The sequence below is a fragment of the Motacilla alba genome, chromosome 9, assembly GCF_015832195.1.
Source record: "Motacilla alba alba isolate MOTALB_02 chromosome 9, Motacilla_alba_V1.0_pri, whole genome shotgun sequence".
Lineage (NCBI taxonomy): Eukaryota > Metazoa > Chordata > Aves > Passeriformes > Motacillidae > Motacilla > Motacilla alba.
This window is the reverse complement of record NC_052024.1, coordinates 24,216,733-24,338,348: the sequence shown is the minus strand read 5'-3', so window position 1 is coordinate 24,338,348 and position 121,616 is coordinate 24,216,733. Positions and strand designations below refer to the sequence as shown.

The 121,616-nt window shown below is 50.0% G+C and overlaps 3 protein-coding genes across 6 annotated transcripts; 2 read left to right on the top strand and 1 right to left on the bottom strand.

Annotated features, from left to right (window-relative positions):
- Positions 1–13,362: 13,362 nt before the first annotated feature.
- VEPH1 (ventricular zone expressed PH domain containing 1) lies at positions 13,363–71,720 on the bottom strand. 4 transcript variants are annotated; one of them, XM_038145839.1, is made up of 16 exons: positions 71,689–71,720; positions 69,914–70,065; positions 67,416–67,476; positions 63,488–63,761; positions 62,655–62,870; positions 60,200–60,407; positions 46,358–46,524; positions 45,093–45,302; positions 41,142–41,362; positions 35,899–36,108; positions 34,842–35,236; positions 26,984–27,123; positions 24,897–25,031; positions 20,444–20,561; positions 15,270–15,406; positions 13,363–14,376 (listed from the first exon to the last, which is right to left on the bottom strand). In XM_038145839.1, exons 4-16 carry the CDS (start codon positions 63,623–63,625, stop codon positions 14,140–14,142), a joined length of 2,532 nt encoding a protein of 843 aa, XP_038001767.1. In that variant the 5' UTR covers positions 63,626–63,761; positions 67,416–67,476; positions 69,914–70,065; positions 71,689–71,720; the 3' UTR covers positions 13,363–14,139. The 4 variants fall into 4 exon arrangements, with proteins under 4 accessions (XP_038001767.1, XP_038001766.1, XP_038001768.1 ...); XM_038145838.1 differs by lacking the exon at positions 71,689–71,720 and adding an exon at positions 70,193–70,298; XM_038145840.1 differs by lacking the exon at positions 71,689–71,720 and having other exon boundaries at positions 60,233–60,407; positions 69,914–70,186.
- PTX3 (pentraxin 3) lies at positions 47,174–60,193 on the top strand. The gene is made up of 3 exons (XM_038145844.1): positions 47,174–51,690; positions 52,170–52,691; positions 55,798–60,193. Exons 1-3 carry the CDS (start codon positions 51,540–51,542, stop codon positions 56,409–56,411), a joined length of 1,287 nt encoding a protein of 428 aa, XP_038001772.1. The 5' UTR covers positions 47,174–51,539; the 3' UTR covers positions 56,412–60,193.
- A 6,003-nt stretch (positions 71,721–77,723) lies between the features above and the next one.
- Positions 77,724–85,472, top strand: LOC119704630 (lysosomal amino acid transporter 1 homolog). The gene is given in 7 exon segments (XM_038146121.1): positions 77,724–77,773; positions 80,558–80,730; positions 80,733–80,824; positions 81,937–82,027; positions 83,271–83,395; positions 84,294–84,386; positions 85,263–85,472. Coding segments are annotated over 7 exon segments (834 nt in total).
- Positions 85,473–121,616: the final 36,144 nt, after the last annotated feature.

Genomic DNA, 121,616 nt, shown 5'->3' with positions numbered 1-121,616 from the left:
GCCCAGAGCACTGAGTGCCACGTCCAGCCCTTCCTGGGAAACCTCCAGGGATGGGCACTCCAAAGCTCCCTGGGCAGCCTCTGCCAAAGTTTAACCCTTTCCAGGGAGAAATTCCTGCTGATGTCCACCCTGAGCTCCCCTGGCCCAGCCTGAGGCCGTTCCCTCTCCTCTTGTCCCTGTCCCTGGGAGCACAGCCCGATCCCCCCCGGCTGTCCCCTCCTGTCAGGAGCTGTGCAGAGCCACAAGGGCCCCCCGATCCCCCTTTTCTCCAGGCTGAGCCCCTTCCCAGCTCCCTCAGCCCCTCCTGGAGCTCCAAACCCTTCCCAGCTCCCCCAGGATCCACGGGCTCAGCCGTGAGGAGGAGGCCGAGGTGCTCGTGTTCTGCTCATCCTCCTCACAGGGTGTGGAGCAGCGCCTTGTTTTGCATCACGGTTACAGCCGTGTATAAACCTCCCCAGTTTTACAAACACGTCTTTCAGGAAGGTCTCCACAGTATGTCTGGTTTTCACCCTTCTTTTCCTGTTATATTTTGAGGCTTCGGAGTCTGTAACTATCACCAAAATAGTGGGTTTTTAATGGAAATAAAGCATTTAATTGGGAGCTGTTTTATGTGCAAGTTCATGACTCAGCAGAGTTCCTGGCTATTTGGAAAGGGCATTGTTTATTATTCACTTATTTGGAATAGTTCCTATTTTCCTGGCCCTTTGACAACCTCCCCTCTTATAGCCATGTGCTGTACAATCCCTGACATTTTTAAAAGCAATTTTAAAATAAAAAGAAAAATCGCACCACCCACCTGGAACAGACTTTGGAGCTGTGATAACAGAGCCAAAAAAAGTCCTACGAACCCAAATGCTGGTGGCTAAACACCTCTGCAATGGCAAAAGCAACTTACAGCCCACGGAATGCGCTGGGGATTAAAGAAATAGTAATAAAAGGAGAGCTGGGAAAAGTTGAGTGTGAGCCTCGGATTAGCCTGAAGAGAAATCCCGGGTTAGGCGCTATTTGCAGAAGGCAAACAGCACTTTCCATTTCCCTGCCAGGTCCCACCGTGTGCCAGAGGGGCTGGAAAAAAAGGAGTCATGGAAGCAGCAGGTGTCAGCGCAGTGGAATTTGCCCTTTTTTTTTTTTTTTTTTTCCATGCACACACCCATCATTTATTGCTTTTAATGCACTCCAGTTTTCCAGGTTACCCTTTGATATTTCAAAAAGCTGAGATTTGTGCTTGCTCTCCTTACGCAGCTCAAGCCGCCTGGCAGTTCTTACCAACCCCTGATGTTTTTATGTGAGTGTTTTTGAACTGGGTAAGGACGAGCAGCGCCTTGTCCCCTCGGCAGCAGGAGCAGTGCTCTGTTGCCAGGACCCTGCTGGAAAATAGCATCAATCAATAATTGCTGCTTGAGCCATGACGAGCCCGCTTCTCCTGGAGCCCTTTGGCCTCTGCAGGCCATGGAAACTCCTCCTCAAATCAGTTGTACTCAAATGTAAACTCATTTTGTTCTTCCAGGTGTCTGGTTGCAGTGAGATACCAAAGCTGAGCGACAGAAAAAGGGGAAAAAGGAAACGCCTCGTGGAAAGCGAGTTTTGGATATCCCAAACTCTCTCTTCTGGTGGGCAGTGCCTAAATCCCCCCAGGATTCACAGGCTTGGCAGCAAATGTTTCCCAGAACAAAATACAAAACGTTTCTTAGAAAATGACTACAAATTACAGTGTGCAATTACCTTAACAGAAAAGAAAGGATTATTTTGGGAAAATAAGAATCTGTGATGACAGAAAAATCTGATTTCCTTGAAGAACGATGGCTGTAAGAAAACAACGTGACAGGAATTTAGGCAGCAAAACATTCTGACATGAGCTGATATCTAAAAGTTTCTGCTGTCATATCAAATACATGAACTAAGACAGTGCAGAATATGCTTAGATCAGCCTATTGATCAATTAATTCATTAAATTCTAAATTCTCCAAAGTAAAACAGTTGAAAGGTGTTAGGTTTTGTTTTTTTTTTTTTTTTCCCTATCAGGTAATTTAGGAGATTGACTTTAATTCTTCATGCTGAATGTGATAAATTAACTGAGAACCTGGAATTCCCTTCCATCTCAGTCATAAAAATCTGCATTATCAGCTGGAGCAGGACTTGTGATGGCAAATACAGCCCCCGCATGTGTCAGGTACTGGGTTTGCATTGATAGAAAAGTTTGGTGCCAAAAAAACCCTTGGCAATGGGAGTTATTCCAGCTGGATAAACAGTGCTTTGCTCTGCCAAATTATAACTTGAAGAGAAATTCGTTAGATACCTTTATGAAAGATTTACAGAGACTCCAATTTCGGGCTCTGAATTAACAGCTCAGAGGAACAAGGAGGATTATTTGAAATCGTTCCCAGAGGGTGAGTTCTTTAAGCTCTTACTCACCGGTTTTGAAAGAGAAAAGAGGAACGGGGCACTGGAGTCACACCCTGCCGTTTGCACCCTGAGTAACCGGCTGTGAAACCGGGGCAGTCGGGATACACTCGGCTGGAAATGTTTCTCTGTTTCAGCTGAACTGCGCTTTGCCTTCCCCCAGTCCCTCCCTGCCCTGGTTTCAGCGGAATTCCTCTCACTCATTTCTCGTTTACTGCAGCGGAGGCACAGCTGGCGACTGGCTTAAAGTATCAAGAAACGATTTAAACATTGTTCACGTATGAAAGTAGGTTTGTTTCAATTATTCTGTCATCTAGAACGTAAAATTCACTGTAGAACTGGAGAAGTTCTGCTCTTAAAACCTCATACTCAAGGCACGACATTTGTTGCCTTTTGATTTCTCAGTAAATCTGCATTTTTGTGAGTGTTACACAGATTTTTCAGAAGAAAAAATGGAGAAAAATGCCTAAACGAAGTCCATTTCTCTCAGTTCAGGAGTTTATGGACTCGAGGCTTCGGGTGTCCCATCACAACACACACAAATTGCTTGAACTTCCACCAAAGGTGCTGGGAAAACAAGGAAGTAAGGAATACTCACCATGTATTAAAATTAGTTTTTCCTACAGACTGATTTTCACTCACCCATCTGCAACAGTGGTATTAATAGAAACAGATATACAAATACAGCAGTCTGATGCATTTACAAATTGAACAACAGGCTTGAAGTCACTGCAGTTCAAACCTATTTTCCAGCACATTTAGACACTGGCGTTCCAGTGCTTTTCCACACGTGGAATTTGATTTATTGGCTCTTATCGAGCCCCGCTGGGGCGTAGATCAGCAGCAATAACGACCTTTGAGGCTGGATCCTTGGGCTCCCCTCTCTGGGTGCGAGCAGCCTTACCCTTCCACGGGGTGTGTCCGTGCGTGGCCTGGCCACGAGCGGCTGCAGTTCAGCGTGGGCAGCGCCGGGGGTGGAAGGCAATTGTGTGACAGCCATGCGGTGACACCTCTGCTGCCTCGTGCCTCCCAGGGCAGGTGGTTTCTGCCGTGCCCAGGTTTGACTCAGCACTGCCGGCGACACCCGAAACCGTGAAGGTGTGACAGGAACAAACAGGCTGCTTCACGTCCCCGGGGGTACAGCCGGTCCTGGGCGGGTGACAAAGCCTTCTGGCCACCTTTGGGAACGAGGAGGAACGCACGGCCGGCCTGGGTGACATCCCTGCCAGTGCGTCACTTGAAATCCCAGCTGGCCCGATGGAATGCTGTGGGTCTGCCAGGGTTCCCAGCTGGGGAAAACGGCACCTGGGAGAGATGGTGCTGAGCCTGGCCCAGGTTCCCAAACCCCCTGCGCTTCAGCCAGGGGCTCCTACATGCTGCATCCTCCCCATGGGGAAAGGCCTGAGCAGGGAACGTGCCTGGCTTTGTCCCTGGGGTGCCATCCCCTCCTTGTCCTTGTGTGCAGGTGTGGGTGTCCCAGGTCCGTCCCTGCTGAGCGGTGGCGGGGCACGAGGGAGCAGGGAAGGGCAGGTCAGGGCGTTCAGCTGGAGCAGGTCACAGCAGAGCCACTGGCACAGAGGGGACAGAGAACAGGCTGTATCCTGCACGGCTCACGTCAGGGACAGATATAGCTCCGTCTCCGGCAGGAGCACATTTGTCACTATGACGAGACCCCTACACTATTTTTAGAGCTTTCTTCATGAGTCTGCAGCTTTGAAGGACAGAAAAAGAAAGATGAGGCTGGCTTGGCTGGCCAGGCTTACCCAGCTCTTGTGGGGCAGGAGCTGAGGACTGTGTGCCAGCAGGGACAAGGCACCTCCGGGAGCTGAGGAACTCGTGGACATGGCCAAGGCACCTCCAGGAGCTGAGGAACTCGTGGACATGGACAAGGCACCAAGTGCAGTGTCTGATTGTGTCACTCAGCCTGCACAGCCCAGCATGAGCTGTGCTCACCTGAGCCAGCAGGCTGAGCCCAAGGGAGCATTCCTGAGTTAAATCTGCCCCAGGAACTGCCTCACTGTTCAGGCTCAGGGCATTGGGAGCCTTGGGGCGTTTCCTGCCCACCCAGACTGTGTTAACAACCCTGGCACAGTCCAGAGGGGCACCCCAGTCCCGAGGGGCACCCCAGTCCCAGAGCCACCTTGCTGTGCAGCAGGAGGCACAGGCGCCTGTCCCAGGCGAGCTCCTGGGACACAGCTGTGAGCCCCGAGAGGCCCCGTGAGAGCACACCCCGGCCACATCCTGCTGCGGGGGACAGGGCTGTCACCAAAACCCTCTTATCAGATCACGGGGAAGGAAACACCGAGCTGCAGCAGCCCACGGTGCCAGCAGGTGCTTCCCCTGCGCACACACAGCGCTACAGAGATGCTTCACCTCATGGAAATACCGAGCAGATCTGTCACCACTTCAGCATTTGCACATTTGCATTTCCCGAGCTGTGATCAGCGCGGGGCGAGGGTGAGGCGAGGTCAGGAGGGCAGCACGGTCTGTGTGCAGGGCCAGAGGAGCCAGGAAGGCTCTTGGCTGCTCAGATCTGCTCTGCAAGGGCTCTGACACCCTCTGCTGCGGGGTTTTTGTGGCCACACCTCACTGCTCTGCTCGTGAGGAGGAGCTCTTTTTGTGTATAAATGAAAAAAAGCTGCTTTAATATGAAACAAGCTGTTACTTCTATCGTCCAAGTGTCAGAATGCCAGCTGGCAAAGCAAGGAGGGCACGGAGCAGAGCGAGGGTAGAGCTGGGGGTGATGTCAGCTGGCCCCTTCTCTCCCTGCAGGAATGAATTCCTGTCATGGTCTGTGAGCCCTTCAAGCATTTCTTCATGGCTTTGCAAGTTTGTTCTGCTTTTAAAGCGTTTTCAAGTGTCTCCTTAACCTCGAGAGGTCTTTTATGCTATTTTTTCCTCCTCAGAGAATGATTCACAGCAGAAAGATCAGGGCCACGAGGCCCTTGCCTCTTCATCTACTGCTCTGTCTGACTTCTGCAATATCTGAGCGACCTCTGAGTCAGTGGCAAATCCCCGCTGGCTGCAATAAAACATGCAATGCTGTCCTGGTGGGGGGAGTGGGGCCGTGCAGAACAGCAGCACAGGCTCCTCGAGGTGTGTATTGCACTGCCACAAGTGAACTCAGGAGGACATGGGGGAGGAATTCCTCCCTGGCAGGGTGCGAGGCCCTGGCACAGGGCGCCCAGAGAAGCTGTGCCTTGCCCTGGAGCACCCCGGGACAGGGCAGGTGTCCCCTTAAAGGTCCCTTCCAACCCAAACCATTCCGTGGAAAAGCTCATATTGTACCTCAACATTCAAGAATGTGAAGCAGCTTTTCATTTTATATCTTACTACTGGTTTTTTGTTTTTTTCTTTTTTTTTTGGTTAACCAAAAGCCAAAATCTAACTCCATTAACGGTTTGCCGGTGCTGAATTTCACCGGGTTTGTTTAAGTAAGGCGGCCGTCAGTACTCGTGGGCTTTTTCAAGGGGTTGTTTGCCATCTAGTGGGTTGTTGGGATTTTGCAGAAAAGCCTCAGGATGGTTATTTTTGTGTCACCCCCTCCATCACGGGACGGGCAAAAGGGACACGAGCAGCAAGAGCCTCTCCAGGAAAGGGAGGGGAAATCAAAGTGAGAATATACGGGCAAGATTTTCCTTACTGATGCAACAACGGCAATATTGGACACACCCAGATATTGCCACCGACAGCCCGTGAGCCATTTGTAAATAGAATAAATTGGTTATTTGAAGTAATTAGTTATTAGTGTCATCAATGAGCTCTCCATTCCCGGAGCACCAAGAGAAAACTGGCATTTCAGGATATGGAAGGTGTGCATTGCCAGGGTGCAATGGTGTATAAATTTAGTCTGAGATATCCATATCTCAGAATTTTTCAGTGCCTGTTAGTTAAGGGAATTACACAGAGGAATAAAATTAATTTTTAAAAATCATGTTAGTAATTTATGAGGATGTGAGAGCACATCTTGTTCAAGGATTGACAGAAATAGGGATTTCTGCCTTAATGAGCAAAGCTGCCCCACAGTGTACAGTATCATACGTTAGAGTAAGGCTTGTCTTTAATATAAATCTCCTTTAGTCAACATTATTGAGTAATACTGTCACTCATCTTTGGAACAGATCAGAGTCTGAACTAGGAGATTCTTAAAGATGCTTTAGGCCTTCTCTAGTTTCTGAAAAGACTCACGATATAATTTTCTAGTATTTCCCTAAATTATTAAAAGCATGGCAAGTGTATGTAATAACAACGCTCAGCAATCTCTGCAAAGCCTTTTCCAAAGTTCAGGTGAGAGAAATCCTCTATGAATTACTGAGCAGTCTCTTTTACAGGGCCCTGCACCCAGCAGGAGGCAGCACTTTACTGCAAAACAACCCAAAACTTCATAACTCCTGCGTGCGACCTCAGGTAAAACTCGATTTTGAGGTGAATTGAACTGGAAAAAATCAAAATAACACCCGTGGTCTGGTTCCTGTGTGCAGCAGCTTTGGCAGAGGCTGTGCAGCAGTCAGGAGTGGCTCCTGCAGCTCTGATCCTCCCCAAGCAGGGAAGGGAGGACGAGGGGCTCAGCCCCTCCAGGGGGAGGATGGAAGCTCGGGGGTCTTTGAGATGGGAAATCCCACATTTCTCCTGCACTAGTTGCAAATAGGACTGTGCTAATACAGGATGATGTCAGGTTCAAAATGTGTGAATTCTGACTTTGTGGCCCTTTTGTGCCTGCAGGTATTGCCAGGAGGGCTGGAAGAAAGACTTCTGAGCCTGTTGTGCAGCTTGTGGTGATTCTACCCTCAAACCATGCCAGATGCCTGCTCTGGTGCCACAGGAACCCAGAAGGGATCAGCAAAATTCAACTGCTCCCTTACAGCCCACTTGCATACGTCTTTATCAAGAGAAAAGTCACAATGTACCATAATTGCCATTTTTACTGCACTGGAGCTGAATAGAAAAGCTGGGTGGCTCAGCCAGCTGAAAGCACCAGAACCTCAGCCATGCATGGAGCAGTTCTGGCTCTCCCCTGCCCAAACCACACCAAAATTTAGGATTTCAGACAGGTAGATTTCACAGGCTGGGCTCCCCCAAATCATTGATTTCCCCTCCCCTCTATATGTGGAGCAAGCAAGGCTGTCCCTAAAGCTCTTGGCTCCTTTGGGTAACAGCAAAGCCCAGGTGCTGGACACTCACCTGCTTCCCTTGGCACAGCAGCACCTGCAGGGAGGTGGGACCAGCTGGGACCTCCTGACCCCCAAACCACCTGGATATGAGCAGATATCCTGCTCCTGGGACTCTTCTCAAGGAATCCAGGACCACACCATGGTTTTCTCCAGGTCAGCACCCAGCTTCCAGCACATCCAGGAGCTTCACGGGTCAGAGCCAAGCACGTTGTTCTCTAAGGTGGACTTTTCCCACTCCACATTTTTGGCCTGTGAGCCAAAAATCTCGCCACCCAGCAGGCCTGAGCCCCAATCCCCTCCTTCCATCAGCAAATCCTGCTCATCCTCTCCATGCCCACGTTATTTATCCCTCTGCCACCTGCACATTACTGCCCAAACACCTGCAGCTGCACCTCTGTGAGCACGGGGAGCCAGGCTCTGTCCTCTCTCTGCCCACCTCTCCAGGAGCTCAGAAAACCTCGTGTGCTCCATGATTAATGGGAATGTTCCAGACAGCTCTGGCGAAGTCCAGCTGAGCACTCTGCAGGGCTGTTTCTCCCAAGCCACGTTTTGGGATGCAGCGATGGCTGAGGGAGTGAGAGCTGTATAACCTCACACTCCAGCCCAAGTGAAGGAAGGATGTCTCCATCACAGGCCCGTCGGGGTTTAGGCTGCCCAAACAATCTGTGAGTGTTGAACAAGCTGCTGGAAACCACTGGTGGACAAAAGGCATTTCTGGCATTTTTGGATTTCATGTCAAGCTGAGTTCCCTAACCCAAAACGTAATGATCAAAACGAGGTGCACCTCTCTGGACTTCTGCAGCGACCAGGCCTGGTGGGAACTGTGGCTGTAAAACATCAGCACCAGCCCACAGGTGTTAGTGCACACTGTGCTTCCATGGTTTCCCTGGTGCTGGCCTTGTCCTGCTCCCTGCTGGCTGGCAGAGGGACACAGAGGGACTTCATGGAACCGGCAGCTGTCCCTGGAAGTGTCCCAGGCCGGGCTGGATGGGGCTTGGAGCACCCTGGGACAGTGCAAGGTGTGGGACAAGGTGGTCTTTAAAGTCCCCTCCAACCCGAACCTTTCTGGGATTCTGTGACTCTCTGAGCTGAGGCAGAGTCACGGACAGCTGGAAAAACAGACTCTGCTGTTGCCTAAACACCACCTGCACCAGAGCAAAGGATCCTCACACTCGTGTCCTTCAAAGCAAAAACAACACCCTGGTCACGAATGTTTTCCCTCGGGCTGGAGGCCCCGCAGCTGAGCCAGGCTGGGCCCTCGGGGCCTGCCTCTGCCCTGGGACACGTGGCCTCCTGCTGCTGTTTACCCCCAAGGAAACCTGCTCCCACCCAAGGAAACCTGCTCCCACCCTAGGACAGCCTGCTCCCACCCAAGGAAAACCTGCTCCCACCACTGGCAGCCTGCTCCCACCGCTGGCAGCCCTGCAGCCTTTGCCGGGAGCGCGGGTGGTGACGCACGGTTATCCTTTACAAACCCTCCAAACAAAACCCTCTCACGCACACACATCTTTTCCACAAAGAGCTGCCAGTGAAAACCAGGGATTTTTGCTCCTAACCCGGAGGCATTGGCGTTGCTTCTGTCATCCTGGGTTTGCAATGACCTTTACCACGCTCTGGGTGGTGCAGCCACATCCAAGGCAGTGGCTGAGCGGTGCCCAGGGGTGGCCGTGCTGCCACTGAGCCCAAGGAGCCACCTGCTGTGGCACGGCCAGCAAAGGCATGGCCTGGTTGGGAAGGACCCTGGGACCCGGTGTCCCCATCCATCCCCTCTAGGACACGCAGCCACCAAGGTCCACGCTGATTTTCCTGCTGAGGAGGAGCCGGAAGGGAAGGGCAGGGGCGGAGATCAGGAGGCAAATCTTGGCTCTCAAACAATAGCTATTGTGTAAATGTATTTTTACTTCTGTCCTAAAAAAAAAACCAAAACCAAGTGATTTCGGTGTGTCCTAAAAGTTGCAGTTACTTAAATGCCAGGATTTTTGTGGAATCATAAAAGGGTTTGTGTTGGAAGGGACCCAAAGACCATCTTGTTCCACGGGCAGGGCCATCTTTCACTGTGCCAGGTTTGTGCAAGCTGCAGGGCTGGAGAGTGGATATCCAGAGAAGATGGACACAACATTCATATTACGGTGTCCACATCAGTAGAAGCCAATAAATCTAAATCTTTTGATGTCCTGAGACAGTGTGAGAGCTGTTATGCTGCCTGGGGGATGTCCTGGAGGGGCTGGGACTGGGATCTCTGGGGTGGGACAGAGACCCTGGGCTGGGGCACTGGGGTGCCAGGTGGGGGTTCCAGGTGGGGCCAGCCAGGGACATCCGTGTCCTGGCAAAACCAACCCCAGCACAAACTGTTTTGAGAGCTCCAGGTCATTTCAGTGAAGCAGTCAAATGAATCAAGTCTGATTTTGCTTCTTTCTTCGCCTAATTAGACAATGGGGAGATTTATGGAATAATTGAGCCAACTCAATGTAGCTGTAATTTGACATCTAATTAATCAATGTCCTGCTCCTTCACAGGTGCAATATAAACCCTTCCTAACTGCTGCAGGCATGTCTCTATTGTTTCTGTGGAAAAAAAACCCCAATCAAACCCCATTTCTTGTTTCCTCCTGCCACTGGAGCACAGAAGCTGCAGGAATTCTGTCGCTGTCCCCAGACAGCAGAAGTGACCTTGCTGGGTGGTCCCATCCCCCTGATCCCACGGGATGGCCTCGGTGCAGGCTGCTGGAGGCACAGCTGCCTCCTGATGCTGCTAAAAGTCTGGGAAGCAGCTCTTCTCACCAAAACACCCCTGGCTGCCAAGGGGGTGCTGGAGGTCTGTCAGCGGGGAGGGAGGGATTGTGTTCCTGCAGCTGGCCGAGCCCGGGGAGTGCAGGAAGCTGCAAGGGACACGCAGGGATCCAAGGAAAATCCTGGCCCTATTAGAGTTAATAGGAGTTTTGCATTTGACCTCAGCAAGGTCAAGGATTTTACCCAAGGAATATTAGTCATCAGCATCGGGATGAATTAGAGGACTTGTCAACAAGAAGCAGGCAAGGTTAGTCCCAAGGGTGGCTGAGCTGGGAATTGGAACGGCTGGAAAAATAATGTCCAGCTTATTCCATTTATCCCCGTGCTGCGTGCAAGGCCTGTGTGCAACACCTCAGCGTTCCTCAACTGCTCTGTCCCAGCCCAGCAGACACGCTGGGGAACGCTTTGGTTGGGATGGAGAGGGGAACTGGGGGGTAACATTCCTCGGGAAGCTTCCTGGAGCCGGGCTCAGCTGTCACAAAGCAGCCCTGGCACAGCCTAGGTTCCCATTTCCAGGAAATCCCATCCAGCCCGAGTCCCACTGGCAGCAGGGGTGCAGCCCAGCAGGTCCCTGGGGTTGTGTGGGCTGCAGGCAGCTGGAAGCCAGCGCTGCTCCCACCCTGCCAGGGGACAGCTGCTGCCGTGCCGAGGTGACAAAGGCCGAGGTGTGAGCCAGCCCTTCCCTGCCAGAGCCCTGGGATCGTTCCCAGCTGAGCCCAGTTGGTTTGGGGTGTTCCTGAGGCCACACACTCACCCAGACTCGGATCCCTGAAGGATGGGGCACGGGAGTCACATCGGCTCTTCAGGAAAACATGGATCATTGTCCTTGCAGAAACCTGCTCGTATGGGAAGCGGGAGCCAATTTTTGCAGGATTGGTTTCCTAGAGAAGCAATGCTGATCTGTGAAACCTGGAGGGTTTGGAAATTGCTCACATTCGGGAATGAGCAGGGCGGGATTTTGGGTTGGTTTAGGTTAAACCCTGAAGCTGGGTCTGTGCCCCCAGGCTGTGGAAGGGACTGGGGCTGCTGGTTTGCACTGGGAGCTCTCTTCCACGGCAGAGTCCTGGAGCTGTGGGCTCTGAGGAGGTGTTTGCATCCAGCCCTTCTTCCAGGATGCGCCCAAGGACCCTCAGTGAGCTCTCAGTGCTGTCACTGCCAAGGACCAGGACAGCTCCTGCAAGGATGAGCAAAACAACAGAGAAAATACTGCACCATCAGTTCCTGGTGGATATTTAAATCCAAAATGTTTCGGATACTTAAATCCAAAGTGATTCAGATATTTAAATCCAAATGCTGTGGATGCTTAAATTCAAAGTAGCTCGAATATTTAAATCCAAAACATTTTGGATATTTAAATCCAAACTGTTCTGACACATGTTGTTTGAAAAAGAACCAACAAAATCTATTTATACATTTGCTTGAGAAGTCCCCTGCTCTCATTCGACACTGCATTGATGATCTCTGTGTTTCTCCTTTTAGGAGGGTGACTGGAAGAAGCTGCCAGCTGAATTTCTGTTTTATTTTCCTCCAAGTTTTAATTGAAGTCAGGAGAAGTGTGGCTGGGCTCCCTATTTTAGGGAGTTATTTCCTGGCACGGCAGCCGGGGTGCCTCTGCCTCCAGAGCAGAGCATTCCACATTGCTCCCATCAGGCTGAGAGTGCCTGGTGACAGGCCTGGGGACAGCAGGTGACACAGAGCTCTGCTGGTCCCACACACGAGGGGCAGCACGTTGGTGACACCATGACATCAGAGGTGGCAGGCTGAGGCTGGGCTCCGAGGGCAGCAAACACAGAAGATTTGGTGTGTAAAAGCTGGTTTTGATGGCCAGCTCACCATTATCACTGAACTCAGGGTGGATTGCAGGGTGTGATTCTGCAACTCAAGGCAATACATTCCAAGTTCTCACCTATGAATTGACTTCATTCCCCACGGACTCAGTGGTTTGTCCTGAGGGCAAGGTGAGGATTTGTTGGTGCAGGTGTTGAAGATTAAATGCATGAAATCTCCTTTCCTCCTCTCCCAGACCTCCTGTGGAATTCTCCCATCGTGTGTCCATCCTCACCCTTGCCCTGCTGCTCTTCCGTGGTGGGCTTCCGTATCTTCTGTGGCTAAATTTGGCTTTGACAAGGTCCTTCTGATCACTTTGCCACATTCCAGGATCTGACACCCATCCCCGTGTTTCAGTTGATGCCAGGATTTTCCGGAACCTGAACATTTCACATCTTTCCCAAGAGCTTTGGGAAGTCTGGAGCCAGTTTTGAGGTTTTTGGTTTTACTCCTCACTCTGCACTCCCTGTGCTGAGCCCACCTGTGGCCTCAGCACCTTCCTGCAAGTCCTCCGAGCACCACTGTCCCCTGGGGCCACCGTAAGGGGAAGAGATTGAAAATTATGGGGAAAAAAGCCAAGCAGGGGAACGCAGAGCTCCCCAGGAGTGCAGACAGCCCAAGAGGAGAAAGCAAACAGCCCTTTCAGTTCAGCCTCGTTTCCCTTTCCCTGGCTGGGGCACTTCCTTGCTCCAAGGTCCAGGGTTTCTCCCCAGAGGTTTGGGGGTGTTTGGGTGGGTCAGGCTGAGAACCCCTCTGTGCAGCTGCCAGAGGCCTGGGCAGCAGAGCTCAGGCACCCCAGTGCTGCCAGAAATTAATATTTCCTCATTCCAGTTTGGGTAAACGCTCATTCCCAAACACTGGCATCTCACCTGTCAGGAGAACAAACAGCAGGGCTCTGGCAGCCAGGGACACTCGGTGCTCCAAGGACAAACATTTGCATTCCGTGGGACAGCATTCCCAGCTTCGAGCCAGAAACCTGTGCAGCAGCCACTCCACGGGAGCAGCAACCAAACCCTGGCAGATCCCTCAGACCCCACTCCCTCCACCCCCTTTCCAGCCTCCTCCTCCTCACACACGGCACAGCCAGACTGGGGAAGGCCAGGAACATCCCTGGCCCTAGTGGAAGGTACAGGAAGAAGCAGTTTTTTCCTCATTTTTCCACATTTCCAGCAGCATTTTTTTTTTTGCCAAAGATATATTTTGCTAGGTTGGAAAATTTCAAATTTTATTTCTACTCAGCCTTGCCTGATCTCTGAGCTCATTTCATCACTTGCAGGCTTCTCGTTCTTTTTTTGCCCACCCTTTTTCCTTTCAGTCTCTTCTACAGCACTTCCTCCACTTTGGAATCATTTGAAAGTAACAAAGAGAATCAAACAAACTGGGGATTTTCCAGATTTGCAGACATTTTGAAAAGTTACAGAATGGAGAAGAGAATTAAAAAAAAAAAAAAAGGAAAACTTTAAAATTACATTTAAAGCAGAGCAAAAGCAGGAAAAAGAGGGAAAATCAAACCAGTTAAATATTTAAAATTCTTTTCCAGCCATACAAAATCTTTCAAATTTCCCTATTTAAACCTGAAAGCAGCAGCACGGACACAAATAAACAATAAAAGGACAAAGTCCACTGGGATTAAATAAGGAAAATTAACTTTTAACATCGAGTTGATTGAGGAAAGCAGAAAGTCCTCACTCCTGGCATTCTCTTGGCAGTGTCAGACACCTGGTGCACCTCAGGCTGGGTTTCTAACCACATTCCCTGGCCGTCAGCACATCAGGCTGAAGAAGAGCCCCTGGATGTCCCCAGGGAAGGTGGCAGCTGCTCCTTGGGGCAGTGTCCCCATGGTGGGACATTGTCCTGAGCCTCTGCAGGCTGCTCCCTGCTCGCCGTGCCTGCCCCGCAGGCTCTGGGGTGTCCCCGCGGTGCCACCCGGGCAGGGTTTGGTGGCCCTGGGGTCACAGGTAGGTGGTGGCCTCGCGGCTGTGGCGCTGGCGGGCCTGGGCCACGGCCACGTTGAGGCACTGCAGCCACTGCTCGGCGTTCCTCTCGTCCTTGGCCTTGAGCACGTAGCTCCTGCTGTCCGTGAAGATCTCGAAGGCCCGCGGCAGGCTCCGGTCCCGCCGCTTCTTGGCCACCACCTTGACGCTCTGCACCTTGCTCAGCTCGATGGGGCACTCGTCGGGGTCGTCCTTCTGCAGCACAGGGGACAGGGCAGGGTCACCCGGGAGGAGCCGGGCCTCACAAACTGCTCAGGGCTCTTGGCACCGTCCCGGGCCGGCTCGGACAGGGCCTGGAGCAGCCGGGATGTGTCCCTGCCGTGGCAGGGTGGCACTGGATGGGCTTTGAGGTCCCTTCCAGCCCAAACCACTCTGGGATTCTACGAACTCATCCTTCTTTGTGGAGATGTTCCCAGGTGTCACCAGCTGCTGCTGCCACATCTTGTGGCTGCCCCGTCCCTGGCAGTGTCAGAGGCCACAGGGCTTGGAGCAGCGTGGGACAGTGGAAGGTGTCCCTGCCATGGCAGGGGCATGGAATGAGTTGGTCTTTATGCCCCCTGAAAATTGGGGACCCGGCAGTGACAGCTCCTGGGCAGCACTCTGGCTGCCCTTGCTGTCCCCTGCCATGCACTTTGTGAGTGGGAAAACGACCACAGGCAGAGCTGAGGGGTGACAGCCTCTGGGAAAAGCAGAACAGGCAGAGCTGAGGGGTGACAGCCTCTGGGAAAACCAGAACAGGCAGAGCTGAGGGGTGACAGGCTCTGGGTAAAGCAGAACAGGCAGAGCTGAGGGGTGACAGGCTCTGGGAAAAGCACCACGGGCAGAAGTGAGGGCTGCAGCCCCGGGAGCAGGGCAGGGAGCAGGGAGCAGAGGGAACAGCTCAGGGAGCAGGGCAGACGTGAGCAGGGCAGACGTGAGCAGGGCAGACGTGAGCAGGGAGCAGGGCAGACGTGAGCAGGGCAGACGTGAGCAGGGAGCAGGGCAGACGTGAGCAGGGCAGACGTGAGCAGGGCAGATGTGAGCAGGGCAGATGTGAGCAGGGCAGATGTGAGCAGGGCAGATGTGAGCAGGGCTGCTCCGTGACTCACGGATTTGCCCCTGCGGAACAGCAGCTGGTTGCCAGCCAGGGTGAAGTAGCGCGTTTTCCACCTCTTGATGAACTTCCAGCGGACCTGCTTCTCCTTCAGCTTGCCCTCCATCAGGGGCTGCCCGTCCTGGTTCACGCCTGGGGAGGGGAGCACACGGCCAGGGTTAGTCCTGCCCTCCCTGCTCCCCAGCCAAAGGCTGTGCCGTGCTGCAGGAAGGCTGTTGTGCCTTCCTCATTCCCCCAGCCTCCAGCACTCAGCTCTCACTTCACACAGACAGCTCAGCCCTCAGCCACGTCCTGCTGGAGAGGCTGAGCAGATGGAGCTGACAGCTCACACCCCTCTCCCATCTCTTCTCCTACTCCCTCAGCCATCCCCACCTCCTCCCCACCACTGCACCTCCCATTGCTCCTCAGCCCTGCAGTACCCATTTCTGGCCTTGGGCACTGCCAGGGATCCGGGCAGCCCCAGCTGCTCTGGGCACCCTGTGCCAGGGCCTGCCCACCCTCCCAGCCAGGAATTCCTTCCCAGGATCCCATCTAACCCTGCTCTCTGGCAGTTTAAAGCCCCGATATCTCCTAGGGGTCTCTTTTTCCTTTCTCTTCTGTCTTTACATCGATGGCCGGCTCACAAAGGACCAGATAGACCGGAGGGCAGTGCAGGCCCAGGCAGTCTGAGCAGGGATGTGTTTGGATGGGGTGTTTGCCTTGGAGCCCGTCCCAGCATCTGTCAGAGGGGCAGTGATCCCTGGCTGGCTCCTCTCCCAGCCCCCCTGTCCCTCTGGCACCGCTTTTCCTTGAAAGCTTTCACTGCCATCGGCAGCTCCTGAGCCCAAAGCTGCCCAGGGTGCCCAAGTGCCACCCCAGGGAGTGCCAAAGGCTTTATGGCCTTCTGAGCACCCAGCCCCTGTCTGGAAGAGGGCAAACCAACACCAAGAGAAGGCATCAGCTGTAGATAAAGGATGTGTCCTTCCCCCCAGGCTGTTTTCCTTGGCAGCGAGGCTGGCGGGGGGTGCAGTGTGCACTCGTGCAATTTCCTCAGGAAAGACCATAAATATTTCTGTCTCTGCAGGCAGGGAGCGCTTGGAAGGAGATGGATGAATGAAAAGGGGGTTGGCAGAGCCTCAGAGCCGGGGGGAACTGCAGCCGTGATTGCCACGGCGGGAGCAGGCCGTGCTCTGCTCCACGCAGCCGCTTCAGCCCCGACTGCACAACTTCTCTGGATATTTTTGTGCCAGCACCCATCACAGCACCCAGCCTGGCATGGGACAGAGTAAAGCAGAGGGCTGCTTTCTCCCTGTATAAATACTGCCACTGCAAAAGGGGATACATTTCCCAGGAGGCTGGTTTGGGGCTGCACCCTCTCCCCCCACGCTCTTTAGTGGGACAGATCCACACTTTGGTGTCCCCCGTACTAAAAACTTTGTAATTTTGTTAAATATTGTTCCCTGCCTGGCTCCTGGTTCCACAGGAACATCTTCAACCCCATTCCAGAGCCATAGGAACAAGCTTCAACCAAACTAAGAGGGGTAAAGCACAAAAGGCTCAGGGACCAGATGACAGCGAGATAGTTCGTGGTCAGGAGCACAACATGAGAAGGGAAGTGAATGTGCAATTTTGGCCTAAAGTGAATTTTTATGGCCAAAATCTTTCAAACCCAGGATTTGCTAAGAAATGTTGATCTCTCCAAGGAGCCAGTGGCTTTGGGCAATGCTACCAGAGGACTTCTCCTGCGTATCCACAAAGGAGCCCGGGGGAGTTCTGGTGGCAGCTTCCAAAGTGGCCGTAATGAATCCGATGCCAGCGTGTCTGAGGGGCTGATTAGGAGAGAGAGATTCAAGCAAGATAAGAATAAAGCTCTTTTCCAATGTTTTTCTAAGTCCTTCTGCTTATTTTCCTTGCGGTTGACTTCACAGAATCCCAGAATAGCTCAGCTGGAAGAGAGCTCGAGGGGTCTCTCCTCCAGCTCCAAGCAAGGTCACCCACGGGGTCAGACCGGGCTGCTCGTGGATTTATCCACGTGGGACTTGAAAAATCTCCACAGCATCGCTGGGCAAGCTGTGCCAGTGCTTGATATCCTCATGGTGGGAAAGCTTTCACTCACTGGGAACAATTCCTGCCCACTACCCCCTCTAAATCTCTCCCCTTTCAGTTTGAAAAGGTCATGAAATATCCAAAGGTCTTGAAACACCTATTTTTTCTTAAATCATCTTAATATAGACACACTGACTCCAGTTTAACCCCGAGTAGTTCCCGTTGATGTGTCTGTTGGAATTTTCTACTTTCCATCCTGCTTTCCTTGCAGAACTACAACACATCCAGCTCTAAGTAGTTTGGGTACTGAATAAAAAGTTAAAAACCCCTCCAAACTCTTCCAAGATGAACTTGAGACAGATAAAACCCAAAGCTTTAAATCTTGAATTTGATGAAACATAAAATCCTCCACAAGAATTCATGAATGATCTCAGTGATAATAAACCCCTATGAACTTGAAAGAATGGAATGTGTGGCAGATAAATGCAATTAACCTCGGGGAATATGGATTCACTCTCTTCCATTAATCACCACGTTGGGTTTTGCTGAAAACCTGGAAGGAACACATCGCTGGATGCCACTTTTTATGATTTTCCAGTGAGGATTAGAGCTGGGCTCCTTCATTTCTCTGGATAGCTGGCACTGCAGCAGGGGGATGAATGTATTCCCAAGGTAAGGTGGCGTAGGCTTTCCCAGGGAATTGCGGTTTTCCAGAGGAATTCCCAAACACCCTCAGTTTTTCCCCAATCCCAAATCCTTGCCCGTGGCTCCTCTGCAGCCCCCAGGGATCCCTGCCTGTCTTTGTGAGCTTCCAGAGGGGGGAAGGAGCTGGAATTCCCTCAATTCCCTCGCCCTCTCCGTGGTTTTGCGGAATGTTCTGTGCAAGAGCTCGTGGAGCCAAACTCCCAGTCCGGGGGGTTGTGCTGGAATGAGGCTCCCAGCAGGCAGCTTGTCCCAACAGGAGGAATCCTGGTGCTTTCCAGCCCTCCAGGTGCCTGGTGGCTGTGCTGGGATGGAGCACAGGACGGTGTGAGCTGCTGCTCCTCCCCTGAGCCCAGGGCAGATCAGCAGGGTTTGTGGGAATGCTGCTCCTCAGAGCAGGAAAAGCCAATCCAGGGTGATTTAGCAGCACTTCTGGAGAAGTGTGGCTGTACAAGACATGCTTTGGCACCAGAAGAATGCATGACAAGGAGTCAGGCTTTCTCCAATTGTCACTGTGGGTGCAGCAACCACTTTGCTTCAGCTTAACTGGCTCTTCCCACACAGGATCAGCTTCCAGCCCCAAAATGCCTCCCAGCTACAGCCAAACAGGAATCACAGAAACGTGGAATGGTTTGGGCTGAAAAGGATCTCAAATATCATCTCACTCCACCCCTGCCATGGGCAGGGACACCTTCCACTGTGCCAGGCTGCTCCAGCCCCAGTGTCCAACCCGGCCCTGGGCACTGCCAGCCCCAGCTGCTCTGGGAATTCCATCCCAAGGCAAGGCCAGGGCTTTAAGGCAGTGTTTGCCCAAGTCTGGAGGATAAATGGCATCTTGCACCACGGCATCCAAAAAATGCAACAAATGAAGCAAACCCAGAAGACAATAACAGAAAAAAAAATGCCTCTGAATTCCTTCGGTTGCTAAACAGAATTGCTGAGAGGAAGAAGTTGCTTTCTTGCCTCTCAAAAGTATTTCAGATTTGAAGGGGTCTTTCACACTCTGGAATGAAAATAAAAGGTTTCACAGCCTTTAAATTCCTTACCAATCCAAGGAGACCTCCACATCCTTGCTTGTGTCAGATCCTACAAACCCAGAGAGACCCTGCAGGGTCTCCCACTCTGCCACGACCCTTCCCAGCTGCCACAGCTCTGCAGCACCAATACAAAGGTGGAGTTGTCACTCCCTGAAAATTTTTATTCCACTGAGCTCCCCTTCCACGTTGCCTTGCTCAGCTTCCACGTGACCCATTCAGGGAATTTACTTTCCTGGTTTTCTAAAGGCCTTTGGAGCTCAGAAGCAAATCATGATGCTCACAATGAGCCTTTCTTACAAAAATTCTTTTAAAGTGAGACAAGGAGAGCAACTGCTGATGAAAAGGACAGTTACAGCCAGGAGAGCAGGAGTGAGGCAAGGCTGGACTGCTTAAATGTCTCTGGAAATTCAGACCAAAGTTACTTCATAAAGCTTTGACATTTTAAGCAAGAGTCTCGTTTTCCTCATCGCTCAACATCCCTGACGCGATGGAAACCACACTGAGAGCTCTGTGGAGATGAAGTTTTAACTCAGAGCAGGTTTCTGTCCTGGTCCTGGAGTCCCATGGGAGCTGAGGAAGGAGAAGATGCTCAAACAGGCATGGAGTGAGCAGGGGCAGCCCAGCCTGCAGCAGCACTGGCCACTCCTGCAAGACTTCCTAAATTCGGGGTTGATGCAGTCTGAAGAGACACTAACTGTTAGAATAAATCTCTGAAACAGCCAATTATTCAAACACTTGGCCAAAATAGTTCAAATTCTTGGCCAGGAGTGGTCAGGCTTTCACGGAGTGGCAGAAAGCATCTGAGAACAAGATTCCTCTGCCTGTCAGGATCTGGCACTGCTGGCTGCCAGAGAGCTGCAAAAGCAGGGCACCAGGGGCTCACACCTGGGAAAAAGGCTGGGCTTTCCCATCTCCCACTCACCCTCTTTTCCACTACAGCTGAAGTCTTCTGCCTTTATAAGACTTAATCCCGTGTCCCTAAGGAGATGTGCACTGTGGAGTAAATTATATTAAAGCAAATAATTCTGAGAGTGAAGAAAGCAGGACCCAGGTGTTGTTTCTGTGCCAATGTGCCCTGACTTGTGGCACCTGGGTGGGCTCCAGAGGAGCTGGGACGTGGCCCAAGAGATGCAATCCTGTATCTGGACACTGGAGGATGGGTGCAGAGCCCTCCCACTCCCAGGGCTCAGTGCAGATTTGGGGTCGTGTCCCTCTAAGCACACACCAAATCAGGTCTGGGCCTGACTCCCTCACCAAAGATGAGTTTAATGGAGAATTCCAATTAAAATAGCCCCTGGAAAGTTTGGTTTCCCCTTTCCCCACCGTGGCCAGACACCCAGCATGACCAGTGAGCTCCACCCCAGGCACTGCAGCCCCCAGTGACAGAGGCAGCACCCCTGCGTACCTGCTGCCTTCTCGGGGTTGTTGCACATGAAGCACTGCCAGGCTCCTGCCTCCTCGCTGTAGCCAAACAGATCAAAGAACCTCACTTCCTCCAGCTGCATCTGGATGCTCTCCAGCTCCTGGCAGGGACGAGAGAAACCAAACCCATGAGCTGGAGAAGCACCGGAACCCCAAATCCAGAGGGACACGGGGGGTCCTTCCCACGTCTCCTGCAGAGGAACAAGGGGCCAGGGCACTGAGCTGGGCACTGAGCTGGGCACTGGGCTGGGCACTGGGCTGGGCACTGAGCTGGGCACTGAGCTGGGCAGGACAGGGCACTGAGCTGGGCACTGGGCTGGGCACAGAGCTGGACACTGAGCTGGGCACTGAGCTGGGCACTGGGCTGGGCACAGAGCTGGACACTGAGCTGGGCACTGAGCTGGGCACTGGGCTGGGCACAGAGCTGGACACTGAGCTGGGCACTGAGCTGGGCACTGGGCTGGGCACAGAGCTGGACACTGAGCTGGGCACTGAGCTGGGCAGGACTGGGCACTGAGCTGGGCACTGGACTGGGCACTGAGCTGGACACTGAGCTGAGCAGGATTTGGCACTGAGCTGGGCACTGAGCTGGGCAGGACAGGTCTCTCTCTCCACCAGCAGTAGCAGCTGATCCATGAATTATGGATTGGGGATGGTCTGGGATTTGTTTTTCCTCTTCCATACCCCTGTCAGCAGCCTGGCCCAGCACTTTTCCCAACAGCTGAACCACCTTGGAGCACGAGAGTGATGAGGACAGGCTGAGGGAGCTGGAAGGGGCTCAGCCTGGGGAAAAGGGGGATCAGGGGGGCCCTTCTAGCTCTGCACAGCTCCTGACAGGAGGGGACAGCCGGGGGGGTCGGGCTCTTCTTCCAAGGAATAAATGACAGGACAAGGGGAAATGGCTCCCAGCTCTGCCAGGGGAGGCTCAGATTGGATATTGGGAACATTTCCTCACAGAAGGGCCTGCCCAGGGCAGTGATGGAGTCACAGGAAGGATTTCAAAGCTGTGGGGATGTGGCACCTGGGGACATGAGCCAGTGGTGGCCTTGGCAGAGCTGGGGAAGGGTTGGACTCAGCTGGGAAGGGATGCACGGGCTGGGAAGGGATGCAGGATTCCAGCCTTGCCAGGCAAGCTGCAGTGAAGGAGAGGGAGCAGAGCACAGCCAGTGCCTTGTCCTGTCCCCAGCTCCTGCTGTGGCACCTTGGGGGACACAAGATGGGCAGAACAAAGGCACTGCAGTGCATGGGCTGGGCAGGACACGGGGACAAGGCTGACAGAAAGCCTGGGAGCTTCCCCATCCCGGGAGAAAATCTGGTGGTGGCTGCCATGAGGCAAGTCCAGCCTGAAAGAGAGCAAATCCCACTGAAACATCAGTGCAGAAACCTGCCTGCTCCACTCGGCACTCCAGCACGCTCGAAATAACCTGCAAGGAGCTGCTTACTTCAGGAGGGAAAAGCCTAATTGGAGAGGAGAGATTTCTCTCATCACCCTGAAAAGCCCAGAGAGCCCCTTGTGCCAGCGTGGCCCTTCCTTCTGCCACTGAACAAAAAGGAGAGAGGAGAACAGAGCGACCCAGGGCCCCAAAATGGTAATTCTGCTCTCAAAGGCTGAGCAACAAAGGGATCCCCGAGGGCATCACATGGGGCCAGGAAAGCAGCCGCCACCTCGGGGCTGCCACCGGGGAGTGGCACAGAGGAGCCAGAGAGCTCAGCCAGCTCCCCGGGCTGGGCACGCTCAGGGCTTTGATAAGGAGCTCTGCAGAGCCCAGGCAACCTGGGAGGATCCACATCTGGAAGTGCTTTGCTGCTGGCACCTCTCGAGCCGCGCTGAATGAACAAATAAATGTTTTCTGTGGCACGGAGAGGCTGCCCAGCGGAACACAGCGAGCTCTGTGTGAGCCGGGCCCCGCTGCAGCTCCAGGGGTCACCACAGCTGAAGGCATTGCTCAGAACTCAGTCTGGAGTGAAGCACTGATGTCATACATTACTCTCCAGGTTTGAAAAGTGCTTTAGAATCCATATTGGAAAAAAATGATCACTTCCCACTGTGCCAGGCTGCTCCAGCCCCAGTGTCCAGCCTGGCCTTGGGCACGGCCAGGGATGCAGGGGCAGCCCCAGCTGCTCTGGGCACCCTGTGCCAGGGCCTGCCCGACCTCCCAGCCAGGAATTCCTTCCCAATATCCCATCCCACCCTGAAAAAGCATTTCAGACTCTGCTAGAACACATTGCATAAACTTAGTCTCAAATACAGCAGACAATGCCTTTGCATCAACACACTTCAAGCCATTGAAAATTAGAAGTGCTGTACTTGATGAAGCAGCACACCCCCGGAATTTTGCTTCCTGGACTACTGGCAGAGGAACACCACCAACAAATACAATAATTTTGTCCAATGATTCACATTGTCTGAAGTCCTGTTAGCAGTGAGAAGAACTCCTGAGATGACAAATTGCAATTAGAAGCTGAGGAAAGTAAGGACTACTCATGCAGGGAATGTTCCAGGCAGATTTTTTTGGAATTGCAAAAGCTAAAGAAAACCTTCTTTATGGCAGTCCTAGTCCTCATTCCCAGAAAACTGAATGGAAACTGCACTAGAGACAAACTCAGGCTCTTGGTAGGAAACACAACCAGAACAAGCTCTGGTTCTGTGTTAATAAACAAAACCAAACCAGAAAGTCAATGCAGCAGCAAAGAGCAGAGCCCGGGAGGGGACCTGCAGTGCCAGAGCAGCTCAGGGGGTGCCAGCTGTCCCTCTGTCCTCAGCCTCCAGGGCTGCTCCCTGCTCCAACCCCTGCTGGATCCCCAACCCTGCAGAGACCAGGATCCCCCTCCCAGCTCTGCTGCTGTGGGAACTCGGAGGTGTTGGAGTTCTGGATGCTGAGAATCTCAGCCTTTCTGTGCTGACAGACTCTGACCCCCAGGAGAGCACTGCAGTGACCTGAGGCCGTGGAGAAGGATCCCAAAATGGAATGATGGAACTGGGATTGTGGGTGTGGAGTTTGAATAGAAGTGTGTGATGTCACAGGGTGGGAAACTCAGAGTTTAAGGGTTTAGAATGTAGTAATATATATAAAGCAAGATGGAGGTTTTAGGTCCTTCTTCTTCACCTTCTTCTCCCTGGGTTTGGGTGGTTTTGTGTCATTGGATAAAAAGTCCACACTGTGGGGCACAGGTGGTTGGTTATTGGGTTAAAAGCAAAAATAATTGAGGTGTCATTTCTTAATTGGACAGTTTATCCTTAAAAGGCCTTGCAGAGAGAAAGATGGGGCTCCATTTTTAGTTTGTGAGAGTGAAGTGCTGCAGAACTCAGGGTTTGTGAGACTGTGACATGGATGAGAACTAACAAACATCTGAGTCCCGACAAGAAATATCTCACACATTTAATCCCCACCCTGGCAAAAAACAGACCAAGACTGCACCCCAAGATACTGCCATGGAGTGAGGAAAGCTCCCCAGACAGGCTGGACTCCTGCAGCTGAGCAGGGCCAGGGGTGTGCAGCCCTGCAGATGCCCTGAGCTGGACCGGTGCCCACACCAGCTCTGCCCTGAGCTCTGTGCTCCCCCAGACCCTGCACACTGCACCAGCTCTGCCTTTGGGAGAGTGGAGCTTGCCAGGGGCTTGAGCTGAGCCTGTGCTGAGCAGCAAAGCTGCTCTAAAGCCTCTGGATGAGCCAGGCCTGGGTTCAACAGCAGCTCAAATCCTTAGCACAGCTCCTCTGTGTGTGAGTAAAACTGGCCCCAAAACTGCTCTCAGATGGGGGGGTCCCCCACTCCTCTGAGCCCCAGCAAAGTTCCCACTTCTTCACCACACTCTCCTGGGAGTTCAGAAGGTGTTCCCAACAAAACTCTGGTTTTAAATCAGCCATAGTCTTGGTAATTTAATCCTATTCCACCAGACATCCTCATGCCCACAATATTCTCAGAGAGAGTGTTTTAAAATCATGTTTGACAACTCATTTCATCCAACTGAGCTGGATGGAGATGCTCAGGAATAAATAGATATTTGTTTTCCAATCCTACAGTGGCCTTTTCCAAGCAGCTGATTAATAGCTTGGAAAGAGCACTCACTGAAATCCTGGAGACAGAAAAGAGCTTTGGGCTGCAATCCCTTCAGCTGATGGGGGTAACTAATGGCACATGTGCAGACAAATAACTCCATAAAATCCAGGGCTGTGTTTAGCTGGGTGAACTTCCAAGGGCTGCCCAACACCCCAGAGCAGCAGCTAGGCTGAGCCTAGAGCTCCAGACTGAGCAGGAGCAAACCCAGCTGCAGCATCCCTGCTCTCCATGCCATGGCTCAGTTCAGTGGAGGGGTGGGGAACCAGCCTGGGCACCTTTCAAACACAGCACAAAACACCCCTGAACAGAGAAAAGGTTCCAAAGGGCAGGGCCAAGTCCTTCTGCTCTTTTAATCAGTGAGGAAAATAAGCCCTTACCTTCTGGTGCGGGAAGGTGGACTGGACCATGGCAGTCTCAAAGCTGTGCGTGCCCTTGAGCTGTGTCTTCTCCCACAGCGCCTTGAGGAGTTGCACAGAGCTGCTTTGGGTGGACAAAGGTTCTGCAAACAGGCTCTGCAGGAAACGTTGGGAATGATTTCAGGTGTTTTTTCACTCAGGTGTTACTAAAGAGCATCTTGTGCTCACACTGGGACAGCCAGGAGAACAGCCAGGGGTGAGCCCAGCTCTGCCCAGGGAGTTCTGATGGATCCATGGGCTCACAACTGGATACAACACCAAACATCCCGTTTCCTCTGGGGCTTCTGAAGTTTGTTGCACATCCCACATTCTCTCAGGTCTGAGGATTCCCCTTGTATGGCCACTGCACGGCCTGGTTCTGTATTGAAATGTGAATTATCACCACACAGAGACCTGGGGGAACTGCATCCCCTGGGAAAACCTGGCATTTCCAGCCAGAGGGAGGAGGTCCCTCACACCCTGACCTGGGGGAGCTGCATCCCCTGGGAAAACCTGGCATTTCCAGCCAGAGGAAGGAGGTGCCTCACACCCTGACCTGGGGGAGCTGCATCCCCTGGGAAAACCTGGCATTTCCAGCCAGAGGAAAGAGGTCCCTCACACCCTGACCTGGGGGAGCTGCATCCCCTGGGAAAACCTGGCATTTCCAGCCAGAGGGAGGAGGTGCCTCACACCCCTGCAGGGCTGGGGGAGTTTGGAGCTCCTCCAGGTCTCAGTCCTCGAGCAGCACGAGCAGAGCTTGTGAGTGCCCTGCACAGAGAGCAGGATGAAGCACAGGAGGGAGAACTCCACAGGACATTCTCAGCACAGACTGCAGCAGGTTTCAGCTCCTGAACAGGACAGGATGCCACCTTGCTGGGTGGGTGCTGTCCCCTCCAGAGCTCCCTGAGGCAAAGGACAGAGGGGCTGCAACCTGCTGGCACAGTGAGTGACCCTGGCATTCCAACAGCCTCTTTGTGGCATCTCTGCTCACACAGGGAGTGGAACAGCAGCACTGTGGCTGGGAACATTTGTGCCTCTCCTCTATCTCCTCCGTGATCTTTTAATTAAAGAATGCATTTACACGCAGGAGCCAAGATAAGAGTGCACAACAAATCTGATTTTCCATACTGCAAATATTTGATTTCACAATATGGGCAATGTCCTTCAAACGTGGGATTCCTGGAGGGACTTTCTCTCTCCTCTGTCTGAGCAAACCCATCCAGCCTAATCCTGCTGTCCTGCACTAATAATGTCCCAATTTCTATCCAAGAGTTTTGAAACACAGTAGAACTCTCCATTATTAACTGACCAGTGTTCTTGAAAAGTATTTATTTCTAGGAAAACACACAGGGCAGAGCAACTCAGGCTGTTCCATCCACAGCATCCCTCACTGTGTTAATTTTGGATAAATCCTGGGTGTTCCCAAGGCTGCCTTAGGATGGGATGAACTGCAGTGAAAGGCTCTCGTGTGTTAAGAACTGAACATTGTATTTCAGCTCAAACCCCACCTGTTGCATCTTGAAGTGTGAATGTAGGGGTCTCTCTTAAGTTTCACACTATTTGTAACCTGTTAGGAAATTCCACACTTGTGCAAGTGCTGGGCTGTTCTTGGAAGCAAAATTAAACACGGGAAAATCACCTGAAGGGTGGTAGAACAGCACTGAGAGATTTACAAATTCTGCTCAGTCCAAACCTCTGCAGTAAAGCCCCAGTGGGTTCTGCTCCTCCAACCTCCTCCTGCAGCCTTGGGGTTGGTGCTGCTCCCCTAAAATCCACTGCCAACTCCTGGCTGCTTCCAAGGCCCCTGGAAGTTCTGCCTGAATAAGAACAATATGCTTTGGTCCCACTTTTTTATCCCCAGCCCGTCTGAATTTGGGGTATTTAACAGAAATATAAAAACTTATAAAGCACAAAATAACTCCAGCCCAGTGGAAGGAGTTCCTGAGGGACCACAAGGGTCACACATGGCTGTGAGCTAGAGGTGCATGTAATGAGTTTAACCACAAAACACTCTTGTCCAAGGGGCACAGGAGCAGCCCAGAGGGGGCCCTGGCTGGTGTGGCCCTCACCTGCTGGAACAGGAACATGATGTGGATCCAGAGAGGAGGCTGCTGGCTCACCAGGGTGAAGCTGGATTTGCTGTACAGGCAGTAGTGGCCCTTCAGGGGACAGCTGAAGAACAGCTTTGCCACACAGCTTTGAACAGTATCTGCAAAGACACACATGGCATGTTAAAATCAGCCACAAAGCAGAGAGGAAACTCAGTGCCCGTGCTGGGGTGCCAGAGCCACGTGGGAAAACATTCCACTCAGGATTTGGGGCACTCCTGCAGCCAGCAGGGCACTGATGTGTCTGCACCCTTAAAGAAGGCGAGAAATTCAGTGTTCAGTGCTTCAGATGTTACCCAGTAACCCTTTAGTGCCAAATGCAGGAGGGGCAGCACAGCCCAGCCAGGCTGTTCATAGCCTTTGTGCTTCCTGATGTGTTTGGGATACCAAACCAGCAGGTCCATCCCAACTGTGTGTCCCTTATCCTATTTAAACAGCTTGTTGGAAAACCCCTGCCCTAGCAGGCCCCAGCCAGGGGGGGCTGACACTTGTGGGATCCCTGCTCAGGCGATGGTTTGAAATGGAAATGGAGCCCTTGAGATGCACAATTCTGCTTTTGGTAACTATTATAGATCATGGAATGGTTTGGGTTGGAAAGACCTCAAAGTCCATCCAGCCCCACCCCTGCCATGGCAGGGACACCTTCCACTGTCCCAGGTGCTCCAGCCCCAGGGTCCAGTCTGGCCTTGGGCACTGCCAGGGATCCAGGGGCAGCCACAGCAGCTCTGGGCACCCTGTGCCAGGGCCTGCCCACCCTGCCAGGGAACAATTCCTAATTCCCAGTCTCCCATCCATCCCTGCCCTCTGTCCATGTGAAGCCATTTCCTCAGCAGACCCAAACGGTTTTGTCTGAGGATGCTAAAATGGTTTCCCCTTGCCAGCTTCTGGAGGTTTGCTCCCAGCCTCACAGCCACCTGACCTCTCTGTAGCATTTCTGGCAGGTTCCAATACCCCACTTTTAGATTTCCTGCATTTCCAGTGACAATCTGTGACACTGACACTGTGTCCTGGCAAGGTACTCTTTTGTAGCTCTGGTAAACTCATTCCTCACATGTCACACCTTTACACAAAATCCTGAACTTATGACATTTCCCTCCTATGCGTTCACATCTTGATTAGATGGAAGATGTTAAAACCAAGCACTTCAAGCCTGTCTGTTGTGGACACACAGGCTGCCTCTGCTCTTGTCAGGAGATCCAGGAACCCTCTCTGCTTACTCACGTTTTCTCCAAAGCCACGACTCATTTTTCCAGTTAGATTTTCTTTGAGCATTTTCTTCCTCCCCCCTTCTCCCCACGGTGACTCACCAGGACAGCAAGAGACTGAGTCACATCCCTGCGTGGCTGGCCCGTGAGCAACACACCCCTGCAGGGAAAAACGGGGCACAAATCCACTTCTCCTGGATTAGGGCATAAAATGCACACACTTGGATTACTGGCTATGGGGAAAACTTGAGTTTCATTGCCCAAACCTGCCAGTGCTCGTGTTCACTGTGGCAGAGGGGTTTGGGAAGCCAAAGGGGTTAATTAGAGCCATCCTGGATCCTGGGGCACATGAAAGCACACTGTGACATTTCCAAGGAGGCTGCTGACAGATGCTCCTCCAAACTGCAGACCCCTCACAGATGCTAAAATAACCTTCACTCATGCACTCAAGCAGAAATCAGGCTTGGCCTGGGGCCATGTGTGTGAAAAGTTGATGTTTCAAGATGGGAAATTACTCTTAGCTAAAAGTGACCCCAAACCACGATGAAGAGGAGCAGGCAGCTTGTCCTTCCTCTTCCCTGGAACACAGCCATTACTGTCCCAGTTACAAACACATGGACTGACAAAAAACCTGGGAGCAGAAGGGGCAGGGCTGCAGCCCCTGGGGAGAGAAGGCACCCAGGTAGGATCTGTTTGATGGGCTGGGAAGGACATTCCCAAATGCTGCAGATAAAAAATGGCAAAGGCTCTATGGAGAAGCTCCTGAGGAAGTGCTTAGCAAGGTTTTGTGGTGACACTGAGGAGCACGTGGAGGCTGAGGACACGTGCCAAAATCAACGGCAGCGCCAGAGCAGAGACCTGGCTGGCTGAGCACAAAGTTCCTGGAAAACTGCAGCACTCATTTGTCACTACCACTGCAGAAAGCTCCTTCCCAGACGATCTCCCAGGCTCTGGAATGAGCCGAGCAGTTCCTCAGGGCTCTGTTTGATGTGCTGGGTTTGGCACTGGCTGAGCAGCAGCCCACGTTTGCTACGTGCAGCTTTCAGCAGCTCCTGATGAACCACCAGGATCCACCTCTGACAGGGAATATCAGTTATTCCAGTGTCAGCAGAACCATGGAATCATGGAGTGGCTTGGGTTGGAAGGGACTTTAAATATCATCTCATTTCACTCATGGCAGGGACACCTCCCACTGTCCCAGGCTGCTCCAAGCCCCAGTGTCCAACCTGGCCTTGGGCACTGCCAGGGATTCCAGCCCAGCCCCTCTCAGCCAGGAATTCCTCCCCAGTATCCCATCCATCGCTGCCCCCTGGCAGTTGAAGACCATCTCCTGTCCTTTCATTATGTGCCAGGTTCTCCTCCTTCCTCAGCCTTGGCAGGAGAGTCCAAGTACCACAAGAGAAGGATTTTGAAACACGAGAACATGTGAAGAGCACCACAAGACACAAACCCACCCACAGAGGCACCAAATGCCCCAGAAGGCTGATCAAGACCCCAAGGAACGTTCCTCAGCCAAGGAACATTTCTCAGCCCAGCTCTTGGCGAGTCTCTGCCTTCCAGCAAGGGAATAAGCAACAACTCCTTCCTCCTACAGGAAACAAGGGAATATATGTTGCAATTTTAAAATTCACAATGGAGTGGTTGTGCCTGGGGAAAAGGAACAAAATATACCCAGAAGAATGTCAGCAGAGCTGTTAATTGTTACCTATTGCAGCTTCACATGCTGGGCTGAACCAGGAGGGTACAGAGTCACTGGCTCTGGGAACAATTAATGTGTTATTTGATTTACATTGGTATCCTTTACTATTAAATGAAATCTGTTAATAGGAGTAAAAGTATGCTCATAAATTTCCTGAATAGAATCAAACCCATGCATAAACATGGAACCAATAAGAAATGGATGCAACTTTTTAAATTTTGGGTTTGAGCTTTTTTAGCTTCCTCAGTTTCCTCTGCCTGACCTCTTCAGTTTGGGTTACAAAAAATATGCAAACAATAAATACATTTACAGGAAGAGAGGGCAATTTTTAAAGCAAGCAGCTTCAAGAAATGCTACTTGATATTGCTCTTCACACCACTAACTTTGTGTGCAGGGAACAACGCAGTCCCAAGGTGAGTGAAGGCAGGGCTGTAATGGGGGTGGACACCAACAGCGAGGCACTCAGCACAGACTCCACATCCAAGGGGCAAATCCAGGAGCTCAGAAGCCATAAAATCATCCCAGAATCACAGACTGGGCTGGAAGGGGCTTAAAGCTCCTGTTCTACCCTCCCTTCCTTCTCCTAAACCGGGCTGCTCCAAGCCCTGTGCAAGTCCAAGTCCTCTGGTTGCTGCCACCACCCTCAGGAGTGTCCCAGCTGCCAGGTGAAGCCCAGCTGGAGAGCAGCCTACTCCCAGGGCAGGTGTGAGGGTCCCAGGATGTGCCACATGTGTGTGAGAGCAGCCAGGGGACAGCTGGTGACATCCCCAACACTCTGCCTGTGGCGCTGGGAATCTCTCCACGGCCTGACAACGTGGATCACCAGGAGCACAGGGGCCATCCCAAGCGGTGGCACTGCCATCCTGAGCTGTGGCACTGCCATCCCCCTGGCTCCCTGACCTCGGGGATGTTTGGAATGCCAGCCCTGGCGGCTGGAATGCCAGCTGATGTTTGCAGAGCGGCGCAGCTCCCTGGGAATGCTCTCCCGAGCCTGGCCAGCTCTGTGATCCCCCTGCAGGACCCGAGCCCCATCTGTTCCCAATCAGGGGCTGGCTGATGGAATGCTGGAATCCATCAGGCCGGAGCAGGGGTGAGCACTGCAGGGGAGCAATGAGCTTTTGCATCCACGCCGTCATCTGGTCCCCATTAGCCCTCAGTACCACATAAAACATAATAACAACCACATTGGGGGCCAGCACGCTGCAACCTGCTCCCCCTCCTCTGCCAGGAGTCCCAGGGAATGCTCCCTGGATGGATTTCCTCCTGCATGGCACCAGCGGCCAGGAGGGACTGCTGGGAAATGCTTCCCATGTTTTTCCTTGGGTGTCGCTGAGCTGGCCTCAGTGAGCGAGGGGAAATGATTCTGTGGTGTCCCAGGGCTCTGTCCTTTCAAAAGGAGCTTGGAGATGGCAAACCCTCCAGCATCCTTGGCACACAGATCTCATCAGATGCTTCCCTTCCAGCAGCTCACTCGGCATTCAAAGATCTGAGCATTAATGGTGGCTTTCTTATCCAAATTCCCTAAAAGTCGAGCAGAACTCGAGCAGAACACAAGGGCTTGTCCTCGTTATACCCAAACCCAGCAGCTGGGCAGGCTCCTGTCCGGGAATGGCTGCACCCAGCCCCTCCCGAGGGCAGGATACACACAGCCATGGCCCCGAGGCACTGCCCTGGCAGGGGTGGGGAACAAGGAGAGCAGAGCAGAAATCCCCACCGTGAGACTACTGCATCCCAACCCATCCCAAAAAATATGGGCTGAGGAAAACGCTGCTGAACTCCATGAAGACTGAAGAGCCTGACAAACATGGTGGCTTGTTTGTTTTTCTCTTCTTTTGAGGAAAAGATCCCCAGGATTAAGAGGCTTTAAGTGATGAACTTGACGTTAAAAAATGCCTCAAATTGCATCAGGTATGTCAGAGATGTGGGTCAGGGCACAAAGCTTCAAGCTAAGCAGGAACTGAACCAATAAATGGATTTCTGTGGGTTTGGGTTCCTTTTTTCTGCCCCAGCTCAAATCCCCTCTCTGACTGCAGTGTTATTCCAAAAAAATTCCCTTACGCACATGAGCCTGGTGTTGCAGCTCGTCTGCTCTGTGAAACACCCCCGGCTTAGCCCTTTTCTTTAGGAAAAAACCTTCTGGCCAACAGCCCCGTGCTAGCACTGCTCCTGCTGTAGGATCATCACCCACTTCACAGCTCTCCCCTGCCCAAGGCACAGCCAGCCAAGAATAGTAAATGTTAACAACAGGGCTGACATGGCAATTCTTCAAGGTCTGTATGAGGCATCTTCAAACTGTCACAGACAGTTCATGGATCCACCCTGACACTTCTTAACCTGCAGCCCTTCCCAGCTGTAAAATCTGACACTCCAGTTAATGTTGCATCCACTTGGACACGGAATATAAATTGAATGAGCTTAGAAGTCAACAAGGAGCCTGCAAATCACACCCTGTAAAGAGAAAATACTCCGTGAGGGGTGAGACCTGCACAGCAAACATCTGACTCAAGAGCAAAAAAAGCCCATTTGCAAATCACAGACAATTTAGCAGAGCAGAGGTGCCTATTTTGTGTGTTTTGAACTTGCCTCTCACAACTTCATGGCGTGTTCTCCAGCACCTGGATCGGGGCAGACACTCAGTTAATCCTCCCAGTCACTGGTGATATTGCAAATCTCTTGGCTGCAGAGGCCATTTATCTCCACATGGAGGTCTCTGATTTTCCTCACACTCCTGCAGCCACTCTCATCCTTTATCCTCCAAATTGAGGCTCTAATTAATGCAGGCAGTCCCAGAATGGTTTGGGTTGGAAGGGACCTTAGAGCCCCTCCAGCTCCTGGGCAGGGACACCTTCCCCGTGTCATCAGTGCCCAGATCTGAGGGGTCCTGCAGGAAAATTGGGATATTCCAAAGGTTCTGTCCTCACCAGCACACCCCCTTCTGGAGGAGCCCCAGTGTGGGGTTAAGAATGAGGAATTCTCCCATTCCCAGACAGGCTGCCCCAGGTCACACACCACCCCAGCAGAAATGCCAGCAGGGGTGCCACTCTGGTCAAGAGAGCAGAATTTGGCCCATCACCCCTTCGAAATTCTTCTAAATTCCTCTTCATTAACACCCTGCTGACCCCCCAGAGCTGCCACTTGGAGTCCCAGGAAAGGCCTGAGCAGGGGAAGGAAAGGTTGGGAAATGTGCACTCTTGCAACACATTCTGCCACTATTCCCTTCAAATACTCTGTGTCAGGAGGGGCTGCTCTGGGGTTCTTATCTTTTCATATCTTCCATGTCTCACACGTTAAATTTCCAGTTCAGACTCCCACACAGCCAACATAAAATCAGCCAACTATATTTATTAATGTTTTCTAATCTTGTTTTTTTCTGCTAAACACATTGGTGAAATGTAAAACACGCCTTTGAGTGGGCCCTGTTAGAGTTTGGGGATCTCTGAAGTGCAATAACTGCAGGGGTTTGGAGAGCTTTATGCAATATCTGAAATATTAACAGAGCTGTCCCCTGTGGAATGAGCAGGGCTGCATTTCTTCAACAGATTTAGAACGAGTCCCATAAATCTCTGCTCTGCACATGTGTCCCTGCTCAAGGAATTTCCCTAGGAATGCTAGTTGAGGATTTTCAGGAAATTACAATAGTTTGAATGAATTCAGAAATAGTCACATGCCTAGGATGTATCATAAGAGGTATTGCAGAAAGGAAAGTGAGCAATACATTAAAAAATATTCAATATATGGGATTTCATTCATGTGGGGTCAGAGCACTCAGCACTTCAAAAGCCACGTTGTTCACTCTCATGTTTTCACTGGAATTTTATGCAACACAAGTTTTATCCTTAATTCTACCAAATAACTATTTCAACTACTAAACCTGGAATTTAAGGTATTTAGGAAATTCTTCAGAAGCATAAGCTTTTAAAGTATATATAGAGAAAGAATCATATCCCTTTTATGAGTGGAAACTGCTTTTCCTCTTCTTGACCACTGAGAAAGGAAAGAAATAAATCTTTTATCAACTTGAGTTGATGCTTGTTGGAGCTGAAGTGATGCTGTATTAGAAGGTGATGTTTGAAGTGACTGGAAATTTAATTAATTTAATTAAATTTAATTTATTGAGGCAGCTGCTCTTTGGAATCAACATGGCCCATGGAAGGGCTGGGCTGTGAACAGCTCATGGCCACCACCGAGGGGTTGGATGCACCCAAATTCACCTCAAAGGGAATAAGCAGGAGGCTCCCAACCCAACCCAGCCCAACCCAGCCCAAAGCACTCACTTCAAAGAGGAGCAGATCACAGACCCACCAGGGATGAAAGCAGCAAACATTAAAGCAGCCCAGGGATTGGTGAGATGGGATCCAACCCAACCCAGCCCATGGGGATCTCACCCCGCTGTGCCCTCAGGGAGTTTTGGGGTTGGAATGTGCTGCCCTGAGGGTCCTGACCTTTGCTGTCCCAATCCAGCTGATTTAATAACTGGATTATGAGGAAGAAGCCCCAGATCTGCCCCACACCAACCCAGCAGGAGCCTCAGGGACCAGCACGGGGCCCATGGCACATGGGCTCTCCAGCACACATCGATCCCTGATGTCCCAGCCAGCTCCACAGCTCCAGCCTGGAGCTGGGAATGTCCCTTCCTGCCCTGCCTTGTGCCCAGAGGCTCTGGCACCCTCAGGGTTCACTCCCCATGACAGCCAGAAGGAAATGTTCACCTGAGCCTTCATGGGAGTCTGTGAGAGGCACGGGATGTGTCCCTGAAGGAAATGAATCCTGGAAGGTTTCAAAAGATTCCACCTGGGAAATGTTGTTTTCTACAGCTGCTGTTCCTCCCTGCCTGTGCTGGGGGTCTTTGCTCCCCTTTGGGCCCTGTGGGGGTCTGGGTGTGTGTGGAAGTCCTTGGGAGGCTCAATCTGCTTACCTTCGATCACACACTGCTCAGGGATGGGAATCCTCCTCCCCATCTCCATCACAAACTCCTTGACTTTGCCCAGGTTCTCCTTCAGGTGCAGGTACAGCTTGTCCTGGTGCTCCACAGGGCCCGGGGCTGCCTCTGCCCTTCCCTCCACGGCCTTTTCCAGGGTCTCCTCTGGCAGACTGCCTGCCTGGGGGTGATCAGCACTGGGGTGTGAAACCAGGCAGCTCCCCACGAGCCCTGCTTCGGGCTGCACCCCAAAAGGCACCTGCTGGGGCTCCTGGCTGAGGTAGAGCTCGGAGAAGGAGATGCCAGCAGGGATGTCCCCACTGTCCTCGTCCTGTCCTCCCTCTGAGCTCAGCCCCTTCACCCTGAGCGCGTGCAGGGCCAGGCTCTTGGACCTGCAGGGAGGAGAGAAAAAAGGGTTTGGAATAGAGGTAGGGCACAAAAATCCCCCCAAAACGTGCCCTGTGCAGTTCCCTCAGAGAGGCCAGTGCAAGGCTCACTGAGCCAGGGACAAGAACCTTCTGGGGAATCTGCATTTCCTAAAGCCTCAGCTTTAATAAGGAAATGAAATGGAATATCCAAATGATATCCACATATCCCCACATCTGCACGGGGGAGTGAGGCAGCCCCTCTGCAAGGATCCCAGAGCCCTGGGGTGGTGTGGCTGCTCTACCAATCCCACCATAAAAATAGCAACCAGCAATTTCACTGAGCCAGGACCCTGCCTCCAGCTCTTCCTGCCCTGTGTCCCTGGCAATGCCCAAGACCAGGTGGGACACTAGGGCTTGGAGCACCTGGGACAGTGGAAGGTGTCCTTGCCAAGGCAGAGGTGGCACTGGATGGGTTTTGAGGTCCTTTCCAACACAAATCATTCTGGGATTCTGGGATGTTGAAAGATTTCATCCAGCCCTTAAGTACATGGATGCAAAAATCAGTTAAATTTAGGTTTATGCTGCCTGTGAGTATTCCATGAGCAGACCAAACCCTCTGTGTTTGGATACAGTTTTATGACAAAACTGATCTCCCTGAACCCCTCACACATTTTCCAGAGCCATACCTGTTAAACCTCATATCCTTCCTTTCTTCTTTAGAAACCTGGCCCAGGCTGTATCTCCTCACTGAGCCGGGGGTGCTGTTGTCCACATTTATTTTCTCTTCAAAAGCCTGGATTTTAACTTGCAGCTTTTCATCTTCTTCGCTGCCGTTCACGACAGATTTTAAATCATCCAGTGGTACAGGACATTCTGCCTCAGGGTCCTTTTCCATCCTGAGGAAGCAGAAAGCAGAGCATTAACTCTGGCACACTCTGTTCATTGTGCTGATGCTGTGTCTGTGCCTGGGACTTGTGGTTTGGATCTGGTAAAATAATTATGCTTAAACAGAGATTCCCTGGGGTTATTTTCAGGAACATCTTCTAGATCAACATCTCTGATGGATCAGTAGCATTGAACATCTCTGACAACCCTAGACTGCAAACTGCCAAGCACCAGCAAATCACAACTCTGTCCCTGACAGCCAAAAGTTTTTAATCTGAACTCAAACCATTCTCTCAAAATTGCTAAACACTGACTTATTGCATTATTTTCATGAGGCAAAAGTCAAGCTATTTGCAGACTTTATAGAATTCTGTGGTTTTAAAGCTTTGACCGAAGTACATGCAGTTCTTACTGAATTACTGCCCTCTGGGAAAGAAAAATACCTTTTAAAACTCAGGAAAAGTTATGAGCAATGTGACTCCAGCTCAGCAAAGAGAAAATGAAGAGTTAAAATGAACTTGTAGGACTGCAGGGCTAGTAGCTCTGTTTTGGATTTCTTATACATAAGAATCAGAGAACCAGGGAATGGTTTGGGATGGAAGCGACCTTAAAGCCCCTCCAGTGCCACCCCTGCCATGGCAGGGACACCTGCCACTGTCCCAGGCTGCTCCAAGCCCCGTCCAGCCTGGCCTTGGACACTGCCAGGGATGGGCAGCCCCAATATGGAACATTTCAATGCAAAATTCAAAGGTAACTCTCAAATAAATTGAAGGGAAGCTGTCGATCTTATGGGACAAAAAGCAATCTGCTGGAAAATACACTGTTGGGAAAAACGTGCTGGCTTCCCTCAAACAGCTCTGGAAATGGCTTTTTCTGGGTTCCTGCATCACTCAGAGCCTGCACAGAGACTCAGCTCCTCTGAATATTTGGCCATTTGCTGGAAATTTGAATTTTGAGTATCTTTACTCTGCCTTGGAGATGCTGCAGCAGCAGCAGGACTGGATTTCCCAGGGACCCACAGCAAGAGCATCACTGCTCCTTCCCCTCTCGCTGTCCTGCTGGGATCATGAGCACGTTCCCATCTCACTCCTGCAAGCAGGGAGGAACTGGCACCCAAAATCATGGAGCAGCACAAAGCAAACAGGAATCTCTTGGAGAATCAAGGGGGATTGGACAGTATTTACTTTTTAAACTCCACCCACAGCTCTTAAACAAGTTTGTTATGCTTCTGATTATTTCTTTGTTTGATTTTCTTTTTTTCCCCCGATGAACAAACATCTGAATAGCTAAATCTGTAAAACATGGATATATAAAACCACAAATGAGGGGTTTAACACAGCCCTTCCAAAGCAGCAGAGTCTCACAAGTCAGGCTCTCAGTGGGGGAGCCCATTAAAAACTCCCCAAACTGCACATTACCAATTGTAAAAAGCCAGGTTTTTACAAAACAACCAGAAATGAGGCATCACAAAATGCACTTTTTCACTTGTTTTGATAAAGGCAGCTCAGGATATTTCTCAGGGGAGCTGGCAAGTTTTGTCTTGCTTTGTTTTTAATTCAAGCAAGATCTCATCATATATTAACACTGAGGAGCACTTGAAAAATATTCTTCTGTAATAAAGACCCTTGATGTGACCTTTCCTAACAAATCTTTCTGGGGATGTAGGACAAGATTTAATTTATTGGAAAGCAGTCACTCCACCACAGCTCCCAACACTGCTCCCATTGTGGGAGCTGAGCTCTAAGGAAAACTCCTGTTCCCTGAGTAAATATGGGCAAAGCCTCGGGGCACAGAGAGGGGATTGATGGACTGATGGGCCTTGGGCGTGACAGACCCCAACCAGGGAGCCTTGGTGATGTTTGGGATTAAAAATGGTGTTTCAAACAGCACCTCTTTGTCCAGCCTTCTCCTGCCGAGCTCCCATGGCTGTGTGAAGGGAATGCAAGCAAGTACTTCTCCTAAAGAACCACAAAATCGTTATGGTTGGAAAAGAGACGTGGGTGAATCCTGTTCTCCATAAGCAGAGCAGGAAAAAGTCACTCCTAGGGTGTGGAGGGTGGGCTCCTCAAGCCACCATCTCAATTTTGCCCCTGCTGGTGCCAGGATTCCCAAGTGGGAAGCAGAGGGTCTCCAAGTGCTCAGGAGCTCTCCTGTGCACCAGCCCTGTGCTCGCATCAGTTCCTTGGGAAGCCAAAAGCCCAAACCCCACAAAAGCCTCAGTGAGGGCTCCATCCCACCCCACTGGGACCCCTGGCAGCCCCTTCCTGCTGGGCTCCCCTTCCAGCTCCTCTCAGACCAACCATTGTCTGCAGTCTTGGCAGGAGGCACTGCTGAGGCTGCTGGAGCAGGATCACTTCACACCAAAGCTCTTTGCAGGAGGAGGAGGATGCACGAGCTCATGGAGAAACCATCATGCCAAAAATAGCGCCAGGCTGCTGATGGCTTCATTCTGGGCAAAGGCACCTCAATGCCCAGGTGATGCAGTAGCACAAAGGGCATTTCTCCAGACCAGCAGCACCACTTCCACACCAGCAGGGGGGAAAAGAGCATCCCAAAGGCAGATTAATGAAAATACACCTGGGGTTGTGGCCAGGGCTTCACCTCTGTGCTCATGGAGGCCACAAGGATGGGTCAGGTGTTCATGGCTTGTTAAGGGAGAGAAAATCACCTCCTCAAACAGGATGGACAAGAAAGTTTGAAGAAGGCAAGCGATGGAGGAAAGATCATGGAACCGTCAGCAGAATCCCAGACTGGTTTGGGTTGGGGGGGACCTTAAAGATCACCCCATTCCACCCCCTTCCACTGGGACCTTTCCACTATCCCAGGCTGCTCCAAGCCCTGTCCAGCCTGGCCTTGGGCACTGCAGGGATCCAGGGGCAGCCCCAGCTGCTCTGGGCACCCTGTGCCAGGGCTGCCCACCCTCTGAGCAAAGAACTTCCCCATATTTAACCTCAATCTCTCCTGTGCCAGTGTCAAACGATTCCAAGCAGCGACAGCACTGGGAGGAGCAGCATTGGTGCAGCCCCTTCAGCTCAGTTCTTACCCAGAACGAGGACTTTGAAGCTTTCTTCCCCTTTAATTGACTACACTGCCCCTCTAGGTTGGATAAGTCCATTAAAACCCTGCATATGTTCTTTAAAAGCCCCTCTGGGACTGAATAACTTGCAATTTTGGGACAGTAAGGAGCAGCAGGGCATGGCCTGGTTTTAATTATGCTCCCCAGTCCCTGCATGTAAAATTCCCTGTGTCAAACAACGCCAGGCCAGCCATGGCTCTGCAGAAATCAGCTTCCTCTTACGTAAACACAGGAGTTGGGGAAGGAATGGCTATAATCCAGGCCCACAGTTTAAAATCCTGCTTTCCTTTCACAGCACAAACACTGGATTGATGCAGCTCCAGAGCTGGGAGGACACTTCCACCTTCACACCTGGACTGGTCCCGCTTCCCAAGCACGAGTCAAAATCAACTCTGCTTAAATCAGCAGAGAGCTCTCACTCAGCCTTGTGTGATTTAGCTGATACTGTGCTTGATTCAGGCCTGAAATGCAAAGCCAAATAGCTGAAAACTGTGGAAAAAACAGCATTTTGCTGTGATCTCTCACAGCCATGTTGAGGTAATGAGGGCACAGAGGGTTGGGGAGGGAATGAAATTAAAAATAAATAAAGAAATAAATAAAATCAAGGAGCAGAGAGAGAAAATTATCTGCAACTACGCTCACACAGACAATGAAGCTTCTACTCTTCAGCCAGTCCTTAACAAAGAGAATTTTAGCTAGAAACAGCCAGATTTTGACGAAAACCTTGTTTTCAACTGGGTTTTCTTAGCAGCTCTAGAGGTAAATGTTAAGCCCAGAATTTAATAAGGAAAAGGAACAGCACAGTATTTTTAAAAACAAAGCAATTTTTCAACCATAAATGGAGGGACCACGATGGGTGGGAATGGCAAGGGCTGCTTTCTGCTGAGGTTCTGCCAGCAGGTGAGCCTTGGACATTTCTCACAGCCCTGTAGTCAGATGAGGGGCTCTATCTGGGTAGCTTCCCTTTCTCATTTTTACCTCTCTCCAGGACACCAATTATTTGTTTCTCCCCTGACCTCAGTGTTTTGGCTCCACTGCTCCCAGTCTGGCTCCAGGGCTGGCCTTCACTGTCAGGAGTTTTCTGACACCTGTGTTCCATTTTTCCAAAGAATCACTACTCCTGTGTGCCCCCCTGACCTACTGCAGGACACACAACTCTAATTCTAAGTCTCTCACTGATTAGAAGTGACTGCCACCCTGTATTTAAATAACATTCCTATCCTCACTGTGACAAACCCCACAACACTTCAACCTTAGGATGCACAGCCAGAAGCAGCTGAGAGAGAACATCTTGCACTGGATGCTTCAGAAATTCTTTTCAGACTTTTTTTTTGGGCAAATCTTCATCGGGGAGCTACGCCAGCCATTGTTCTCATCAGCCTCAGTGGGCATTTTGGCATTTTCTAGAATAAACTCACTGATAATTGTGAGGCCTGACTCCACTGATTTATTTTTAACCGAGGCTTTTTTAGCTTGCTTAAGTCTACTTATCTATGGCATGGCTTTCTTCATGGCGATGCGAGTATGTTTAATGGGAATTTTGGTGCCTCACAGTGATGCCTAAAGAGGCTACCTGGAACAGAGGCTGGGCAGAGTTAAAGGAATAAAGTAGGGATTTATTAAAAGCTTGGGCCGTGCAAGAGCCTGGCCCTGGCTCTGCCCAAGATGGACTCCAAGTCATGAGTTTTCACCCTTTTACAAGTTTTGGTCCCTTTCCACGTTGGGGTCATTGTCCAGTCCCAGCTCAGGTTCTGCAGTCCCACCCTCCCAGGCTGCTCTCCTCCCTTCCCTGCTGTTTGCACTTTTGGGGCTGAAGCTGCAGCGGTGTCCTTGGTTCTGGGGCTGGAAAAGCGAGCTGCTAACACTTGATATGACATTCAGAGTCACACACCAAGGCACTACAGAACCTGGAAAATGTGAAAGCCAATACTGCAGGCACGGGCAGAGGCTGTGTGAGAGCAGCGGTACCTGGCTGCCGCCGCGCCGTCGGTGCCGAGCTGCCGCGCCAGCAGCCTGGCGATGGCAGAGAAGCTGTTGCTCATGCGATAAATGTCCCTGCTCTGGTGGCCCAGGATGCTCGAGAAGCTGTCGGTGAGGCTCTTGATCTCCAGCAGCAGGAGGTGGTGAAAGGAGTGCTCCATGTTGGCCAGCTGGTTCACCAGATACAGCAGGGAGGTTCTGGCTCGCTCCTGGGCAGCGTGGGGAGATAAGAACAGGGCTGAACACATGAATTCAATGTTCGCTGCTCTCAGGGGCTTTGCATGCTGGGACTGAGTCACCGTCCCTGGGGAAGAGTGGCTGCCCCACCATGACACAGGCAGCTGCCTCAAACACAGTTTATTTGTGGTTACACTGAAGTGACTTTTGTTCCTCTCGGTGCTACCTAACCCAGCCTAACTCAGGACTTCTTGTCTCCTCCTCAGACCCAGAGCCAGATCCCTGAAGGCTCTTTAAGGGCCCCACATCCTTCTGGGTTGGTAGATCAGCCTGGCTCAGTGATCAGGGCCCCAGCAGCACCAAGCTCCCTTTTCACCTCTGAGCCAGACGAGTCTGGCTCAGCTGCTTCATAAAACCAGAGAACAGTTTGGAAGGGACCTTAGAGACCACCCAGTCCCACCCCTGACATGGGCAGGGACACCTTCCACAGGCTGCTCCAAGCCCCACCAACACCTCCAGGAATGGGGAATATCCAGCCAGGATCTGAACATCTCCAGATTAGGGCTCCTCTGTTAGAGTTCTCCTAATTAGACTGGGTTCCACTGTTCTAAAAACACCCAAGTAGGAAAAGCGGTGGAAAAATCATTAATTAACTCAGGAGCTCCCATCAGATCCTTCAGTGGGGGAATCCTTTTACTCAGGGAAGCCCACTTGGTCCTCAGCAGATTGATGGAGAAACTGGGAGATGTTTGGATTTCAGCCTGTGCTGAAACACAAACAAAGGCAAAAAACCAAACAGCTTTTTCCTTCCCAAGGGCCAGCAGGGAGCTCATGTGCCACGCACGTGCTCTGGGCTCTGCAGGGTCCCAGCCCCATTTCCTCCTCTCTTCTGGGACCTCGTAACCAGAGAGCAAAATCTGCTGAAAGGTTGATTCCAGACCCAGCTGGGCTATAAAAATACCCAGGAGGCTTTGGCAGGACATGGTCCTGCATCACGGGCGAGACTTTTTTTGAAGAGCAAACCAAGGTAATTCAAGGAAAAGCAGCTCTGCTGCGCCGTGCCATGACAGAGATAAATGGCAAGAGTGGATCACACAAATCACACCCCTTCAGCCATATGGGGGAAAGCTCCAGCTACACCCTGGGCTGGGCTGATGTGAGCAAGGTTTTTCCTCAATGGCTTGAACGAGGTTGACTCTTTGGTGCGCAGTTACTCATTTATTTGAAAGCCGATCTTTCCTCCAAGAGATAAACAGAGGCTCAATTAACATTTAAAACACATTTTTGTTTTCTAAACAAACTGTGCAGCAGACTAAATGGAGGAGCAGTTTTGACCATTTTCCTGTCACTTTGATCCAGCTGGAGAGTCTCCAGCCATGCTGAAATGCTGCTACTCGCCTGGAGTGAGGTAGAAGAACAATAAACTCGCCTCAGTAATGTAATATGTAACTGTTATACAAAACAAAATTACAGCAAAACAGCTCAACATGAAAGCAGCCGTTATCCCTGCCACAATTCTCATCCAAAATGTTTCACAAAGCCTATTTGGATGCACATAACCCCTTGTTATTTCAGCAATGCCTGTTTGATGTATTCGTGTATTTTCTCATAAGCAGCCCTTGCATTTTATGGCATTACATCTGCCAGAAGGTGAAGAGCTGAAGCACAAGCAATGAGGTGTGGCAAACTGTGCTTTTTTCTTAAAAACAGGTTCAGGAGACCACAAAAAGATCACAAGGCTTTCAGAAATAACTCCAACTCCCATGTGGTTCAAAACACAGGGGAAAAAAAGTGTCCGACTGCCCTGAGCCCTAAGACAGTTTTTCATTTGCACAAGTTTATGGTTAAGGGACAAGTTCTGACTTCAGCTTGCCCCCTGAGAGTGTCGCTGACACCAGCAGAAGTGGTGTGTGTAAACAAGGGGCAAACTTTCAAATCCAGAGCTCTCCTCTCTCCCGGGGTCCCTGGAAGCACAAGAGGCTTTTTCCAGGAGCCAGCAAGGATTTGCTGCTCAGATCCACAGTCCTGACCATCAAGGGCCAAGCCTCAATCCTTGCCACCTCTTTTCCCCAGGCAAGCCTTCCAGTGAAATAAAACATCAACAAATAAAGTTCTAGCCCTGCCATTGATGTCTCCTTGCCTGCTTGTTTTGCTTGGCCGGGCAGGGGATGCTGATTCCTGTCTCAGCAGTGACAGAACATCCACGGCACGGCTCGTGTCAGGACAGGAGAGAGGGGACAAGGGATGAGGGAGGGTTTGGGAAGGCCCTGACACGGGGATGTGAGATGAGACCATCAGAGGCACACGTGGGTCGGTGGTTGGACTCGATGGTCCTGGAGGTCATTTCCAGCCTGGCAGATTTTATGATTCCATGAGCTCACCCCTGCTCAGGAATCAGCCATGAAGGCATTTCCTTCCCCTCTCAGGTGAGGTGATTCTTGTTGTAAGACCAACTTAGGGTTTGGAGCAACCTGGGGTAGTGGAAGTGTCCCTGCCCATGGCAGGGGAATGAGATGAGCTTCAAGATGCCTTCCAACCCAAACCACGCTGTCATTTTAAGATCTTCCATAATTCAGAATTATTCACACTTCCTAACATTGTAGAGAGCAAAACAAGAGAGGAGCCATTGATCTCCTGGTGGAACATTCACCTCTGCCACCCTCTGTGTGTTGTCTTTATCCCTGTTTTTGAGTCTGGAGCACAGGGTCACCAGATGTCAGTGACAAACACAGCAAACAAATGACAAATGTGTCCTCCTCACAGGCTGGGATGCTGCTGAGTCAGCAGCTTCCCAAAAAATCAGACTCATGGCACAGGACATGGTGAGAGCTTTCTCAACATTTACTCCAGGGAGACTGGACATTAGTTATTCAGTGTGTGCTCCACTCAGTAGATTGGTGTAGCCACATAAACCAACAGGTTAAAAATACGAGGGCAAAATATTCTTTGAATCATGTCTTTGTAAACTTTACTCTGGTGCTTCATTTCCAGCACTACGAGGAATCCAACAGGGCCAGTTGGTTCCTCGCTTATTCTTGGTTTGGTATAAAACAATCACAGCAACAAAAGGCAAAATAAATAAATTCAGCCCCTTTGAAGTAGCAGAACTCAGCGGAAATGGAGCCTCAGAGACACCCAGATGGGGAGAGCTGCTTCAACACCCCAAAACACAGGATCCAAATGAAATCCTTCAGTTCTGAGCCCAGCTGTGCTCAGCTGAGGATTGGCTGGTTAGCAACCGTAAAGTTTCTAGAAAATGCTGACACTCAAATACTAAACACAGAATTAAATGTGGTCACCTGCAGATCTTATAAAAGTAAAACTTGCTGGGGGATGGAAGTAAACAAGGAGAGAACAAAAAACTTCATTTGGCTCCCAGGCCTCAATGGGATTTTGGCTCCTCTTTCCACACAACAGAAATAAGATTTATGAAGCCAAACCAAATCTGGTTTTGATTCTTCTGAGATAAATTTAATTTTACATGAATATAAAGCTCCAGACCAGTAGAAACAGCGAGGATGGTGTCTTCCTGTGCTGCTCAGACTCACGAGGCCCAGCCAATACAAACCCAAATTAATTGCCAAAGGGGGAAGGACTGGAATGGGGTCATCTTTAAGGTCCCTCCCAACCCAAAGCATTCAATGATTCCATGGCAGGGCAGTCGGGTTACTAGATAAGAAATATGTGGATGCATTACTTTATACAAGAATAAAAGCAACCCCAAGCCCAAACCCAAGCAAGTCCTCTTGTTTCCCACCCTACCTCATCGAGGTGTCCAACAGCTCCAAAGATCTTTGCTGTCTGCCCAATCAAACTGGGAAAACTCTCCCCAATTTCCCTCAGCGTGGGAAGGAAAGGGGCCAAGGCTGCAGGTTCGTAGCTGGATATTTCCAGAAGGATGTTTAGAATCACCTCACTGTGGTTGGGGTCCCTCAGGTGTGCAAATAAAAATGGCAAACACTCTCTCAGCACCTGTTAAAAAATCAGAAACAAATTGGATCTCTGTTTTGAATTGTGAACACATATAACCAGAGGAGATACAACCACCAGAGTGATAAAAATAAGCCACCAGACTCTGAGTTAATAGAAGTTTTCCACCCTCGGTGACCTTTGCATGGAGCTATCACTGAGGTCAATCCAAGTTCAACTCAACATATGGAATAAGGGTAAGCTCTGCTTTAAAATATGGCAGTTATGCATAAATAAGTAAGGAAATGCCCAATTAAAAAAAAATACCCAAAACCACCTTTACTAAATATTTTCCCCGCTCCAGGCCAGTCTATATTTTATTGATTCAAACAACATAAGACTCAGCCTTCCTCAATAATACAGTAAATTAAAGTACTTGTAGAAATTTTTGGGTTCCACCAGAAACCAAACAATGTGACAAGGTCAGGAGCTGGAACAGAGGGAAAAACAGGGGGGGCAAGATCTTCACTGCATAATAAATGTGCTGTAGGTAAGTTGCCATTTCTTGTAAGAACCCAATTTTCAGGAGGCTGAGGGTGTCCTCAGAGCCATCTGCCAAACAGGATGCAGTTGTGTACTGAGGGATTAATTCAGGGTACACAGGCACACTAATGAACCTTGGATTCAGGGAAACTGCTGCAGCTGTGGGAAAGACATTCAGACACAGACATGGGTATAAAACAGCCCCTTGTTCTGTTCTTTTTTGGGGGGGATTATCAGTTCTCATCAGTTCCTAAATCATTTTAATTGTGCTTGACATGGATTTTAATACAGTTCATGTACATTGACAGAAACACAGTTACGGGAATTCACACTCGGCTGAGAGAGGAAGAGCCAAAAACATTGCAGACAAATGGTTTAACCCAAACCTTTTGGTCCAGCAGAGTCTTTGCTCTGTTCTCCTTATCTAGGTGGAGAACTTGGGGTGGAATCAGAGAACTGACAGGGAATCAGCACAGGAAGGCACTGCCCTGCACGGTGCGATTCCTCCCTCACCAAGCCTGTGAGACACAGACCCCCAAAAGGAGGGGCAGGGAGATGCTCCCGGTGTGGTTTACCCCCAGTTCTCTCTTCCTGGCCACGGTGTGCAGGAGCCTGAGGAGGTGGAGCTGCTCGGGCGGGTCCAGCTGGGCCATGGGTGCCACCAGCTCGGGCAGGCGGGCGTGGATCGGCCGCGGCTGCTTCTCGTAGAGCGCGGGCAGCACCCGCAGCAGCATCCAGTTCCCTGGGGACACAGCAGGGACAGGACTCAGCCTGACAGGTGTGGCTGGGGCGTGGATTCAAGTCCCATCTTCTGTTCATGGGGCAGTTTTCTTTATCCCTCCCACAACCAACCCTCCCTCCAGATCTCTTCTGTTAAAGGGTCATTAATTATGAGTTATCTTCTGTTAACGGGTCAGTGAGTGTCCCTGCATGGCTGATCAAATTCCATCAGCCCATGGGGAGATGCTCCGCCCAGGGGAGGAGCCCAGCATTCCCACCTGGATACAATCTGAGCCTGGAACAGCACAGCAGCCTTTGCCCCTGCATTCCCAGAGGAGCAGCTTTCTCCTGCCCTGCATTCCCAGAGGAAGCCCAGGCCCATCTCCAGCAGCCCTGGAGCTCCAGAGGAAAACTCCCCCCTTGCCCAGGATCCCTGCTCCAGCAGAACCACAGCTAGCACTGCAGGAGGGCTGAGCCACCATGGAATGGCACTGCTGCCACCACCCCTGACCCACAGGGGGTCAAGCTCCTCTTCTGACTCTGGCAGTAGTTTGATTTCCTTTTTGTACTTTTGTAGTTTTAATTTTCCTAAAAGAGAACTGTTATTCCTATTCCCATAGCTTTTCCTCAGAGCCCCTTAATTTAAAAATTATAATAATTTGGAGGGAGGGAGTTTCCATTTTCCATTTCACAGGAAGACTCCTGCCTTCCTTAGCAGACACCTGGCTTTTCAAACCCAGACAGACAGACAGGGACCAGCTGTCAGTCAGGGCCCAGCACTGGGCAGAGCCCCACAGCACCAGCACACTCCTGGAGACAGCAGCTTAACCACAACAGAAGGGTTTGGGTTGGAGAGATGTTAAATTTATCTCCTTCCACCCCTCCCCTGGGCACCTTCCACCAGGCTGCTCCAACCTGGCCTGGAAGGATCATCAGTACAAAACCAGGGAGGCATAAAACTGTAGAAAATTATACACTGGGCCAAGAAACCAAATAAATTATCAAAATAGAGCGAATCATTGCAGGCGTAACAGCACTGTGTAAAAAACCCTCACTAATTCCTATTAATTATAATTTTATTTCTGAGTATCATAAGAATGCTGCTTAAGGAGCTTTCAGTTTTGGATGATGCTCTGTTGAGTCCTAGGCCAAACTAAGTGTGATTTCAATTAACAAAGAAACGAGAAGAAAGAAGGAGAGAAATGACAAAGAAACAAAACCAACAAAAGACAAAAACTACAATTCTCCTTTGCTGAGATGCAGATTTTCAAATTAAATAAGCATCATATGGAAGGAATAGTTGGTGAACAGAGAGCTAAACATGCATTTGAACAGAAATAGTTAAGGATGCCATTTCCAGGAATAGAAAGGAGCCAGAGAGAGCCAACAGCAGACAGACAGAGATATGCTAAACCCTCTCTCACACGTTTTCTTAAGATGTCTGTGCATAATTCAATTTGAAGCCCAGGCTCATACCAAAATATATAACTCCACATCGCAGTACATGCCTGCCTCAATGGATTTAAGTTTCACTTGAGCAACATATGGAAAACATCTGCCTATTGCAACCTAGTATGGCTCCTTTTTGTAAACCCTTGGAAGTCCTCACGGCCTCTTTGGATTTGGTTTCCAAGAGGAATCAGCTCTCTGGCCTGCTGCTTTTCCTCCCATTTACATCTGAGCCGGATAACTTTGGAAGATAAGCAGATCTGTTCATGGATGGTAGGAAAAGGATATTTGGGTTCAGACTGGAGCACGTGGGGCTCAAGGCAGATACAGAACATGCACCCCAGGACACGGCTGGGTCTCACAACCTCCCCCTGAGCCAAGAAACGAGCACATAACTCAGGGCAGGTTCAGACAGCTCTGAGCCCAACAGCTTGTAATGATCCCTGAGGGTCCTTATCCTTCACAGGAGTGGCTCTCCGCTCCAGCCAGCCACACTTCTGCGCCTCGTCCTGCTTGGAGAATCCCTGGCTGCTTCCTGGAGGCTGCTCCGAGCCCCCCGTGCAGCCCCAGCAGTGCCAAGGCCAGGCCAGACCCCACTCCCATCCCATGGACATGGCAAACTTATCTTGTTCTGTTCTACACAGTCACACGGGCCAGGGGCAAAGGAAAGAGATTTGCTGATTAATCACCCTGAAAAGATGAGCAAACTGCTCCGCTCTGGCCATTTTCTAACCACGATCCCTGGGCTCTTCCCAGTGGATCTGGATAAAAATGTCACAACTAATGTTCCATGGGACTGATGCCAAGCACCAATTCCCTCAGAGGGAGAACCTGGATCTCAGGGAAAGGTTCTTCCCCAGAGGGTGCTGGCACTGCCCAGGCTCCCCAGGGAATGGGCACGGCCCCGAGGCTGCCAGAGCTCCAGGAGCATTGGGACAGCGCTGCCAGGGATGCCCAGGGTGGGGTTGTTGGGGTATCTGGGCAGGGCCAGGGACTGGACTGGAGGATCCTTGGGATCCCTTCCAACTCAAGATACTCAATCATGAAAAGGTGAGAGGATGGATTCACTGGAACTTTCATAGGCTCATGTCATAGTTTGAAATGAAAATGTTTTGTACTGAATACACCAAAAATTATTTTCTCTTCGGATGACATCGTGCTTCCAGCACTAAGTCCTTTCTTTGCACTGGCCCTTGCTTAGTTTGCACTGGGAGTTTTCTGCCCACATGGAGCAGAGCCCTTAAATTCCAGTCAAATTTCAGCAATGATTGCAAAAGATGAAATTCCCGTATTCCTGGACAGGCAAATTTCCTCCCAGCTATAGAAATGCGATGGGAAGGAATCCAAGAGGCAGAAACAAAAATAACAGCTTTAAGCAAGGAAAGACACCAACCTGAGCCATGCTATTGCCTAAGCTGGGATGTCAGGGCTAGGAAGGGATCTGGAAGGGAAGACTGATTATTTAGTCTGGCAAAGGAGCATTTGGAGCATGGGGTGTATCAGAGGAGTGATGCAATCACAGATGATGGACTGCAGCCACCAAACCTCTCTAACAAAAAATACTTTGTGCTAGCGCAGCTTTGGGCAGCTTCCTGCAGCAAACACTGCTGGGCTGATATTCCCTAACCAAGATAAATGGAAAGCAAAGGCAATCAGAGCAATCTCCTCCCTCTGCAGCAAGATTGAAGTGACCTCACTGACATGGAATTGCTTTTAAGTGAAGAACCTGTGTGCACACGTGTAAATAATCCCAGATATCCCAGTTTGGGTCTGTCCTTCAGAGACATCAAGAAAGGTCAGCAGGCACAACCCAGTTGGCCGTTTTCTGGTCTTTTCATGTTTGAGGTAGCAAGGGATACTCAGAGCTGTTTGTTTGTCACATCTTTGTGGGCTCTGAGGGGATTTATGCACACCCAGCTCCCCAAACCCCTGATTCCCAGAGCTCAGACAGCCAGAGGTGATATCGGGAATTCTGAATAATTCACTTGTTCCCAATCTTGCTTCATCTGAACAAGGAGCCTGAAAACATTTGTTGTGTGAGAATGGAAAAAACATCCCACTCAACTGCCTAAATGCCTTCCTTCCCTGTTCCTTCCCTGCCACCCTGACCCCCAATACTTTCCAGATTACATTTCCTCACTCTTCCCAGGCAGACCACACGCTGGGAATGACACAATTCCAGCACACAGTGTCCTGCAGCTGGGGACACTCCGTGGCTGCACATGAGGCAGGGAGGGACCCCAGGGGTGTGGTGAGGTGGTGCTAGCCCTGCACCCACCCCTGGAAAAGGCTGCCCCTAGCTCCAGCTCTGCCCATCCCAGCAGCACAGGGAGCTCGGGAAGAACGAGGGCCCTGGAGCACATTGCAGTGCCCCATGGACAGATGGATTTTCACTCCCAAGGGACTTTCCAAAGACAAAACTCAAGCACCAAGATTAGTTTTTCCCCCAGGAAGACTCAGGTTTGGCACACACCTACTGTAAAGTCATGGAGTCACTTAGGTTGGAAAGGACCTCCACGATCAGAATCCAACCTTGCCCCATCCCCACCTTGTCCCCACCACCCTCCCAGGGAGGAATTCCTCCCTAGTATCCAAGGCACACGTAGGGCAGGCTTGTATAAGCAAAATCAGAGACACAAAGGGAAAGGGAGCACAGATTCCAAGTCAGATGTAATTACAGGAGGGTTTTTTTACTGTTCTCTGGATATTTCATAGCCAATACACAATTTGTGTGAGATCACCCCTAATCTCACCTAAACAAAGCATCTCTGACATGATTAATGGCCTGTTGCACCGATAAGATTACAGAATTTAAACCAGATTAATACCAATAAGACTTAGACTAAATTAATGTTTCATCCAAAAGCACCTTGTTTTGCTTTTTCAAAGGTAACAGACACAACTCTGATTGTGCAGCTGCAGATTTACAGTTCCCAAAACAGGATACAGCTCTAAAAGATTATCCACGCAGTAATGGGGGTGTAAGTGCTAATTAGGGCTGGAAAAGCAGGACCCTAACGAGCTGTTAGAACTCCTTAAGAGCTCTCCTTTATTGCTTACAGCAACAAACTGTTGCATATAATAGAATTTATTACACAGCAGCGCCTAACCCTCCAAAAAAGCTTCACTATTTAGCTAAACCAGACACGTGTATCCAAACCGACTCCAGGTATGTTTATTTTTCTACCAGTCCCCTCCCGAGCCCTGGCACACACCGACCACAAACCGAACTACTTGCAGGGAACGCTTTCTTTTCCACAAACGACACAAAACAACCCAACCTAGCCCGCACGGTCCGAGCGCTCCCACCCAGCCCCCGTCCCAATCCGCCTCGGGGCGAGCCCGGCTCTCCCTTGGCCAGTCAGAGCATCCCCCCGGCAAACCTGGAGGGCTGGCATTGAGCAAGCTGCCCGCCCCCTTTCTTGCCTTGCCTTCCTTCCCCTGGCGGCCAAAAGGCGCAGCCGGCAGCGCTCCGCTCATTGATCGGGGCTCGGGCGCTCGCAGCTCCTGCTCCTCCCGCACGGCCCCGGCTCCCCGCAGCCCCCGCAGCTCCTCGCAGCTCCTCGCAGCCCCGGCCCCGGCAGGAGAATGCTGCCTCGAGAGCTCCTGGCCCTGCTCGCGCTGCTCTGCGCGTTCCGGGCTTCTGGCGGCTCTGTGGTGGATGAAGATGATGACTACGAGCTGATGTACGTGAACCTGGATAATGAAATCGAAGGGCCAGCCCCTGCGACTGAGGAAGGTGAGTAAATTTAAACTGAATTCAAGTGCACAACTGCCTTCGGTGCTGCCTAGCTCTTCTAAGAGTTATTACTGCAAACATAATTTACTTTTTCCAGAGGGAGAAGCTCGTGCTCGTAGCAGTGGAGTATTATGGGCTGTAAAGGTAAAGCCCTTGGCTGGAGTGCCTTGGGCTGTGCTGTAGGCTCTTGATTTCTCAGTTTTCCTGCAAAAGGCTGCTGCTGTCCCAGGGGTTTAGGATCTCTGTAATCCCACCCCTGCCCTGTTCTGTCCTGATACAGAGGGAAAGGCGCTGGCCCCAGCATGGCAGGGGGTTGGAACCAGATTGTCTGCAAGGTCCCTTCCAGCCCAAACCAGTCTGAGCCCACGGCTCTGTGACAGCCTGCAGGACACAAGCCTTGCACAGAGCCAGGTTTTGCCAAATGCTGCCGTGTAAAACTCGGTACAAAGGAACAGCAACATCTGTACGTTCCCTTCCAGCTGCTTCGTGCGACTGCCAGCGGGAGCACAGCAAGTGGGACAAGCTGTTCATCATGCTGGAGAACTCGCAGATGAAGGAGAACATGATGCTGCAGGCTCTGGATGAGCTCCCCAGGCTGGAGCTGCAGACCCTGAAGGCAGAACTGAGCCAGCTGGCCACCACCCTGGCGGGCACCTTCGCCACCGTCACCTCCCACGTGGTGTCCCAGCTGGAGCAGGTGCTGCTGAGGAGCAGGGACCAGGCTGAGGAAGCCAGGAGGCTGCAGGAGTCGGAGCGAGGGAAGGTTCTGGAGCACGTCCTGCAGCTGAGCCACAACGTGTCGGCGAGGCTGGGCTGGCTGGAGAGCGCCTGGCAGCGCAGGGCCGAGGAGCAGGCACAGGAGACAGCTCTGCAGCAGGACAAACTGGATGCCAGCAGAGGGGACAGCCTCATCCTGAGCTCCCTGTGGAAGGAGCTGCAGCAGACCCGGGCTGAGCTGAGGGTGTCCCAGCAATGGGCAGCCCAGCACCTGCTGCCAGCAGGTAAGGCCAGCGTGAGAGCTCTGGGGAGGCTGCTCCAAACTAACAGGGATCCACAAACTCCCTCCTGGGCACCTCCTTCTGCCACGGCTCCAAAGCAGCCCCAGGAGCAGCAGGGCAGCTTTGAAAAGGCTGTGTGTGAAGGGGGGAACCCCAGAATTGGTAGAAAAAGAGGCACTGAGCTGTTCAAACGTGGGATCAAAGAAAGGTTTCATCAAAGTCCTCGTGCAGGGCAGAGCCAGCCAGTTCCCACCTCCTCCAGACTCTCCCAGATCAAAGCCATTGTCAGAGAGCAGTAAATGTATTTTAGATATCCAAATTATGTTCTCTCACCTTTTGCCTTCCCAGCTGGTGACTCCTGTGTGTTTGCAGCAGTCACGGAGCTCTCCTGTTCTCCTGCATGTTCCCACTCCTTCCTCTTCCCCCACGAACATCTCCTCAGCAGCTCGGGTGCCCAGGAGCTGGACACGCTGCTGCCAGCCAGCCAAGCACACTTCCAGGGCAGGGAGGGCACATTCCCCGCATGCCAGTGGTAATATTCTGCCCTGAATATTCCCATTGGCACAGAGAAATCAGTCACCCGTGCTGCTGTTGTTTGGGGGATTTTTCCCTTTCCAAAACTTTTGCACTGGTCAGTGGGGTGGCTGTAGAAAGGTGGGCTCATACCTCAAATCCCAGCTCAGCTTTTCTGTGCAGGGCAAGGAGGCACCCAAAAAAGCAGCAGCAGCAGCTTGGGTGTGGCAGAGCAGCCCCTCATTTGTTTAAATGAATCATTTAAGATTCACCACGTGCAAGATAAACTGCACTGGAATCACCCTGCCCGCCAGCGAGCTGTCACTGCCCGGCTTCCAACTGCTGGTTAATGGCTCTGTTTTCCACAAATATAAGTTATTGCAACCTAAACCCCCCCAAAATCTACCCCCGCAGGGTGGGTGCGTAGGAAGTAGGGGGTGCAGCATCCCCAGAGGGAACTCTCACCCCAGGGAGCAGAGAGGAGCAGTAATTGCTACAGCAAAGGCAACAAAAGCCACAAAATTGTTCACATCAAAGCCTTTGCAGCCTCACCTGAGCCCATCCCTTCACGCAGGGCAGACTCAGCTTTAGAAGTAAATTGTTTGCTTTATCACAACACCTCAGAAATCTTTGTGTGATGGGAGGAGGGTTTGGAGCATATTCCTCTTTTCCCCAAACACAATCCTTGCAGACAGCATGATCTCATTCCTTATCTCCCTGTCCCACAGCCAGCCTCAGCAGCTACTCTGCCCTAGGTGAGAGCAACAAACTCGATCTGCAGTGAGGATCATCAGTGGAAATTCAGTTCATTTCCACTGGTTCCCACATGATTTTACATAAAACAACCATACTTGTAAATTTAAAGGCTACATTTTAAGTACTTCCAGAATATCTCTCTGGATTTTTTTTTTTCCAAGGGAATTTTTAGCAACTGACTTTAATTTCTCACATCTTGACTTACTGCCAGCCATACTCTTGAGGGATTTTCTAATCACACTTTTTTGTTCTTCACTGAGGCTGGTTTTAATTTTGTTTAGGCTTTGATAATAGAGCCTGAAAGCCTGCTAATTAAAAGCTTTTTCACAGTAGTGCTCCTAAGTAGCATTTTAAGGAGAATCCCCAGCAGTTGCTCACTGACCCTGCCCCTCCTCAAAAGGGTCAATGGGAGATGTAAAATCTGCTCAAAACTGGAGGGAAGCAGCCCATGAAATACCACAGCAGCTCAGTCCTGGAGGGCACAAAGAGTCCTTCATTCCCTGGAGCAGAAATTTCCACACACGTTTTAGACATTTCGGATCCTCCAGCTTCTTTAAACAGGAAATGAAGCAGCTTAATTGGAGAAGGGGCTGCTTGTTCCCTCCTGTCACCTTGGATATTAACTTAGGTGCAACCGGGGAACAGCACAGAAACCACCAGAAATGTCTTGGCTTTACTGATCTCCTGTTGCTTTCCCAAGTTGCATAAATTCCTGTTAGTGGTTTTAACTAATCTAATTTCTATTATCAACACTTTGATTAATTGGACATGAGAGAAGAGCTGGTTAGAAAGTATCAGTTGTCTCATAATTTCCCCTGTTTAACCAGTGCCCATGAAAGCTCCTGACCAAAAAGTCCTAAAGGCAGGGCCAGGAAAGGGAATCATGTAAATTAAGGAAGCAAGCCCATCTCAGCATGTTCCTGCCAACATTTTCTGCTTCTCAGCAGCTCCTGTGCCCTGATGCCCATTATCCATGGCACAGCCCCCCAGCAGCTCCCTTTTCCAGGCACAGCCTCCCCCCTCTCCTGGGAACACCAAACCTGCTGTTTGAGGGGATCCCTGACCCCCTCTCTCTGCACAGCGTCGGTGTTTTCACTTCTCCACGCTTAGAACAGAGGATAAAACAACATTTCAGTGGCGCCGAGGGAGGGTTACCCAATTACCTGGCAGAATTACCCAATTTCCAGGAGGTGGTGCTCCATTCAGAGCCCAGCTTCCCAAAGGAAGCAGCAGGGCACACAGGCTGCATGAACCCTTTGGATGTCCCAGTACAGTGCCCCCCGTGCAGGCAGGGAAGAGCCCAGAGATTCCTGCAGCTGGATTATCCCTTACCAGAGTGTCCAGCAATTCCTCCACCAGCTCTGACAGCTCCTTCCAATCATCCTGGGGTAGGTTCTGCATCCCACTGGATGAGCTGAGCTCTCAGCTGCCTTTGGGAAGCCTGGAAGTGAGCACTAGATCAGGCATTGGGACAGGCTGCCCCAAGGAGTGATGGCACTTCCATCCCTGGAAGTGCCCAAAAATAGGGGGATGTGGCACTTGAGGGCCTGGTTGAGTGGTGAACATGGTGCTGGCAGTTCACAGAATCATGGAATGATTTGGGATGAAGGGATCTTTAAAGATCATCTTGTTCCAATCACACCTTTCCCTGTCCCAGGCTGCTCCGAGCCTCAATGTCCAGCCTGACCTTGGACACTGCCAAGGATGGGGCAGCCACAACTTGGTGATCACAGAGGTCTTTTCCGACCTTAATGATGCCATGCAATGTCAAAGGTCCCAGCTGTGCCCATACAAATAAACCAGTTCTTATTTACCTGACAATCTTCTAAACCTTTCCCAGGCTGTGAAACCGCAATTCTGTTCCCCATGCGCTCGAGGAAGATCTTTGGGAGCGTCCACCCCACTTCTGGAATGGCCCTGAGCTCCTTCACTGCCTGCATCTGGCTCAAGGTGACCGAGGCCCTGGACAAAACCATCGTCTTCTCCTACGGAACCAAGTTCAACCCCTACGAGATCCAGCTGTACCTGAGCCGGGCCTCGGCCGTGCTCGCTGTGGGCAGCGCCCAGCACAAGCTGGCTGCCAGCAACGTGGTTGTTCCTGGCAAGTGGCTCCACCTGTGCGGCTCCTGGAGCTCGGAGAACGGATCTGCATCCCTGTGGGCACAGGGGGAGCTGGCAGCCAGCGCCTGGGACGTGGCTGGGGCTCACACCATCCCTGACGGGGGCATCCTGCAGCTGGGCCAGGAGAAGAACGGCTGCTGCGTGGGAGGGGGGTTTGATGAAGCTCTGGCCTTCTCGGGGAAGCTGACTGGCTTTAACCTGTGGGACCGAGTGCTCAGCGCCGCCGAGGTGACGGCTCAGAGCACGGGGGACACCTGTGGCAGCCGGGGCAACGTGGTGGGCTGGGGGGTCACCGAGGTGCTGCCCTACGGAGGGGCCCAGTACGTGTCCTAAAGCCTGGGGGCTGCACAGGAACGGATTGCGCAGAGCTGAACGTCAATACTGCAACAGCCAGAGCTGCAGGAGCCCCTGCCCCTGGAATTCCCGAGGAACATCAGCCCTGCGAGTTCACAGAAGGAGGCACTGTGGAGATGGGATCGATCTCTGCCTGCTGTCCTGGAGAAACCCTGAACACACAGCCACACACCAAGGCGTGGCACTGGGAAAGCTGTTCCTGGGGTCAGGCAGCTCTGTCTGCCCAGTGCAGGGTTTCTGATGTATAAAGTGGGGGTCACAATGGACATTCAGGAGCCAAATGGAGCTCCCAACATCCCTGCTGAGGAAAATCTGACCTGGCTCTGCAAAACATAGCAGCTGCCCCTGGATCCCTGGCAGTGCCCAAGGCCAGGTTGGACACTGGGGCTTGGAGCCACCTGGGACAGAGGAAAGTGCCCCTACCCATGGCAGGGTGGCACTGGATGAGCTTTAAGGTCCATTCCAACCCAAACCAGTCCAGGCTCCCTCCAATCCTTGGGTTCTATAGTTTAATGTGAATTTTACAGAGGAACCACCCAAATCAAGCAATGTGTCGTCTATTAATCGTTGTTAGTAATGTGTAGACTCTAAGAAAGCTAGTTCCTTGTTTAAAGCATTATTTATGCCATGGATTGATATAAAAATAATATTCCCCATCATAATCTGACATGACATTGGGAGGAAATGCAGCTGTATTATATTGTACATTGACTTTGTGATAATTTTATTGAAATTATTTTTGTAAAGTTGTTTTGTAAATAAAGATACTTTACTAGACTAAAACTCTCTGCTCTTCTCATAAACCAAAATTCTGAACCAAGTCCCAAGTGGGGCTTTTTCCACATTTTGAACCATACAGCTGCTGATAGAGGAAACAACAATAGCAACATCCCACAGGAGCAGGGACCCCAAGCACAATCCTGGCCCTCTGGGGGCAGGTTTTAAGGTACATTTGGACTTACTTGCTGTCCTCAGGGGGTTTGTACAAGATAGAATTGCTGCTCAGTGCCAGTGATTCTCTTCTCTCTCACACAGACTTATCCCAAATCCCCTAAAAGCCTAGGGCTGGATACAGAGCACAGCAGCAGCTGCAGAGAGCCAAGGAACTGCTGATGATTTTCATGTAGAAAACAGAGCACAAGGAGCACAAGCAGAGAATGATGAATACCCTATTCACTGGGTATGTAACCATTTACAGCAGGAACCATTACTTGGTACCTGTTGAAGCCTCTGACAAAGCTATCATGAGGAATGTCTTATTCAAACAATTCCTATTCCCCTGGAAGCAGCCCATCCTTCTTCTCCAGTCCCATGTTTCCCTGTCTCTCTCATTCTCTACAGCTGTCCTAAGGACACACTTGACAAATTTCTTGACATGTTGCTGCTACACTTCCTCCTGACCATGATGGATCCTTGCTGCCAGGATACAAAAGTAGGGAAAAAAGGTAAATTCCACTTTGCTGTGCCATTCAAGAGGGCTGTGCTTCATGCCTAAAGTTATACGACCCGCTCCAAAGTTTTGGCAGCACTGCTTATTTAAGGGAAAAGAATTGCTCTGATGGCTGGGATTTCTCCTGTTACCCTGCAATAAAAATGTATCTACATTATAAATGCTCGGCAGTAAACTTGACAAAAATCCCTCACTAAGTAATATCTGCAAATAACCTTAGCTAGAGAACAATGAAATATTACCTCTGTTCATCTCTGGCAGCCAAAACCCAGATCTTCAGAGTTACAAAACCACTCGGGGTCCCACCATTGTGCAAGGGCAAAACCACCCTCAAATCCTCCCTCTGTTCAGTGCCCTCCATTAAGTGAAAACAAATGTCCACGAAATGCAGCAGGAAAAGGAAAATCCTCAAAAAGATCTCCAGAAATCCTTCCTGGCTGCTCCTCTTACTGCAGCTCATACCTGAAATGCTTTGTCTTGGAAGGAGCCTTCTCCTGTCTCAGCTCAGGTTTGGCAGAGGACCAAAGGCTAAGCCGGGCCTTCCATCCTCACTGACTCAGCTGGAAAACTTCCTTTTTCCAGAGAGCTCTGCTCTTCCTTCATCACCCCCAGCCCAGCACCACAACCCACCTCCTCCAGCTCACTTCTCTCCTTCCCTCCTCACTCAACCGTGCTGTCCTTTGTCAGCAGTTTGGAGGAAATAGCATTTTGGGGGGATTTGGGCTCCAGTTATGAAAAAGCCTCTGCAATCCTGCACTACCGACACAGATGGGGGAGCGAGGCTGAGCCAGAGCCCAGCAGCACAGGATGCCGGAGCTGCCCTGGAAGGAGGAGCAGCCACGGGACTCTCGGATTACAGGGCAGAGCTGCTGCTGTCCCTCGGGAATAAACGGGAATAAATCCGTGTGACCCCGGTGCTGACGGACGGTGTCAGCACACAGTTCAGAGCCCACGCTCACTGGGGCAGAGCAGTCAAACCCTTCCTAAAGAGCTCTTTTTTAGCTAATGAGATAAGAACCCGGCCGTGCAGCCAAAGAGTTGCCCCAAGTAATGAAAAACTCCGGTTCCTCTCCAGCATTTGCAGGCAAGGGGCCAAAGTTTGCTCAGCCTGGTGCCACGAGGCTGAGCCCCGTCTGTGCAGCCCCACAACACGGCTTTGTCTCCAAAAACTGCCTTGGAAATCCATCCCCAGCAGCTTCGCCTCCTGCTCCCTTCAGCAAACACTCCCAGGGCAGCTCTCAGCTCCCAGCCTGCTGCAAACGCAGCCTCAAACACCAATTATGCACAGTGTCATTAAGGCACTGCACAAAACAAATCGTTTCGCCTGCTCTGAGCGGCCCCTTCCAGGCTGGAATTCCCAAACCTGATATCCACAGCAACATCTGCTGGTGGAAGGACATAAATACACAATTCAACCGTGCTGAAACCTTCCGTTGTGGTGGGCATCACTGTCCCCAAAACCAGGAATATATTCACTATTTCTGTTACTATCCCACAGTACAAGTGGCAATAACGTTAGCACATTAGTAAGTATTAAAATAATAAATTTATAAATTTATAAATTAATAAATACAGGATGCACACGTTTATTTTGAGGGCTTAACATCTTCATAACACTGTTCTTTTAATAATTAGTTATTGCTACTCACTGCTATTCCTCCTATTCGAAGCAGAACATTGATTTTACCACTGCAGTAGCACTGTGTTGCAACAAACACTGTGAACTTTATTACTCCAATTCAATTGGAGTTCCTTTTATGGAGGAATGAATATTTTTGGCTTTTTAAACCACAAAAAATAAAACGTAAAGAGATTAGCAACATTGTTCTATATAAAGCTAATAACGTAGGCAAAATGAAAGAACCACTACAAAGCTTTTATATCTTCCATCTGACTGTTCCACCACAGAATGGGATTAATTTCATCCCCATTTCTCTTTTGGAGCCTTGCCAGTGACACTAAGAGGAAGGATAAGAGCTCCATGGCTGGTGCCTCATATCAGGGCTGATAATTTGGAGTCCATTAGCAGGGAATATTAACGAGTACAGATGTATTTCCTGCCCCATGGGTCAGCCAATCCATACCAAACCTCCAGAGGTGCAGTAAATTCACATATTCCTTGAGAAAGTCTGTTGTTAGAGTGTGATTAATACATTTGATCCCATTTCTAGATATTTCCATAGCTCTGCTTTATACAGCTCATATGATCTGGTGAATGGTTGGATTGATCCTGAAGTCTTTCCCACCCCTAATGATTGATTGATTAATAAGATCATGGCTCTGTAGCTGCCTAGCACAGCCTGGTCTGGTCACACACCTGGACTAAACCCCAGCTCTGGGCTGGGCCTACCTTGCAGGACACTGCTGACGATGGCTTCTGTGTGCTCAGCCAGCAGCTCAGCCTTGGCAATGGCAGCCAAGGACAGGTAACTGGACATGTTCCTGCACAGCTCCTTGTTGCCCCTCTGCAGGAATTTCACTGCCACTGGCACAGCCAAGGCCATCACTGGAGGCCGGTTGTAATTCTGCAAAAAAAAGGGGAAAAAAAAAATCTATGTAATAGCCTCATGCTGGGCAGGGTAAGGAAACCAAAGTCAAAGCAACAGGGGGAAAAGAGAAAAAAACTTGTCAGGAAAGGTCATGTTTTGGTACCACCATCATTTGGCAGGAGCCAAAGAAAGAGCAAATGCAGAAATTTAAAACTACTGCAGCAGGAAAAGCTAAGAATAGTCCTATTTTTGTCTTCTGCTAGAGGAAGCAGAAGGACAGTAACAAAATAAGCAGCGCATGAATAAAAATCAATAAAATATAGAAGATATGGAGTGCACTAACGACATGCTACCATTCCTAATGAGACATTTTGTGTTTGCTGCTCCCTGGGAAGACAGAGGCTGTATCCATCATCCCAAAGCACAGGAAACCCCTTGGAGCAGCCACTCCCTGGAACTGCACTGGACACTTGCTCACAGTGTAATAGCTCTAGTATTGATCATTAATTATTCTGTAATCATTAAGATTTTTTTTTAATTTAAACTCACAGAATGGTTTGGGTTGGAAAGGTCCTTAAAGCTCACCCAGTCCCACCCCTGCCATGGCAGGGACACCTTCCACTGTCCCAGGTGCTCCCAGCCCCAGGGTCCAGCCTGGCCCTGGGCAGTGCCAGGGATCCAGGGGCAGGTCCAGCTGCTCCAGGAACCTCCAGCCAATTCCTCTGAACACTGAGATCTTCCTGGAGTGCAAACCCCTCTTCCTAAAATGCCTCCAAGCTTCTGGAATCTCAGGGTCCCTGAGTGTACACTGGGGTTTGGAACCAAGGTCAGGAAAGGCTTTCTGCTATTATTTGTACAGAAAGTTGTGTGTGTACAAAGCACACACATCCATTGCCTGCTGAATTCCCACAGCAGCGGGACACACTGGTGTGCCACTGAGCAGCCACACTCCTCTGGAGCCTCCTTAACCAGTGCTGTGCTCTCCTCTCCACTCAGATCTTTGAAACTGGAGCACACCCCTGTTTCAGAAAATAACCCTGCAGTGTGATCATGTCTGATTAGCAGCTGAAATCCCAGGCAAACCTGGAACCCAGATGTTTCAGACAGCAACAGAACAGTGCAAAGGAAGGCAGAGCAGATTTTCTGGACTTGCATTCTGGAGCAGCTCTGACTAGAATAAATTTAGACTGAGAAACCCCAAATCTGTTATTCCACAGAGCCTGAAGGGCTCTGAGGATTTTCCCTTGGAACAGAGACCTGCCAAGCAGTGGACACTCCCTTCCACAGCCCCCTGGGGGAGAAGGGGCTGCAGCCACCCCTTGGTGTCAAGACAGATCATTCTGGCAGCTGCCATATGACCAAAAGCTGCATCTTTAATGAGAAAAGCCCTTCAAATAAATGGAGCTTTCTGCAGCAGCATGTTTAAATCAACATAATGCCTTGTTATGTTTGGCTGAGACACCACAGAGCAGGAGCCAAATGCTGCTCCAAGTTATTGCTCTGCTACTCCACACAGAGAATGGGAAGATAAGGCTTGGCTCTGACTAGGATTTAAAAGATCTAAGAAAATTCTAAAGAACAATTCTTTTTTTTTCCCCCCCCCCCCACCCCTTACAATAAAGATAAAATCCTTAGTTAAGAAAAGGTTTGAATTCAGAGGGAAGGAGAAGGGTTTCATTTGTTCCATGATAAACATCAGGGCAGGAAGGCACACTCAGAAGATGTGGAGGTGACAATGAAGAGCAGATTTCAATAAAGTGATACAGTGATGTCTGCAAACCTTGGGGACCTCCCTGCTGCTGATATCAACAGAGACCTGCCTGAGATCCAGCCCAGCTGGCAGAGATTCATTATTGTTCCAACTGTCCCCACATCTGCTGGAAAACCTCCGTTTATACCTCTTTGTTTTAATGCAAAGGAACTTGCCAATAAAAGCTCTGTTTCAGGGAGCAGCAAATGTACTTTTATAACTCAGCTGTGGCTGCCCCATCCCTGGCAGTGCCCCAGGCCAGGCTGGACAGGGCTTGGAGCACCTGGGACAGTGGGAGGTGTCCCTGCCATGGCAGGGGTGGCACTGGATGGGCTTTGAGATCCTTCCATCCCAAACCATTCCATGGTTCTATGAGTTGCCTCAATTTCAAGAGAGGAGAAATCTGAGCTCTGAGTTTTTAACATAAACCACTCACAAGCACCCAAAAAGAGAGTCATCAAAGCATTTTAAAAAATAAAAGCAAAACCATTGGCACCAAGAGCACAGCCCTGCTGCTCTCAGCCCGGCTCTACCTGCAGGATACAGCTCATGATGTCAGATGCAATTTTGGCATGCGGGGCATCCTCGTCCTTGCCAGAGGGCGTCAGGTTGTGCTCCAGACAGGACTCCCAGAGGGCCACCAGGGCCCTGCCGTGCTTCTCGATGGAGGCAGTCTCCCTGATGGCCGTGGTGATCCGTGTGACGCAGATCTCCACCACTGCCTGGTCGTTGTCGTTGGTCTGGTAGTCCTGGGGCAAGCAAAACACACCTGCCAGTCAACCGGCCTGCCAGGACCCCCCAAATGCAGTTTTTATGGCAGACCATGTCCATTCTTCCATTCCACCTTTACAACAAATGTTCAGCGTGACAGAACTCTGGAATTTGTCATGCCACAGGTGTTAATTCCCATTACTGGAAAGGTATGGACCCCTGTAATTTCATCTATCTTTAATATAGAACTCTGGAATTTGTCATGCCACAGGTGTCAATTCCCATTACTGGGAAGGTATGGACCCCTGTAATCCCATATACTCTTTAATACACTTTAACTAACTATTTAATAAAAATTATTATGAAGATGAACTTGAATTATCTTTGAAGCTGGTGGGAACTGGATTTTGTCAGCACATTTTAAAATATTCTAAATATAAATATTTATAAAAATGGATATATAAAAAGTATATAATATAAAATTTATTCTATTTATAATTATATTAGTTATATTTTATTTATATATATATATAAATATGTTTAAAATATTTTCTATTCAAGACTTACCAGAAATTTAAATTGTTTACATACCCCCCCCTTATTTATACAATATAATCTCATTAAAAAATTTCATTAAGGACAACATTTCACTCACTGCAGCTGAACTAATGATTCTGATCTGTTCAAGAGCTTCAGAGAGGCTTCCTTCGATCTCAGCATCCTCCAGGGAGAAGAGATCCCCTGCCCGGGACAGGTCCTTCTGTGCCAAAACCAGCCCGAAGAGGTGATGCATGGCCCTGCTCAGCCGCCCTCTGCAGGCACCATGGGCACTCAGCTGGGCACAAAACGGGAGCAACCCCGGCCACGAGCAATCAGGTTCACATGCAGGATAAATCTGGGCTGTATTTCAAGGCTTCCTTGGCCCCAGTCTAAAAAAAAAAAAAAATTACCAAAAAAAAAAAAATTAGCAAATGCATTGATTGCCATATTCCAGTTCAGCAAAGATTTGCAGATAGGACCCCAGAGCCAGGGACATCCTCAAGCACATTCATGAACTGGGTGAACTTTTATCTTCAAACACTAAGTAGCTTAAAATTAGATTTAAAAATACATAAGAACTGAACCCAAGGTTTTCTTCCTTTCTGTGCCTGTTACCTGATGCCTGTAGGGCTCCAAACCCCTTCCCTGGTCAGGAGCAGAGCTCCAGGAGGAGGGTGAAGCCTCTTCCTTTGTTTCCTGCGTTGTTGTGTCTTGACTCCAGAAAAACATTACCAGCAAGATTGAGCAGATAGCGAGCTTTGGTTAGAAAAAACTGTCACTTTTGTTGCCAAAATGATCCCTAGGGTCTTTTAAACTCCTGTAAAACAAAGCCTTGGCTGAGGTGAAACTCTGCTCATCTCCTTGGCTGAGGAATGGAGCAGAGGCTGAGCCAGGCTCACACTTTGGGAAGTGTCCTGCACTTGGGTCCCAAAACTCTGCTGAGGTCCCACGTGGATTCACTTTGAGTGTCAATTCCCCTGGATTCTTCTGTGGAGTTGGCAAAGCCACCCAACAAACATATCACTTATTATTTGAGATATGGAGTACCCTTACTTCCTATTTTGTTATCTTTTTCAGAAAAAAAAGTCAAATATAATCACAGAACATTAAAGAATTAGGAGGGAACTTAAACCCATCCAGTTCCAGCCCCCCTGCCATGGGCAGGGCCACCTCCCACTAGCCCAGGTTGCCCAAGGCCTCACCCAGCCTGGCTTTGAACACTGCCAGGGTGGGGGCATCCACAGAAGGGGCAAAACCAAGGCAAAACACTGAGAACCTTCTGGAAGCAGCTCCCTGGACCAATCTCTATTTTAACAGGCAGCACACTGCACTTGCCCATGCAAGGCAGGGCTGTTCTAATTTCCCCAGCTCTACCAATGCCGTTCCACAGGACTCCCAATCCCATCGAGCAGAAGCAGAAAGGAGCTGAGCCTGCAAATCCCGAGGCACAAATCACCCACCTGAACCACGGGGAGGGTGGGAGGCCAGATACCCTCACCTGCTCACACTCAGCCATTCCCAAATCCAAAAATAAAAGTTCAGAAAGCCCCAGACATAGATTTTTTTTTTTTTTACCTGCTTGGGAGCTCCCCAGGCCATCCTCAGGGAGGGGGACAGGTGCTCTGGGGACAACGGCTGCCCCTTTGCTCCTGTCCCCCCGGGCAGCAGCCAGGGCCAGGGGCAGCAGGAAGCCGGGAAGGCTGGCAGGCATCCCCGAGCTGTGAATCGCGGTGCCACGGGGAAGGCATCCCAGGAATGCAGACTAAAGCAGCCTAAAAGTTACCCTTGGCTCCATCAGGTGACCAAGGAACCCAAATGCAGCGAGGCCTTATCTCTGAATGAGCTGCTCTGTTTCCAGGGCAAAATACAAAGCCCGCTCCACTTGAGGGCAGTTGTTTTTAATAGAGGAAACAGAACTCTCTGTGTTAGTGGAAAGCTATCCTTCCCTGGGAAGGAGGGGAAACAGCCCTCAGTAAGCTCACACTGTTTGAAAGAAAGAGAACAAGTGAACAGCCTTGCTGGAGAGGAGATTTCCTGGCCCAAGGAATAAATGCTGTCGTTTTGCCGCCTTTACGTGAGCACAAAAGAGGGTCTGAGGTTTGCTTTGGCTTTTAACATGAGCCTCAGGAGTAGCACAACAAAATGTGCCCACATAATGCAGAAAAGTGCTCCAGGAAGGAGCCCTCCCTTGGATCAGCTGCTCTGAAACACAGCAGCCCTTTCTGCAGGAGCTGGGCTTCACCATCCTCCTGGGTCCCCTCCAGCTCAGGATATTCCCTGATCCTTGGGAATATCATTGGCCTTTTGTAAATGATCCTCCCCTGGGTGTGCTCCTGCTCAGCAGTTTCTCAGAGAGGTCCTGAGCTCTACCCAAACAGAGAATTTTATGTGAGTTTTATAGACAACACTCAGGATAATGCAGGAAAACATTTATTTATTGTGAGCTCTTGGAAGTGGAATTATAGCAAATCCTCTTAATGCTTACATTGTGTAACAGTGCTGGAAATACTTTCCTTCCATCAGCATTAAAGAGAATTGTTCCTTAAGCATTTCCTTGCTCACTGTAAGATTTGCTATTAATAGGCAGCTGGCACTGAGCAAGAGGGAAAAGAAATCATGTGTCTTATAAAATGTCATTTTGAATTTTTTTCTTTTTAAAGGGTCAAGCTGGGCAATGAAATTGCTGCAGGGTGCAGCTCCTGAGGTGTCTCATCACCTTGAATCTCCATCAGCTTGACTCCACACCACCCATCAGAGTTTTCTCACTGGCTGTATTGGTGTCCCACACACAGAAGGAATGGAGAAGGCAAATGGTTTGACCATCCTGCCTGGATCCCCCTGGCACTGCAGAGGGGACTCACAGCAGGAATTCACATCTTTCCAAGGCCAAAACATGGGGGACAAAGCAGCAACTCCAGCACTCAGAACAAACTTCAACTCATCACTATGCAGGAAAACACCCTCAGCTTCTGACACAAACCACTTGCACTGGTTCTGGTGCAGTCCCACATTAATTCCAAGGTTTGATCTGATTTTCAACACCTCCTCCTTTCCCTTTTCATGCCAAGCTGAAAGAGCCACCCTTTCCCTGGGACCTTGAAGCTGCTCCCCTCCAAGGTGAGTCTCTCCACTTGCTGCAGGCACAGCATTCTTACCAAAGCTCCTTATCAGAAGCAATCAGAATAAAAGCCAGCCTGACAGGTTTCAGAGCTTGAAGCTACTGAATTGGTCTGTTTGCAAAATAATTCCCCCAATAATAGAAGATTAACAATAAAAATCCCATGTAAAAGGGCAGTTGGACCTACAGGCATCCAAAAGCCATTTGAACTTGAGCTGAAAGGCTGAGCCTTACAGTTTATCAGGAGCTCAGCTTCTGCAGAATGACATTAGAAGGACAAAAAAAAAAAATCTTTTAAACCAAAGAGGAAGAGAGAAGATTTTTTTTTATATATATATTTACAGCCAATTCTACAAGAAAATAATTTCCTTAACATCCAAAAGACTTGAAGTGTAAATCCAGCTGCTTGATTTTTGGGGTGTTATCCCTCTGAAAACAGAACCACAACCTTCAAACAATTGTGCAATGACATTTTTTATGTAGTTCTGTACTACACAATATCCATCAGGAAAGCCTTCACTCAGTTTAGGGAATTTTAGGGAACTCAGGCCAGTGGAGTTCATGTTAAGTGAGCCTTTACAGGATTTTCTGGTTCCTCCCTTGCTGGAGCTGCAGTGAGGACAGGGATGCTCCCATTTCCAATTTCTTATTCCCCACGAGAGGGCTGAGCCACAACAGGTGCCAAAGCTCTTTGCTAAACACAAGGGCATGCTCATTTTCTGAAATCTTCAAAAATTTGAAAGGTATAGAATGAACATCCAGTTCCAAAATGTAACTTAAAGTGTCCAGTAAATTCCTCGGGAGAGAGAGTGATCTGGGAGGAGAGGAAAGTGATCTGGGAATTCCCTCGACCTGGAGAGACTCATGTTACTCATACCCAGAGCTCTGAGTAACCTTAAAAAGGAAACAAAAACTCTTTCCTTACCTCTCAGCCATGTTGCCATGCTTAACTCATGGATTACACAGAGTGCTTTGGACGAAAGGCACTGGAGGAAAACAGAAGGAAAATAATGTCAGTGACTTTGCTTTTCCAGGCTGTAAAACTGCCCCCAGGACTGCTGCAGGAATGATTGGTTTGCACCAAACAGGGTTTAACCCTCAGGACCTGGGCCCTTAAAGGCCAGGGGAGCAGCTCTGCTGAGCCCTGGGCTGGTTATTCACACGAGCAGAGTGAACAGAGCAGGTTTGGATTTCCATGCTCTGGGGATAAACGTTTGTAGCAACTGCATATTTACTTGTCATTTCCTTTTCCATGAACAGCAGGAAGATTAGAATCATCCTCAAAGAAAAATTTGAATTTCAGTAGAATTCCCTTCTGTTGAAATTCTTCTTGGACATCTTATGAGAAAAAACTTGGTGGAATTTGTCTCAGAGTTACAGAAGTTTGTAATATTGCCAAGACTGATGGATACTTCCTTCCCCCCCTGCACCAGCCCAGGAATTAAAAAAAAAAAAAAAAAAAAAAAGCGCCTGGATACATTTCCCAAGAACATCCACATATGCAATTCATGGACAGAATATTACAAGATATTCCAGAGAACCTTTCCCCTTTGTGTTGCACTTATCAAAATTTATTTTATTTTTATGCTTGGAAAGCATTTACTCCCTAAAACAGAGCATTCTTTCAAAACCTGGAAATAAAGTTCTCACATTTTTCAGTGAAAGGAAAGGATTAAAGATTATATTGAGAGAGCATCATTTTCACACAGGGTGAATAGTCTACAGCAGTTCCCATGGGATCAGCTGCATCTATTTAAAATCTTCCCACAAGACAACCATTGTTTCCTATGAGCCTCTCTCTCTTTTTCTGTCAGGACAGGTTTCCACACTTCACATCCCTTGAAATCCCATGGATGCTGAGCTGGACCAGAGGATGAAATGATAAATCATGAAGTCTATTAATTAACTTTAACACCTAAAATTAATTTTAGGGGTTAAAACTGGTTATTACTGATGGAACACCTCACCACAGTGCTGGGAGGTGACTTGCTCTCAGCATCCAGCTCTTGGACACCAGGAACCCGTGTCCCTGTGGAGGCCACTGCAGGACAATCAGCAGTCACAGAGCCTTGTCATTCTCTCCTACCAGAATGCCAGGGCTGGGCCACCACCGCAGCCTGAAGGCAGTTCAGGGTCCCTCCAGATGTGGGAATATTCTCCCCTGTGATGAAGTGGTTTAATCAGCAGCTTTATGGGTCACAATCTGCCCGAGCTGAACCAGCTCTCGCTGAGCTCCGAGGCAATTTTGGCTGCACAGCCCGTGCAGGAGCTGCTGCTGCAGAGGGGTAGGAATGCACTCAGGAACTTGGCAACTTCTACTGCTGCAAACAGACAACTTGATCAATGTTTTACATAAATAAATGACTTGATAATCTGGGCACTGTCAAGACAGTTTTCTCCAATTTTCAATCTATAAGAAATCCTGTTTGGCTGCTGGCTCAGCACACACTGATGCTTTATATGACACTTCATAAGACGTAGCATTTTTAACATCACTAAGGCAGATTTGTAAGAATTCCATGTTTAAGTGTCTGCATGATATTAAAATATTAGGCTAAACTAAACAACACAGTGCTAAAATGGAATAAATTGCTTCGTAACAAACACCAATTCCCTCACTGCCACAATGATGCCATCAAAAGCTGCTCATTTTCAAGGCTGCTTAACGAGCTTTTAGATCTGTGACTTATTTTCAAGACCGCAGTGATGTTACAGAAAAAGAATTTGGTTTAAAATGTTACACAGGGAATAATGTGTATTTCTGTCTAAAGGGAGTGAAGGAAGAAATGGGCCAGAGCATGAGGGACTACAGGGTCAGAATACAGGGACCCTGTCAAGAAAAATGCCACTCTGGCAGGGAAAACTGGACTAGAGCAGTAAATAAATGCAAAAAATCACTGAACCTCAAAGTCTCCTGAAGAAGCAGTCACCAGACAAGCACTGAATGTCCTCAAGTTCCTCCCAGGTACCTGACAATCCACCCCAGTGTCTCTGCAGCTGGTGATTTAATAGGACCAGCAGCTCTCCAGCATGCCAGGCTTCCCCCAAAGCAAGGCTTTAATTCTGGAGCCCAGGGACGAAGTGCCCCCAGGCACGGTGAGGGGAAGGAGACAGCTGAGCCCCAGGAGGATCCAGGGGTGCTGCAGGTTCATGTCCCACACACAGACACTGCTTCTTCCTTCCCTGGCACCCCCAGCCAAGTCCCAGCACTCCTCACAGGCATCACTGTAACACATTTCCACATCCCATAGCCCCAGCTCCTGCAGTCAGAGAAAGCTAGGCACAGGCACACTGCTAACGACCACATTCCCTCCAAACTCCCTCCATTATTTAACACTCAGCCCTGCTCCCCACCTCCCCTCCTCGCAGCAATTGATTCATTATTCTGGCTGTTACACGAACACATATTTAAGTTATTCATACCTCTCAGAAGCGAGACCTCGGAAGAACATGAATAATTGATGGCAAATCGGCGCTCCGTAGAGAAATTGGGATGGGCTCCATCCCAGCTGCCAGTGCCCCTTCCATCCCCCTGGCTCTGGTATGTGAGCGAGGCTGCTGGCGGGTGCTCAGCCCTGTCAAGCCGACCGTACAGTCTATTCAGTTACCCTGGAGTTGTCATGTGGAATCAAGCAAACAAATATCTTCTCTCCCTCTGCCCCAACCCCGGTGCTGGAAAACACATCAGGAATAATTCCTCACCCAGCTTAACTCGGGCAGCAGATCCAGTGAAAGTGCTCCCAGCTCGATACGGAATTTGAATTAGTTAAAAGGATTTATCAACAGCCAGTGGTTACATTCAGTTAATTAATAACCTGCTTAAGAGTAACAAGGAAATTGCAGAAGTTAATATTACTTTTGGGGCCTCTTCTCCACGGCTGGAGCCTCTCAGTGCCTCTGGAGGAGCTTTAGCCCAAAGAGAAGTCAAGGAGAGCAGGACACTGAGGAAATGCACCTTTCAGCTGACACTTGTGGCATCTCACCAGCTCCTGAACCTCAGCCAGCCATTCCAAAGGGACCTGCCCAGGTGGGACCCGTGCCCAGGACCTACCTGAGCACCTCTAGAGCCTGGCAGCTGTAACAGAAATGATCTCCAAAGCATTCCAGAGGCTTTCTGCATACACCTGATCCTTCCCCACCAAGCACGTCCATATTTTTCCCCTTAACTTCTCTGACAAAGGAATCCCAGATTCCCACCAAGTCAAGCTTAACTAAAACTGACCCTAAGGATCTGAGGCCGGCTGTGTCCTCCTCCCCTGGGAGAGCACAGCAGCAAACCCCCACCGGGAATGTCCCAGCAAGGACATTTTTCTAATAACAGCCAAAGAAATATCAAAGGAACCAACTGGGAACAGCCAAGTGTAAGGTCAAGCACCCTTGGGCAGCTGCTGGGAGAAAGGAAAGCCTGTTTGCCCAAGGATAATGAGGGGAAATGTTTGTACAACTCTTGTTAAGGCTTTTGTAATACTGAAGGAGTTTATAAATTATAGGTTTTTTAAAAAATCTGCTCCCTGGAATACACATTCAGTCACACAGGTCCTCAATTTTGATGGCAATTCCTCCTAATGGCTTTTTTGCTGCTGTTCATTGCACCACAGCCTGGGCAATCAAATACAAAATTAATGGGGGGTGAACACATTCCTTTAACAACGTTAAAGTTGTTGTTGTTGTTCTTTAAGGGAAGTCCAATTGTGTGTTTCCTACATCTTCCTTTTAGCTCAGGAACGACAGGAACACAGCTGGCTTCTCTCCCACTTCCATGGGACTGTAAAAAAGCCTGTGAGATGATGGCAGGACAGAAATATTCTCACTCTGAAATTCATTTTCTAAACAAGAGATTTTAACATAATAAATTTCACAGGGCAGGGTGGTCTGACTAGGAGAGCACAGTCAGGGGGTTGGATTTTATTTCTGCGTCTGATAACGACTTTATTCCTCGTACAGCAGGAATTCAGGGCTTCCTTTGCTCACCATGAGTCTAATTTTGACTTCTAAGAGCAGCCAAAATCACCCAGAGATTGAGGATTCCCCACCCCTGGAAGTGCCCAAGGCCAGGCTGGACTGGGCTGGGAGCAGCCTGGGATAGTGGAAGGTGCTCATGGCAGGGGGTGGAACAAGGTGAGCTTGAAAGTCTTTGCTGTAATAATAGGACAAACCAAGATATTGTTAACCAAGATATTGAAAAAAGTTTCACTTACATCTTTCACCAGCTGAAAGAAGACAATTCACTTTATGAAAATAGGTTTTTCCCCATCCTGGAAAAAAAGAAATTGGTTTTAATTTTTATTACAACAGCTACAATGAATGACGCCCTTTTTCAGCAAAGCCCTGGAAATATTTATTTTGTTAGACTTTTAAAAACAAACATCTTGTTAGGGAAGAGACAGGCTATTGTTCTCCTTCTGACTAATTGGGGAAAAGCAACAGAATATTCCATATTCATTACATTTCAATTACATTTCACCAAAATGACTCATGTTATCTTCCACCCAGACAAAGTGTTTTAATTTTAATAACAACAATGCCGACAGCTACAATACTGTTCTTGCAGAACTTTGCTTGTAAATAATTAACAATTGTTGTATAATGACAGAGGGGGGCTTGATAGCTCTATTAATTTCACAGTCAGGCTGGAGTCTCTTTAATTTTGGGTATTCATAAGACCCCACTCCCCTCCCAACATAAAAGGCTAATGGCAAAATCAGGTTTATGTCCCTGCAGCCTATCCCAACACCAAAATCCTGTTGTATGCCAGGAACCAGCCATGGAAAACCAAGGAGAATTGTGCAGGACTCACAGATCATACCTCCAGAGGGTTTCAATTTGGCTAATAATTGTCTGGGTTTGAGGCTGAAATCTGGAGTGGGCTAAATAACAAGTTCCAAGTCCTGCTCTGTGCTGGGGCGGCCTCGGCAGGGGACAGATCCAGGACAGGGCACCATTTATTAATGGCCTTGAAATATGTGCACTCCAAGCAGGACACCCATGAGCATTCCCCTAATCCACTCATATTCCTAAGATCAGGCATCGTTCCCCTGATTCTGGTGGAATCAGCCAGGACACAAACACCTTGAGGACCATGTAAAGGTTCCCCTTGCTTCCATACCAAGTCTTGCTTGTCGTCCAGTTACCATGTACCAGGCACAGTCACAGCCCCTGCTGAAATTAAAAGAGGTTTTCCCCGAATAAAACTCTGGCAGTATGACCCAGGTCTTGGAGGAGCCAAACCCTGCCGAGCCCTGGCACTGCTGTTAGGGTTTGCAGGTGGGTATTGCCTGGTGCAATGCTCAGAGCTCATTAACAGCCGCCCTGCTCCGACGGCTCATTTGCATCACAAACCCAACATCTGCTGCGCACCATGGTGATAAAGTTTATCACAAATAGGGAAACTTTGCATACTCGTTTCTTTATAACCGCTGCTGGTTCAGCGAGGTCTCCAAAATGTTCACAAGCAACAGAAAGAGTCACCTCAGCCTCCCTTTGGACAAACTCAAACACACCCAGCCTTGTTTTCACATCCCCACACACATTCACATTTCACAGCTCAGGTAACATTTTCATTAACCACCTGCATCATTTCCCCGCTGAACGCATATTTTATTACTTCAGACATCCCCTTCCACCGGCTTGGCTTTCCACTGACAGGGCTTCCTTAATTGAGCCGCATAGTTTATGAACTGTGCTAATTGAGCTGCATAACTCCGCTGCTGCCGGGGTTTCAGACCCCGAGCCCGACCCGACATCGAGCGCTGGGTCGGTGCCACCGGAGCCGCAGCTCCGCGCGGGGAGGAGCCCTTTCACAGCCCCGCGCTCCTCACATTCCTGCAGGGTTTTCCCACTTTGTAATACCCGAAGGGCTCAAAAGCTGCATTCGGCTCGCACGAGTTGTTTTTTTTTTTTTTTAAGGAGAGCCAGGACAAATGAAGGAAGCTGCTGCTGGCAGCCCAAGGAACGAACCCTCTGTCCCCGAGAGCAGCAGGGAGGAAAACTCACCCAGGAGAGCAAGAGCGGCTATCCCCCACAGAAAAACCCGCCCCACTCCAAGGACTGCTCCAAGCACGCTGCCAGGTCCTGGGCAGGAGCCAGGAGCTTTTGAAAGGGTCCTGGAAGCAGGAAGGAGGAGCAGTATTGATAGGTAACCGTGAGGACCTGGCGGTCCCAGCCGCCCGAGCTAAGAGCTCAGCAATCAAGGCAGAGACACCGCGTCTGGAGCCAGGGCTGGTTCTGCTCTGCATCCAGCTGTTCCTCACCCTAATTAACTCTGTAGGCTAACAGGGGTTATTAATATTAATCACCCGGCCTCTGAAGCTGCTAATGAAACCAGCTAATCCATAGCAGTGCAAATGAACACAGGGATTTGTGCTGAGTTACAGGGGAGAGGCACACTACCTGCTCCACCTCACACCTTGCTTGAGCACAGTTCTCCTCCTGGCTACAGAGAGATGCCTCAGTAGGGCACTAAAAACCCTAAAACATCTGCTGAAAAAGCTTTCCATCATTAATGCTGCCCCTCAGAGGAGCACGGGGCTTTGAAAGGGGAACACGCTCCCACCAGCACCTCGTTTCACAGCAGCAGCAGAGCCAAGCACTCACTTGGGAGCGTAAGGAAACCAGGCAGGGGAAAACAGAACAGAGGCAGCACCTCACAGGAAACCTTACTGAAATGAATTCATACCAGCACTGCTGTGGAAGGGGCTTGGCAGGCAAAGCTTTGTTTGCCAGATTTGTAGAATTCTTTGTGTAAATAAACATGAAACTGTAGAATGTTGGATTGGAAAACCCTCGAGCTTACCAAACCTGTTGAGGCAAGAGCTATCAGGTCTGGGCTCACCTGATGTTTGCCCTGATGTTGCTTCCCTAAGCAAAGCTTTTCAACATTCCACAATTAGGAAATTACTCATTAGCCAGAGACTTTTCCCTACTCCGTTAGGAACAGAGGACACCAGGTCACTGGTTTGTTCCTGTGTCTGAATTAATGATTCTTTGCTCTCTCAAAGGTCTCCTTTTGAAGGAAACATCTCTTTACTTTCATCTCTTTCTCACTCTGCTCATGGTGTCCTGTCCTGTTCCTGAGCAATCCTCACTTCATTTCCTCAGTTTCTCTGTGTTTTAGGGGTTTCGTAAGTTTGGGTTTGTTTATGGGGTGGTTGTTCTGGGGTTTTTTTGGGTGGTATCCCTGTATCTGTTTTTCCTCCAACATCCTCCCTGACCTGAGAACCTCCTGCTCCAGAAACCAACTCCCTGAATTTTCAACACATTTTGCAGAGAAACCATTTTCCTCTCATAACTTCAAAATTTAAACCAAGAGATCCTGTGAAATAAAACAAGATCTGATCCTTTGTGTCCAAAATGTGGTTCCTGGCTTTTCCCCAGCAGGTCTGAATTTATCAAATCGTGAGGTGTACACATTGCATTAAAACCAAGTAATAGAAAATTCAGTGTTCACCTTTCAAGTCCAACTCGGTAGGAAACCAATTCAATTTTGCTGTCAATTACGTTAGGGAGAAATAGGAGAAAATAGAAAAAAAAATCAGATTAATGCATTCTGAGATAAATGGTATTTCAGATAAGTTTAATCTTACTTTTGAGAGGTGCAAACTCATCACGTGCATCTACATTGAGGAGCCTGGGAGGCACGACACCAAAATTGTTTCACCCTCATTCAACTGAATTAGGGTTTCCTTTTTTTCCCTCAGCAGGACCCACAGGACAGGACGAGGATTTCAGCTGGGGGCTGAAATTCCATATCCAGTTTAACTGACTTTAACCATAAAGGCAATTTTCTCCTAATCAGAAGTGAGATGGGCCCTCTGGTCTCCCCTGTCAGGCTGTAAATAGATGCTTCCCTCTCTCCTCAGGACAAGGATTGAAGGAAGGCAACATGGAAAAGAGAGTGAAACCCACGGGAGCTGGGGGTGGAGACCATGAACTTCAGAGATGTTTTCAGGAGGTTCCAGATCTCAACTCAGCAGATTCTTTAGCTTAACTTTACCCACCTGAGTAAGAGTCTCATCTCTGTCATTATTCAGTGCCCCCTCTCTTTGAGTAGGGTTGAGACTGGAAGGTGCCTCCAGCGGCCACCAAGCCCAGCCCCAGCAGGGTGGTCAGGGCCACCTCCAGCTGGATTTGGAACCATTTCCATGGCTCTCCCCTGGATTCAGTGCATCCCTGTCCTTCTTGTACTGAGGAGTTTGTTCTTCAGAAGTGAAGTGCATTTATCGCTTCTCATCCACAGAAAAAAAACCCAAAACCTTCCTGAATGTCTTCAAATCCTTATTTCACCTGTAAAATGATAAAATCTGCTTTGATTTGCCACTCTAACAGTGCCTTCACCCACCCTATGTTTTGCTCCCAGGAGGGGTTAATGTCACATAGATATACACACAAAGAATTTTTATATTTTAATAGCGAGGCAACAAAGAAATTCACTTAATGACAAGTTCTTGGACCGATGCATTATTCATTGTGTTATGTGACAGCAGAACAAAACTGTAGCTATAAATATATAATGTTACACACCACTTTTAATGTCGTTTACATTTATGGAGTAATTGGCTGTCTTCCACATTATCCTCTCTTTAGTCACTTCTTTTTTAAGGGAGTGTCATGAAATGCAGCTTGTGGCATCAAAGATGTGTTTATTCAGGAACAGGGACAGCAACAGGCCTGGATAAACCCAGGAATCTCAATCTCTGTTTCTGAAAACTTTTTTAGTCTCTGGAAGGATTTTAGAAGTATCTTTACACCACTTTTCCACATACAAATTGCTTTTTTGCTCCTTTTTCCCTATGATTAACATGAGGTTTTAAATATTCAGGAACAAAAGGAGACAGGGTGAGAAAGAAGACCTGTGACAAGGCTACAGCAGAGACCCAAAGGAAACAGGGCTGGATTCAGGCCAGTTGGACAATGTGCTTGCATGAAGGGTTGGTCCATCCAGGAGCTCCCCTCCTACAACCACAGAATCCTGGAGTGCTTGGGATGGAGGAGACACCTTCCACTCCAGCCTGGTCTTCCCCACATAACAAAACCTGTTCCTTGCACAAGCCTGCCACCAGAACTGTCACAAACCCTCCTGCTTTTGCCCATCCCCTAGAGATGAGTGTCATGGACATAACAGGGAATTTCACCGTGCCAGACAAATGCAGCTCAACTGCCAAAACCAACACTGAATCACTGCCTGAGCAGCAATTATCTAGAACAATGCAGATACCCAGAGCCTGCCTTTAATCATCCCCCCAGCCCTGTGTTAATTAGCTAGGCTGCAGCAACCACGATGATGAGCCTGTATGAGAATAAAAAGTAAAACTGTATTAAAAATTCAGTAAATTATACAACACTCTTCCCTATCAAAATATTCTGAAATATTCATGTTTGGCTTTCCAGGACCTAAAGGGGGCTTGCAAAGAGGCTGGAGGGGCACTTTTCACATGGGCCTGGAGTGATAGGACAAGGGGGAATAGCCTTGAGCAGGAGGACAGGGATGTTGAATGGAATATTAGGGAAGGAATTCCTGGCTGGGAGGGGGGGCAGGCCCTGGCACAGATTCCCAGAGAAGCTGTGGCTACCCCTGGGAATGTCCAAGGCCAGGATGGACAGGGCTTGGATCCACCTGGGATAGTGGGAATTGATAGGGTGGAATGGGATGGGATTTAAGGTCCTCCCAACACAAACCATTCTATGTTTCTAAAAGGACAAAGATCCCCACAAAGACCCTGGGGTTGTTAATTAGAATTCTTGGTACTGCGGTCTTTGTTGATCACATTAAACGTGTTTAAGCCGGCAGGTGGCTGCTGGAGCCGCACTGGGAAGCTCGGACGATGCTCTCGCAATTCCCGCAGGTCAGGCGGTGATCCCGCCCCTCTGCCCAGCCCTGGAGGCCACATCTGGACGCGGGGGGCAGCTCACCCTCTGTGTGCCGTTCCACGCTTGCCCAGGCCGGGATTCAGGGATTAACTGGCGGGGTGCGGGGCCGAAGGGCGCGGAGCCGCTGGGCCCGGCGGGCCCGGCCCTCAGGGAGCCGCGGCCGCAGCGCCGCCCGCCCGCCAGCAGGGGGCGCCCCGCGCCCGCGCTCTGAGGCGATGGCGGCGGCGGGCAGGGCCGGGCAGGGCCGGGCCGGGCCGGGCAGGGGCGGCGGCAGTGGGGACGGTGCTGCCCCGGCCACCCCCCTTCTCCCCGTGCTCCCCTGCTCCCTCCACGCCCGCAGGGTTTCCCCTCGAGGCGAACCCGCCGCATGCCGGAGCGGCAGCCGCAGCCCTGCGGATCCGTGCGGGCCCCGCTCGGGTCCGTGTGCCCGGGGCCGCTCTCGGCGCCGTTCCCGGGTTTATTCCCGTGTCCTGCCTCTCCCGTTGCCGCGGCTCCCCCGGGGACCCGCTGGCGCTCCCCGGCTCCGCAGGGAAGAGGGGAAGGGGAGCCCCGGAACCCCGTTCCTTCGGGATGCGGCTCCCCGGGACCCCGTTCCCTCAGGATGCGGCTCCCCGGAACCCCGTTCCTTCGGGATGCGGCTCCCCGGAACCCCGTTCCTTCGGGATGCGGCTCCCCGGGACCCCGTTCCCTCAGGATGCGGCTCCCCGGGACCCCCGTTCCCTCAGGATGCGGCTCCCCGGGACCCCGTTCCCTCAGGATTCGGCTCCCCGGGACCCTGTTCCCTCAGGATGCGGCTCCCCGGGACCCCGTTCCCTCAGGATTCGGCTCCCCGAACCCCGTTCCCTCAGGATGCGGCTCCCCGGGCCCCATTCCCTCAGGATGTGGCTCTCTGGGATGGGATGCTGGGCTCTCCAGAAAGGCGCTTCCTTCTGTTCTGTTGTTTGGTTTATTCTTGTTAATAAAACCATAACATTGGAGATCGCAGAATCAAAGAACCGGGACTGGCTTGGGTTGGAAGGGATGGTAAAGCTCACCCCATTCCAGCCCTGCCATGGGCAGGGACACCTTCCACTATCCCAGGTTAAGACTGGGATTGTTCTCTGGGAACTGGCCTTGGCGTCCAGGTGAAATCTGGCCAAGCAGAATTCACAACCAGGGGTGTCTAAAATGCTTTCAATGAACAGTTTTGGCCCAAATCCAGTGACCAGGTTAGTTCTGGGACATGCTTGCAGAAGCCCTGGTTACTCCATAGCCCAGGTCCACCTTTTCCTTCCCCAGCAGGAATTAAATGATGCACACTAAAACTGAACCCCTTTTGGGGCTTGAGCTGTTCTTAACTGCAGTTTAAAGGCCTTTGGCACACCAGCCAAACACACATCTGACATCCTCACACATCACTTGCAGTCCTGGGTATTTGACATCCAGAGTGCAGGGATGTTCACAGCAGCTGGAAAGGCAGGGCAGCTGTGCCACATCTCCCAAATCTCTCAAATTCCAGGGAAAACCTGCATTTCCTTGTCTGCACTGGGAGGCTGTCCCCAAGCACGTGGATTTCACTTCTGAAATAGACAAACCATTGTCTATTTCTGTTTACTCACTCCAGAGTAAGATATTAAAATGAGAAAAAGTATCCAAGCAAGAGGCTCAGGTTACTGATTCCTTATTCCTAAATACCTTGGACCACAACAGTGTTGTTTGTAGCTGGACAAGCACTAAACCTTTGCAGAAAGGGATGGTGCCAAGAGTCCAGGTCACACCTTCTCTGGGACTTCTCCACATGGAAGCAACCAGTATTTGAGCAGCAATCTCCGACAGAATATGAGGTTACAGGCAAAGAATTGTTATAGGAACATAAACCATTTTTAATATAGTTTTATAATTTGGGGGTTGGAACCGGATGATCTTTAAGATCCCTTCCAACACAAACCATTCTATGCTTTTCTCATCACTGACAACTTAAATACTGCAGCAAGCAAAGAAATGTTCTGGCAGTCTCCTTATCCTCTTTTCATGTGGAGTTCCTGGGTTTGCTCTTCCTGGGACAGGACATTTTGCCAGGGATTTAAGAAAAGTAGCAATTTTTGTAATAGTAAAATTGTAGTCTCAGGGACTGACAGCAAAAATATTCTGCTGCATAAATATTGAATAATAGCAACCCAAAAATCAAATTTAAATACCATGTCTTGTTTTAGTCAGTCTGCTAAGCTGCACGGTGCCAGAATGGGATAAAAAGTACTTGAAACACTACTTGCAACATTTTTTAAACTTTAAAAGCTGTTTTCAAAGATGGCTACAAAGTCTAGTAACTTCCCCAGTATAAGCAGAATAAACTGAATATATCCTCCAGGCTCAGGTGATTTCTCAGTGTATAAATGTATTTTTATTGTTTAATTGGTTTAGGTCCAATGATGACAGTTCTGTGGAGAGGCAGCCAATTCCTGCAGGAAACTTGTTCCAGCATTTAAAGCCACAAAAACCTGAAGTCTCATGGAAGGAAAAAGGAGTTTCTGGCTGATGAGCAAAGTGAGTCCTAATTTTACAGGGAATGATACTCTGTGAAAACAAATTCTGAAACTTTTTCAAGATTGGAATGGTTTGGTGCATAATGGTGGCATCATTTAGGGAATTTGGAGAAAGGATCACCCTACATTTGCCTTCTGCAAGTTTTTTATGCTTGCCATGTTTCCTGTGGAGTGTTAAACAAGCTGTTTGACGCTGTGTTGAGTCACTGATTAGGCTGGATGGATTTTAGTGACTTTAAAACTCACCTGGAATCTGAGTCATAACTTATTTGTTGTTCATAGCATTATCTCCAAATTAGTGCATGGAACCAACAAATAGATAAATATTTTATATCAACATCTTTCTTAGGAGTGAATAGCATGTTCAGAATCTGGGTAAGTACATTGTGACTTTATTAGAATAACACTGAACATGAGAAATCAGAGTTCAGGTCTTAGATTCCAATAAATTCCCTGATTTAGCTTGTCCTGTAGCAGATTTCTGGCCCCTCAGTGTCACCAACCACCTCATCCACCACGAGCTCAGACTAAAATGCTGCAGTGGTAAATCTGGAGTGTTACAGATTGGATCCACAAAGTATTTTTCTTTCTTGGAAGTCCAGCTTGTGTCTGCAACCAGTGCATTGTGTGGGTGATGCCTGGTTCACAGGGGCTGTGTTTATTCCCTGGAATCTGGCAGGCTCCTGTGGGAGATTGGGGCTGGCTGGAGCTGCTGCAGCCGTCGGGATGTGCAGGGCTTTGCACAGAGGATGTTCAGCATCCCTAACCGGATTTGGGGATTTGCACGGGGTGGGAATGGGGGCAGGAATCAGCCCCTGGGATTGGAGCTCCGTCCAGGAGTGATGGCTCCTCAGCTGCTCTCAGGAGCTCCCCAGCAGAGAGCAGGAGGTTGAGCAGGGACGGAGCGCCCTGGATTTGGCACCTCCTGCAGGAGCGTGCACGGGCTGTGTGGGAGGGCTGTCACAGGGCTCACTGCCATTGTCTGCTCGCTGCCTGCTGCACTCCCCTAAGTTGAAAGTCTTAAGCAGTTCTCAGATTCAAACATGAGTAATCTTGCCTGAAGCCTTTTGCAAAAGCTGCCTTTTTCTCTTTCTTTTTTTTTTTTTTTAATTTTATCTTGGATATGTTCCTCTATCTGCATAATACAGATAGAATAATATGCCAGAGAAGCATGTTGTTCATGTTTGCGAAAATATTTGGTGGTTGACAAATGAGCTTGATGTACTGTGCTGTTGTACTGACTTGACACTAATCTCTGCCACTTAGAGCAAATGAGAATAAATCACCTCTCCTCTCTTATCTTCTCCACCCTGACTTGTGTGTGCACTTGCAGCTCACGCTGGCTCAAGGTTTATTTAAATCCATGCTTTCCCAGCAATCCTGTCCTGCCAATTCAGTTTGGGTTGGGAAAAGGTCAGGAGCTGGAGCTGGCGCTTGCACAGTGCTGAATCACTTGGTCACTGTGTTCAGGTTTCAGAATGCAGGAAGGACATGACAAAGGAAAAGGGGGAATGATCTCAGCAGCTAAAAATGCCTGGAAGAAAATGGGGTTGACTCCAAAGTCTGTTCCCATAATGGGGATATAATTTACTGGCCTGGTAAAAGGGCTGTGGAGATCAAGTGAAATAAAACCACGCTTGCGCAGCTGTTGAGCTGCAGAAATGTGAGCTGAAATATTAATTGGAGAGGGGCTTTCCATTAAAACTGTCATGTTTGTGAGCACGGAATTCAGCACGGTATGTCCAGTGGGCTCAGGTTTGGGATTGCTCCCTAGTCCTCACTGTCCATCTGAATCACAGCTCTCCAGTCCAGGGGCTTTAGTGGAGCTGTGAGCTCTCTGTTCATTCTCAGCCCTTCTGTGTTTAACACAGGCTTCTCTTATTTCTGCCATCTATAAACCCAGTCATAATTGCCCAAACATTTACACTGATGTTTATTTCTGGCAGTGATTTGGTGTTTGTCATTCACATTATGATTATGAAGCAACATTTCTGTGCAAGTGGAGAGGTATTTCAAATTACTTGCCTACTGAACAAGCAAATGTTTCATTTCCTTCAGATTGTCACTGATGCTTTTTATGAGAACAAGGACCTAATTATGATTTCACAATTTGTGTACTGTAAGCTCAAGAATCAGAAGGTGACAAAAGGTAAGTTTTTACAACAATAAAATTTTCTCCATGATGTAGCACAGTCTTTACTGAGACATTTTCCTACAGCATCTAAACACATTTTATTTCAGAGGGATCCAAAAATAGAGTGTACAAACTCTGTTGTTCTGAGACCTGTTGCCTCCAGTTTTCCCTTCCTTCTCATTTCTGACCCACACACATCTGTGAATATTTTCTGTGGAGTACTTTCAGTTGATATAAAAAATGCAATCGATTTTTGGAATCTGGTTCCATATTTTAACTGATTCCATGGTTTTTGTGGAAATGTTTGGGAGTTGAAACCAAGCCTCATTTCTTTGTGGGGTTCAGTTGGTTCCCTCCCCGTTGATTGAAGGAGGGCTTTATTTGCTTATAGCATAAAATATGTTGACATCTTCATGTGTTCTGTTTCAATATATGCATTTAAAAAAACATATTCCAGGGAATGAAATTACTGGAGTTGTGCTTGAGCGAATCCTGGTGGTGGCTGGAATGTTCAGCCTGCCCAAGGACTACTGTTCTGTCTGAAATGGAAGACAGCTCTCTTCACATTGTATCAAATCAAAACCATTAACTCATCAATTTAAAAGAAATTAGGAAAGAAAATCCATGGTACAGCAGAGGTAACAAAAAGCTGAAGTAAACCAGATGCCTGCCCACAGACTAAATGGGGGTGAAGCAGATTCTATATGGAACTGATAATAAACCTGGAGATAGGGCAGTGCTGAGCATTTCCTTCCTGCTGCCTCCTCTGGACACAAACCCAGGCTTTGCTGCATGGAACGGCCACTGCCTGGTCCAAAATGACACAGTCATCAATATCTTAGTCAGATTTTACTAATTCACATTCCAAATATCCTGGCTTTTGCAGGTTTTTTATCAAGACGTGTGGCAAGAAAGTGACATTCTAATCTATTAATCAGTTTTGTTCATTAGCTGTTATTTAACCATAAATTAATCATACATAATCACAATATAAGAGAGAAGGTGAGAATGAACATTTCCTGTCAGGAGCAGTGTCCACCAAGGAGTTCCCCAGCAGTTCCTCCACTGCCACCCACCACAACAGTGAGCAGGGATGGGCACCGAGCCCAGAAAAAAGGGGTGGAACTTCCACTGCTGCCAAGAAAAAGAGACATGAAATTCTACCTTTACATTTGCATATTTGTACTGCAAACAGAAAGTGACCTCAAATCAACAGCAGATGTTATTTTTCAGCTAATTTGTTTGTGTGCCGTTCCAGGCAGTCCCAGCCTGAGGAATTTGGGCACAGACTGGATTGTGGGGTGTGGAGCTCTGAGTGGCACTGCCCTCTGTCAGCTGCTCCTCAGGAACCAGCAGCACAGGCCAGCAATCCCAAGGACTAATGTCAATTCTTACCTGTTTCCATTAAAAAAAAACCAACAAAAATCCCACCCAGAAATGTCTTGAAAAGTTTGTGCACTTTAAAAAAACCTGGAGGATTTTTTAACAAGGATTTAGCAATCATGTTTGTGGATGTTTTTCCCACCCATCCCAAAATAAAGAAGTTATAAAATTGCTTCTTTTAGCAGCTTCCCAGGCTTGTCGTGTCCTTTGGGCCCTGAGGATGCGCTGCTCTGAACTAACAGAACATAAATGTTGTGTCTCTGCCAGTGGGAAATGCTGTAAACATCCACGTGGAGACCACAAAAAAAAAATCAATAAAAGTGAAAAAATCACCATTGTACCTGCTGCTGTCAGTGCGCAGGAAAGTTCACAGCCCATTCCAGCAGTTTGATGGCCCTCCTGCTAATGCCAGGGAAATAATTGTAATCCAGCAGCACGGCCCAGCAGGGAGGCAGCTTATTTTCAAAACACAGCCACAGTGAGAAAACCAGCAACTCTTAAACTGTGAAAAATGAGTAGTTTGCTTTCTCCAGACAGGATGATTCTTTTTTTATTTTTCTTTTTTTTTTTTTTTATTTTATTTTTCTTTTTCTTTTTTTATTTTCCTTGTGGCTTGAGCTACAGTTTTTAGTTTTGATTTGAGTTATTGTGCCCAGGCTTTTTTAGCAGGAGGACTGGATTGATATCAGTGTCAGATCCCAAAGCCTGGCACCAGTTTTGATCTGCACTGTTGTGAGATGAAGATTAAACCCTTCCTAGCCCTCTCTGGTCATCTGAAGAGCAGCACTGCCCTGCCTGAAAGGACCTCTGTCCACAGACTCAGCCGTGGACTCTCAGTTTAATCCTCTGAAATGCCTCGGAGCATTCTTGCCAAAATCCATGTGCTTTTCTTGTCCAGAGCTCTCCTGACCTGACTGAAATGCCAGGCTTCATTTGTGGCTGTGTGTCCTGTGTTGTCCTGGGCAGCAGACTCCCTCAGCTCTGTAAAAACGTGAGTGGCTTTTTGGCACTTGTTTATTTGATTGTCTGTTCTTCCAGTGTTGGGTTCTCCCTCACACCAAGCCCTCTTAACTCAAATCCCCACTTTGCTTTTATGACTGAAAAAAAGGGGTTTTTTTCTCCATTCAGAGAAGGATGATGAGAATTTTAGGAAAACAGTGGTCTTTGATTGCTGGATCAGCAATCTGATTGGCAGGGGAAGAATTTACAGCTGGATTTATCTATGACTGTTGTCTTGAGCAAGTGGCATCCCCTCTTTTCTTTCTCCAAACTATTCCATCCTGGGAATAAAAGTCAGAATTAGAGGAAAATTGGTTTTAAATCTCATCCCCTTTTCACCAACATGCCATTACCTTTCACCGCAGCCTCTTCACTATCAGTAGATTTTAAAAAAACTAACAAACACATCAAAAGACCAGAAGATTTTATTTTGTCCATTATATATAGATATTTTAATTGATTATGGAAGTGATGAATTAATTTCTAAGCCTATTCATGTTCCCTCCCTGCCTGGAATGCCACAGTATTTTAGAAGAGGTCTGCTAAATACACTGCTACAGCAACAGATTCCTTCAAAACTAGTTACCATTCGGGAACAGATTATCCCTGCTGCTTGCACTCCCACAAAAATGGCATTAACCAGAGATATGAGCACTGTAACAGTTCCTGAATTTTCAGCGATTTGTGCTGAAACTCAGGAAATTCAGAGCCCCAGGAAGACAGGACAAGAATGACTGAAAGTCTTGGAACAGGTTATACCACAAAATGCTCAAATTATCTCCAACTGGCTACTGTGGGTACATTTTAACATTTCTTTGTATTAACAAAACTGTTATTTTAATAATCTGTGTATAAAATTTGTGTTCAGCTCCAGAGAAGATGCACAGAAGGCACCTTTTACCTGCTCTTTGCCTTGGCCATGATGGGAAACTGCACCTGTGGACTGAGCCTTGTTCTAAAGATGCCAAAACCCAAATCCTCCTGGGCCCTTTTCTTTGTTCACCACCCTCCCTGGCTCATTGGGAGCTTTGGAGTTTTGTTCCTTGACATTTTGGTACCATTTTCCTGTTACAGCTAAAGAGTCAGGGTAGGCTTATTAAGAAATAGACCAGAAATGAAGTGGATTGTTTTTAAAATCACATTTTTTCTAACCTGATCATAAAACCTTCTTGCTGAACAATAATTTGTACCCTTTCTATAATGATGATTCTTACGAGAATAGCAGGTTTATAGAAAATACCAATATTAAAGCTACTTTGAACAGGTTAATTTATAACTTGGAGACAATAAGTAGACACTAAAAGTTGGGAGGGGTTGCACATGGTGCTGGGGCATTTTTATATTTAATATATTCACACCCAGTGTAGCAGTTATTGTTAGTCATGCTCTTTCCAGGTGGAGCATTGACATTTTGTGATCAAAAAATGAAAAGCAAAATCTTTGGAGAAACTTTTGTACCTTGGCTTTAAACACCTGGTGAAAAGAGATGGATTGGGACTGTGCACGACAGTCACCTGTCTTGTTACCAGAGCTTGGATTTGCACTTCAAAGAGAAAAAAAGATTTTCTGATTTTTTCTCTGTAGGAAAAAATTGTAGGTTTGTGTGTGAATACATCTCGGGGTTTAGCTCCATGAGCTGGAGCCATAAACCAGGATGGAACAAGGAGGGATTCCAGGCATTTTGGGTTAATCCATTCCAGATTAAAAGCAAGTTCTTCCCCAGCTTCACCTGGAACTCTTCCAGGAGTTCTGATTCCCAGAAGTTATGATTCCAGTTGGTGTTGTCTTTCTGATTAAAGGAATGTCAGAAGGCCCTGCAATCAGAGGAGTGACCAGACAGCCCTGGCCTCGGGATGGGCCCTGAAATTCAAGTGCCATTCCCAAACCCCAGGCTGTGGGCTGGGTAAAACCTTCTGCACCATGGAACACAATCCCCCACTGAGCTGGGGACGCTGAACTGCAGGTCCTGGCCTGTTCTGAAACAAATTCTGCTGTTACCTGTTATGGGACAGGGCATTCTGTGAGCAGACTGTGGCATTCAGGGGCTTATTCCAGGAACCAAGTCCTGACTTTCTCCTGCTCCAGCCCCCAGCTGGAAACATAAACCAGGCAGTATTTATTTACCCAAAACCCCCCAGAACTTGATTTTGACGACTCTCACAGTACATTCTGTGCAGATTTGCAGATGCTTTTCTACGACAGACTCTGAAAATCAACTTTTTATTGCCCCCCAAAGCTCCCCCGCTCCATTCCCTGCCCCGGGACTGCAGTGCCAGCCTGCACATGACATCAATTCCTGGGTTCTGCCTTGATTGGGGTCTGAATCCAATCTTGTTAATAGTCCTCCAGTTCAAATTGTATTGGAAACAGATGCTTCCAAATCAGGTTGAGGAGCTTACAGGAATCTGGTCAAGTATAAAGTGTTGGTTGGGAATGGATGAAGTATTTGTAATCAAGAGAAAACAAAAGCAGACCTCCTGCTAGGAGAGCCCTGAAGGTAAGGGAGGCACTGCTTTTAGAGAGAGCTTCACTGCTGCCTCTTGCCAAGCAAGAAAATAAAAATCTGACAAATTTATCCTTCACTTCAGTCCAGAAACCAAAGGATGGGCTCACCTGAGTCTTGGAAAACAGGAATTAACCCCAGCAGTCCTAATTTCTAAGAGGGAGGTGTTTCATCATTGGTGCTTGTGTAACAGTCTGTTTTGAGAAGAAATTGCCTAATTCTGGTCGACTCTATTCCTGATTGTGTCCAGAGTTTCATTAGGTGGAAAATAAACCCTCATTTCTCAAGGTCCAAGGCAGGATTAAGAGTTCACTCACTCTGTGTCTGCTGCACTATTCCTGTGCTTCCATCTGACACGGACTAATCCTGGAAACAAATGGGCTCCTGCTCAGGCTGGAGCAGCAGCTCCAGGGCAGGATTCCCCCAGAGCCCCTTCAGCCTGGTGAAAGGATAACAACACCCTCACCCCGAAGCTGTGGTGGCTGCAGTTAAAGGGCTTGGTTGCACAAACAGCCAGTTATTCCCATAATTAATGGGAGTGTCCAGTTGTCTGCAGAGCATGAGCTGCCCTCCTGTTCACTTTGAGAGGAGTTTCATCACTGCACATTTCAATTATAAATTGGACAGAATTTCCTTTTCCAGTCGGTGTTTCCTCCCACTTTGCAGCAGGAGATGGTTGGGATTCCTCGAGGCATTCTAGAGCTTGTCAGAGATGCTAAACCCAGGTCTGGATTTTAGTAGAGCTTTATGTTCTGTGCATGACTATTTAATGTTTCCCTTGTACACAGGGCTCCAGTCCTATTTGTTTGAAAGTCCTAAGTCAGTCCAGCCCTTGGTCTTGGAGCAGCACCACGCTGAAGCTTCTAAGAGCTTGAATCATGTGCAAGTTTTTCTGGAAAACTTCATCCTTTCCTCTTATTTCCTCCCCTGTGTCCTTCCTCCCCTTCTCCCTCCAAACCCAAACAACTCTGCTTTGTGTTTAGTTCAGAAAAAACCCTTCACCGATATTTTTTCCTTATTTTTTAGCTTTGACATCACCCTATTGTCTGGGAATTGTGTCCAGCTCTTCCACGTTTTCCTTTTCATTAAACATGGCCAGGCTGTGACTGGATAGCCAGAGTTTATTCAGCAAGAGCCAAGCTGCTGTACACAGACTTCTCCTGCACCTTTGGAATCCTTTCTAAGCCTCCACAAAACATCAGGCTCTGCAATTTAATTACTGGGCTAAAAATAGAAGCCTGGCCTGACAATTGAGCCAGAAGAGTTTCCCAGCCAGACATTCAACTTCTCTGCACTCGTGTAAATGCTTGGGGTTGCCTCCAGTTTTTAAACTCCGTTTTTAAATTCATCTCAGATTTTTAAATTGCCAGGACATTGTTTAATTTCATGGAACAAATTTGCTGCAGTAGCTCAGTGGCTGTTGGAAAGTTTACCCCACTGGAACCCACTTTGGGTTTCTCCTCCACCCTGGGCTCTCTCTTGAGGTCTGAAAGTTCCTGGGTTCAGTATTTTGGCAGTTTAGCTTTTATTAATGTTACTATTTTACAAAAAGAAGCAGCTGATATATTTGCTGCACAAACATTCTGGAAATACTCTTTGCTAAGCTGCACATAATGAGTATTTATCATTTATTGACCTGCAGAGCTCTGGGGCTGCTGCCAACGTGGTGGCTCAGGCTGCTGCAGCCCAGGGGCTTGGGGATGGCTTTTCCAGCCTTAAAAACTCCAAGGTTCTGGCATTCTGTAATCCATGGTGGGACTTCCAACAGATTCTCCCAGTTCCCAGGGAAGCCTCTGTTAGAAACCAAAGTGGTTTGTACCAAACTCAGAACTCAAGTACAAAACTCCTCGATTATCCAGCAGAACTTGGGGAGAATTGTGATTATTTTGTATTTAAGGGCTGTCTGTACTCCAAGCCAATGATTTTACTGCGGAGCTGACACCAACAGGAGAAAAGACAAGGACACGTTTGTTAATTCTTTTTAGATGAGCAGTGTTTCAATGGCCTGCTTTACAGTGGGGATAAATAATTATGTCTAATTGCACAACTCGTGCTGAAAACAGCTCTGAATGTTGAGTCATTTGCTGTCTGAGTGTCAGTGCCTGGAAATTTGACTGCCTGGAAGTTTTGCAGGAGATGGGAATTGTGTTTTGCGACCAGGCCCTGCTGAGCTATTGCTAAGAAGAGTTTTTTAATAATTTTTAATAACTTTTTCTCCTTACCAACCTCTCCTCTCCTTTTATACATTTGTGGGCTGATCAAGAAGCTCCTTTGATTTCAGGTAACTTACAGGGATACAATATAAATTTTGGTTTTAAATAATAAAAACCTAATCAAAAAGAAATTTGTTTTTAAATAATAAATTAATGGATTCAATGGACTGTATTTAAATTCCTGCCAAAATCACACACTGAAAATGAAATGCTTTCGCTGTGTTTTTGAGGATCCACCTTGGAGAACTCCATTACTATATTAGTTACAGTCTGTATTTCCCTGGTTTCTGGAGTGAGTAGAGGGAATTAAAAATTAACCTTTTCAGTCCATAAATTAAAATGCAATTTGTTGTCCTCCCAGATTTATCTGCTGTACACATGAGATTAGCAATCTCCTGCCTGGCTGTGATTGAAACCATGACTTGTTCCTTCTTAATGCCCTTAGAATTTGTTCTTCCATCATTCCTTCAAAGATTATTTCTCCTTTTATTGCTGCTCTGTGTAATCCTATTTTGGGATGTCTTTTTATCCCCGTTTCATACTGCTGGTTAGAACAGCCAAATGTGGGGTGTATAAAGTTGCTGTGATTTAATTTGAGGCTTTTGACTGAAAAGAATTTGAATTTTTGCCTGTGAAGCAGTGGTAGTTATTTACTGATAGGTCATATATGAGTAATTACTGTGTATGGGTTAAATCAAGGCTTCAACTTGAGAAAATGTTATTTCCATGCTCAAAGATTCCAGGTTAAAGACTGAAAGGCAGATCCTGATCACCTCTTCCTTAATCCCAGGAAAACACCGCATGGAGCTCCCATCCCAGCTACTTTATTGGAGAGCAAAGTGCCTTAAATCTTCTTGATTTATTTTACTAATTCTTCCCTGGTGCTGCTTGTAATCCGAGATTAACGGCATTGTTTGCTAATTTCATTGTTTTAACTATCATGGAAATCTCATTAACTAAAGGAAACATCTAAAATGTCTGCAGGGCTTAATTTTAAACAAATTAATCCCATTTTAAACAAATTCACCCCACCACAGTTCTCTGTTGTTGTCGTCAGTAAACTCCTCCGAGGCTGAAGTTACTCCTGGTTGTTACATCCCAGGTTTGATCCCTTGTTCAATAAGGAAACTGTGTCTAAAATAAGAAAACTCTGCTTCATTTGCACCTTCTGCCTTTCTCCTGGAATGTGAGGCTTTCCCAAGTTCCATCCTGGTGTTCCCACTCCCCAAACTCGTGTTCCTGGGCAGGGAAGTTGGTTCAGCACAAGTGTGGGGCCACAGCTGGTCACTCCAGCCTCCCATTCCCTCTGACCCCTACCAAGGAGCTCTTCAGCTCTTCAGAATCCTCTGCAAGCAACAAAAGCTGCTCCCACAGTATTTTAGGTGCAACCTCTGTATTCCCAAAGCCAGGGGTGGACACGGCCCTGCTCCCTGCAGAGGCTGGGCAGTCAGGAGAGCAAGGATCCATGGGCTCAGGGAGCCTTGGACAGCATCCGTGCTGCTGGAGAGCCAGGATCCCTGGGCTCAGGGAGCCTTGGGACAGCATCCGTGCTGCTGGAGAGCAAGGATCCCTGGGCTCAGGGAGCCTTGGGATAGCATCCGTGCTGCTGGAGAGCAAGGATCCCTGGGCTCAGGGAGCCTTGGGATAGCATCCGTGCTGCTGGAGAGCAAGGATCCATGGGCTCAGGGAGCCTTGGACAGCATCCGTGCTGCTGGAGAGCAAGGATCCCTGGGCTCAGGGAGCCTTGGGACAGCATCCGTGCTGCTGGAGCAGCCCAGCTCCCTGCTCCGTGCTGGGATGAGCTGGGATTGCTGCTGAAACAGCCCAGTTCCCTGTTCCATGCTGGGATGAACAGCCCAGTTCCCTGCTCCGTGCTGGGATGAACAGCCCAGTTCCCTGCTCCGTGCTGGGATGAGCTGGGATTGCTGCTGGGATGAACAGCCCAGTTCCCTGCTCCGTGCTGGGATAAACTGGGATTGCCGCAGGGCTGTGTCCCCTGCCCTGGGAGGTGACAGGGATGCACCCAGACATTCCCTGGCAGCACAGCCTCGCTCCAAAGGCTCTGGACCTGTCCCCTGGAAGCTGCTCCAGCTTTTCCGAATCCCAGTCCGGGAGTTTCCCAGCCCTCCTGCCGGTTAAGGAGCCCCATCCCAGCGGGGAGTTAAACCCAACCCCTGCTGGGGGTGTAAAGGGAATCTTAATGGCACGAGGAGCATTCATGAATATTAACAGCTTCGAGTGCCTCGGTGTCCATCGTGTGGCTGCTCGTGAGAGGCTGCTGGAAATATATGGGACGGAGACAGGGCATTGATTCATTCCAGGACGAGGGGGGTCGCCCTAATGTGCTCCAAACAGCTTTTAAATAATGACTGCGGAGGAATTAAGACCAGTTTAATCCGACTAAATAATACTCCTAATGATAAACCATTAAAATCAAGTTGACTTTTAGATTCTAGCAATTGTATCAGACAAGGTGATTACACTCACCATCAGTATTGATAATCATTAAAATAGATTAAACCACGGACTGGGAAATGAGAGATGCTGGGTGACTCTGGCAGAAACGCTGCTTTGACTTTGCAGCAGGGCCCCTCCTGCTCCCTGGAACTTCTGCTGCTCCCTGGGGATTCAGGGACCAGGCACTGCTCTCCACCAGCCTCAGAATGAGCAACTCTTGAAGCAGCACATTTTATCTCAAAATGTCTTGGGAGGGTGCCTGGAAGACGACAGGAAGGAAAAGGATTGTGTGGTCTTGCCTTGGTCCACCCGCTCTGCCTGGAGCCCAACCCTTGTTCCTCTGCTTTCCAGGGTGGGAACACATCCAGAGGGCTCGGCCCTCACTGGGAACTGAGCTTTAATTCCTTCAGCAGCAGCCTGAGGTTTCTCCTCTTTAAGGAAGTTCTTGTAGATGTGGCCCAAAGTGACTCTACGGAAGCTGACCATGCAGAGCTGCCCCGAGCAGAGCCTCAGCTCTGAGCTGGACGTGGCTGGACACGGGCTGGCCCTAAAGCCACCAGCCCACGGGGCCAGAACCAGGTGTTCTTCGAGGTCCCTCCCAACCCAAACCATTCTGTGATCCTGTCACGATGGGAAGGACCAGAAGCAGCCAAGGCAGGGGTGAGAGGAGGAACCACCTCGTCAGAGCTGCTCTTTCCTTGCCACAGGCAGCACTTCTGCCCTGTGGATTGGCCAGAATCCCAGAGCTTGATGATAAAAATCCCCCCCACATGAAGAGAGAAGGTGTTCTGTGAGTGGACCATGCAGAAGAGCTCTTGGCCACGCTGGAGAAGGAATTTCTCACTGCTCCAAAAGGCTCCTTGGCAATGGAGCCTCCCCTGCAGTGCTCCCTGCAAGCCACCTCATCCCTCTGAGGGCTCTAACTCAGCCTGGCGTGTTTGGGGTGATCCAGGGCAGCGTGGCTGCTGCTCTGCTCTGGGAATATTGATATGGAGCACTCACTTGTCTGTGCCTTCAATTGCAAAGGGCTTTTTAAAATTGATTACTGGTCTGGCTCAAGTTATTGGATGACCCTGTAAATACAGAGCGAGGATGGGCGTTTTATGATGTCTGACTTCCCTACAATATTTTTTTATTAAGTAAACGGTAATGGAAATATTGGGTTTTCATTCCTTGCTTGCTCCTTTTCCAACAATTGCCAGTAAATCAAAGTTGCAAAGAGCTGCTCCGTGCTGGCAGAGCTGACAGAGCTTGGTGGGCACTCATTTTGGAGATGATATCCCCTTATTTCTAGGCACTCAGCAGACTTCAGCGCTGATGTATTGACACTCCCAGCTTTCAGGTCAAGGAAATAGTGCAGGAAAGCATTTCCAGCAGAGAAATGCCCATATTTTAAAGTAAGGACTGCCAGTGCTAGCGACGCCAATTTGCTGAGGTACAAAAATGCCACGCTTAGAAAGCAAGGAAGTATTTCTTCCCTTCTTCTTCCAACATCATGCCTGGGTGTGTCCATATCCATCAGGAACTTTGGACAGCACAGAAACCCCTGTGAGCCCCTGGCCACGGGGCCAGGCTTGGGCCATCTCTCCCATCACACATCTAACACCCACAGCCAGGCAACTGGGGCATCTCCCCACCCTCCCAGGAAGGATTTTCCCCTCACATCTGATCCAAATCCCCTTTTTTTAAAGTTATTTGTTTATAACCCGAGAGCAGCCGCCCGGTTCAGCCTGGTTTCTTTAGGACGGGTGATTCCAGCTGGGATTCCCTGGGATACTGGGAGCCCCGGGATGCCAGGACTGGTCGGGACATCGTGGGGACATCGCCACTGCCCTGCCAGGGGAGCTGCAAGCCCACATCCCTCATCCCATGCCTCATCCCTCATCCCATCCCACACCCCTCATCACATCCTGCATCCCTCATCACACCCTGCATCCCTCATCCCATCCCACATCCCATCCCGCATCCTGCATCCCTCATCCCGCCCCACACCCCTCATCACATCCTGCATCCCTCATCACACCCTGCATCCCTCATCACATCCCGCATCACTCATCCCATCCTGCATCTCGCATCCTATCCCGCATCCTGCATCCCTCATCCCATCCCTCATCCCATCCCGCATCCCTCATCCCACCCCGCATCCCTCATCCCATCCCGCACCACTCATCCCATCCCGCACCCCTCATCCCATCCCGCATCCCGCATCCCATCGCGGCCGGAGCCGCTCCCGCCAGATGGAGCAGTTGCTGTTCCAGCGCTGCCGAGCCGTGAATCCCAAACTCTGCGGAGCGGCGGCTCCAGCACGGGCCCGCTGCCCCTGCGGCTGCTCCCGGCTGTGGATGTGCCGCGGAGCTCCACGAGAACCAAACCGCAGCCCTCCTCCGCTTCGCTTGTTCCGGCAGCCTGTGCTGCCCGAGCCTGTGCCAGCTCTGCCCGTGGTTTTCCCGGCTGGGCCCGCTTCTAGCCGGGCACAGGGCAGCTGCTGTTTTAGCGAACTCTTTTCACCCGGTTTGGCCAAAAGGGCGAACAGTGATCAGAGATCAGGCAGCGCTTGCAGTGAAATGTGCCCCAGGTGTGCACTGCGGGGGTCTCTCCCGGGGGCAGCAGAGGATGCCCACACAGGCACCCCATGCCTCGGCACAGCTCTGGGGCTGACCCTGTGGCTCTGCACAACTCCCTGACAGGGACACGAGGAGAGGGAACGGCCTCGGGCTGGGCCAGGGGAGGGCAGGGTTGGAAATTGGGAGAATTTCTTCTCAGAAAGGGCTGTCCAGCCTGGCACGGCTGCCCAGGGCAGTGGTGGAGTCCCCAGCCCTGTGGATGTGGCACCTGGGGACATGGTCAGTGTGGCCTTGGCACTGGGGGGATGGTTGGACTCAATGACCTCAGAGGGCTGTTCCAAACTGAACAATTCTCTGAGTCTGTTCCTTGACTCTCCTACTGCTTTAAAAAGAAATTGTTCCCCAGCCATCCTGCCCTGGCTGCACACTGCCATGGAGGGTGATGTTCAACCCTGTGTGCCTACACTTCTGTGAAAACCACGAGAGGTAAAACCTGAGATTTTTCTATCTCTGCTGGAGGTGAACCTCGGGGTCCAGGTACCCCCGGAATTTGGAAGGCTCAGCCAGAACTCCAGATGTTGCTGTTTGGAGCTGGCTCTGAGCTGGTGAAACACCAAGGTGTGATTTATTATTGCCTCGTTCATCTGCACATTGAAAATAAGATTGTGTTACATAATCAGATCCCATTTGTTATTTATTGCTTTCTCTCCCTGCACAGATGTGGATGTTTCCCCCTCTCTCCTGGTGGATAATCCCCGTGGTTTTCCTGCTGGGCTGTGGGAGGTGCTGTGGGATGGGTGGGGAGCCAGGGGCTGGAGGGACGGGATGGGTTGAAGTTTTTCCAAAGAAAACCAACATATTTTGCCTGCTGGTGCCTACAAAACTTCAGGAACTTCTGCAAACAGTGAGTTCAGGGGCCACGGCTTGCCCTGGGAGGTGAAATGCTTGAATATCGAGCTGATACTGCTACAAAAAATGCCCCAAAAAATGTTTGGTGACACCAAACCCCACCACTGCTCGTGCAGGTAACTCTCTTGTGCCTGCCTGCTGCCTTTTCCAGGCAGGGCAGGCAGAGTCACCCCCAGACTCCTGCTGTGCTGCCTGGGCACGACAACCCTGATCCAGGTGCTGCCAAAGTGCAATCCTTGCTGCTCAGTGCAACAAAACCTGCAGCACGAGCGCTTTCCCTGCCCAGCAGCCTTCCAGAGCTCAAGGAGCGTTTGGACAATGCTCTCAGGGCATGGTGGGGTTTTGGGAGTGTCCTGTGCAGGACCGGGAGTTGGACTGGATGATCCCTGTGGGTCCCTCCCTGCTCAGGATGTTCTGTGATTCTGGGACTCTTCTGTCCCACAGTGACCTGAGCCCATCCACACTGCGGGCAAAATCCACATCCTGCTGAGAGAAAGTGAGATTTAGGATTTAGAAATAATGTGAGGTGGAAGGGCTTGGGAGGGGCTCTGCATTGCACCACAACCTACAGGAGGTTGTGGGTGCCAGCCCTGCTGCTCCCACAGAGCACTCGGAATGGATCCTGCTCTCTAATCCAGATGGATCAGCCCTTGGAGCATGTCCTTCCTCCCAGTCTCCCCCATGCCCACACGTATCAGTTCCATCTCCCAAACCACAACAGACAAATCATTTGAGTTGGGTTTTGGATCCCCACAGTGAATTTAACACGATCCCGGTGGAGCCAGCCCTGCAAGAACTTGCCCCAAGCACAAAGCTGGAGACAGGTTTGATTTTAAACCTCTTTATCCAATATTCCAGCTCCTACTTAAAAGCAGGTGTATGATGGGGACGTAATAAATGTTGATCTTCTCGCTCCAATTCTCTGCTAATGTAATTTTTGGTGCTGCGTTGTGTAGAAAATATGAATTCTTGTTTTCTTATGTAAAAGTGCTGTCACAAACCCCAGCAAGTTTTCAGTGTGATGAGACCTTTAAAAAGGGGGGGGATTTTTGTTGTGCTGTAGTTACTGATGTCTTCAAGGAGATCCTTAGGACACAGGAACAGCTCTGGCTGCCAGGGCTGAGAATCACTTGGACCCTCATGGAATGCAGGGACAGCGGTGGAAAACCTCCCCAGCTTCTTGGCAGGGTTTGTCCTGCCTTGCTTTGTGCTTCTCTCAGGTGTTTCACTTGGAACCAGCACGTGTCCCCACCCTGCCTGTCCCTCACTGCTCTTGCACAGAAGGCCTTTTCCTGCCAGCCTGAACTCACTGCTGTCCCTAAGGTGGCCTGGTGGCAGCAAGGGGCACAGGGACAGTTTCTCTCCGTGCAGAACTTCCCTCAGGAATGCTGTCCTGGCCCTGGCTGCTGCACAGCACGAGGGTTTCTCACTGACTGTCCCAAAGCTGAAGCTGTTGGTGAATGCTTGGTCATTCCTCTGCAGCCCAAATTAATTAAACTACACCGGATCCGTTGTGTGGAATAAATGGGAATCATTTGACGTGGTGGAGTGATTATAATGTGTGCTCTTCCAGGGCAAATATGGGCAAACAGGGTCCTTTGCTGGGCTGGGGAGGGTGCTCCCCTGCTTTTCCCTACATCCCTGAGCTAAGAGGGAATGCAGAGTCAAGCAGGGTGACTTAGTACCCAACGTGACAGACGGATAATCCACACCCATGTAAAACGTTGTAAGCACCAGCTGCACGCGACCAGTCTTCATCCAAAACATGTGTGGATCTCCAGCATTCCCTGCACAGCATTCCCTGTGCAGCATTCCCTGCACAGCACTCCCTGCACTGCATTCCCTGTGCTGCATTCCCTGCACAGCATTCCCTGCACAGCACTCCCTGCACTGCATTCCTCGTGCAGCATTCCCTGCACAGCATTCCCTGCACAGCATTCCCTGCACTGCATTCCCTGTGCTGCATTCCCTGCACAGCATTCCCTGCACAGCATTCCCTGCACAGCATTCCCTGCACTGCATTCCTCGTGCAGCATTCCCTGCACTGCATTCCCTGCACAGCATTCCCTGCACTGCATTCCCTGTGCAGCACTCCCTGCACAGCATTCCCTGCACAGCATTCCCTGCACTGCATTCCTCGTGCAGCATTCCCTGTGCTGCATTCCCTGCACAGCATTCCCTGCGCAGCATTCCCTGCACAGCATTCCCTGTGCAGCATTCCCTGTGCAGCACTCCCTGTGCAGCATTCCCTGCACAGCACTCCCTGCACTGCATTCCCTGCACAGCACTCCCTGCACTGCATTCCCTGCACTGCACTCCCTGCACTGCATTCTCTGCACAGCATTCCCTGCACTGCATTCCTCATGCAGCATTCCCTGTGCTGCATTCCCTGCACTGCATTCCCTGCACTGCATTCCCTGCTCAGCATTCCCTACACTGCATTCCTCATGCAGCATTCCCTGTGCTGCATTCCCTGCACTACATTCCCTACACTGCATTTCCTCCACTGCATTCCCTGCACAGCACTCCCTGCACAGCACTCCCTGCACAGCACTCCCTGCACTGCATTCCCTGCACAGCAGTCACTGTACAGCATTCCCTGCACAGCATTTCCTCCACTGCATTCCCTGCACAGCATTTCCTCCACTGCATTCCCTGTGCAGCATTTCCTCCACTGCATTCCCTGCGCTGCATTCCCTGCGCAGCATTCCCTGTGCTGCATTCCCTACACTGCATTCCCTGCGCTGCATTCCCTGCACTGCATTCCCTGCACAGCAGTCACTGCACAGCATTTCCTCCACTGCATTCCCTGTGCTGCATTCCCTGTGCTGCATTCCCTACACTGCATTCCCTGCACAGCATTCCCTGCGCTGCATTCCCACCTGTCTCATTCCCACCCCTTGCTGGGGCAGGGACACCCTCCAGACCTCCAGTATTCCAGAAGAAATTACATTCCTGACAGCCCGCTCAGGAGCAGGGCAAGTGCGCATCTCCTGGAAATCCTGGGTTTTTAACTGAAAATGGGGATGTGGAGCCACAGCCGGATGCTGCCAGAGCTGCCAGAGCCGAGCTCTGTCTTCAGAACCACTGCTAAATCATCAGAAGATGTGAGAGAGGAGCACCAGCCCAAATTCCTTATGAATCCTTTCAGATAATAAGGCCACAGTCAACAGTACACATGGAAGAGGAGGGGATTTGGAAATTCCTTTGGAAAAGATCCAGCTCCTCTCAGAATTCTCCTCCAGGATGTTTGGAGCACTGGGGAGCAGCTCCGGGAATGTGGGGGAGGCTGTGCCCAGTGGTGTGCCCAGGAGCCCAGACCTGCTCAGGATGGAAGGAAAATCTGTTCAATCCTCTAGAAAGCAACCAAAAAATTAAATTTTGGGTCTTTAATACATTAAATTTCCAGCTTCTAGCAGAAGGGTTGCTTCCCTCCATGCTGGTGGTGCTCTCTCAGTCCTCACACCTCCAGGAATCTGGGGTCCCTGGACTCTGCTCAGGGTGGAGGGAGCAATGCATTTTGGAAGGGGGGTTCTTTGGATAATTCTATTGATAATTTCGGGGTTTGCAAAATTCCTCAGCTCCTGATCCCTCCCACTGCTGGCGTTTGCTTTCCAAAAGAGAAAATGGGGTTTGCATTTCCCAGCCACGCCACACTTGGGCTCCTGATGCTCGACACAAATCCTGTCCCAGCCGAGCTCTCCGCTGCTGCCCTGAAGGAGAACGGGAATCTGAAGGAAGTGTGGGAAATGGGAATCAAACGGAGTACAAAGAAACAAAGAGCTCAATTTTGGGGAGGGACGAGGAGCACTCCTGCACACAATCCCCCCCTCCTGTGCTGCCTGTGTTCACAGATCCTTGTTTGGACTCATCCTGCAGCTCCAGCTGCGGCAGCAGCTTCTGAGAGAGCGGCTCAAATACAAATTTGATGTTTAAGTGGAGGAATCAACAGAATTATTCAAGTGGTGCAGAAACAGCCTCAGAAAAGAGTGTGTGCAGCATCTCAGCTATTAATGTATTATTCCCTAACAGCACTCCTCACTCGTTGAAAGAGCAGAAAGGCCTGATTTGGAATGCTCCAGTTTATATAAGAACATTAAATATGCCAAAGCTTTTCCAAATAATAGTTTTATGAGTCCCTGCTGGGATCACACAGGGATCCAATCCTGCTCCGTGCAGCACCCGGGGCACCTCTACCCACAGGTCCCAGGGTGACATCACCCCTGGAAGGGCCACTCCAGGCTTCATTTGCATAAGAAGTTCATTAACAAGTAATTAAATGGCAGGAGTGAGGGCCCCACACCCCTGAGCTGCTGTGGATGGGGAGGGCTTGGTGGAGGAGCCAAGGAGCTCTGGCGACCCTGGCCCTGTTTGGTGTTTGTAAAACCATCTCTGGAGGCACCAGAACCAGGGCTTGTGGTTCTTATCAGCGCTGCTCTCAGCGCCCAGGGTTTGGACAGCACAAACCTGGTGGGGCAGGAGGGGAGCTCTGGGCACGGCCTGGGGATGATTCCTGTTCTGCTGTGATTCCAAACACCCAGAGGTAAATCCCCAGGAGTTTGATTTCTGTTCTGGTGTGATTCCAGAGGTAAATTCCCAGCAGTTTGATTTCTGTTCCGGTGTAATAGCAGAGGTAAATCCCAGGAGTTTGGTTTCTGTTCTGGTGTGATTCTACACACCCAAAGGTAAATTCCCAGGAGTTTGATTTCTGTTCTGGTGTAATTCCAGAGGTAAATCCCCAGGAATTTGGTTTCTGTTCTGGTGTGATTCCAAACACCCAGAGATAAATCCCCAGGAGTCTGATTTCTGTTCTGGTGTGATTCCAGAGGTAAATTCCCAGGAGCTGGATTTCTGTTCGGGTGTAATTCCAGAGGTAAATCCCCAGGAATTTGGTTTCTGTTCTGGTGTAACTCCAGAGGTAAATCCCAGGAGTTTGGTTTCTGTTCCGGTGTGACTCCACACACCCACAGGTAAATCCCCAGGAGCCTGGTGGCTGTGTGGGGCACACAGCTTTACTGAGAGTGCCTTTCTACCCAAGCTGCTGCAGGGACACAAATCCATCCTTGACCCAGCGGGACAAGGGCAGCGACAGCACCCTGAGTGCCAGCAGACCGTGCTGGAGCAGCATTCCCATTCCCATTCCCAGCCCACCAGAGCTGCCCCAGCACTCCCCAGGCCCTGCACAGGGGCACTGCTCTGTTCCCCCTGTGCTGGGGGAGTTCACCTTCCACCCTTGCAGCTGTGATGCCAGCATGGTGCCCTGTACACTGGGGCTGCCACGTCCCCCGTGTCCCCCGGCTGGTGGCACACCCTGGCTGGTGTCACACCCTGGCTGGTGGCACACCCAGCCCTCAGCTCCGGGGCTGCCACTGGAGCTGCTGTTTGGAGCTGCTCAGTATTCAGTGGCACCACGTAGCTAATGCACACGGATTTAATTCATTTCTGATTGATCCCATAATTACAAAATTTGTTTAAAGCTGTTATATTATCTCCTTATTTGACACAATATGGCACAATTTTGTTATAGTATTGAAAACCAAATAAGACAACTGCAGCTGGTAGCATTTCAAAGAGCCATTCCCTTTAAGATGAAATCAATCCTGTTTCAAGTTTATTCCCTTGCTTTAGGATCGAGGCTCTAGGGGTGTATTTTGCTGAAAAACGTCTTTTTGATTTTTCAGAAATTCCTTAGATTAATATGCAGCTGTCATTGCAAGGCAAATCCAGCCCGGCTTTCATGTGCTCCTCTCTCCCCGGGCTGTGGCGAGCGCCCGGCCCTGCCGGGAGTCACCGCGGCGCTGGTGGCACCCCGGGCACGGCCACCCGGGCACGGCCACCCGGGCACGGCCACCGCGGCCCCGCCGCTGCCCCGCCCCGCATCACCGCCCCCGTTAAACCCGGCTTAAAGCACAAGCCCGTGACAACACAGAGAGTTGGGGTCCTTTGTGCGGCCCCTGGAGTGTCCTTTGAAAAGTTGTTTAACTTGCAGATCATGTCGACAAAACTTTCCAAGGGGATGCTTTGGAGTAAATAGACGCGGAAGGCCCTGAGTGAAGTTTAAATATTTATATCAATATTTGGCTTATTCTTTCAGCAGCATCGATCACAGAGTCACAGAAGGGTTTGGGTTGGGAGGGACATTGAAGCTCATGCAATGTCCCATGGCAGGGACACCTGCCACTGTCCCAGGTGCTCCCAGCCCTGTCCAGCCTGGCCTTGGGCACTGCCAGGGATCCAGGGGCAGCCCCAGCTGCTCTGGGCACCCTGTGCCAGGGCCTGCCCACCCTCCCAGCCAGGAATTCCCTCCCAATATCCCACCCATCCGTGCCCTCTCTCCATGTGAAGCCATTCCCATTTCTGACGGAGGTGCCCTACAGGGACTCCACCTCAGCCATGGCTCGCCCCTGGTGTTCGGGAAGGAATTTTCCCGTTTTCTCCCTGCATTCCATCCCTGCGGAGCCCCCCGGGCTGCTGAGGACCGGGATGATCTCAGCCCAGCAGCTCCTGCCCAGGATTTGCCGGGGTGGGCAGAGACCCTGGGGGCTGCTGGAGCTGCTGCCCTGCAGGAAACACTGCCACAGCTTTTGAGACGGCGTCAGGAAAAAAAGGGAAGAACTTCTCTTTTTATTATTTCCCTTACTGAGTGGGACGAAAGAAGGAAAATTATTATTTGAGTGCTCCTGTGGACTCCCGAGGCGGCCCAGCACCGCTCCTTCCCCTGCTGGAGCATGCGGGCAGGTGGGAGCAGGGATGGAGCGCTCCGGGAAGGGGAGCGGGGCCGGTCTGGGGCGTTCCTGAAGCCTTTCAAGAGCTCGTCCCAGAGCGGGGACGGGGATCAGTCTCTTTTCTTGCAACTCGCTTCACAGAGAGCCCCGCTGTCCCCTGACATCTTCAAAGGCGGCGCTGGCGGAGCGACGGAAAGGCGGCCGTGCGGGAGGCGCTGCTGCGGGGGCGGCCCGCAGCCACATGAAGTGCGGGACATGCGCCCCCCTCCTCCGAGCCCGGGCCTCCCCTTCCCCACCACCCCCGAGCCTTTCCGAGCAGGGCTCCTCTGCCGCCCCGGCCCCCAAAGCCGGCCCTGGCCTCTGCAGGGGCTGGGGGGGCTCCCCAGGCCCCCTCCCGCACACCCAGCTGGGCATCGGCCACCCGGCGTGTTGGGGTGCTGCCAGTGCTGGCACTGAGGCCGTGCTGAGGCTGCTGGGGTTATGGGGGTGCTGGAGGCACTGGGGGCACTGGAGTTCTGAGGGTTCTGAGGAAGCTGGGGGTGCTGGAGACACTGGGAGTTCTGGGGTTCTGGAGGTGCTGAGGGCACTGGAGGCTGCTGAGGGTTCTGGGGGTTCTGGAGGGTGCTGAAGGTTCTGGGGGTGCTGGAGATTCTGAAGGTTCTGGGGGGATCTGGGGGTGCTGGGGTTGTTGGGCATTCTGAGGGTTCTGGGGATTTAAGGGTTGTGAGGGTTTTAGGGGAGCTGGGGGTGCCGGGGGATCTGGGGCTTCTGAGGGTTCTGGGGGATCCGGTGGTTTTGGGGTCGCTGGGGGTGCTGGGGTGCAGCAGCTCGGGCTGCAGCGAGCCCTCCGCTCTGCCGGCCTGGTCTCTGCTGCCACCCTCAGCCCGTGTCACCTCCCGGCTGTCCCCCCCGGAGGGTCCCGGCCGAGGGCTCTCAGGGGCCGGCTCTGACCCCCCCGGCCGGGCTGAGCCTGGCCCGGACCCTCCGGAGCCGCCCCGGCTGCCGCTCCTCGCAGCACGGATGCAAATGAACGGCTCCGGAGCGTGTTGGATAAATACAGTGTTTGTTCTTCCTAATGGATTTCAGCAAGATATGGTAAATATTAACTCCCAGGTGGGGCAGATGCATAATTCATCAGCAGGCTCGCTCTGGCGGCTCCCGATGAACGCGTGGCGGCCCTGGCTGCGGCAGAGTTAATTCTCCTCCCAGAAGCTGGGCTGGGGTTCGTGCTGGGAGCAGCCCCGATCAGCCCCTGGTGAGCAGGGCTCACCCAGCACAGAGGGCTCTGCTGCAGAGCTGGGCGTGCCCGAGGAGCTGGGGGAGCCAGCCCGGGCGGCTGACCCCAGCTGACCCCAGGGATTTCATTTGATCCCTCCCCAAATCCCTCCGGAGTTAAGAGTGACTCTGAAAACCGCAGTGAGGTGATGCAGGTGAGTGGTTGAGCTGGGGACAGCTCTGACGCCGTTTCTGGGGGAGAAGAGGGCGCTCAGTCATTAATTATCCCTCTCTCCTGTGTCCGCACACTCCTCTCTGCGTCACACATCCCCGTGCAAACCCCACGGCACCCAAATTACTCCCTGCTGCTCCATCCCTCCCCCAAACCCCACCTTTTGGTAGGTGTGGGCTGAGGAAAGGGTTGAGAGCTGAAACCCTCCCGCATCGATCCTTGGCCATGTCATTTAACCCAATTAATTCCAGCGCAGTAAATAGGATTTAAATTTCTGCTGAAGTGATTTGTTAAGTCAGGAGATAAATACAGGCCCTCACCTCCCTCCCGTTAATTAGATGTCAATTCATGAACGCAGGAATTTGATGCCACGGTGAAAATTGCCCCCAGAAATGATTAGAGCCTCTCTTAAACTGGTGGATGAGATCTGTTTTTACAGACTATTGGCCCTTCCACTTCTTCCCGGGCATAAATTAACCCCTGCACACACCTCGGTGGCTCTGGTGGCAGCGCAGGGTGACACCGTCACCCTCCGGAGCTGCTCCCTCGCCCTGCACTTGGATTTAAGCCCAAGCCTAAGAAGTCAAGGCTGGTGCACTGACTTAGCAGTGCCCAGTTTTTCTCCTTGTTTGAAGCCGCCTTTGCCTTTGCCTCGTGTGGTGACAGCCCCACCAAAAGCCATCTCCCGAAATGAAAGCAGTGACATTCAGGATGCGATTTCAGACCTGGCTAAGTCAGATGTTAAACACCTTAGGGCGATAATCTCCTTTTAATGTGAGCACAACTCCCATTAACATTAATAGGGGGTTGTGTGGCGGCTTCAAAAGGAGAATATGCACCTAAAAGTGCAAATTAGCACTTACAAACTCTATTGATAAATTATTAAAGCGGATCATTAAAGCGTGGCCACGCCTCCAGATCATCAGAGCAAGTCCAAAACAGCACGGGGGCATGCGCAGTGCTCCCTCATTAAAACAGCTCCTAAAATGCCATTTAGGCCCCAAAATGAGCCCAGAGTAAATATTGGCTCATCAGCGCTGCTTCGTGCAGAATTTGGGGCTTTAAGAGCTCGAACTTCTCTTCTTTAAATGCAAACGAGCAGCGGGCAATGCTTTCCTGCGGGTGCCCGCTCAGAAATCCGTGTTTAAAAGGTGAATCAAAGCCCAAACCCCCAACTCGGGGCCACGCTGTCACCAGAGCTCTTTGTGGCTGTTTACGTGGTGACAAAGCTGCACCCCGTGCCCGGGGGGCTCAGAGCCCAATGCCACAACTCATTCTCCTCCCGTCCTGGTGCCGCGGGTGCCACCAGAGGCTTTGAGGGGACACTGGAGTCCTCCTCGCTTGCCCTTCCTGGCCTCCCTCGTCCCCAGGTGACAGCACCCACGGCTGCAGCAGCTCATCCCCATCCCGGGCTCGTCCAGCCCCAGGGATGAGCCTCACTGGGGCTGGTTATTCCTCCCCGTGGTGACCCGGAGCAGACCCCTCTGAGCTGGGTATTTGTGGGAATACAATCACCCTAAATTCCCTGAAAGGGCTTCCGCAGGATGTGGTCATCCTGTGGGGTGTTTACTCGGGCTGTGATGGTTTTCAGATTTCACCGAGATGGCGCTTCCTCACGGCAATATTCAGGTTGCCATGGTTTGTAGCATCCCAGTGACCAACATTCCTAATTTATAGGGTGTCGCCTTCACCCTTCCAGGGTTATTTTTTTTTTAATTCAAAAAAATGGGTCACAGTGTTATAACCACGATCCTAAACACAAATCCCAAACTCCAAACCCATTCTCAGAGCCATTAACCAAATTACTTCTGAAAATGAGATTATTCATATTAATGTAGCAGCAAAAGGAGTCAAGAAAGCTCGGTGGTGATCCTGAGTTTGGGATGATGCCCAGTTCTTTCTGCTCTTGAGAATTTTGCAACAGGTGAATGCGAAGAGAAAATTAATTAAATAATTTGTTTATATAAATAAATAAATGTTTCTGGAGATAAATAAAGACACAAATTCAGCTGGGGAGGGTAATAAAACGAGGCTAAAACCCAGCCAGAGCTGGGTGCTGGCTTAGGTGCTGCTGCATTTCCCAGGAAAACTGAAAATGTGGATTTTGGTGTCGGGTTTGAGCAGGTTGAGCTCCGAGCTGGAGGCTCCGGGTGCAGCATCTGCCCAGGCACGTCTCCAACAGCCCCCGGTGTCACCAGAGCCACCAGTGCCCCCAGCAGCACCCCCCGAGGAGCCCAGCCAGGCTCAGCCCCATTAAACGAGTTTTAATTATTCCGCACATTACACTGAAAACACTCGTTCCTTTTTAAAAATAATTCTCCTCAGAAAACACGTTTTATCTCTCTAATAAGAAAGCATTAATTAGGAGATGTTGACCCGACGAGCTGTGATAGTTTGGTGGCTGATGAACACTGCCTTTAATCAGACCTTTTACAAGCTGGTGGATGTTAACTTGCGGCTGTTAATTATTCACACCTTCAAGTATTCCGATGGTCGGAATATTTCATGAATGCCCTTCTTTTTATTTAACAGCGACGATGGATTTTATGAGCCAGGAATTGCACTTATTAATTTACAGTCGCTTCGCACTTCCATGCCAGTCGCTTGGCATTAACTCTCTGTTTAAAAATAATAAATGACCCCTGACTCTCTATTGTCTGTCCTAATTAGCATATTGTCTTTTAAAGAGGAAAGCGTGTTTTCTCTTCATTAACAGTAATATTACCTCGGCAGACAATCAGTAGGTCCGTGATCTAGAAGCTGCTGCGGACGCCAAATTACCTCCTCTACCAGGACAAAATCAATTAACACCACTAGGGATGTCATTATTGTCACATTATGTCACCGGATATACTCCAGGGTAAATAAATGATTTGTGGAATTTTTAATGCCGGGAAGCCGCGGCTGAGCCACCGGGGTGCTGCGACCGGGGGCTGCGGGCACTGCCCGGCCCTGCCGTGCCCCGGGGCCGGAGCTGGACAGTCCCTGGGGAAAGGTCACTGCCAGAGCGCCGGGCTGGGCTGGGCTGGGCTGGGGGGACCCCAAATCCCCCCGGAGCGGCGCCCCAAATCCCCCCGGGTCACAGCACCGGGACAGCGCCGAGCTCCGGCGGGGAGCGTCCCTGGAGAGCTGGGAGAGGGCTCAGCGAGGGCAGGGAGCATCTCATAAACAATTTTCTTGCCAGGACTGCCCGCGTTTGCCGCTCCCACCCGGAGCACCCCGCTGCTCCGCCGCGGCGCCCGGGAGGTGCCGGCGCTCAAAGTGTCCCCAAGTTGTGCGCTTGCCCTGCGTCGGGGGGTGTTTAATTAAGTCTGCTCTGTCCGACACGATCTGATGTCATTGTACAAGGAGATGTTCTTTGTTAGCGGCGCGCTTAGTTTCGGGCTCCTCTGTGTATTTGAAACCATGGTAACAGAAGAGTAAGCTAAAGCCAATGAGATAATGAGATATTCTCATTGTAATTGTGTTTCGCGAGGGCACACGCTCCCATGGGTGGGATCCGACCGTCTTACAACTGCGAACAGAATTCGAGGGACGGGAATAAATTAGCGCGGCGGCGTTTGCCGCAGCAGCCGTGTAAACACTCCCGGCGCGGCGCTGCCGCTGGCCCGGCGCCTGCCAGCGCGTCCGCGAGAAACGCTGCCAAACGGGGAGCGCTGCGCCCAAACCCCTCAGAACTTCAAGGAAGTTCAGGTTTGAAAGGCACTGACGAGCTGCGAGGTGCTGGTGTGCATGATAATTGCGGTGGGCGCCGGAGAGGAGGCGATGGAGGCAGGGGAAGGGGGACCGGGCTGGAGCTGCCGCGGCCCCGGGTTGTTGGGGAGATTGTGGAAAATCCCCTGTGGAACGCAGCCCAAGGGCCCGTGGGGTCCTTCCTCCCGCTCCCCTGGAAGTGAAATCCAAAAGTTCGGCCGTGATTTAAATGATAAAACTTTCCAGAGGCGCTGAGCAAGGGAGGAGTTTGTGCTCTCCCACTGTAAAGGGAGAGGAACTCAACGCCAGGGGTTGGGTTTGGGGAGCCCTGGGTGAGGTTTGCGTTCTGCTCCCAGACGGGGACAGGGGGGCCACACCGCGGGCTGCACTTCACACACGAGATGGACTCGGAGCACCGCAAAGCAAACTAGGAAATGTGATTTGGGGAGTGGAAACAGGATCAGATCTGCTTCATGCCCTAATTGTCTTCATCCTATAATTGTCTTCATCCTGTGTAATTCCCAGCAAATGTACAATTATTGCTCTTTTCCCCAGAACGTCTCAGTGCAGGGCAGGGCCATTTCGGATGGTGAGAGTGAGCCCGGGGAATATAGGATGGTCTCAAGAGAAAAGCCACAAAACGTCTGGGAAAATCCTTTTTTCCTGGAGCAGGAATAGCGAGGGGAACCCTGGGAGCAGAGCCCGGAGCTGCTCCACCACCCGGGCAGGCTCAGGCAGGGGAGCAGCCACAACTTGCTCCACATTGTAGGCAGGGATGATTCTTATTAATGTAATTATTACTGTTGCTCAAAGAGTGCACTTCTGATGTGGGGACAGCTGACAGGATAAATGATATCTGTTGTCAGCTCCATGGAGAGACCTTTGGGAGATTTTAATTAGCAGCAGGCTCCCCCCAGCCCATTGTGCATCTTCCCCAGAGTGGGGCTGGAGCCACACAGTGACCACCCCATGCAACCTTCTTCCCAACATCCAACCTCTTCCGCAACCATCTGAGATCCTCCCCGACCATCCAACCTCCTTCTGAACCACCCAACCTCCCTCCCAACCATCCACCCTCATCCCCAACCATCTGAGATCCTCCCCAGCCATCCAACCTCCTTCTGAACCATCCACCCTCCTCCCCAACCATCTGAGATCCTCCCCAGCCATCCAACCTCCTTCTGAACCATCCAACCTCCTTCTGAACCATCCAACCTCCTTCTGAACCATCCACCCTCCTCCCCAACCATCCACCCAAATCCCCAACCATCTGAGATCCTCCTCAACCATCCAACCTCCTTCTGAACCATCCATCCCCAACCATCCAACCTCCTTCTGAACCATCCATCCTCCTCCCCAACCATCTGAGATCCTCCCCAACCATCCAGCCTCCTTCCCAACTATCCAGCCTCCTTCCCAACCATCCAACTTTCTCCCCAACCATCCACCCTCGTCCCCAACCATCTGAGATCCTCCCCACACCATCCAAACTCCTCCCCACAGCACAGAGATTTGGGGTTTGCCTCATGCACCCCAAAATCAGTGCCTATATCTTTTGGTGTGAAGCAAGACCACGAAGTGCCATATTTTACATGGGCGTCACTCCTGGGGGCATTTCCCCTTAAAGCTGTCAGCAAATCATCACCACCACGGGGATAATCAGATGTAAAAATCCCCTTTAACCGGCTGACTACGCCGTGAGCTTCTCCCTGGCACGGAGTCCAAAGGAGAGGTTTGTTTAGACTCTTAAAGGAAGATTGTTTTCAGTGCTGCAGTGCCTGGGCACACTCTGGCCCGGAGCCTGGGGGGGACCTGTGTGGGATAAATGGTGCTTCAGCTGCAAGGCTGATGCAGAAGGATCCTCCAGGACCCCGGTGTGGGGTTGGATTGGTCAGTCCCACCCTCTGAACTGTCCAGACCCATCACCCCACAAGGTCCAGGGCCTCCCACGTGGACAGATGCAGCAGGAAGGAAGAATATTGTAGAAGTTGTTCCAAAAGAATCTGCCCAGACCCTATTGCAGCCCCATCTTCTCCTCACTGACGTGCCCGTGCACAGAACAAGTTGCCAAGAGCCTTCTCTCAGAATTTACCACAGAAGAGCTGTCTGACAGCCTTGTACAGGAAATCAGAGCTGTGTCGTGGCTTTTTGAATTTCAGCACTACACACAAATCAAGTGCATTTATTAAATCAATGTATAATCATTTTTACAAGGAAGTGTAATATAAAAACAGACATAAAAGATTTCAAAAGTAACGCTACACATCTCTTTTGGACAAATGTTATTTCAGGGATTTATGATAATTCCTTTTCTGAAAGAAAAACGAGGCTAATTGAAGCAAACTTTGTAGTTTCTATTAATGCCATGGAATACAGTATGTGCTGCCAGTTACAAAGTGACATTGAAAGCTGATGCTGTTCTCAACAACACCATGATTTCTCAGTTTTATGTACTTTTTAATTTCCTCTGTGGAAAATCTGTTCTTCATAAAAGGGCTGCTGAAGAAAATGTGGAAAAAGTTGATTCATTCCATATTTACATTCTTGCAAGTACCTGGAAATGAACCAATTACCAACGGGAGCCAAAAGAGAAGTTAGGAAAGTCATTTAGAAAACTCATCTTCTGACAGGCTCTGCCTCAGAAGTGCCTGGGAAAGTCCTGCTCCGATTGCAAACCCCTTCCAGCCCAGCAGGACTGGGATCCTTCGCCCTGGTCCTTGTCCCACTCTGAGCTCCAGACCCTCTGGAGCTTGGGGACAGCTCTGGAAAAGGGCCTGGACTCCTGTCCCAAACTTCAGCTCACACTTGGACTGGGACCCCAACATGATCTCAAACCAAAACATGAACGTGAACTCAAAGCCAAGGCCAAAACCAAACCAAACCAAACCCGAACCTAAAAGCAACCCAACCCTGACGTGAACCCAGCCAAAACCCAAATCCCAACCCAAAACCAAGCCTAAACCAAGCCCAAAGCTGAGCCCAATCAAAACACAAACCTGAGCCCAAATAAATCCCACCCCCAATCCTGAATCTGAGCCCAACCCAAACTAAAACCTGACCCTAAGCCAAACTCCAACCAAACCCAAACCAAAAACAATCAAACTCCTCCACAAACCCACACTCCAAACCAAACTTGAACTTTAACCCAACCCAAATCTAGTCTCAAACCCCAGCAGCCTCTCAGCCCGGCACATCAGGGCAGAGCTGCCGTGGTTGCAGGAGGATGCTGTTCCCATTAAACCCTCAGAATCTCTCCTAGTTATATTTTAAAAAAAGAAAAAAAAAAAAAAAAAAAGAAAAAGAAAACCAAAATTCCCCAAAACATTAAGAAGAAGGGGGGTTACTTGTACTTTTGCCAGTCACACCCTGAAGCCACCATGAGAGCAGAGCTGCCTCACCCAACCCCAGACGTGGCTGCTGCCAGCCCAGCCTGAGCCATTCCCCCCTTTTCCCCTCAGAGTTTCAGCTGCTGTGCCCTGCTAAAAAGCCCCCCAGCTCAGGAGAGGGCTGTTTGGAGCTTCTGTGCTCCCTGCTGTGCAGGAGCTGAGTTTCTCCCTAGGCCTGGCTTTCATAAAGCCGTGCCGCTCCGAGGTGCTGCTTGGGGCTCGTGAGGCTTTCAGCGGCGCTAGGCCCGGACGCGGCTTTATTAAATTCTGCCAGAGGAAGAAAGGGAGAAAGTTGAGTTTCCAGCACTAATATGATTTTTTATTCTCTTTTTTTTTATCCTCCTCCACCGTGGTGGCTTTCACACTCGTATTTGAGTTCATTTCCAGCAGGGGTTTGATGGCCTGGGAACAGCCAGGCCCAAGGCCCCGGAGAAAGGGAGAGGCCTTGTCTCACCTCCTGCTCACAAACTGCAACACAACCCCTGTGAGGGTGGATAGAATGAGCTGGAGAGTTCTGCCTCTCTGAGGTTTTCGCACCCCATCCCTGTAGTCCCCGTTTGGGTTTATTTTGGCCTGGAAGTAACCTCGGGATCAGGGATCTGCCCCAGCACCCGGCAGCCCCGCTCTGCTGCAGGGTGCCAAGAGGATGAGCCTCGCTCCTTGCAGGCCTGGAGAAACTCGGGGAGAAGCTTCCCACATTCAGGAGAACTGGGAAAGAGAATGTTTGTTTTCTTGGAGAGGGAGAAAAAACCATTCCCCAGTCCTGGCCTGGCACGGAGGCGTCGCAGGGGGCTGGTCTGAGCCCACGCTCCTGCCTCACGGCTGTGCACACCCTGGCTCAGACCCCCCTGAGGAGCTGCTGCTGAGCCCGAGGATCCCAAAATTCTCCTGGAAAGGCAGCACTGGGCAGGTGGGACTGACCCACTGATTCCTGTCCTCAGCCACACCGTGGCCACTGCACAATAAACACAGCTCGGAGCAGATACACCAGCATTGATCTGATATTAATAATCCTTTGCACTTCCACAGGGCTTCTAGAGAGTCTCCAGGGTTTCTAGGATTGTTCTTCATATCCAGAGCCCTGAAACAGCAGCTGGCCTTGGTGATCTCCTTGGATCTGTGGGAGCATCGGAGCCATCAGACTTTTATAGGAGCAAAAATTAAAATTGCTTGATATGCAACAGGTGTCTCAGGCTCCCTGCTCCAAATCCTGTTTGTAAACCCTGCCTTTCGTGTTCCTCCCAGCAAGCAGTGAGTGGGGAAGTTGGTTTGTGGCCTCCAAATTAAATTAGGATTGATTTTATTTTGTTTTTTTTTCCTACAGGCAGACTGAAGAAATATCTCCAGTTAAAAATTGCTTTAAGTCCATTTTAAAGTATGCACTTTCATACTGAATTTAGCACACAGGCCGTTAGTCTTGTTATTTTAAATTAACTAGAAAATCAATTGGGAAAAGTAATTTCCATGCACAGCTGCAGGAAACTGTGGGAGCACCAACATCTGCTGCAATGGGGCATCTGAACATCTTAAATATTAGAGGGTAGATGAACCACTGAATGTGGACACTTTAAACTCAGCTGAAATACACCACCATGGCATTAATTAACTGCATCTGTTTGGATGTGTCAGTGTTTGGTTAATTGTTGGACTCGATGGTCTTAAAGGCCTTTCCAATATTAATGATCCTGTGATTCTATATTTTATATTTTATATAGGATATATATAATTTTGTTCATATTTTTCCTCTTGTCATTCTTCTCCTTCTCCTTTCTTCCCCTCCGTATCAGTATTTTTAATTTCCAGCCTTCCTCCTTCCCATCTCCTCCTGCCCGTTTCCCTCCCCCAGATTCTGAGCACAGAACATTTCTGTGCCCCTTTGGAGCTGTTCCTGCCTGGTCTTTTCCGAGTTCCCAGGAGACAGGGCCCAGGTAATCTGTGGGCTAATGGGGCCCTTTGCTGTGAGGACTGACAGATGAAATGCTGTAACGTCTTTGCAAAATTTAATGAAAGGAGAAAAACAAATTCTTAACTGAGCAAGGGGAGTCAGATGTGCAGCTTCTCCAACAGGAATGGTTGTTTTCCCCTTGGATTCTCCATCCCAAGAAGGGTGCAGGTTGTACATGGGATTTCCTTCTGGCTTTTGTTTCGGTGTTGATTTATTTATGCTGAGGCTATGAACTGAGTGACTGCAAAGTGCCTGCTGAATGCCATTCGGATAAATCACTGCTGGTATTTATTGTATTCCTCGCTGGACTGGTGTTGCACACACTGATATAAAAAAAATGGACGGGAAATCAATGTGGCTCAGTGTAAAATATCTTGACTATAAAGATTTTTCAGATCTATCAAACATACAGTGTGTCTGCTGTGTCTGGAGGCCATTCCCTTGACATGAGGATTGTACTAATTGTCCAAGTATTTGATTTAATTTGCCGTGGGAGCCAGGAAGGAGCACGCAGCTCCTACATCAGGGATTTCACTGTGACTTTGGGGCAGGAAAATGCTCTGTACATAGGCGGCCATGGGATAGAATCCCTTCCATGAATTTGAGCCCAGTCCAAAGCCCCCAAGGCTGTTTTCCCTTCCTTCCCCCACGCTCCCTGGTGTAGGGATGCTGCAGGACTTCTTCACACCACAGAACAGCACAAACTCTGTCCGTAGACACTCCACAGATTTGTTCTTGGCTTAGGGATGTCCTTCAGCTTGGAAAGCTGTTTCCTGGTGGGATTGCGCAGCCAGTGGGGTCCCCTGAGCTCAAGGTACCTCCTCCTCCTCCACCACGATGTCTCTTGAAGAGGATTCTGAGCTGAGCAGGGCTTGCCACAGCTGCACACGGACGGCTTCACCCTGATGGAGAGCAGGGCTGGATGGGATACTGGGGGAAATTCTTCCCTGGGAGGGTGGGCAGGCCCTGGCACAGCTGGGGCCGCCCCTGGATCGCTGGCAGTGCCCAAGGCCAGGCTGGACGCTGGGGTTTGGAGCACCTGGGACAGTGGAAGGTGTCCCTGCCAAGGCAGGGGTGGCACTGGATGGGATTTAAGGTCTCCCGCCCAGTTCTGGGATCAGGGATGCACTCGGTGAGGCTCGGGGTGCATCGGGGGGTGCTCGTGTGTGCAGACACAGAAGCAGCTCTCGGGGAGCCGTGAGGGGGCTGAGGTGCTGCTTTCCCTGCCCATTCCTTGTTCCAGGGAAGCCGCGCACCCCGGCACCGCGTGTCCCGTCTCCCGCGCTCCGCGGCCTCGTTACCGGGGGGTTAATTGGGAAAGCGATCGCGCCCCAGATCGGCGGGAAGCGTGTCCCCCTCGGGGGGCACCTCTCCTGTTTGGACAGAAACGAGCAGAACAATCCCAGTATTTCAAACACCACTCAGGCCCCGGCGCTCTAATCGCTGCCTGCCCAACCTGCCTTCGGTCACTAATGCATTCAAACCGCGCTAATGACACCGCGGGGTGACAAGATAAGGACGGGCTGCGGGTGAATGACTGCACAAAGGCAGCGGGGCAGAAGGCATCAGAGCCTCACGTGGGCCCAGACGCCGAATTTCGTGTAGAGCTGAAACCCCCCAGATAACCCCGTGTGCTGGGAGCCGGGGCTGGGCCACCCCTGGAACCCCGCTGACACTGGCTGCCGTGAACATGAACCAATTTGGAATGAAGAACCAGCCTCCACTTCCCTCCATTAATGAGACAAATTAATTAAAGCGCTCTTTGGAATCTATTCCCCATTCAAGACGAGGATGCTGCAGAGATTTTGTTAAATGGTTCAGAGAAGGCTTATTAATCCTGAAATGAATTCTATCAAGCCCTGTAAAGCACCAACTTCAAGTGCATTTGTGGAGAAGAAAGCTTTGCAAATCAGATAGGAAAGCTACAAAAGTGCTGGGTATTATCCTAATCTGGGGAGTGTTTAATTTGACACTCTTATGTCAAGATATTAGAAGAGAATGAGCAAATGGCCTGATAAATATGTACTTAAAGAATGACAATCCTCATAATCAGTTAATTTCTATTTATCTTGTGATACCCTTTTCTGCAGAAACTTGTATTGGAAAATAAATAAGATTACAGGGTAATTCTGAGAGCTGTAAAAACATAAAACACTTGTCTGCCCTTAAAGGCAGAAGTTGTGTTTTACTGCGCAGCACTTCCACAGTGATTCCATCCACTCCCAGACACGGGATTGTCTCCTGCAGGGACTGGTGCCACCAAACCCCCACTGTGGGCATCTCCCTGCAGCCCAGGGACATGGAGCAGCCGGGAGCAGCCAGGGAGAGGCATCACAGCTTGGAGAACTTCTTATGCCAAAGCCTGCTGTTTTCTTCTGCGAACCACATTGCACCGAGGAACAGAGCCTGTCTGAGGCAAGGCTTGGTTTGGGGGTCTGTTCCTGCTCGGGCAGTGCCTGGGAGGGTTTGAACTCAAAATTCTTCATCAGAGAGGCCAAAGAACAGCCTTAAAGGCTGCAGGATATGACCCAGGCCTGAAACAATAGCCAGCCCAGAAGAAATGAGTTTATTATCTGCTCTAAAGGGATTTTATTGACTTGCTGAAAAAAAGAGTCATATTTAATATTGAAGTATAACTTTTAAAAACAGAGATGCTGACTCTATAAAAATGTGCTCTGGAGCTGAGACCTTGACTCCAAAGCGTAATCCAGAGTTTTTTTATAGCTGTGCTATAAATCATCAAAATTAAATGTTTGGATTAGCAGCAGTGGGAGAAGACTATGCAGAGTGTGGGGATGTGTCACCCAGCACAAAGCTCAGCAACTGCACACCCTGGGCTGGTTCTGACCCGGGGAGGGCCGGGGGTGGGGTTTGCCTCTATTTCTACTGGGTTTTGCTGCTCCCCTGTGGGGTTTTTCCCAGGGTGGCAGGCGAGGTGTGGGGAAGCTCCCAGTTCCCTGAGTCCCTGCTGGGGCTGGGTGCTATGGGAGTGAGCTGGGAGAGCAGGAGCAGGATGGGGAGAGGCTGCCCGGGACAGTGAGGGTGAAACAATGAGGGGTTTTCCCCCATTCACATGGAGGGCGCCAGGCTGGCACCACCAGCCCTGGGCTCGGCCTTGCTGAGCTGTTTTCTCACCATAATCATCACAGGAATATCATCTTTATCCAGGAACTGTCCAGATCCCCCGGCCAGGCTGGCCCAAGGGGGTTTGCAGCCCTGGCCTGGCTGGAGGAGGGTTTGCAGAGCTGTCCTGCACATGAACCCCTTCCCTGCACCACTGCAAACGCTCTGCAGTCCGGCCAGCCAACCTGTTAACATCCTCTCCTTCACACTCCCGCTACGAGCCAGCTGCTCGGCTAGGAAAATACAGCTGGAGAGGTTTATAAATAGTAAATTAAGGCTCGCTCCAGCCACTCCAGCTGGGCAATGTTAGAGGAGTGAGCAATTCATCACCGGGGTGTCATCCCCCCTTGATGTGCTGCCCACCAGCCCCGCGCCGGCGCGAGCCGGGGACTCCTCGCCTCGCTTGGCTCAGCTCCCAATTTAGTGTTTGATCCTTCTCTCAGAGTTAATTTTGCCTGTGTAACCTAACCAGCTGGGGAAGTGTCGGTGACAGGTCGCTCACAGAGGCTCAAGGACATGGCTCCCAGGGAGGGACGGGTGCTGCAGGGCCCAGGAGCCCCCAGTCTGCCCCACTTCCCCCTTGGCCACTGCAGGGACGTTTCAGGGCCAGTCCTGAACAAGCTCCATCTCTGCTGGGCAGGAGGGGCTGGAGAGATGAGCCCGGACATCTGACACATCCTCCTGCTGTGACTTTGCTTCAGGGAGAGGGGAGAGAGGGCTCGGTCCCTCCATCTGTTGTGTGCATCAGCCGAGGGTCTCCTGGGTGTGTATCCATATCGAAACTCAATTAGAAAATGAGCCCTGCATGTGAAGGACTATTGTGTTCCAAGTATTTTTATAATTAAATCTGAGAAGGTGGGACAGAGTATTTATGAAGGGCCCTCACAGAGCGTTTCCCAGTGCATGGACGAAGGGGGTAGGAGAGTTTGTTTTACGCATGGTTATATAATTTTCAGTGCACAATGGGGAGAAATCTCTCTGAGAGGTCAGGATCCCAAATGCACATCATCATCATCATCACCACCACCACCACCATCACCCTGCACTGCTGCTGGTTAAGTGTTTTTTACCCCCCAGTCACTGAGCAGAGGTTTCATCCCAGGAGCTGGAGGGGTGCAACAGCAACCTGCACCCCCATCCCATGGAGCAGCCTCCAATGGAATTGCTCAGAATTACTGAATTCCAGAATGGCTGGAGTTGGAAAGGACCTCAAATCTCATCCAGTGCCACCCCTGCCATGGCAGGGACACCTCCCACTGTCCCAGGCTGCTCCAAGCCCTGTCCAGCCTGGCCTTGGGCACTGCCAGGGATCCCGGGGCAGCCCCAGCTGCTCTGGGCACCCTGTGCCAGGGCCTGCCCACCCTCCCAGGAAGGGATTTCTCCCTAACATCTAATCCAAATCTTTCTTCTTTTATTTTAAGGCCATTCACCCTTATCACTATCTGCCTGTGTAAAAAGTTGCTTCTCTTCTTTTTTATAAGCCCCCTTCAAGTACTGGAAACTCTGGGGCTTTGGCTTTGTGCTGCTGCTCTTGAAAAGAAAAGTTATTCCCTTTCTACATCCCTGCCTGAATTATTTCCCACTTGCAGAGCTGCTACCTACAGGATATAATCATGAGCACAGTAAATCATTGTGCCATGTCAAGCTGCAAGTGGTTTTGGAGTTAGATCTGGAGTTCAAATCTGCGTCTGACTGTGTATTTTATCTCAAATGTACTTTTTAATTTGTCCTTCTGAAATTCTTCTAAATTTAGGGGGTATCCAGCAAGAAGAGGAAAAGTTTTTCTAAGTAACTGTGGTTATTTTACTGCCAAAGTCTCTGCAAGAAATCCCCGCCCAGTGCTGGAGTTAGGGCTGTGTTCAGGACTGGGTGTGCCTTTCCTGCACCCCAGACTCTGCTCTGCTCTGCCCACAGAAACACTCAGAGTGTACACACAGATTTTTCAGCCACAAATTGCATTTCTGTTCCTTGCACAGATCTATTTAATCGCCATCATTATTTTAATAATTTTTATCTGTCCGTTTTTCATTCTGTTCAAAAGCCAGTATGACGGCTCCCGTTAATCACCCAAAGGAGTGGGAGTTTTAATATTCTTCATAGCAGGTGAATATTGTATGTGCAGATGTTACCTCCTCTGGTGGCTCCTGATGGGGACATTGTGACAGCGCAGGGCAGTGGTGAGGGGACAGGAGGGACAAACTCCTCAGTGCTGTCCTTGAGCTCCCCTTGCTGAGGGGTGGCGGGCGGGGGATGAGGAGGACTTGGCCAGGAACAGAAGAATTCAGGGCCCAAAACGAGACGTCTTGGCGTTTTCTGGGCTGCCTCCCTGGAGCCTGGCTTGGAGGCTGGGCTGGCTGAGCCATTATCCCGCTGCCAGGGCTGCCGAGGCGAAGGCTCCGCACATTCGTGCCTCAGAGTCTGCATTGTCTTCAGAAAATAATCCCCACTCCATAATTCCCCCGTAATTCTCCTCGCGAGGGTCTTCCCTGCCCAGCCAGGGGATGGGAAGGCAGCAGAAGCTCTTCCACAGCCGGTGATCCCAAAGTGCATCGTGCCAGGCACGGAGCGCGGCTCTGCCGGCACCAAACCCTGCGGGCACCCACGGGCCGTGGAGACCACAGGTCATCCCAGCTGAATCAGCACATTAAAAAATAACACCCTGGCAGAAGGGACTGTCTTCAAAGCACAAAGGCCAGAAAGAACAATTGTATTAAACTGCATTCATGAATTCATAATAAAGTTCAATTTGCCACCATTTATCATGTGACTCAAAATTAAATTGAGTTTTTAGTGCGAAAGAAAAGGGTTTTGTGCTTTTTTTGAAAATAATACAAAATCTTTCATGCCGTTCACAAATCATTTGTATTAGCAGCAGTGTATACAGATTAATTTATTTATTTTCATTAATTCGTCGCTGCTTCCCATTGTTCCATTATCCTCAGGGACAATCCTTATTCTTTCATGTATTTTTAAGCACTAAAGAGTCACACAGACAAATAACAGACTAAAGAGGCACAGTGGCTTTAGTTGTCTCTTGGGTTTGGAGTGCCAGAAGGAGTTAAAAAGCATGAGCTGGAGCAGTTGTGGTGGTGGCATTGACCATGGCATTGGTGTTCACATTGGAATTGATTTGGCATTGATGTTGGCATTGGTACTGGTGTTGGCATTGGTGTTGGTGTTGATTTTGGCATTGGTGTTGGTGCTGGCTGTGGTTTTGGTGTTGATTCTGGCTTTTTGGTGTTGATTCTGGGTTTTTGGTGTTGATGTTGGCATTGGAATTGATGCTGATGTTGGTGTTGACATCGACATTGATGTTGATGTTGACATGGGCATTGATGTTGGTGTTGGCACATCAGGACAGGACCCAGGAAAGAGGGAGGCACCAAAACAGAGGATCTATCCCATGAGATTTGGCCTGCCGGAGGAAGACTGGCAGCAAACCCTCATCCGCACCAACACCCACATGGAAATCATGGAAATTCAAGTGCTGGAGCCGCAGCTGCCTTTGGGCACAAAGATTGTTCAGGTCTGAAGCAGGAGCTGCTCACAGGAACCCATCACCCCGTGCAGGATAAAGAGCAAATCCAGCCCAGCGTCCCCCGGTCGCCCCTGCCGAGCGCGCTCCTTATCAGCGCCGTTTGTGCGCCCGCCGAAAATAATCATCTGTGAATGGAGCCCTAATTACATTAGAGCTAATCCATTTTCCTCTCTGAAGCTGGTAGTCAACAGTTTATTCTCTCACCTCCGAGATGAAACCGAATGTCAATTCTGGAGATAACATTGACGTGAACTTATGTATCAGGCAAGTAGACAAATACCATTATAATCATTTATAATCCTTTAAAGCTGTGACTGAGAAGTGGCATTTGGACTGGATTTAAACTTGGCGTTGTCCGTGCGGAAGATTAACCGCTCCATAAGACTTTGATTTCGGAATATTGCCCATTAGAGAGTTTTGACATAGGAAATTGAAGTATTATATATAGTTTTAACGTGGTTAACAGAGTCTGACACAAACAATAACATTCCAACTTCAGTTAATTCTTTCGCATCCCATTTTCCCCAGCAGGGAAAACTCCGCTGTCGTCCAAAAGCACCCCAGCAGGACTTTGAAGATTATTCCTGCTGGATGGGAATTACACGTCCCCAGCTCATTCCTGCTGTTGCCGATCACTATCGATGCTCTCCAGGAGCTGCTCTGCATCAGCCAACTCTGTTTGTGCAACAAGGCCCAGCCTCTAGGGCCAACAGCAGCCCACAAAATCATAAAATCATGGAATTGTATAGGTTGGAAAAATCTAAGATCGAGCTCCTTCATTCCCCTAGCACTGCCAAGGCCACCACTAACCCATGTCCCCAGGTGCCACAGGGCTGTCAAATCCCTCCAGGGATGGCCATTCTATCACTGCCCAGGGCAGCTGTGCCAGGCTGGACAATCCTTTCCTTGGAAATTCTCCCTGGATGGAGCAAAGGAATGGCCAGAGTGCTGTAATGTTTAGAGTTCATCCTTCCCAAATGCTCTGCAGGGGCAAGCCAGGGCCGACTGCTGACAAAGGAATGGATCTTATCCAGGGCCACTGGATTTTCTTGGTGACTTTTGTACTAAAACTACAAGTTCCAGACATTGCCCATGCAGAGGTAGAGAGCCAAACGCCAGCAGGGGATGGTGCTGTGGTCCTTGCTGGATGCTACCAGCCCTGCAGCTGCTCCAGGGAAAATGAGCACCAGGATCACACTTAGAGCTTCCAGGAGGAAATTAGTGATTAGTGTTTAACACTTTTTATTGCCACTTGTTCCTCAAAATCACAAGCAGCTTAGGAGGGACAGAAAGGAAATTTCAGTGGTGGTGCCTGCTAGATGAGGGGAAGGCAAAAAGGGAGGGTGGTCAAGGGAGAGCTCAGTTGCTCTGGTTTAGAGGTTCTCCAGGCACAGGGATGTGCCAGGCTGCTGTGGGCTCCTGGTGTGGGCTGGGCCTTCTCCAGATTTTGAAAAGCTTGAGGTGCTTTCCATGTGCCATTCGTGGTTTCCAGTATTGTACCCTGATTTGAGGCCTCTCCTTTTCCCACAGGAGGGATGTGAGTGACTGTGAGCAGGTCCCAGGGGAGCAGGAGGGCCCAGCCATGGTTGGACAGGGATGTTTGGGGCTCTGGAGGAGGCGAGGGGGGAAGGAGCCACCCAGGGCTGCCCCCACGTTTCCCCCCTGGGTCCCCAGCCCAGAGAGCTGGGTGTCTGTTGGAGGCACATTCCAGCCCATGCGAACAGCTTGCTGTCATCTGGCTTCAATCTGGGGATAAATGGGCTCCAGAAGTTTTGGAATATTTGTATAAGACCACAACGCTTCTTATCAAAACATTTCCCATTATTATTTTCCAGTCTTCCCTCCATCCCCAGCTACCTCCTCCTTCCCTTCGGTGCCCAGCCATGCCCCAGCCATTAGCAGCACTATCATTTTTTCTCTCCATATGGGAAGCAGAGGAGAGCTCTCCTCTAAAGAGGGCAGCCCGAATCCCCCTGGGGCTCCCAACCCATCCTCCATCTGCGGTCACACAAGTGTTTCCTCCCGGGCATTATCCCTGGAAATGAAAGAATGTGAACACGCCAGGCTCATTTGTTTTGTGTGTTTAATTTCGGCGTAGGTTTGTGTAAGTACTTATCGTCTTCTCCTCGGGAGATAATCCAAGACAAATGTGCAGGCGAGAGGCAGCTTTAACAAATGGGGCTGCCTCCCGAAAACTCCCTGGAATAAATCGGGATGGAAGAGCAGCGCCGAGCCTGCAGAAGGGACGCTCCCAGGAAGCACAGAAAGTTATGAACACAGCTCAAATCAGCACGACCCCATCATCAATATTCATAGAGCCCAGACAAAATATTTCGTATTGGAGCTGCTCATAAATCAGAGGGAGAAGAGGGGGAAAAGGGAAGAGGTGAGGAGAAAGGGGAAGATAGAAAGGAAGGAATAGCTGGGGAACGAGGGGATGGCGAGGGGGAGCTCAGCTCATTCAGGGTAACATCTGCTCACTCTGAAGTGGAACCACCTGTTAGTTTATTAAACTGTGCAATTAATTTATGTGGAAGGCAGGGAAGGCTATATCTCATCAAAACCTTCCCTTTTAGCCTCTTCCTCCAAAAGTGAGCTGGGTAAAACTCTGCACGGCACCATCGCTTCCACGGGGAATGATGGAGGGTCCCTAGCATGTCCCCCCATGGTGTCCGTCATGGCTGGGAGCCAACAGAATCCCAGAATCCCTTAGGCTGGA

Bases quoted from the DNA above. Each gene is read 5' to 3' on its own strand.
- PTX3 (XM_038145844.1), top strand. From the start codon at position 51,540: ATGCTGCCTCGAGAGCTCCTGGCCCTGCTCGCGCTGCTCTGCGCGTTC. The intron at 51,691-52,169 runs GTGAGTAAATTT...GTTCCCTTCCAG, and splicing joins AGCCCCTGCGACTGAGGAAG to CTGCTTCGTGCGACTGCCAG. The intron at 52,692-55,797 runs GTAAGGCCAGCG...AACCTTTCCCAG, and splicing joins CCAGCACCTGCTGCCAGCAG to GCTGTGAAACCGCAATTCTG.
- VEPH1 (XM_038145839.1), bottom strand. From the start codon at position 63,625: ATGCATCACCTCTTCGGGCTGGTTTTGGCACAGAAGGACCTGTCCCGG. The intron at 45,303-46,357 runs GTAAACCACACC...ATTTTTTAACAG, and splicing joins CCAGGAAGAGAGAACTGGGG to GTGCTGAGAGAGTGTTTGCC. The intron at 25,032-26,983 runs GTGAGGGCCACA...CGTTTCCTGCAG, and splicing joins TCATGTTCCTGTTCCAGCAG to AGCCTGTTTGCAGAACCTTT.